The sequence below is a fragment of the Lepisma saccharinum genome, chromosome 24 (genome assembly GCF_977018435.1).
Source record: "Lepisma saccharinum chromosome 24, izLepSacc3.1, whole genome shotgun sequence".
Taxonomy (NCBI): domain Eukaryota; kingdom Metazoa; phylum Arthropoda; class Insecta; order Zygentoma; family Lepismatidae; genus Lepisma; species Lepisma saccharinum.
In genome coordinates this window covers 43152097-43280063 of record NC_139252.1, presented here as the reverse complement: position 1 = coordinate 43280063, position 127967 = coordinate 43152097, and the positions used below count along the sequence as shown (strand labels likewise).

The following is a 127967-nucleotide window of genomic DNA, read 5'->3' as shown; positions in this document are numbered from 1 at the left end:
GAGAGAAGAACATAGAGACAGAAAGACAAAAGAAACAAAAGTACAGAGGGCGAAATAAAGAAAGAAGAACATAGAGAGAGAGAATGAGAAAAAGAAACAAAAATACAGAGCGAGAAATAAAGAAAGAACGAGATAGAGACGGAAAGCGAAAATGAAACAAAAAGATAGAGGAAGAAATATTGAAAGAAGGAGATAGAGACAGAAACAGAAAACATACAAAAAGACAGAGGAAGAAATTAAGAAAAAAGGAGATAGAGACAGAGAGAGAAAGAAATAGATACAGAAGCAGAATGAAAGAGATGGAGGAAGGAAAAAGAGTGAAGCAGAAAGAGTTCATGTTCAGTACTATTTAATATTAAGAAATTAGTTCTGTCAAAATTGTTTTTACAGCTTTCTTTTCCCTATTCGATATTTGTGTCTCGCTCGTGCATAAAATGTTCATATACACAGTCTGTGCTACTAAATTAAAGGTGAAAGCATATTTTAAAGATTCTGTGCCTAAATTTCATTGAGACAAGACTACAAAAACTCAAAGTTAGTAGACTTCTAGTCAAGGTGTTTGAATTTGAAACATTAAAATACCATGTCTGAGCAGTGTTCTTACCTTTACATAAATATTTGGAAAGTTTAACAGTAATATCAAAAAGTGTGCTACCATGGGCGTCGCCAGAAATTTTTGTAGGGGCTCAGGCCATTGATAAAACCACAGACAAATGTGAAACTTCACTAGTAGATTGATTGATTGAATGAATTGCTTCATTTTACTTCGCATCTTGTGCCACTTTTGGCTAATTTGCGAAGATGAGGATGAGTGATGATATGATGAAATTGATGAATGGACACTCACCAACATCCATGCCCAGGCCAGGATTTGAACCGGGAACCCCTGGCGTCGTAGCGCTTCAGTAGTAGAAATAATCATAACAATAATATTTATTGTCACGGTTATCATTGTTATTATATAATAAACGCTATTATAAACTAATAAAATAATCCAATTTATTACAATTTATTATTATTATTATTATTATTATTATTATTATTATTATTATTATTATTATTATTACATAGAGGGACTTTTCTACTCGATCGATCAGATGAGTCTAGCACAACTGTTTTCCATTACTTTTTTTTACATTTCATACAGTTTGTGGAATGATATTCATATAGTTACTTTATTTTGTTATTAACTTTTACACGTTCGGGAAAGGGCTTTATAAGTTATGGAGAGATTTTACTCATGAAGTTTATGATGTGTGATCTCTCGGATAAAACTATAATATGTATTTTGAATTTTGGAAACGGGAAAACCATTGATTCTTTGGATTACATAATAGAATACGAAAATATAACCTGTTTACTCTATTTTACGATCTAATGCAGTTTTTTTATTATTCTGTTCAAATACTAACTAAATTAACCTTTTTTAACAATGAAATGAACGATGCCAATTACCAACGGGGTCGACGGACCCACTCGACCCCCCCCCCCCCACCCTCCCGCCGCCCAGGCACAGGCAAATGCTCTTCTGCAATCTAAACTTTGTGAATACACAAATCATACGGCACTGGATATCCAGTAGGAATGCCCTAGTTGGCACTGAACTGGCTACCTGATGGCTGCTATACTGGTTTTGACGACTAGACCATGTTCTAATTGCAACTGGCTTCTCTTCTGGATCCTGCGGTAACTGCCAATCAGAGAAAAAGTTTGGTCATGTAAAGATAATATGCGAGTTTGGCAAGGGAAAAGAGTTCTCTGTCTGTGGTTTCCGAACGTTGGTTGTTTTTCTTAGCTGCTCGATGAAAAGAAAAGGATGTGAAATTTGTGTTCATTAATATTTAGGAATTTATCTAAAGCGATGAGATTTATACGTGCCAGATGTGATTAGCCAATAATGAAAATCTTTATTATTACCAATGTATTAAATGTTTGACGTATTTAAATAAACAAAATATTTTTATGGATGAATTTCATGTTTCATACGCCATTTCATTAAAAAGCATGTTGAGCACACCACAGATACAATTACCTTTTGCTAGGGGTTTGCAGGAAAACTATGTTAACATGGAGTCATTTGAAGTGTGATGTGTTTAAAGTAGGTTTTTTTCTGTGTTTCAGGAATAAATTCCAAGATGGCGAATCTATTGTGTGACAGTGAGAGCAGAGTTGTTATCGGATAAGAGCCAAAGCGTTTCGAGAAGCAATGGAAGGTGGAGCAGCATTTATCAACCGCAAATGGGTCGAGAAGAAACTGCATCGAAGTGAACGTTGGGTAATTGACAATTAAAAAAAAGAGTACGATGATTGCTATTCCCGGACAACACTCCATGCACATCTGGAACAAGTCCTCCGTGACATGGAATGGAATTCGGACTTGTTTGCGAATCTTCTGAGCTCCTACCCTGATCGTATTCGTGCTGTGAGAGAAGCAAACGGCGTTATAGCCCTACTAACTTCAAATTTTGTTTTTGTAACCACAATTGTCGTAGTAAACATTTGGTATTGCCATAATTTCTTAATTGTTGTTACTTTTTCCTGTGGACCCCTAGCAAAAGGTTATTTCCCACCCTGTATATACCCTTATCTGTGAGCAAACCTTGATTACCATATCTTCTTTCGAGCCAATTTCTAGCCCAGGCTTTTCTTTTAGTTTTAATTAATAATAGCAATAGCTATTCTTCTACAACGTTCTTTCTCAAGTCGCTCGTCCATCTTGTCTGCTCTGCGCAATGCCTCGTGGGAACAAGAGATTGCCGGCAAGTACGGCAAAGAGTATCGTGTGAGGCAGTTGAGCAAGTACCACACAGCAGTCCAAGTCCAACTGGAAAATTCACCTGGAAATCTAGCCTCGCGTGATTCAGGCATTGCTTGAATACATGGTTGGCAAGGGTGCCCATCCCCCCCCCCCCAAACCAATGACGCATCCCTCCCAATCATGTCATGCGTCTCCCACCCCAATCATATCATTTGCGCCCTCAAACCATATCGTAATCCCCACAACGTATTTAATTACGACAGCGTGTCTACCGAAAGTAACTTTTTCTCAGCTTTACTGAACACTATACTTGATCTGCCCCTCCTTCCTAAACAGGGGTGCCCATCACTTAAGACCACCCCTAAAATCGTTCATCGTAAGCGAGAATTTCGCTTGTCTTGTAATGTAGCTATAGTATATAAATTTCACATTCACCTCATTAAAGCGCCAAACACACATCCTAGGAACACAATAATGCGAGCGAAGCGAGCAAGAAAATTTTTACATCCATTTCTTTGCAGGCTTTCAAGAATATTAATTTAATGGGATGTCAATACTTTCTTAAGATCCCGAGATATTTAGTCTTTTCCAGCTTCCCCTTTGGCACGTTCGGGGTCGAAAACATGTGGATATGATATCGCTAAATACAGTCTCCAAAATGTAATATTCAAACTCTCTCTCCATAACAGAAATCTCTTGACAATCTAAAATTTAACACTTTATCACGAGCTTCCTATCTCCCCCTTTAAATTTAATACTCAATACTACCACCAAAGTTTCCAGGCCAATTTTAGACTTAACTGTTGATATTGCCTCCTCCAAAAAAACAATTCTCAGTTTCCACACCAGAATTTCCGCAATAGTCTAAGACAATAGTAATACACAATAATTGGATACCCCCTCAATTTAAGGCTCAATCCCCCTCTAACTAAAATAACCGCGATAATCTAAGACTTGGATACTGTTCCCCCCAAAGTTTAATTCAGAATCCCCCCAGAACCCAGGTGTCAATTAAGGCCTAATATGTAAGAGTTGGATATTTCTCCCCCCTCCCCCTTCGATAATACCCTTAAACACTTTCTTTTCTTCATCTAATGGATTAAATATGGTGCATTTAAGGTGCAAATGTTTTGGAAAAAGATATAAGATGTTGAATTTTATACTATTTGAAGGTAAAAAATCCCCCCCCCAAAAATCTCGATGGCGCAGCCTGTGCCATAATCACCCCCTGTGGACACCCCTGATGGTTGGTAATACATAGAAGACAATACCACGATCGACATTAACCAAACAGAAACAAACACTAAAAAGTAATTAAAAAAAGGACAACGGATAAAGCTGGATTGCAATCAATGATTCAAATAAGCAGGCAACTCATTATGCCTTAGGAAAAGCTAGTGATTACTAGAGTGTGACACTTCCCCTTCCACCTCACATTTTTGTTTGTATATGTCACCACAGATAATGATATATGATGTCACCATGTTAAGTAAAAGGGCAGGGTCACTTTTTAAGCGCCTGAGATTTATGTAACACACAATACTCTAATACTGTGCTGGTTGTATAGTCCTCAGGCATGTAACTTGGGAGGCTTTGCAGCTTCTGCCATCTATACGCAGACCGAAGAATTACTTGTTTATGCCAAACTGAAGCGCTTGCCATCTACCGGACAATTTATGAATCACGTACACAATACGGTCCGTTAGCAAACGTAAAATTGTAAACAAACGATCCAAAATGTACGGATGGGCCAAAATAAACCAAACCCGACATGGGAGAAGATATTCGATGTAGCAACACGCAATAATAATAATATTTCCTCTTCAACGTAGGGTGCTGTGAACGACACACATTGACATTGACCTGACTTTGATCGTGAACGGACAGAGGGAAGGGCGCGGGGAGAGGTAAACCTACACGTGTGAAGGCAACAATCGAGGTAAATCTAATCACCAGTGTAGACACAAAAATGAAGCTGACGAAGGAGGCCAGGATATTCATCGTAAAGGAACATTATTCACTGGGCAGATCAGTGAAAGGAGTACAAGAAAAATTCCGTGCCGAATTCAACAGGACACCACCCGCCAAATCATCCATACACGAACTCATAAAGACGTTTGAGGCAACAGGATCCGTGGTTGATAAGAAGCATGAATATCCGCGTTTGAAAAGGACCGAGACAAAGAAGGAATATATTCGCCAGTGGATGTTGCAGAGCCCCACTAAGTCCACGAGGCGGCTGTCACAGCAGGCGGGAGTGTCGCGAACGACATGCCGGCGTATCCTGAAGGACCTTAAGCTGAAACCATACAAGATCATGTCTTTGCAACAGTTAAAGCCTGCAGACCATGCTAGACGTGTACAGTACTGCACATGGGCTACTGCAGGAAATCGAAAGTGGCTTTCTCGATCCAAACCTCTACTTCATGACGGACGAGGCATGGTTTCACCTCAGTGGCTACGTTAATTAGCAAAATACGCGGTATTGGTCTGTCGATAACCCACGACAAGTATTCGAGCTACCGCTGCATGATGCAAAGATTGGAGTGGGGTGCGCTGTGTCGGCAACGGGAATCATTGGACCAATTTTCTTCGAAGACACAGTGAACAGCGAATTACATTGCCGACATCTTCGAGCCCTTCGCACATCAATTGACGCCACACGAACGACGTTTCGCGTATTTCCAGCAAGATGGCGAAACAGCACACACAGCACACGCCTCCTTGGAAGCAGTGCATTCTGTTTTCACACCTGATAGAACAGTCTCAAAGGATCTATGGCCTCTACGCTCACCTGATCTATCCAGTTGTGATTTTTATTTGTGGGGCAACCTGAAGGGCAAGATGTACCACAAAAATCCACGAACTATTGACGCACTAAAAGAGAACATACGCAGCGCCATCGCCGACATTCAACGGAACGAGTTACAGCAAGTCGCACTGAACGTGCCGCAGGCTGAACCTCGGGCCACCCTATGCATGGACCATGGTGGTCAACATTTCAAGCAATATCTGTAGATACGGAGAAATGCATGTGAATAGACTTCTGTCTGTGATCTAATTGTATAAAAATATACAATAAAGTAGCCTTGCAGTTCATATGTTCATTACTTGGTTGGGTTCGGTTTATCTCGGCCCACCCCGTATAATACAACGAGAATTTTATGTTGAAATTACCAATATGAAATTATAATTAAGTAAAATAAAGAACACTCAGGTACGATATTATACTTGTCATTTAGTTAGGTTATGTTCTTTTTTCCATGAACGGAATGCGAAGATGAAAAAGTACAAAGTTTTAACATTGTAGTCTTGTAATGAAAGAGGTCCCGGGTTCGATTTATATTGATTACAAGGCGACGACGTTATCACTACGCCATCTGAAAGGTCCTGAAATCTTGGTGTCGCTTGTCGCTTTAGTGTGAAATATTCATTACGCCTTACACACTCTGCATGCCCATTCGGTTTTCTAGCGCAGTCACCGACTACGAATATTTGTAAATTTTTGGAACCTTTATTTATGCACCACATTGCACACACACACACAAGTAATTTTTGATGTCCCATTGAAACAAGAATGTGGACTCCTACACATCACGTACTCCCGATTAATAGCTTCATACACACAAACGCACAGCATATGAAATCACCAATTATTGTGAACAAAAACATTCAGTATGTAGCATAAACATCTCTTATAGTTGATAACGTTTGAATTGTTCTCTTCATTGTTGATAGGCTCGTTTGCATGTGAATTAATTTGCTTGTAGAATTGATGACAAGGTTCGTGTTGTGTTTGTGTGTGAGGGGGGGGTGTAAAAGTTCACGAGCAACCGTTCAAAAACACTGACATATGTTATCCAAGTTGGGTGGGCCGATAAGGCAATTTCTTTTATTGCTAGTTCGAATTAGGAAAGGAGGTAAGGTTGGAAATGTTCCTATATCAAGACTGCTTTCACTCATTCAGGCATTCCCGGGTTCGAATCCCGGTCGGGCTTGGTTGTTTGTGAATGTCCACTCATCAATTTTCATCATTTCATCACTCATCCCCATCTTCGCAAATTAGCCAAGAGGCACAAAACGCGAAGTAAAATAAACTAAATCAATCAACAAATCAATCAATCATTCAGGCATGTCACCGACCCTCGGGGCGGAGTGGTTAGCACATCGCGTTACGACATCAGGGGTCCTGGGTTCGAATCCCGTCCTGGGCATGGAAGTTTGTGAGTGCCTATCCATCACTTTCATCATATCATCATCATCACTCTTCCACATCTTCGCAAATTAGCCAAAAGTGGCACAAAAAGCGAAGTAAAGTAGAGCAAATCAATCAATTAATCATTCAGGTATGTCGAGAGTGTGACTGTCCGATTACGACTATATTGTTTAATATACACTAAATATGTTCTTAGCCTGTTTTAATAACTTGCGTTTTACATTACGGTGTGTATATAGAAACGTTTCTTAACCCGGTTGTGATCTCAGGGGAGGGGCAAGGAGGCAGTTACCACCTGATTTTCACTTAGAAACTTAGCGTAAAGTTATTCCGTTATTAAACAATATTATACACTTAAAAAAAAAAAAAAGATGAGGCAATTCCAAACTATGGACGTCCGCAGGATTTTTTCCAGGGAGGGTACTTTTTCGGGGGGAAGAATTAGGCATATTTCCCCCTATAATAGTGATGCCTCCTCAAATAAATACTGCTTCACTCGAAATTATCATATTCCTTGTAATGATTCACATAAATTACTTCGCCTTGTAATCAAGGGGTCCCTGGTTCGATACCCGGTGGAGGCACATGGCACAGTGGTTCGGATCCCACTTTAAACCGTAGGTCCAGTCCCGATTAGCCTTACTGTGCATAAAGTGGACTTAAAACACCAACATAAATTACTGTGACTAAAATTAATTATGTGTGAAATTACAATTATTAGGTGGACTTTCATTTTCCCGGCTGGGAGGCACGTGGCACCCCCTTGCTCCGCGTTCCGGACGTCCATGTTCATAACCAGAGGGTGGAATTGTTCAGGACAGAGGGGAAAATCCCGCATCCTCCCTTCAAATAGCACCCAACGCAGACTGCTTATTGAAGGACCCGATTTCCTCCCCTAGGGAGAAGTGGAAGACTCTCTTTGGATCTACAATCGAGACCAAGACGAGATGAGATTGAAGTGAAGATATCAAAACGAGAAAGAACAGGCATTTCGAGAGGAGATCGAGAACGAGAGATGCTTTCTCATTAGCATAGCTTCGTCCGAACCTAATCAGTGTCTTTGCTCTAACCTTCACAACCCCCGACCAGACACTGTACGTTTACGTCTACATGCGTTGTCTACACGTAGATTACATTGGGTATGGGTTGTAGTTTACATAGACTACGTAGTCAATCTAAAATACATTAAAATTAAGTTTCAAGGCTTTCATGAATGGAAAGTGACATTTTCAACTATATTAGTTCCTAACACACTGACAAGAATCCTATTTAATATACAATTTTTCTTCTCTTCGATCATCAACTATGAAAGAAGATAAATCGTATGCAAAAAAAAAAAAAATGGCAGTCGTGTAGCAAGAGTAGTCTTTCTCCCATTAAACAATAGAATATTTCCTATGCTAGGTTTTTTCCTAGGTGAGAAATTGTTCGAATTTGCAAGAAAGAGTATGAAAGGTACTTCTCACACACCAGTGACTGATACGTAGTATAATTTTGTTTTTCTTCCACAGCGACCTTTGCTAAGTTATCACCGTTCGCCATCTTGTTTACATAGATTATGTCATATACGTGTATAAAATAGTCTACGTGTAGAATGTAGACTATCGTTTACGCGTAGACACACATCAATGCCGCCGACCCTTTGCAACTTTTATTAGGTATAGCTATATATATTTATATAAATTCTTGCAGTGCTGAAATAAAGTATGTCCTTTAAAAACCAAATTTTTGAACTGGGCATAAATTGAAACCAAGTTGAACTGAAAAATTTGACAGGCAAATCGGAATCACATTCACAGAAGACTGTTCTACGCCACTGTTGGGGAAACCGACTATCCTCATAACTCCTTACGTAAAAAAAAACTTCGTAATTAATATAAAGCATATATGTAAACTTTTATCACAAAGGTATGCATTTTGCATTTGACATATACAGCCATAATGAATATTAATGCCTATAGGCGCACCGAAAGGGGGTTGTGGATGTCAGACCCTTTTCTCCCTGTGGATTTCATTTTTCTGCAATGTATAACTATTTTGAGCTTCTTTGTATTCATAATTGTATTCAAAATATTTTTTTTAATTACTTGGTATCAATCCTTTATTATTTTTAGAAGACTGCCGTTCCAAAATATCACTCTATAGAATAGTTATCTAATCCCTAAATGTAACTCCATTTTCAGCATAGCCAGCGAATTTTAATTTTCCAGCAAGACGCATGTATAGTTTTGGCTATATCGATTCGATATTTTATTCAGTTTCTTGAATGTCTAAATAAAAATAAGTTATGTACTTAGTTTTAATTACTATACTGGAGCAAATTTGTAATTACTACAATTAGCTTAATCTAAATTCGAAATGATACTATCGATCGAGCATGGTTTAATGGACACAGTTTAGTAGTAGTACATATTTTCGTAAATTGATCATTGCAAACATTTTTCACTATGAAATATTATTTTTTCCTATTTTGGACAAAACAAAATCGCCGCCCTTTAGTGGAAAATCTCCACACCATCGTACCGCGAATACTAATAAACTAAATATTTATAGTCTTCCAAGTAAGTAAATCAGACATATCAAATTTATGCAGATAATTGTGTTTCCTTTAATTAAACAATAGGCAATTTAGATATAACAGTTTCGTTGAATTTATAAAATAAGAGTGAAATGTTTACGTATATCTTCCTTTACTGCAGTAAAGCTCGTACGAGAACAGCGAATAGCAGGCAACAGTAGGTGGTTAAAATAGAGTACAAAGAATGGGAACTAGCTGTATATTTTATTTATGAAAACGTATGTGAAGGTAAGAGAAATATTACTAAAGCGTTATTTTTGCAATATGTACCACGAAAGTGGTTGAAAGTTACATACAAAACTGATTATGTCGACGGCTCATTTTGATGGCTTCGCTTCTATGGAAGGTTCCACTTTTGGGAGGGTAAGGACAACTTATTACTTTGCTATAAAATCGTTTGTTTATTTTACAACTATCTTTAGTTCTGATTTTTCATAGAAAGTTAGCATTATAGACATACCTTTTAATATGGGAAAAGGCTTATTTTTCAAAATTATCTTGTGAAACTTATTTTCTCGCAGAACCAGAACAGTTTCTTTTGTTCAACTAATGGCCTACTATTCGGAAAAGCAAATTAGCTCTTTTAGTATATTTTCCGGAAGTAATTATTTTTATAAAATTATAAACCCATTTGTACGATTGTGAGAGTACAGAATAATTTCTCAGTGCCTAAATTTGTCATGAAACAGTACTTAACGTAACTCCTGTTCCTTTTTTTTCTGCGTGTAAAGGTAAGTGAAAGGGACTAAGTAAGTACTTCTAATTCGGAAAGAATAAAAGACGTAAAAATATGTCGTGCCCAGCTTTTTTAAAGAAGGAAAGCACAAGTATACAGCTAGATAATTTTTAGAATAACATATTTGGACAGATTATAGTGGAGTCTTAATACTGTAGAATTTTTAAAAAAATAAGTTACCCACTACACTATGTATACGTACGTATATATTTTTGGGGCGCAACTATTGTCACCAGATGTTGAGACTTACTGATTGATCTATATTCACCAGAATTTACTCAAGTACTTATGCTATTATATTTCACATATTGTCAATGTTTTGCACATTAAATTACTCACTAACCATAAAGGATAACATGGAAAAATGAAGATTAGTATTATCATTATTATAATAGAGAACAGTTAACCTAACCACCTCACCTACACACTGGAAATTAGATACTTTGAACCAGACTGCCTAACCTAATAAGCAGCGCAAATAGATTGAAATATATTACAAGAGAATGTGTTATGTTTTACAAAAAATCCCCACATAATAGCAAATCATGAGATGTGGTGAAAATAGCACAAAAGCTAGGTTCACCACCTGGTGAAGGTATTACTCTGATATTTTTATAATTGTGTCAAATTTCAGTAAATTTCTCGTAAGGGACAGACAGCTGAAATTTGCTAGTTCATTTAATTTGAATATTCGTACGTACGTATTCTGCATTGAGAAACATTGCTGAAGGTGGCATTTCGCTTATTTCACGGAAATAAGCTCTATTTGCGACATATCGAGTAAGTTTTCTTAGTTTATTTTTGCCTTCGGTAACACACAAATTGGTGGTCACAGTTTCACTACCGTACTCTGCATGCAGTGTTTACACCCCACTGCACCCAAGAATACCTACATAGCCCCACAAACCATTAACTTCTTAGTTTAGTCAATTTTTGACATTTGTACTTACCTATCTGCTTCGAGGAACATTCTTTAACGTGTATTCACGTTTTTTTGATCAAAGTAATTGCAATTTTTTTTTTAAAAAAAGTGTTTTTTTAACTGAAGAACGTATGTTTCCGCAAATGGTTTGTGGGGCTATGTGTCAATGGTTTGTGGGACTATGTGTCAATGGTTCGTGGGGCTATGCGAGAATGGTGTGTGGGGCTATGCATATTTTTTTCGAAACCAATTTTTAACTATTGTAACCTATACGTGACCCTACCTAACCTTACTGGAAATGGTTCGTGGGGCTATGCATCAATGTTTGAATTTCCACTATGAAACATTGCCACATAACGCAAAACACCTTCCAGATGTTAGACAATGCTACAGGAACTTATTACCGTAAGTAGTTTCTTCTGTAAAAATGAAGAAATATGTCCGGGGAATATCAGATTAGTACCCAAATAACACATGTTTGGAAACACTGACCTGGATTACATCATCACACACAGACTACATACACGTGGAAGTAAATGGATGCAAGAGCTTCCATGCATCGGTCACACATTTATATCGAAAAATAGATGATTTACCGGCAAAATTCAATGAACGATGCGAGAAAACACTTCCCTGAACTTCCAGAAGTATACAGAAACTGCATTCGGTAAGTAATTTATCCTGTAAATTTGATGAAATCCGTCTGTCCCATTTGAGAAATTTACTGACCAGGGTTGACTACCAAAAATACATCCTGTTAACTTAGCCTGAAGCAGCCCAGCCTGAAGGCTTCACACAAGTGACTACCACATGGCATGACAATTCAAAACAATACCATACTGGGTGTTGTCTATAGCTTCATAAACACAAAAGTTAATAAATTTACAATAAATATTTTTTTATATTGTAATACAAAATAAAGTAAGTCAGACTTGAAAGACTGAAAAATTACGAAACCAAAAAGAAGTAAAGGTATCATTAGGAGTATCAGATTTGGTGTTAATAAATGTATGGTAAGATTAGTGTTAGGTTCAATGCTGATAGCAATTTTCAACATTTTTGTTAGGTTAGGAGTGCTAAGTTTTGTGGTGGTATCATTTGCATGTATTTTTTTCTATTGTGAGTGTGCATAAAACGAATAAAAAATTGTGGAAGTAGTCCCAGATAAGAGGCTTTTTTCCCTCATGCAGGCCATACTTTCGAATCAAATGACTTTGTTTTTTGCAGTTTCTGCACCCTGAAACACATTTTATATTCAATAAAACATCGCTATCTATCGATTAAAAGAATTGGATGAAATTCTCGAGGGTGTCAAGGGTCTCGATGAAGATAGCAGTGACTGCTTTTGGAAGAAATATGTTACTAATCATATAAATACTAATATTCAATCAGCAATATTAGTACTATGCAAATTAATAATATTTCACTCAATAAAAATTATTTTATTGGAGATCAAAAACATAATCCCTAGCAACAATGAAATTAATCTACTAGGTATCAATACTGCCGTACTTACATTTGTAATAGAAAACATAAAAATCATTGGCCTAAGGCAACTACAACTTAATATTCTGTTTAAACTACTTAAGCTACTTATTCTGCAAGCAACATTAAGGATACATTATTACATCTGTGTATTCTGAAAATACTAGAAAATGAGCAGGCACATTTTCATCTTGTCGTAATGACATGCGTTTCCATAGATTAAAAATCTTATGTATCTTAAGGACAACTTCTTTCCTCAACCATGAATAGTAATTAAGCAATGAGGTTGGTATCACTTGATATTAGTTTCAGTGCTCGCAGTTGTGGAAAGATCTCGAGGTAAAATGAGTGATGTTTCTCATTTGGGTTGTGACTTTACCAAAACGAGCATGCATAATTTTAGCCGTTAACAAGAAACTTTAAGTTATAGTGACCGCCTTCTTCAGGAATTTTTAATATCTCGATAACTTCATCAAGAATTTTGAAAGTTGAAATTTGCCCATTGGAGCAGGGTATGCCTTAGTTTTGTTTTTAATGTATAGTATTATGTTTTATCTTTTGATAAATGTGATGTTCTTTTTCACATTAGGAAAACTGATCCTATTGGGCAATATAAATTTTATTATGGAACTAAAAATGAACCCTCAAAAATGTACCATGATGACCTTCTCCTTAAAGAAAAACACATTAAATACTAAATATTTCATAAAAGATAATTGTGTTCAAAGAGTTGCCGCACAGAAGGAGCTGGGCGTTATATTTGACGAGAAACTCTCCTTTTCTGACCACATCTCTGCAATCACTAAGGGTTCCATGCGTATGCTGGGTCTACTCTATCGTTTCACCGAAATAAACAACCTGACTGCTCTCAGCACTTTTTACAAATGTTTTGTTTCACCAAATATTGAATACTGCTCTCCGATATGGTCTATGGCATGGCAAGATAGACTTAATTCCGTCCTAAATTTCTTCCTGACCATTGTTCGTCACCGAATTCCATCCACGAAACACTTGCAAAAGCCTGATCCTCTGAAGATGTTAAATATCCTAACTCCTCACAAGAGGCATAGACTGGCCGACCACATATTCCTGCATAAAATAGTGAATGGTAACATCAGAAGTGACCGCCTTCTTCAGGAATTCCCTTTCGAGTGCCACCCCACTCAGCAAGAAGCACTCAACTTTTCGCTTCTCAGAAGCCAAGATTGTGCCTCATCCATCATTCTCTGTTCCATAGACTGCCCAGCCAATATAATTATCTGACAAGCCAAATAGACATTTTGATACTCTGGCACATTTTAGAAGAGTGTTGACTAGAAGTATGCGAGTCGCTTAACCAAATGTAAGTTTAGTTCATGTTTTTCTTATTTTATACTATTATTTTTGTTGTTATTTTCTGTTAGTACGTTCCAATGTAAAATGGCTAATGCTGTATTTAGAATCTTGTATTAAATAAAATGAATAAATAAAAAATATATATCACCCTCTCCCCCCTCTAGATACCAGTGTAGTGTATTAAAACATTGCTTGCCTTCTACTTCATGCATTTATGTGTTTACTACTTGATGCACAAATATTAATCTGGACTGGGAATACAGTTATGTAAACCCTGAGATTTTGAAAAATCTTTTCCTGGAATTCATTATATCTGAGACAAATAAAGTTATTAATTATCAGTACAATATAAAAAGATTTTATAAAATACTTTAAAGTACTTACGTTGGTGAGTATGCGATTTACGTGAAACTAGTTTCAGGATATAACTAATCCCTTCATCAGGTAGACATACTATGCCAATTTAATTATGACTGGCTGCGTCAGACAAGGCGTGGATCAAGAGGTATGGTAAAAATAGGTAAAAAGGTTAAAAAAAAATGGCAAGACTGCTGAACGCGTAATAGTGCCTTATTCCTACCTTTTAATGTAATGGTACTGATAATTTATACTACGTGAGTAAGTTGCACCTGCATCAACATGAATAAAGTTAGTTTTTGCACTCTTGATACTAAAGCTGATGGCAAAGTGTTTGTTGTGGAGATCATGCACTGGAGAGGCACATGTTAGGTGCTGCAAGAGAGAACATAGCATATTATTCATTTGTCAAACATGCAGAGACAGATGAAAGCATTCATATTATAGTTTATATATGGTTTAGTGGTCAACCACAGTAAGTGGCTTTCAATCTTGCCACTGAAGTTCCCAGGTTTGATTGATTTGCTTTATTTTACTTTGCCTTTTGTGCCACTTTTGACTCATTTGCGAAGATGGGGATAAGTGATGATGTGCTGAAATTGATGAATTGGCACTCACAAACAGGCTGGGATTCGAACCCGGGACCCCTAGCAAAGTAGTGCGATGTGCTGACTACTGCCACAGGGGCCAGCTTCCCACGTTTGAGTCCCAACCTGGGCATGGGTGTTTTTTTTTGTGAGTGATATTTCTTCAATTTAATCAAATCATCGTCTGCATATCACCATGCAACGTCATTTTTTGTGCTCGCTGTATCAATGTCGATATATGTTTTAAGTTGTTGATTTCGATTTGTTTTTGTTTGTATGTAAGAGGCTTGATTTAAAAATGTCTTGTGTCAAAAGTTGCAAAGTTAGTTTGTATCGATTGATTTGAAGTGAAATAATATTTAGGAAGTTGAGTATTTGCAATTTTAATTTTAAAATTGTGTTTCCCGTACAATATATATTCAGTGTGAAGCATAGTTGCATACTTATCACTAGAGCCTGGATGTTAAGGCACTGAAAATTATTGAAAATGGCAGGCAAAAAGGCAGCGAAAAATTGAAAAAAAGTCAGTGAAAATTGAAGAGGAGGCATTAAAAATTGAAGAGAAGGACTTAAATTCTTCTTAAATCTTTAAAAATGTATTTACAAATTAACCTAAAATTAGTAAATATTATTGAGCTGTTGTTACGTAGGGTAAACAATTCGGATTTTACTTTCAATATTTATGATGCCCAGCAAAATGCCTCCTTTTTAAAATCTAATTTAGTTGCTTTTCATTCACATGTGATGGATGCCTACATCAATAAAACTTTGTTAGCTGTACAACAAAAACAAACACCACATACACTTAGTAGCATTTTAATCTTACCTGGGCCAAAACGAAACAAACAAATACAAAAACACAAAGTAAGAGTTTTATCATACCCATTGCCTTCAAACAGGACTATATGTAAAATATTAATGCTTCAATGAATGTTTTTTTTTTCTTCATTTGCAGATTTAGCAATGATAAACACAAACAAACACAGATCTCAAAGATATTACAACAATAAAATTTAAGAAAACTCATTTCGGCCACTTTAGTAATGCCAGCATACATTTTTACTTGTCGCACATAACAACTAGGTTTTTCTTCAAGTTGTTAGTTGTGAAACACTGTCTTTTGTCAGACAAAACATTCTTCATTGCCGAAAAGGACCTTTCCACATCAACGGATGTTACAGGGGACATATTTGAAGCATGCTGTCGCCAATGGATCAATTTCAACCGTGACAGTATTGTCGCCCGCTTTGCTTCAGCAAGGTAGTCAGTTGCGCTGTTGTTTCTGCGAAACCGATAATGAATGCAATGTTTCCAAACTGCCTGCTATTGAATTTAAAACTTGTGCATGAATTGTTGCTGTGTAAATTAAATACGTGGTGGCGTTTGAATAACAAGGGTTATTGAAAAATGAAATCAATTAGAAGAAGAGAGGTATGATTTTAAAAAAAAATGCCTTGTTGGAATGACAAGAGAGGCAAAAAAAAAAAGGCAACATAAAGTATTGTTCAGAACCTTCGGATCGGTGTACTTTTGTGTTCAATTTTTGTCTACCAGCGTGGGAAACTAATAGGCATTTTGCCTAAAATCCAGGTTATATTTATCACCCAGCAGTGTGTCTGGGTTGGAATCTGTTCAGAAACATTGGTAGTAAGCCCACTTTTTACACAGATAGGCTAATCAGGACTGGACCTACATTTTAAAGTGGGATCCAAAACACTATGCACCTTCACCGAGAATCAAACCTGGGACCCCTCGACTACAAGGCAACAACCTTATCACTATGTCATCTGGGGGAGTCCTTAATCATCATTGATCCTCATCAATGTGATTAACCTAATTGGGTAGAAAAAATGAAATTCAGCATGCTACAAACCTGTAGTATCTAGTGTAGAAGTCCAGGAAAGTCATAGATAAGACAGTGGCGTGCCCAGGATTTTCAAAAGGGAGGGGTTATCTATACTTTCTCTTGGTAGTCAGCCCTCATTTTGTCATATTTTCTTACCTTTTACGTTCTTTTTTCTAGGAATACTGGGCCAAAGGGGGTTATAACCCCCCCAACCCCCCCCTCTCCCTTGGGCATGCCACTAGGTCGAGAGTAGATACTGGGTGCATCATGTTAACAATATGCCATTGCACCACCCATTTTGAACAACATAATAAAATAATGATTATGCAAATTAAACAGTTATCATTTGGGCAAGGATTTTTATGGCTTAAAATTGCATTAACTGTGCTCTAACAAGAGCATCAACCTATAATTAATAGTGTTTTTCTCATATAGAACTTACTTCTTGAGGTGAACTGTTAGTGTAAAAATAAAAACAACAGGAGAGAGATGTGTAACAGATATGTAATATGAAGGTATATAGGGCATGCGTATTTCATTCCAAATATCAGTCCCACATGCTGGAATATTTTTAAAATTCTTGCTAGTTTGATTCATGAACCCTTAGCTGTAATGTACAGTGATTACTTTGCTCAAATTTGCAACCAACAAAGTTTTTCACCTAGAAAAGCTTCTTTGCACTTTGACACACAAGGGGAGCACATTTTTCTAACTTGGAAGATAGCAGAGTGTATGAAGGAAGTTCCTTATACCTTAAAGAAACAAAAATATGCTGAATACAATAAAATGTGGTTCAAATTTGCTTGCATATGCACTAACAAAGTGCCTATATACTTTTAAAAAAAAATAATGAAAATCTTTGCACTAGCTGTGGTGGCGGTAGGGCACCTGACTGCCATGTGGGAGACCAGTATTTGATTCCTGGGGTGGGTGATCTATGGTCGGAATTTTCCAGGCCTTCTCCCTGCATAAAAGCAGCTCACCCAGCCTTACCTGGGGGGGTAAAGGCATCTGGAGCATCATGCTGATCACATCACTTCCAAAATGGCCCAGATCAAGAATGTGTGAAACCCTTACTCCCATATCCCTCTACATGTGCCTTTGTGGCATGGTGCTATATGCATGGGGAACTTTATCTTACCTCAGGGGTATCCACCCCCCCCCCCCAAGCCGAAAGTTATAATAACTTCTTTGCAAAGTTGTTGCAACAAATTTGTTGATAATTTCCTCTTTTTGAACCACTTTTAAAACATCGGACTCACAGAATGGAATTAAGGTAGACATTAGCCAATCATCTGCCATACACGAATGTAGTCTGGTTTTAATGATTATTTTGACACTCCTTGTGCAGAGCAACTTGTCGCTGGTATGGAGATCAGAATTTTATAAAATACCTGCAAATTTGGAAGGTCGAAAACTGGATATTCTTGTTCTCTGTCAAATTGGAGATGATGCTATCAGCACCATGCTCCTTCTGCCTTTACCCTCCAGTGTTGCCCCCAGGTATCCATTTATTTGAGGCTGGGTGAGTCCCAGAGCCACTTAGCATGGACAAGAACACCCACCCTAAGAATCGAACGTGGATCTCCCGAATGGCAGTCGGACACACTACCGACTTAAGTCCATTCCGGGGGGGAAGGGGGGGTGAAATCAGCAACTGACAAAGAATCAACAATGGATTGTTTGATTGCCAAAAGCCCACATAGACTACTAAAAATAAAAAAAAAAATGTCTATGAAAAGGACTTGCTGCAATACAAGAATCGTTAATTTTGAATTACCATCTATATATAGACACACTGCAAAAAAGGCCCATTTTTAGAGATTTTATATATATATATATCGGGATCTGGATTAACGAGGTTTTACTATAGCTCTGCCGCAGTTAATGGGTTAAGAAAACAAATAATGTGTACCGAAATGTTTCTTTCTGCAGATTTTCTGAAGCACTGAGGCAACATCATCAAAATCATGGTGTCCACACGGCAGTCAAGTAGTGGAGTAGGGTCAGGGGAAGGCTCTTGTAGCGAGCCAGGTCCTTCAAGGTCACTCCGGAGCGGCCGAGAAGCCAGCCACGATGAGGAGGAAGTTGACCAGTCTATGCAGATTCACCTTCTGAACCTTCCACAGGAGATTCTGGAGAAGATCTTGAGTTACATGTCCTACAGGAATGTAGCCGATCTACGTCTTGTAAGTGCATCCCAGGGTGGATAAAAATCACGCTTTTTATTTTAAAAATAATTTTCATTGTTTTTTTTAATTGAAATTATTTTTTTATTTAAAAAAAACATGCTTAAAATTATTTGTATTGTTTTTGACACCATACATATAGATGATAGGTGGTCGCGGTGGCTCAGTCGGTAACGCGTCTGACTACCATGCTAAAGGTCCCGGGTTCGATCCCCGGCCGGTTCAAATCCGGGAACTTTTCTAACTGTGGAAGCGGCCCCGGCGCACACCCAGCGTCGAATAACATGGGTACCTGGGGGAAACCGGGGGGGGTAAAGTCGGTCAGGGGCGTGATGCTGATCACATCACCCCCACTCACGACCGGATCAAGAAAGTGTGGGGCGTTACCCCCACACCCCCTATACGCCTTCATGGCGTGGTTCTATGCACAGGGGAACACTTTACTTTTTTTTTACTTTACATATAGATGATACATGTGTTTTATAGAAAGGCTTTTTCTGGTAAACAGGCCCTATAAAATATTTGAATAGTTTGATTAAAGTCAATTAAAAATTATATGTGAATATATATATATATATATATATATATATATATATATATATATATATATTTCTATTTCTGATACTGTATATATGAACCTACTATGGAAATGTTTGTTGGGTGTGTGAATGAAACCATAATATTTTCAGTAACTTTCCTTCCAGTAAAAATTAAACATTCTGGATGTACTATACAGGATGTCTCATAAGTAATAGCGCAAACTGACACAGGTGAAAGTACACGATAATAGAAGCAAAAAAGTCTCAGTAAACATGGGTCTGCAAACTAGCAATTTTTTAGATATTCGCGAATGTGTGATTACAAGCCGCCACTGGCCTCCCCCATGGTGCAGTGGTAGCGTCGTTGCCTTGTAATCAAGGGGTCCCGGGTTCGATACCCGGTGGAGGCACAAGTGGTTCGGATCCCACTTTAAACTGTAGGTCCAGTCCCGATTAGCCATACTGTGCATAAAGTGGACTTAAAACACCAACTCAACAACAACAACAAGCCACCACTGACTTCATTGTTCGTAAACGTCGTCCTAGTTGGTAAAATGCTAATAACGTGTGCGAATGTGTGGTTACAAGCCGTCAATGGTTGCATTTTGTAAGCACAGAGTGCTTTTACTCCTTGCGTTATCAGTGGTTTGCTCTTTGTTTACAAAACAGAACATTTCCGAGAGGTGACGTTGTAATCAAACAGGATGGATACAATCAGTACACAGTCTAATTGTACCGTGAGAGTAACGTCAGTTGTGCTGTACTGCTTAGTGAAAATGGTACCTTACAGCAACGAAGAGTACATTTTACGAACTAGGATGACATTTACAAACATGTGAGTGGCACCTTGTAACCACACATTCGCAATTATCTCAAATGGCTCGTTTGCACACCCATGTTTACTGAGACTTTTTTTGCTTCTATTATTGTGTACTTTCACCTGTGTCCGTTTGCACTATTACTTTTGAGACACCCTGTATAATGAAAATATTTTTTTACATTTTTTGTAGCTGAATTTTGGTGATTGTTTTAATGATAGTTTTCAAAATATCAGCTGCCATGTTTGTTTATAGTTTAATGATAATGACACTATTTATGGTTTAACATGATTAATATTTTGTATATTATTCTACTCCAAATGTTTGTTATTTTTGCCTATAACAATTATTGAATTTTAAATTAAGAGAAATTTAAGTGTGCTTAAAGTAAGCATATAACATTTACTTTTGTTTGAGATTCACCCTGTCAGTACATATATTTTGTTTCCTTTCTTTACCTTCCTTAGAGCCTAATAAACACCTTGAAATGATTAAGAGATTAATGCACTCTGATATTTACAAAATCCTTATGCACATATCCTTATGCACATTATTCTATAAATTATTTCTTGAAAGCGATTTAAATCGGCCAGATTTAAATCAATCCACCTTGGTGTATTCTGTTTTTTTTCTACTACTACTGTTTCTCTTGTCCCATCCACTAACATATTCTTTCTTACCTCTCAATAGATTACATTGTTCCTTACTGATTTTGATTTTATCAGACCTCTTGACTAGTATTTTGCATTATAGATTTTTCCTTTCAATTTAGATATTTCATTTAAGTTTTTCTCATAAACATGGTTAAAATTAACTTACGTGTATTTTTTTTATTGCAACTATTCATCTACAAAAAAACTCATTATATTACACATGCAACTGTCAAACATTTATTTCTTGTACCAAGACTGGGCTGTGTGAACTGTAAACTGACCCACAGCTAGGATTGATTTGCTGATTAGTCGGAAGGGAAGCTTCTTTAGAAAAAAGTATGTTTCATTAAAATAAAGTTAATTTGTGTGTGTGTGTGTGTGTGTGTAGGCTATGCAAATGTACATATATAGTAGTAATATTTTTTCAAGTTTCCCACAGTGGTGGTGATTATGGGAGGCAAGGAGCAGTTGCTCCACACTATGGCCTATTAATGCTAAGCCTTGTATTGTCTATCAAGAGAAAGTAAACTTTTCTTGCACTCCCTTCCCCAGTTTTGGCATCCAATTGCCGCCACTGGTTTTCCATTTTATCAGAGTAATATCTTATTCAGTATGCCATTCTTCTTTAATTAGTAAAATTCAATGGTACTGTGAAAGATATTAATTTTAAATATTTTTAAAAAGAATGTCTAGAATGTCCATATTTCCCATGCTGGATGTACCACCGTCCAGTTTTCTGACAATATTACTATAATAGAAGTATGTATTTGTCATGCTTGGCATTCACACTTTATTATTATTATTATTATTGTTATTAATGCAGATATATATACCAGTGTGTGTATATATATATATATATATATATATATATATATATATATATATATATATATATATATATATATATTAGTGCTGAGTTGCGAAGGTATCGTTTCACATTTAGTCACTTGCACTGGCCAATGCTTTTCTGTATTCCAGGAATCTCACAGTTTAAATATCCTGAAAGCTGTGCAGAGTGCATAATTCTCTTTATTTTGGCAACAGCAAAGTGAGGGAAAATTGATTTTGCAATTAAATAATTATCTCATGTGATATAGCTCTGGTAGATTAATATGGTATAATCTGAATTTATAAAACTATATTTTAAATATTCTGAACAATTTTACTTAAATTGTTTCAGTAGCCAAGTACGGCATTTTTATCAGTGTAAGTTGGTAATATTGTCAGCATTGGTATTGGCATCAGGCAAAGTGGTATCAGATATGTATTTTCTATAAAAATGTTTATTTTATTTTTCATGATTTAATTTAAATAATGTTGAATGAACATGATTTGTTCGATTAACATGCAAAGTTGAAAATATGATACTTATGTTACGCTCATATAGAGTAGTGTGAAAAGTTGTTTAAATGTTGATAGAAAAGCATGGAAATAATTTTTGTGAGATGAGTGGAAATCCTTCAGACTTCATACATAAGCTGTGGACATTGTACCTCCTTTTGCAATGAGTGAATGTTTTATTTACATGTTTGTTGGATATGTTTCAGGTTTGTCGTCAGTTTGATCGAACATGCGGCACAATATTGAATTCGACCTTCCAGCGCTTACAGAACCAGATGCTGCAGCGTTTCCAAAGCATCAAGGCCAAGATGCCTCGGCGGGAGTCGGCCAGGCGGAACCACCCCCTCGCATGTGAATCTGACATTATAGAGACCCTTCACATGAGGCTTACTCTCCTGCAGATGACGTTTGGAAAGCACATCGAGAGAAAGCACTGCTGCTTTTTCGCAGGGGAGGTAGGAGAATGTTAACGTGCTACTTAATCAGTAGGATTGTACTGATGTGATATTACTAATTATGATATGAGTTAAGCTGTGCCTACACATACAAACAACACGTTGAATTCCACATTTAATTCATTAACTTCCGACAATTTCTGCTTACAAATGCGTCTAAATAATCAGGCTGTCAACTGAAATCCATTATTGAAGAAAGCATCGAGGTAAAGAATGCTATTTATTTCTATTGTGTGGTGAAGGGAAAGTTACTCAAAACACATGGTTGTGACTTGCGAGGTTTGGAACATTCTTGTCTGTATTTATTTAATTGCAGTTATTCAACAAAGGAAATTTATATTTCTACAGCAGTGATTGATGTGATAATAAATTATTTTCAGTTTTTTTGATGTACACATTCCTTTGGAAAAAAAAAATATATCATCATCTTTTCCGTGGCCAATCTATTTCTTTATTATTATTATTATTATTATCTTATTTTTAAAGATTTCCAATATGAACATTGTTCATTGGCATTCAATGGTGTGTCATGAATGCTCTGTTTTCAGTGAAAGTTGTAGGGATGGCTTTAATCTTAAATTAATCTTTGAAATTAATAGGATTTAACCACTCAAATTGTGCCACGTGGAAGTGCGAAATTTCTAAATTTCACGTAAGTAATTTTAAACCACGTTTACTGCATTTATCTTGAATAAGGGCTCATAGTTCTATGGCCTAAAAAACTGTTGCTAAAAATTATAAAGTCTTCCTTGTACTAAGCATTTTATAAAATTATTGTCTCTTGCAGAAGTGTGTCCTTTAATGCATATTGATGACTAGCATGTAGATTTACAACCACTAAAAACCTTTAAAATAGGCAGCAAAAATTATTAAAATAGGTGCTTATAAAGGCATTGTAAGATAATACAAGCCCCAAAATAGGCTGTGAACATAAACTTATTATTAATTTCCATAATCAAGTGCACACGTTTTGTATTCAGTGTAATTTTTCCTGTTTTTGTGTTCCTTTTCTGTTACTGTTGTCTAAATGTGACGATGAGAAACAAAATTCCTGTTCATTACTCCACAGATCCAATAAAATTTTACCGATGTCTTAAATATGAATAAAACTACTTACCATATTTTGGTAAAAAAAAATGATGACTTAAATCTTAAATGTGAAAATATGCTTCATATGACCAATAAAACTAGCACCATGTTCACAAAAACAAGAAAGGTGTTAAAAACAACTTCTGCATGTAAAAACATTCCACGTTAAAAATAAAGTCATCGTAGTCCAATCACTAATAATAAATCGTCTTTTTCAATTTGCACAATGTATTGTTAATTTAATGTGTCAATCTTCATGTGTGTGTGTGCAATGTTAATTCATTGTTTTACATTTTAATCTGAAACTGGTGTTAATAATGGCATGCAATGTCCAGGTGGTGTTAGATCTTTTGTAACGGATCTTTTAATCTTTTCCACCCCACAGATCTTGGATGAAGTGTACAGAATACTGCATCACATTAAAGTAACCGCCAAGCTTACCCGGCCATATAAAGTCACTGATGAGTTATTTGACCTTTCCACAATGGCTATGGAGTACTTCAAGGAGAAGATAGAACCCACGTTACCTGAGATTTCTTATTTTGGAACAGAGTTTTTGGATTTTACTACATTTGGGCGTAAGTATTTATCTCTAAAGTGAGGGTAATGCCATGCACAATGTTGATGGTTATTTTACACCATTACACATATTTATAGCTCTGACTTTGAAGCAGTGGCATTAGGTTGAATGCGTAACCCTTGCTGGTGAGGAAACAGGGGAATAGGGGGAAGGACTGCAGGAAAATGTATTTTTCCCCTTACTTTGCCAGACTTACTATCGGATTAAACATTATGGATACTCAAGTCTGAACTCCAATTAAAAAATATTCAGTAGACCTGTGTAAAAACAAATTACATCAAAATTTAGCTTATTCAATTCTACGTTAACCTTTACTGGCCCGATGATACCGGTATCATGGTGCTGATTGCGAAATGGATGTGCTTCATACTCTTATGTTTGGGTGGAAACTCTGACACAGGTCTGGAGCAAGCCTGGAAAATTCATATTGATTACCCCCTCCCCCCCTCTCCGCAACATATCCATGCCACATTTCCGAACAGAGTTTCACATTTTGGCTCATTATTCAACTTGTATGGCACCCAGGAACATGAAACATGTTTCATTCTGTTGAGAAACGTCCATTCTTTGAAAAGAATACTAAAGTTTGCACGTTCTCTCCAAAGTAGCAGGGGAAGAGGGAGCAAACTCCAGATTTTTATGGTTTTTTTCCATTGAAATTCGGGGGTTGTGCCCCCCAAACCCCCTTTCTCGGTCCGGCGTTCTGAATTGTACATGGTTGCATGCGCTGATGTTTTAGCTGAAAAACAAAAGTTATCCGAAGTAGATTGCACCAAGTGCCAGAGTTATAACAATTTTCCTCCTAAGAGTGTTCAAATTTAAAATTCCCGCCGAGAAGCACCTGGACCAGAATGGGGTTGCTTTTGTAAACCTGCTCGGCCGTCTAAAGGTTAAGCTATGGTATCAATTTTTTTTCCTAGTATGTCTTTCAATTTTATATCATCATGATAACAAAAAGTGCCAGTTTTTTGTTTTTACCAGATGACCGCTTACTTTTATCTGATCGTGATGAAATTTAAATGCTGTGCAGGTAGAAAGGTTTTAAATTAATTCTTAATTTTCAATTTTTTTTAAATTGGCCAAAAAGAGATTCTTAGGACTTTTGTGAAACTACTTTTTCTTATTATTGGATAGTCCTACAAATATATTCTTATTTTGAAGTGCCTTGCAGCTGTTTTTAAAACACTATATCATTGTCAATTTACATTGCAAAAACGACTTTATATAGGTTTTATTCAACGGAATAAAGATATGTATTGAATGTGGCAACACCATATATGCTATTGCTATAGCATTGTCTGTTAAACTGGAAACTGCAGGTTGTCACTGCAAATTGAAGCCATATTTAAAAAGAAAATCCTTACCAGAGATTAACACACAATTAAATAAGCTAAATTTTGATGTAATTTTTCATGAAGATCTGCTGGCTAACTTTTAATTGTAGCTCAAACCGTAGTATCCATAATTCTTAATCCGACAGTAGAAGTGGGCACGTGTGGTTCATGGTGTGGAAGAGTTATCACAAATATTCATTATTATAGAAGTAGGAATGTGATTTGTAAATTAAATTCTGATTTATTAGAAACTCTAGAACTGTTCTGGCATAGCATGAAAACAAAACAGTAAAATTGGCAAACAATATCAACAGTGAAGGGGCAAAGCCACTGTCCTAATTACACCATTGAAAGATAGGGGATGAGTGGTTCCTTTCATTTCCATGTTTTCCTACTACTACAGATGTCTTGGTGGTATAGAAGCTTTGTTGTACAGTGGAGCGAGGAATTCCTTGGGTGTACTGCATAGCATGGTGTGGGAGGTTAAAGGCATTTATGTGTAAGTTTAGATTTACAGTTATTTTTGTATATCGTCTGAAGTTTGTAACTACATTTATAAACAATTGAATGAATAATGCAATAACCATAATAATAATTGTTGACCTTGTAAATGCCCCTTACAGTAGTGACTTTTATTTTTTATCAAGATTGAGCAGCTCTGAATTTAATCCACCTAGGTATTTAAGAGTAGCAACTGGTTGTGACAGTGTGAGATGGAGAACCAGTACGAATAACTGATACTCTTCGGCTCTGATACAAAATTACAAATGCCCTGTGAACACACACAATATCCATTAATGTTCATTCATCCTGTTTATTAATGTGTATAACCCAGTGACTATAATAAGTTTCTCTTTGAAAAATAATGTCATTTCTACATTGATGTGCCTATATTGGCCGATACTGATATAGTATAATGTGTTGCATCCCTGTGTACATTGTTTAGTTTGTGGTGGTATTAGTAATCAACTTTTACCATAATTTACTTCCAGCATCATCAAACAAATCGTACTTGTGTCTTGATTCGCCCACTCACTCCAACTCAAAAGGAGATGAATCTCCAAGTGGTACCTCCCACGAGGTAGATGATCGAATTCCAGAACCACTCCCTCCGTCGAACATGGTGCTGAGGAAGCGCATCCGTCGCATACGGCAGGGAATGAAAAGGTTGGTCAGGTTGAAGGATGCATATCCCAAGGAATGCATGTCTTTTTGTAGTGGCAGTCGTGAATTAATCTTGAGTTTTCTCCACAGACATATCAAATTAATAACAACAAAAGTACCTATGTCCATGTGGTCCACAGGTGTGAAGAATGAGCTGGAGTTGAGTGCCATTATTCATTACTTAACAAATCCTGGGGTCCCGGGTTTGATGGTGTTGAAGGGCCTTTGTAGCAAGAACAGCATTCATGCTTATCTTTCACATAATTGTAATTTGTTACTCAACTAAGGGTTATGTGGTTGTAGTAATTCACTCTAATAAGTTCAAGTTTCATTATCTGCACAGTTTTTGTTTGTGATTGATTCCGCCACCTGTCTGGTGGCTTCATCAGGCTTCTTGCTGCAGGTGGCATGGTTCATTTTCCTCCCTCTCGCAGTTGTGGAGGCACTAGTAGATGTGAGCCTTTCACTTTCTGCTGCTTCTGCATGGTACTTCCTTCTTTTGCCAGTACATGCCTGATCAAGTCACCAGACAGTTTGTGAAATCGATCATGAATGAAAACGGCACGGGAAAAATTAAACGTGAACTTATTAAGAGTAAGTTACCTATCACCGCGTAACCGCAAAACAAATATCATTAGATTCAATGTGGTTTAAGTGTTTTAAATTTTTTTCTTGTTTGTTTTTGAGGTGTTTTTTTATCATAGTTTAGATTGTGTTTTTTCTTACCCATCTGTATGCCGAGTGCCACTTGCTTTGTGGCCAGCATGTTAAGTAGCTACTTAACTTTGTAACTTGCCACTGTAGTTTCTGAGTTTGAATCCCAACCTGTGTGAGTGTGCCTTCATCAATTTCATCTAACCATCACTCATCGTTATCATCATGATTACCTATATGTAGCAGAACATCACCGTAAAATAACAAAAATACAAAGTGTATGCAGACTTGCATTTCACTGCGTCAGCTTTGATAAATGTCATAGGGATCTTAGTACTAGAAGTGTTTAACGTAATAAGGATATAAGCTTTTATCTATAGCATAGTTATATTACTTCTTTGATGTGTTTGACCTTGTTCTTAAAAAATGTCAGTTTTTATCATTGTGTATTCACGTGTTTTTAAGGAACCGATTTCCATAATATTTGTTAATCCACCAACTTAAATTCTTTCTGTTTATGGTAAGAGTTTTTACCTTTATTAGAAGGGTGTAAGTAGTCTGTTCCAACACCGTTAAAATTCCGTAAGAAACATAAGTGGTTCATTAATGTCTATAATATATGTAACCAGTTTATGGCAGTGGGTTTTTCTTGGGGAGAGGAACTGTTTTGAAATTACAAAACCAGATTCTTCACAACAAAATCAAATATTGGATATGTAGAATTACACCATGTAACAAAAATTCCTGTTTCCGATGCAGTTTACTACAAAACACTAGAAAAACACAATTTTACATGTGGGAAATTGTTTTTAATGAAATGACAACGATTTTCTGATTTTTTAGTAAATGCATGTATTTGGGTCAATGAGAGCTGGTTTACATTGATAAACAAGTTTGAACACATGTCAAAATAGAGTGGAGAAATATAAAGAAAGGGCTACAGTACTTGAAGACCTGTACATTACATGTAAAGATAATAAGGTCTCTAAAAATGTGTTGTTTTTATACTTTTCCTATTGAGATGTCCATCAGCTTCTCTGATCAGTCCCCAGATGTAATCGCCTAGCATCCGCTCATTATACTGTCCCTGGTACCTTCTTTCAAACAATTGTAAGTCCTGATGAAACCTTTCGCCCTGTTCCTCTGAGTATGCACCCATATGGGATTTGAAGACATCTAGATGTGAGTGGAGTAAATGCACCTTTAGAGACATTCTGCATCCCATTGCTTTGTAGTTATTCAGAAGACCCTGTACGACATCTCTGTAATTTTCCACCCTGTGATTACCCAGGAAACTATTCACTATGTCCCTGAAGCTATTCCAGGCATTTCTTTCAACAAGTCGAAGCTTTCTGATGAAGTTGTCAGCGTTAAGAAGTTTCTTCACTTGAGGGCTCACAAAAATTCTACCCTTTATCTTAGCCTCGGATAGTTTGGGGAAAACAGTCTGGAGGTTCTTGAAAGCTTCCACATTTGTATGTAATAATCTTTTCACAAATTGCTTGATGAGACCAAGCTTAATATCCAGAGGAGGCATTAGGATCTTTTCCTGCTTGAGAAGGCATTCCCACTTCATGGTTTTCTGTCCAATCTCTAACTCCGTCCTTAATGGCCACTCAAGAGTCTCAAAATGTCTACCTGTATCCCTGCTATCCCAAAGGCAGAGAAAACAAGGGTACTTTGTGTTTACCCCCTTGTAAGCCCATCAAAAATGCAATCATTTTAAAGTCACCGATTACTTCATGGCGCTTCCTCTGGAGGGATATCTTGCAGGTTTTATCCAATAGGTTCCACTGCTTTAATCGCGATGTTAAAATTTCTGCACTGGATTTTGTTAGCCCTAGATCCCTGATTAAGTAATTTAACTCAGTTTGCGTGGGAAAGCGAGGTGTATCATTTGCATCCCCTGAGAGGCATTCTTCGTGGTAGATGTCGGTATCCGATTCAATACTGGTATCTACACGTTCATCCCATACTGGGGGACGAGGAGGAACAGGAAGCTCCTCACTGTGTGTAATGGGACGGAGAGATGATGGCAGGTTAGGATATTCAAAAACACAGGTTTCTTACCCTTGCGATGGAACAAGTCTACAACACAGAAATAGTAGTTGGATGTGCGATCTGTAGGTTCTCGAAAAATTCCAGGTACGACAAATTTCATTTTCCTGTTTTCTCCTCTATACCAGGCTTTGAGAGTGGATGTACAGCACCCGCACACAACTTGTGGTGCCCATTTTTTGTCTTGGTCTCCCACAGACATACCGAAATAAGATCTGAACGCTGAGCAGAAGTTGTTGCCCTCCTTTATCCTATGTTTTAGTGCCTTTGAACTAAGGAAGACGCCACACACATAGCAAAAACTGTCTGTATCATGCTTACAACGACGGGAAGATGCCATCCTTACATACTGCGACCCTCCAAAACAAAAACAAAACAGATTTTAGAATACTAGGTTGCACAGTTTTATCTTATCATGAATTTTCCTATGCTTAATTCATGTTAACCAATACATTTCATATAATTGACCACCATTACTATGACGCTCCAGGAGAACTGAGAACTCCAACCGGTATTATCCCTTACTTTGGAGGAAGCCCCCCCACAGGTCACTCTCGCAGCGCCTGAAAGCGCAGGTGGGAGGAAATTTGCCGGGGGAGATCAACTACCCCAAATAAAATATGACGTCAGAAACCCCATCTGAGTATAAGTAATTTTCGTATGACGCTCCAGGAGAACTGAGAACCCCAACCAGTATTTTTCCTTTGTTTTGGAGGAAGCCCCCCTACAGGTCACTCTGAATAAAATTTAAATTACCATAAATCCTTTACCACTTATGATATTTAATGTTGTCTCAATGAGTTACAAACACACTGTACATAGTTCAACTATTAATCATAGAAAAATACAAGATTCTTGTTTCTTTAACAAAGAATGCTCTAACCAGATAATGAAAACGTCGCCTGTCAGTTGATGTACATCATGACATTGCACACGATTTTTGTGTAATTTATCTTGCAACACACGCCTCACACGAATGCATGCATATTTGTACACTGTTAATTTTTTGTAGATCTGCCTAATTTGCGTCGACATGAGCTCATGCTAAAAGTTTGGAAAACAGCAGCTTACCTTCTGTAGCCGGGAAAAGACGCCATGCCGTTGTCCCTCTGCGGACTATTTGGGCACGATATTTTTAACATATCACTTACGCATCTTCCTTCTCCAAATCTTGAAGACGTTCCTCACCCATTACCGGTGTGGAAACAACACTCAGTCCTTGTCTCACAAATGTGTGATCACCAAAATTTTACGGGAAAAGATTATCCCTTCTCTTCACCAACAAGCTTCTTCCGCTCCATTTTTTCCAGAATCAACCGCTTTTTTTTTTTCCTCTTCTTCTAACCTGTACCACCGTCTTTTTTGTACAACAGATTTAACTCGGATAATTTGTTAGTTAAAATAGTTGTATATTATCACAATACTTGCAGATGCATATGTCCAAGATATTTTTGTAATAAACGTTTGAACAAACTGTCTATCTTTATTCATGCGATAGCATGGAGAATATTACGCTGTAAATTTTATAGGTTTTCGCCATCACTGCAAATTGTCCTTGCGTGCAGCCGCCGTCACATCAAAATGTCCTTGTGCATAGCGAAAGCAAACTGTTTTTGGCGGTAAATTTTACGACAATGAGATCTTCAACAACAAGAGATTAAAATTTGTTACAAAGGCACTTGCAAAAAGATGACTTTGAATTTAACTTCAAAATAACATTCACGTACAATGTGATTAAAGAATTTTACAATTTATAATGACTTACAAATGGTGCCATCTAGCGTTATTTTCTGAACTTCGTATTGTACCTGTTTACGGACGTAAGTAGATTATTTAAATGTTCTCAACATTCATTACATTCTTTTAATATTATGATGCCATATGACAATAACCGTCATATTTGGCGCCCAACAGGGGCTAACCCTTGCCACAGACCAGTAACATATTATCAATTATTAGGTTTGGTCAATACCATTTGACTAATCATAAATATATATACTTGTTCTTAAACAGTCACATAGTTACAGATTCATTACACTTATATACACTATATACAATTCTAATCATCACCTAGATGATTCTTTTATTCTACATGAAGAAGAAACACCGAGCCTTGCAACAGGTGCCTAGCATTCCAGTACAGGATCATTTTACGCTTCAGGCCCCCGCCACGCTATACCGAATTTTGTTCCTGAAAAGTCGCATTCCATTAGAGACTTATGAACGTTATACAGTGCAATTTGTTTTAGAAAGGAAGACTCCCTGGGGCGTATTCGGATTGTGAATATATTTCAACATATTTGAAAGAATGAAGGAAAATCTCAGGTTTTTGATCTCGTATGCTGGTTCGCCGCAGAATTACATCCACTTGACCTCCTGGCCCGCCGCAGACTAATTCACACTTAACCCACACGAGACTTTACAAAACCTTAATCCTCTCTTCCCACAACCTTACTTTGATTCCCCTTGCCGGAAGCTTCTTTCTCATCAGCAACCTCAAGTTGCTTCAGCCACTGCTCCACATTCTCTAAATTCAAACCCCTCAAGTTATTCTTCCAAACCACCAACTTGTCCTCTGAGCAACTCCACAATTTACAGTTCTGAATGGATTGGTCAACTATTTGTTCCCCTGTGACACAATCTATCAACGATAGCGTAGAATCTTTGTTGTTTTTTACACAAAGATATGGACCAAGAAAGAGTTCACAATATTTTTTAATCACTTTATCCCCCAAACCGCTCAACGTTTGATTTTTTACAAAGACCAAGGCGCCCTCTTTAATCACTGGTTTACCATTCTCCTTGGCATTAAACTTTATCAATTTACCCCGCCTTTTTTGGTGACTAGTCAGATTGGCCATTACCAATTTGTCATCCCATGTGACATTAGTATCCTGGGCAACTACAGACGACATGTCAACCAGACGCATAGGCATGTTTAGTCTTAACTCAGCCGGAGAATAACCTGTCTGTGACGAAACAGATCCATTCAACAATTTCAATGCTTCCGGCACCTTCTCTGGCCACTTGGTATGATTCGAAGAACAGAGCACCCTCATTAAACGATTTAATTCTGAATGGTAACGCTCAACTAAATTTGAGCTCGGGTGATATACGGGAGTGAAAGTTAGTTGTACCCCCCAAGATTTCATAGCATTCCTGAATATATTTGATTTGAACTGAGGTCCATTGTCTGAGACTATTCTTTTAGGAACTCCTAAGTGAACAAAGTAAATGTTTGATAATTTGTTCACGATCGTGTAGGCATTGCTGTTAACAACGGGATAAGCCACTAAATATCTCGTCGCTGCGTCTAACACAGTGAACAAAAACCTTTCTCGTTTTGGCCCCATTATAAACGGACCCTGTAAATCGATGAATAATAACTCTCCAGGCTTATCAGTAAAATGTGACCTGGCTACAAATTTTGACGGATGTTTGTTTGGCTTAGTTCGCTGACACAGATCACAATTTTTTATGTATGTTTTTATGTCAGTCTTCATTCCACTCCAATAGAACGTGCGATAAATTTGAGCTAAAGTTTTGGCCACCCCAAAGTGTCCTTTATCATCATGACAAGCTATTAAAATTTTACCGATTAATTTGACTGGGACGCAAATCCTCAAACGCGAGTTATCATGAAAGTCCTTGATATAGAGAACATCATTCCTCATACAGTACGTTTGACTCCATGATCTCGAACGAGGTTGGACTTTTTGTCCTGTTCCCATCAGGTTGTCAATGATTTCGGATAACTTGTCATCTTGACTTTGTAAACTTATCAACTCTTCTTTCGTGAACACTTCCTGATCTGTTTGTGCACAAGCAGATACATTTATCCTAAATTGTGAATCAGAAATGTCGGGAAAGCTCCTACTAAGAGTGTCTGCCAAAATATTGTCTGCGCCTTTACAATATTGAACAACGAAAGAATACTGTTGAATTTGGATAAACCACCTCGTCAGTCTGGCGTTCCAAGAATGTGCTGATTCTAACCAGGTGAGGGATTTATGATCGGAAACTACAACAAACTGTCTGCCTTTTAGGAAGGAGGAAAATTTATCAATCGTGTACAAAATAGCCAATACTTCTATTTCGGTGGAAGTGTACGATTTCTCATAGGACTTCAACAGTCGGCTGACAAAACCTAAGGGTTTGACGTTACCGTCAATAAGCTGATAACAGTAACCACCTACCCCAATTAGGGAAGCGTCTGTTTGAATGTAAAATGTTCTTTCAAAGTTGGGATAGCTCAGAGTGACCTCTTGGACGACCAAAGCCTTTAACATCTTGAGCGCTTTATCCGCTTCCATGGTCCAATGCCACTTGGTCTTTTGTTTCAACAACTCGTATAAAGGGTAAGCCACAAGTGCATAATTGGGTATATACTTAGATAACCAATTAAAACATCCCAACAATCGCTGAAGCTGTTTCAAGTTTTCAGGTTTGCGTAGCTGGACTATACTTTCCACGTACATAGGATCTTTTTTAAAGCCACAGGTAGTGACTATGTGTCCCAGAAATTTAAATTCCTGTACGGAAAACTTGCATTTCCCTAATTTCAAGGTAAATCCTGCCCGCTGCAACCTTTCCAGTACCAAACCTACATGCTTCATGTGCGATTCGAAGTCTTTTGATCGGATAATAATGTCATCAACGTACACTACTACAAAATCCATAAATGATCCAAGGACCCGATTCATGACATCAACAAATATGGCCGTGCCATTCACTGATCCAAAAACTACTCTCTTAAATTGGTACAAAATTCCTTCAAAGGCAAAGGCCGTATACTTACGACTACTTTCATGAAGAGGAACTTGCCAATACGCATTTCCCAAGTCAAGTGAGGTGAAGTACTTGCAGCCAATGAACGACGTCAACAAGTCATTAATTCTCATGGGAGCAAGTTGCATCGGTTTCACGTGGGAATTTACTTTCTTCAGATCGACACATAGACGAATATCCCCGTTGGGTTTTGGCACAACTAGCAGAGGCGAACGATGTTCTGAGACAGAAAGTTCAATTACCCCCCAAGCCAACATTACATTCAGTTGTTGCTTTACCTTATCCCTATAGGCATATGGGATAGGATAATTTCGCGCCACGATTGGTTCGTCTGTGTCTACCTCCATCCGATGCACGTATTCGGTACATAAACCCGGTTTATCAGTAAACATCAGCTGGGAGTCATAGAGTACATCGATCAAACGTGAATCTAATTTTCTACCTTCATCTAAAGAGGCGTTTATTTTATTTTCAAAGTTTGATCGCTCAAGTTTCGAAGTTTCTGCCACGAAGGACATGTTGGCAACTGACAAATCTTGCTCATTGGACATTATGTCAGCAAGTGGAGTGAACTTCAAAATTGTCCTGCCATTTGGAGTTTGGTAAAACAAAGCCTCAACATCGAAGTTCAATTCCCCATGTATACCGTATATAACATCTAATCCTAATATGATGGGTACATTTAGTTTTTTGACAACCACAAATTGCACATAAAATTCATAACTCCCTAAATTGACATTCAATCGCGTAATACCCTCTACCGATTTAGACTTCGTACCCGAATAATCAATTAACTTAATACTTGACGCCGACTCCAACCTAGGCCGCGAGACCGACGATGATATCAATTTCCAGGTGTCGTAAGCCAGGAGGCTCAGTTCCGCACCACTATCACAGAGGGCTACGAACGGTTCACCCATAATAGAAACATTGATCATTGCAGATCCACATCTTTGATTACTAGTATTAATTGGCGTTATAGAATTTATTGACTCCCCCAGATCAAACTCATCAATACCCTCCTCTATATTTACAAATAATATGGCAGATGACTTTAATTTGCCCTCACCCCCTGCCCGTTGGTAAGGGTCCTTTGTCGGTTTTCCGACCTCGACGTTTCCTTTCTATTTACTGGAAATTCTTCGATCGCATGGATCTCAGCTTCAACCACGAGTTGAGACGCTTGTTTGAAGTTAGTACGGCCCAAAACGTTAAATACACCCCTACTTCGAAGAAGGTCCACCACCCGGGCCATTCCTGCTCTGTTCCAGTGAATTTTATCGATCTTGCCTCGCGAGGGATTCCCTAAATATTCTTCATACAAATCACCCCGAATTTCATTTTGCTCTGTGAAGAACAAAGGCACAATGTCAACTACCCTAACATTTTTTCCATTATGGAACGACATGATAAGCTCATTGATGCTCTGCCACTTTCTCCACACACTGGTACCTTTGTCGCGCATAATCCGTGCCAGTGGAGGTATCGTTAGCCAATGTATTTCCTTTGTCCTTTTAGACAAAAGATCCAACGTCTGCAATAAACTTTGCTTAATAGCTTCTTCAGACCTAAACTTGAGAATATCATTTGTCCCAATTAATATAACTACCGAGTCAGACAGCTTTTGACAAGACCGAAGTCTTTCGTTTAACTGTTCAGCAGTTTGACCACTGATCGTTAATCCTACGCCGCGGTTGCCCCTCTGATCACATTCAATTCTACAACTTGTATGATTTTGAGCTAACCTTAGCAACATGCTGTCCCCTACTAGTTGTTTATTTTCCAACAATGGTGACAACGAGTAAGATTTAGATAATGCATCTGAACCTGCACTAGTAGACACCGAAGCACTTGTGCTCTTGGGAGGATCTATATTTACCGACCTCACATCACCTCCTACAACGTGAGGGGTAACTCGTTTCCCAACGACTTGTCATTTGATGTAGACACCTTGTTTAAATGGCGTGATTTGGACTTTGGACTTCTATACCACAGCCTTTCCCCATCTGAAGGAGGACTACTTGGCAATTGGTTATCCCCCAGGTTCTTTTCTTCAGAGCTAGGTGACCTTAACGCCACCATATTTACTCCGCCCCTTTGACCCTTTACCTTAGGAGAAGAAGGCCAATCCCTTTTTACTGATACATCCTTTAGCGACTCAAAGTTTTCAATTACATGAATTGCCTCCGAGAACGACGATATGTCCTGCATTACAAAGTGCTCTTTTAGTTTATAAGGTAAAAGAATGCCCATTTGCGCAATAATCTGCGACTCTTCGGCTTTAGGTTGGATCGTACGCAGGAGTTTAAAGTTTTTTGAGAAAAACTGTAAGACACTCTCCTCCGAGGTTTTGATATATGGCGCATTCAGAATTTTAGCCAAACATGAACTTTTCCACCTAGAACTCTCATAGTAGTTTATGAATTCTTTCTTGAAAAGATCATATGTTGTAACGCGATCCTTCCGTTCCGCAAACCAAAGCTTGGCGCTTTCTGTTAACAATTTTGGGACATACTTTATGTATTGCCCATCCTCTACCCCATAAAGCTCTAGCAGCTCCTCAACCTTCTCCAGGAATTCGGATGGAGTTACTGTAGTTATTAACCCACTGAATTTTGGAAATTTCATTAAGTCCTGAGGTTTTATACTAAAGACTTTCGCTTGAGTGTTTCTGTTATTATCGTTAGTGTTAGAGCTTACCAGATTATCCTTTATTACCTTTGTCCGAGGTTCTACTAATCCTTGCAACCCTTTCATTTTTGCCTTCCCATGCCTGGTCTTAATGTAACTCTTCTTCTTTGACGTCAGATAGCAATCACCCGATCTATCCGCCTCACTTAAGGAATCTACATTTTCAGGCTGAGTGGACCTGAAGTGGTTGAATTTTGAACATCGAAGTGCAGAATCTCCATCCGATTCTTCAGTAGAAGTGGCTTTGTCTACACCACGCTTCCTTAACGCCCCCGACTCAGAGTAATGATAACCAACCCGCCTTACTTCGATCCCATCAGCATTTGGCTTTACGAGATCCTGATCAGAGCCCCTAGACTCCCACCTAGCCAAGACCCCATTAAACCTTGCCAAAGAACTTTCCATCGATCTTAATGTTAACATAACATCAGCCGGTAAACTATTCATCCCTGCAGCACTATCCTCAACCCTGTACAACGAACCCCTCGGAGTTCCCTGAACCGATGAAAAAACTTCCTTCTTCACTACGGTTAAGTCACTATCACTGACAGCCTTTACTACCTTCTTTCCTTCAACAATCCGAACCGACGGAGTCTTCCTTACTACTACTCTATCCATCACTTTCTCCACAACCTGTTCCTCCAACAATTTAAAACTATTTTCATTATCCAATTTTAACTGTTGTATTGCCTGCTGCACACCCTGTACTTCCGAGTCTAGTCTTTTAGCCAACCCCTCATGCTTCTTTTCTAATCTTTCGGCTCTACTCATGCATTCAATCCTGTACTGGGATACTGACAATGCAAGCTCTTGAAGACCTTCACTTGTCTTCGTAGTGTCCTGTTTTAACTCCAACATGGATTTATTGGTTAGAGATAAATCCATTTGAAGCTTACCAACCAAGTCACTGGTATGAGACAACAACTCAGATTTCATTAGCTCTGTGTTTTCTCTGGATGCCTGACTACTTTCTTTAATAAAAGAAAGCAAGGTGTCCAGAGTCACAGGTTCCTGTTCTGTTCCCATATTTGTTTCCTATACTTAATCTTTACTAATTTGAATTACCCCTTCCAAACTATCTTAATAAGACAAGTTTAAACAAACAACAAAAGGAACTTAATTCCAACTTATTTATTTTAACTTTTTTTTATACTAATTTATTTGACCTTTTATTTAAACTTATTTATTTGACTATTTATTTAAACTTATTTGTTTTAATCTTACCCCAGCATCAAACGCTCCACCCTGAGTCTCATGGATCTTATTTATGACGCTCCAGGAGAACTGAGAACTCCAACCGGTATTATCCCTTACTTTGGAGGAAGCCCCCCCCACAGGTCACTCTCGCAGCGCCTGAAAGCGCAGGTGGGAGGAAATTTGCCGGGGGAGATCAACTACCCCAAATAAAATATGACGTCAGAAACCCCATCTGAGTATAAGTAATTTTCGTATGACGCTCCAGGAGAACTGAGAACCCCAACCAGTATTTTTCCTTTGTTTTGGAGGAAGCCCCCCTACAGGTCACTCTGAATAAAATTTAAATTACCATAAATCCTTTACCACTTATGATATTTAATGTTGTCTCAATGAGTTACAAACACACTGTACATAGTTCAACTATTAATCATAGAAAAATACAAGATTCTTGATTCTTTAACAAAGAATGCTCTAACCAGATAATGAAAACGTCGCCTGTCAGTTGATGTACATCATGACATTGCACACGATTTTTGTGTAATTTATCTTGCAACACACGCCTCACACGAATGCATGCATATTTGTACACTGTTAATTTTTTGTAGATCTACCTAATTTGCGTCGACATGAGCTCATGCTAAAAGTTTGGAAAACAGCAGCTTACCTTCTGTAGCCGGGAAAAGACGCCATGCCGTTGTCCCTCTGCGGATATTTGGGCACGATATTTTTAACATATCACTTACGCATCTTCCTTCTCCAAATCTTGAAGACGTTCCTCACCCATTACCGGTGTGGAAACAACACTCAGTCCTTGTCTCACAAATGTGTGATCACCAAAATTTTACGGGAAAAGATTATCCCTTCTCTTCACCAACAAGCTTCTTCCGCTCCATTTTTTTCCAGAATCAACCGCTTTTTTTTTTCCTCTTCTTCTAACCTGTACCACCGTCTTTTTTGTACAACAGATTTAACTCGGATAATTTGTTAGTTAAAATAGTTGTATATTATCACAATACTTGCAGATGCATATGTCCAAGATATTTTTGTAATAAACGTTTGAACAAACTGTCTATCTTTATTCATGCGATAGCATGGAGAATATTACGCTGTAAATTTTATAGGTTTTCGCCATCACTGCAAATTGTCCTTGCGTGCAGCCGCCGTCACATCAAAATGTCCTTGTGCATAGCGAAAGCAAACTGTTTTTGGCGGTAAATTTTACGACAATGAGATCTTCAACAACAAGAGATTAAAATTTGTTACAAAGGCACTTGCAAAAAGATGACTTTGAATTTAACTTCAAAATAACATTCACGTACAATGTGATTAAAGAATTTTACAATTTATAATGACTTACAAATGGTGCCATCTAGCGTTATTTTCTGAACTTCGTATTGTACCTGTTTACGGACGTAAGTAGATTATTTAAATGTTCTCAACATTCATTACATTCTTTTAATATTATGATGCCATATGACAATAACCGTCATATTACCAGAAAAACAATTACATGAAGGTAGCAATACCACATACATATTAGTTTTGACCTAATTTATCAAACAAAACAAAAATTCACTAAAACAAAATAACAACTTTTTTTTGTTACATGGTGTTATCGACAACTGATATGCCTGTATCAACCATTACTGGAGTGCTGATAAATCTACCTAATCCGTTATGTATAGTATCCTTGTGCTCACCTGGTGAAGCCTGTTGGGATGAAATATTGTACGAAAGCATACCTTATGTAACAGAAACGCCATGAGGAGGAAAGTGTATTTTACTAATGTAAGTCGTTCATGTTCCAGGTACAATAGCCAGTTGGTAGCCCTGCGGAGAGATCTGAAAAGCTGTAAGGGGAAGGTAGCCGAGCAACACAAACAAATCTTGGAGTACTCTAGCAGGCTGGATGATTACGACAAGAAATTCGAGGAGAACTCTAGAAAGTTTAGCACTTTGCTTCAGGTGAGAGGGAACTGCAGTGTTCAACTTAGGTTTTGTAAAAAATCTGGGGGATAATCTTGTAGTAAGTATGAACACATCTTTTATCTGGTTGTCTGGACTACAGGCTGCCGTTTCTTCACATATCAATTAACGATATGAAGTTGTCAATATGATGATCATCTACGGTTTCCATGCTGTGGACATGTTGGAATCTAGGTCAGTCCCGTGTATTTCTTCCTGTCTCTCTACAGCTTTTAGTTTCCTTAACGATTTTCCACCGATACCAATGCTTGAAAATAGTAATCATTAAAAGTTGTTCAAAATATTTATTAATATTACTCTATAAATATTTCACTTCAATTGTATGCATCAATTTTCCAAGAGTGTTCTGTTCAAATTTCAACAATTACATCAGAATATTAAAATACAGGTTTTGTAATCACAAAATCAAGTTTTTCACACCAAACTGGTGCAAGATGAAAATAAAATTCGATATTTGCATAATTTTTAGTATAATTAGACCCTCTGAAAGTGAAAGTGCAAACTATGTGGAAGAACAAAATGCTGGAAAATTATCAGCAGGTATCGGTACATAAATTTCAACCAATACTTTCAAACGTCAGTACTACTGACTCAGCCTTATTTCCATTTTCTATTGTTGGTACAATAAGTTGAAATATTATATTATAATGCAACAAAATCAATATGAAAGAAGAAACAATGAGAGAAAAAAAGGAACTAATAAAAGAAGGCTGAGCTGATACTGTTGTATTGGTTAAAAATTTTTTACCAATACCATCCGATACTTTTGTTTTTGAGTGGGTAGAAACATGACCAAGAGCATCATTTGTCCTTTTCAAAGGTTTGTTCATCCTTCCTTGTGACAGGTTGGAAGGCCAGCACAAGAAGCAGCCCCCTCAGCAGGATCCCTTGCAAACAATAATAAAACCTTCAATATTTTAGGAACAACTAAAGTTAGAAATATGTAACTTGAAAGACTTAAGACCTATAAAGTACCAATTTCATATTTATCATGAAATATTTACCTGCTATAAACAATTGAACAAATCAACATACAGTATATTGCTTAGTCACAAAGTACAACAGATACAAAGATACAGTTTTGTAGAATAGTAGACCACCTTTCGTCCTTCAACCCCTGAATTTTACAACCCTTCTAAAAACTTCTTAACCTTTGAATACTTACCATGTACCTAGTCATGTAAATCATAGATAACATTTTAACATTCTTCACAAAGAACATTGCAATAAGCAACTGTAAGTTGTAAATGTATTTTATTACAAATTTAAGAATTTTTAGTTTCATATTCTGACTGATGGTTCCTTCAAGCATCTGTAAACAATAACCTCAATTTTCCTGTTCTTGATTAGTATCTGGGGTGCATATTCTGTGTCCCCACTGATCTGGAAAACTAGGGAATCAGGAAAATCAAACTTAGGAATGAAATGGCCATGGAAAAGTTAGGAAAGTTTTACTTGTCTGTATTAGAAACTGAAAACACAATTTTATATTTTCTTCCCAACATTTTTCATGATTTATTTTCAACTTATTCTTTTGAAGAAAATGCAGAGTTGAAGAGTCAGCATTAACTTGTAGGGATATGAAATTTTGTCTGATACCAATAAAGAACCGATATAAAATTTATTGATACTGATAATATCCAATATAAAATTCCAAATGGCCCTTAAAGATCTTGGGTATGGAGATTAGCCATTATAATTATAACAAAATGGCAGAATTTTGCACTAAATAATATGATATTTATACATATATCGGATCGGTAATTTTACCGATATGTCTATATCGGCCGATACCAAGAGTACCGATTAATCTGTCCCATCCCTACCTATTAGAATGTAAAATCGTTACAGAGTGGGGTGAAAGGTTTCATAAAAGTATCTGTAAAGTTTGACTAATTGAGTGGGGACCCTCACTTTGCAGGAATGCAGTGAACACAGCTCCAACTTGTCTGCTTGTCGTTTCAGGAGCTGAACAAATGCAAAACGGAATTGCAGTACTGGCGCTCCAAGTCGCCAGCAATCCCCCTCTGCTGCAGCTGCGGCAAGTCCCTGCCTCCGAACGAGGATCCTCTACGAGATGCAGATGTCCAGGCCCTCATCAACCAGGGAGTTCTGCTTGGAGAGCCGGGAGAAGGCGAGCCAGAGGATCTGGCACCACCAAAGTTAGATTTCGTGCCTATCGCCAGCACCAGCAATGAGGATTGGGAAGTGTCAAAAACAATCGATTTAGTTGAGTGGTGTTCTGGGCCGAGCTCGGAGAAAGAAGATGAGGAAGTTTCTAAATCCGGCATGAAACGGAAGATGGATGACGGGAACAAAGAAGTGTCGGATGTTAAGAAGCCAAGAAGAATAAAAGGTCGCAAACGGTCCAAGGTTTAGATTATTATTTGGTGCACAATTTTTAATTTTTTTGGTCAGTTCGTAAAATATCTCCTGGCACCACTTTCCTGAGAAATTTTGTAAAAAAAAAAAATGAGGATTTTTTTCTGATATATTTTATATTATCTATTTGGATTATAACATTCACTGATATATGAAATGTTTTATTTGTGTATTACCTCAAGAGTTTCATTGTAGTTCCCAGGTATGTAGGAGGAAGAACTGCTGTAGATGACTAGTCAGATGTTTTCAAAAGTTTGAACGTACTTTTCTGTTTTTTAAGACAAAGTTTTGCTGGGAGGCATGTCAAAACAGATCACACAACAAAAGAAAATAATTCATACACATAACATGGTCAGTTCTCGAAAGATTAGTTGCAAATACTTGGTACCTCTGTAATTATTGCGTAGTAGCATTTTTTTTAAGAATGTGCAATGTGTAATATAAAAGTAAAAACAGCTATGCTGTTTGATGTACTGCCCCCCTCCTCTACCCCAAGGAAAAGTAGCATCCCGAGGATCAAATGAGGCTTAGCCAACAAATGAGCTGAAGATGTGAATCACAAGTTTTCTAAACATGTTTTTAACCATGCCTGCTTTCCCCCCATACCCACAGCTATGATGTGGTTAGACTATGTGGCAAATGGCCCATTGTTCAAGTGTTGGGAAATAACAGAATTTGCGAACAGAATTTTTCTTTTTCGAGTGAATTACGTGGGATTTTTAAGTTGAAAATAAAGTATTTTTTTAGAAAATTATACCTAACTTGGTTTCCAAAATAATACAATTTATCTTGTGAAAATGGCAGATAAGCATAGTCATCATGTCAATATAGTTTAGTTTTTGACTGCATCTAATGCATTAGTGTCTTGTAAATTATGAATGCCTTAACTGTATGTGGATAAAAAATTTTGTCGTATATAAAGAAAGTGAATATAGTAAATTATATATATATATGTATGTATGTATATGTCTATAGGATAGTATTTAAAACCTGTTTGAAATTTATTCTTTTACATAATTACAACCACCTGAAAGTTGAGCAGAAATTTGCTTTGATGTGTATGTTGGACATTTTCCAAAATAGTGTTGTTTTTTTTGTTTTTTTTTTCAAAAGTGGGATTTTTATTTTGGCAACACTCTCTCTTGCGTTATGTGCACTCTGGAACCAAAAGTAATATTTAAAAGAAGAAATTGTTTTCCTTATGCGTGTGCACAAAATACCGTGTATAGTACTAATTATTTTGAACTGTTAGACAGTATTAGCTGCAATTGTAAATTTTATCGTTGGATTGTGAAAGAAATAACTTTTTTTTAAGAATAACCTGACATGGTAGCAGAACAGCCTTATATATCCATTAGTAAATACTGTGATATTTTTCATAGAACATGCGAGATTGATAGGTGAAACAATCAGGTGGTGATCGGAGATATGAAATCTACATACAAGCAGAAGAACTTGGGATGAAGAATGAAGATTGTGGATAGTGAACTCTGTAAAGCGTGTATCTGCACGGAGGTGTTTCCTACTTTAATATTGTTACGACATTTAACAATGAACTACGGGCAGTTGCATTCTGGAAGTAGCTGTAACGACCCAGTTGTGTGTTGTGGTAGGCTTAATAATGTAGGGGAATAAAGACTTGAAAAGCACAGCATGACAGCCCTACAAGATATAATTTAATGCATTTTATTGTTACTTATCTTTTTTTTTAATAAAAACAAAGTGGGACATTATCATTATGGAAAAAAAATGTTCTTAATAATCCATGTGAATAGTATTGGAACCAGTGTTTACGATTATTAGTTATAAGTCATAAAAGAAAGCCATATTAGATGATTTTATTAATATTTTCACATAAGAAAAATGTATTGATGTTAAGTGTACCTCGTGTCTGTTTCTAATATGTGGATACTGTTAATAGTGACTCTTTGATGAATCCTATTTTTAACACAAATCCTCACCAAAAATAAACATGATACAGTTAATTGTGCAGGTAGCATATAAGATGTGTAATGTTTGACTGTGTGTGTGTGAATGTGTATATGCATGTGTGTGTGCGTGTCTTTAATAAAATATAGATATGATATATATATTTTTCCAGTTGTTTTATTTGTAGAAGAATCTATTTTAATGTATTAAGAGATGTAATGGAGCAAGTATATGATGTACAAATATGGGCAAAAATAGGTAAAGTGCAATAGATAAAAACCAAATACATAAACTGATTCCAATATTCTATTTCTTGTCTTTGAAAGTTAATAACCGAAGGTATTTCATTCATATTTAGTACAGTATAGGGAGACACAGGCATAATTTTTAGGGAGCAAGGGATGCACTTTCCCTCCCCTCGCAACGTTTATGATTATTCAAACTTAACAGGAGTATTATTGTGAAGCTCCTGGAAGCAGAAGAGCAAATGGAGCAATTCTTATGACTTTGAAATGTAACAGTTATCCTCACCACCAAAGTTATCCCATAGAGGGTTGAGTGGTTTATATGCACGATTCTTGGAAAAGTCTTGGAAATCTAGCTAAGAAGTCATGGAATTTTGAACGCATCCAAAAAAAACTGTCATGGAAAAGCAACCATATTTCTTTTTACTTGCCAAGGTTTGGGAATGAAAATAAAATTCAATTTTTCTTAAGTGAACTTAGACATGCAATGGTGTAGCATGCTGCAAAGAAAGCACTCCTAAGGTTCGAATCCTGGTTAAAACTTTCATATCTAATTTCGTCATATCACCATTGGTCACAAAATCATGATTAACACAGAGAAGTCAAAATGTTTTCCATTTATGCTCAGATACGCTAATCACAACAATATGCTAAGTGGACTTCCACTGGCGACAGAACCCAGAACTTCTAAACTACCATGACTGTAAATCTAACTCTGGCCACAATATTTAGCGAGATCTCACACTCATGTCACTCGAAAATTGAATCTTCAGAAATAAACTTACACTAGATTGGCAAGACTTGCTGCACATGTCAATTTCACCAGGTCATTTTTTTATTCTATACTCTTTGTAGATTGAAGGGGAAAGAAGCTATTCATGTGTACAGTTTGTGGTGAAATACCACATCACTTTAGTATGAAATCTCCCTGAAGTAACATGACTATGAATTGATTGGAATGGAAGCTATACTCACTGAAAATTTATATATATATATGTGGATAAAAGCAAGGAGGACTAAATAAAAATCAAAGAAGGAGAAAGGAAACCCTCAGCGGACAGTGGAAAAATTCAGAATTTTCGCTAACATCGTAACATCTTTGGTGTGATATATGGTAATGGTGCGATCTCGCACAAACAAATTTCTTCGTGTTTACAGGAGAAAGTACTTACGGAATTGAGTTTCTATAGATTGTTGAAAGGCCGTGGATGTATTTTTTTCCATCGTCCATTTGACCGCAAATTCATGTATATTTCAAGAAAAGTATCTTTCCGACGGTCTACGGTAACCAGATGTCGCGTACGTTTCATCACGTAACCCACATGAAGTGTTTCCAACCAAGTGGTTGTTTTGCAAAAATTTTTTGATTTTTTTAAAGTTACGAACAAAATATTAACTATGCCTGCCTAACCTAACCTTGCCGGAAATGGTTTGTGGGCAGGTGCGCCGACTTGTCAAAATTATTGGGGGGCTCTGATCACTGAAATAAATGAATGAATGACTCACTCCCTCCCTTTTTTATAAAATAAAAATTACTTCTTCGTATAGCAGTTTTTAAGCAGCTATTATATTCCTCATGCAAATGAAATGTAACATGAAAAACGTTTAGAAAATGTTTCTAAGTCTCTTTTTGTCTTTTGTGTCTGTTCATTTGTTTTTTAGATAACAATTAACATTTTTATTGGGAAGTATGTATTTACATTAAGAGACCAACCTAACAGTTTTATGCCGGCCTCGGTAGCCGATCGTGTTGGGTGGTCGACTCAACTCGCTTTGATCCAGAAGTCTCGGGTTCGAGTCCCGGCGAGGGCATGGGTGTGTTTTAATGTCCTCAACAGACATGTGATGGGTTGCAAATAACCTTAGTGTTGAGGTACCCATAAAATAACGAATATTTTCAATATTTAACAGTTTTATTTAATTATTTACATAAATGTTAACACAAATCGCAGGAAAATAGTTTTACTCTTTTGTTCTTGCTACAATATTTTACTTTTTAAATATAATTTTGCAATAATAAAAAATAATAGCATGTACACTAAGATATAAAGTGACATACACAACAAAAACATATGAACATGATTTAAAAATAAAGCAAGAGTTGCTCTACGCAGTGGGTTATTTTTTTATGAACTCATTAACAAATGGTCTTAGGTCCAAATTTTCAAGCACAGTTTGATGTATGTGGAGTACCGCTAAGCTGCTTAGTCTCATCTGCGTCATTGTAGATCTTAAATATGTCTTTAGTCGGTGAATAGCACTGAATGACCTTTCGGCTGTAGCTGTCATCATTGGCATAGTGCGGAGGACCATTGTGAATTTGGCAACTTCAGGCAGAAGCTCCTGGAGGGTGCTGTCTTCCAAAAGAATCTTCCTGATGTCACGCATGGCAGTTAGAAGCACTTTCTTCTGTTTGGCGATATCACCAAGCATGGACATGTGTAAGGAGAGTCAATCGACATCCAAATCTTGGCGAAAGAATTCTCGCGTTTGCTGAAAGTTTGTTGTGCAACTGTACACAGTTGAGATGCATTCTTTCTCTACGGCTGCTATTTTTTTGTAGTCCTGTAGATTCATGTCCTTGTTTAACACATGATTTTGCTGTGTCACACACGTCAGTGTATATTGATTTATAATACTATTTTGGAGTGTAGAACTTGTGATGTTTGGCAGCATCAGGATTTTCAAGTCTCTTAGGGACGTAACGTTGCCGGGGCAATTCTGGCTCATCAACGAGGCTCGGTTTGCCCTCTGTGCATTTCAGCCAGAACTGCTCAAAACCCATTCGCTTTTCTTGAAAGATGTCAGTCAAGTATTTTAGTTTTGATTCCACTTCTGTAGCACCAATGCGTGGAGACTGAACATTACAGTTTCCCTTCTATTGGACCTATCACATGGCAGTAGAGGGAGAGAAAGAAAAATGTTTTGAAGTTGATTGATTGATTGATTTAGTTTATTTTACTTCGCGTTTTGTGCCTCTTGGCTAATTTGCGAACTTGGGGATGAGTGATGAAATGATGAAATTGATGAATGGACATTCACAAACAACCAAACCCGACCGGGATTCGAATCCGGGACCCTTGGCGTCGCAGCGCGATGTGCTAACCACTCGGCCACAGGGTCGGGCAAATGTTTTGAAGTGAAGGAAGCATTGTCTCCAGGTATCCAACACATTTTGATGCTGTGTCAGTAGAATCTTCTTCAGAAAATTTCTCAAGAAAATTTAGGTTTTCATAGTTCTTTAAGATCTGTTGCACACTGGAGGCTCTCAACGTCCACCGACGAGGGCAAAGTGGTCGCAGTCCAGTATGGCCAGCCTTCTCATTCACATCAATAATATTCCTAAATATTTGCATTCTTTTAGGGGATTCCCAAACAGTCTTTAACAAGTCGTTGGCTAAATTCATTATATGTCTGATTAATATATGTATAATAGTAAATCATAATTATATACTTAGTATATAGTAATAAGTCATGTGTTTTGCTGTATCCGGTCATAGCCCCCTCAAAGTTGATGGTTTAGCGGTCTCAGATAATCTGTGATTCCTCTCCTTCTCCGTAACTATTGGACTTAATCTGTGGTCTCAGCCCCCCAAAGTTGATGGTCTAGAACATTTCTAATGTGTGTTTAAAGTTAAGTTCATGTGGCACAATTCAGAGTAAACTTTACAAGAAAAAAAATTTAATACATTAGATCCTCTTAAGCAAAATTATTCGGGGGGATCTGCCCCCACATCATTAACATTGGGGGGGCTCGAGCCCCCCTAAGCCCCATGGAGTCGGCGCCTATGTTTGTGGGGCTATCCATCAATGGTTTTTGCAAAATATCACCTTCAACTACCTTTCGCAATTCATAATCGGTAAGTACGAATGTAAAAAAACGAAAGAAACGAGTGAAAAGTGTTTTCGCGATATTGCACCAGTACCTGATATACAGGGTGACTGGTAATTAGATGTATTCCCTGAAAGGGGTTAAAGTAAAGACAATTTGCAATAAATTTGACCATATGATACCCCGTCCGAAAATTAGTAGTTTTCGAGATAATCGAATTTCAATTGTTTTTGAAAAAAATGTCAATTTTCCACATAAAAAGATGAATTGAGAAAAAACTGCTCATTGTATGGAACTTATTTCAGCATTTTCTGATAGCTAATAAATAAGTGGTTCATTTAAAAAAAAAGTTTTTCCCAAATAACAATCACATGTAAGTAACGGGTGGGTCTAAACTTACAAGTGGTGATAAAAAAATGCACTCTTCGTTTACTTGGCAACGTATTAATAACAAAAATGATATGACATGAAGCGTACAAATTACTTAAATTACTTCCTTGTGACATCTTCTATCCAACAAGGTACAAATGTTGCTAACATTTACATTTGTGTACAAGAAATAATACTTCGTTCATCTTCATGTGAATGGAATCAATGAACAATACAATTAAAGAACATTACACGTCTTGCTCAAAGTGGGCACCTCCATTACGAATGCAGGCACGCAGGTTTTTACGGGTCATTTGGTCTCTTAACTCGTGATGTGATGGTGGCCTTGACGTGTTGACCAGCTGTTAAGATCCTCTCCCTGAGCTCATTTTTTTCAAAAACAATTGAAATTCGATTATCTCGAAAACTACTAATTTTCGGACAGGGTTTCATATGGTCAAATTTATTGCAAATTGTCTCTACTTTAACCCCTTTCAGGGAATACATCTAATTACCAGTCACCCTGTATATATACACAGGGTGTCATTTTAATGGCACCCACGGACTACGATAACGTATAGAGGACATCAAAACAAACAACTTTTTTCCGTAACATTTTTCTCGTTGGAGCGTCGTTTCGGCGCTACAGTCGTTCAAAAAAGCCCGTTTTGCCGCCTGAATGCTGGCAACCACACACAACATTTGATTGCATTTGTAACGTCATATCCCGTCGTGAAGCGATGCGTTACAGGGTTGCCAGGAACACACATATTCTGTGAAAAATGACATAGCTACAATCAGCCACATTATGTACCGTAAAACAAAACGAGAAAACACGTTCTGTAACCTAACGGGAAGTAAACAAACGATACGAAAAATGGTAGAAAGAAAATAGAATTCAAGTGGAAGTGGTCATATCGAATTTTGTATCAGCTTGCATGTCAAATATTTGCAAATCTAGTTACCAAGTTGGCATCTACAATTAAAGCCCCTATCACACGGAACTGGATTTCTAGTTAGAATGCCCTAGTTGGCGATGAACTGACTTTCTGGGTAGTAATCATGGCCGCCTGGCTGACTGCTTGACTGGTTTTGAGGAATAGGACATGTTCTAATTGCTACTAACTTTTCGACTAGATTCTGTGGAACAGCCAATCAGAGCAAAGTTTGGCCATGTGAAGATATTCTGTGAGTTTGTAAAGTACCCTTTTTTTGTCTGTGGCTTCCGAGTGCATACAACACGAAAGGCATATTTACAATTGAAAAAGCTAAAATATTCTTCCATACGTGTATAGTAAACGTTGTAAAGTATGTATTTTATCAGCGCCGTTCTTCTCTACCTAAAACCATTTAATGCGATGCGATATTCGTCTCGGTTGGATAGTTATTTACATCTCGCGCGGCCGTCATTATGGGAACGAAAGACTATCGACAAGTACGGTATAACAAGTACCGTGTGAGGCGAAAACTAGCAAATGGGTAGCCAGTCCAGCGTCAACTAGAGCATTCCAAATAGAAATCCAGTTCCGTGTGATAGGGGCTTTAGTCTATCCACTTCGTCCTTCTGATGCTAATTGTCTGTGACACACTGAACAGATGACAAAATAGAAATGAAAGAACTCAAAATTCCAAAGGTAAGCAACACATAATATAATGTATATTCAGGGCATTATGAGGCAAGTGACAAAAATGGTTGAAAATACAGGGATATAAATAGTAGTAAAACAAACTCTCCGACGACTGTGTTTATCTACGAACCAGATACACATGTAATAGTTTGCAACTCTGAACAGGGCAGTATAGTCGCTATTGATTAATCATTAGATTGTTACTGTGGTTGTACGTGTTTTAGCCGTAATGTAACAACGTGAACCTCAGATACTTCCGTTATCAGCACAAAGTACCACGAGGCATCTGGACACAAACCTATAGATATCAACCTTGCAACGAGATTTGCAAATATAATTGACATGTAGCTGGGCGTAAACAGCCACATGTAAGTTGTAAGTACAATAAAAGTTATTGTTGTTGATATTTGACATGTAGGCTGAGACAAAATCCGATATTGACTCTTCATTTTGAACTTTTTTCCATTTCTCATATCGTAGGTTCACTTCCCCCTTACCCTGAGATGACTGCTGATCTTCTGGCTGGTAGGTTATGATGTTCGGTCTTCTGGACGCGTTTCTCGCTTCGTTTTACAGCTAATAATGTGGTTGGTAGTTTGTCATTTTTCACAAAATTTGTGTGTTCCTTGCAACCCTACCGTGCGCTGTTTCGCCGCAGGAAATGATGTCACAGATACGATCAAATGTTGGGTTGGGTTGCCAGCATCCAGGCGGCAAAACGGTCTTTTTTGAACGGCTGTAGCGTCGAATCGACGCACCAACGTGAAAAATGTTACTGAGAAAAGTTGTTTGTTTTGATGTCCTCTACACAAATCTGTGGTCCGTGGGCGCCATTAAAATGACACCATGTGTATATATATATAAATTTGTTTAGATTTCCTGTTAACTATGTAAGGATGTCGAATAGATCCTTTCTAATAGAAATATGCATATCATGTTGGAAAGTGGTCCAGACATGCAGGATTTAGAGTGAGGAGACAATTGGAAGTTAAAAAAATAATCTTAGTCCAGTGGAGGCACATAGTGGTTCGGATCCCACTTTAAACTGCAGGTCTAGTCCCGATTAGCCACACTGTGCATAAAGTGGACTTAAAACACCAAATCTACCAACCAACTTCCCAGTATCGCAATAATTAATTAATATAAAAGTAAAGAAAGTGTAAGGTAACCTAACCTAATGAAACACTCAAATTCAAGAAAAATAACTTCAATTAATGAAAATAATTCGTAGTTGATAAAAATAGAAACTTTAACATCCAAGAAGTACTATTAGTGAAGATATATTATTTAAACATTGAAACGGAAAGAACAAGGATCACTTATACAGTTGAGCTGTTAACTCATTCATGTAGCTGCATTCACTGTTAAGATATTTTTCAATAGGTATGCGATCTTTAAGATCCTTTGTACCCTGTGTACAGAATAAGTCTAAGTAATAAGTAATGCATGCTAGTCTAGGGCAGACGGGTAATGTGTACTACCATTAGAAGAACCAAGTGATAATCAGGATTTAAGTTGAGGATATTAAAGGTAAAAAAAAGTGCTCCCCTGTATAGGGGGTGTGGTTGATTGATTGATTTGTGTTTTAAGTCCTCTTTATGCACAGTAAGGCTAATCGGGACTGGACCTACAGTTTAAAGTGGGATCCGAACCACTTGTGCCTCCACTGGGTATCGAACCCGGGACCCCTTGATTACAAGGCGACGACGCTACCACTGCGCCATCAGGGAGTGAATATAGGGGGTGTGGGGGTGATGTGATCAGCATGACGACCCTGACCGCCTTTACCCCGCAGGGTTTCCCCCAGGTTCCTATGTTATTCGACGCTGGGTGGGCGCCGGGGCCGCTTCCATCGTTAGAAAAGTTCCCGGATTTGAATCGGCCGGGGATCGAACCCGGGACCTTTATCATGGTAGTCAGACACGTTACCGACTGAGCCACCGCGGCCATTATTATTTTTTATTTAAAATTCAATATTTATTAATTTGAAATTAATTGTTTAAAAATTACCTTGACCTTGATGCAGGCGCGGTTGGCCTTATAGCGCACAGGATCAGTCAACCCCCAGTAACAGTGGCGTACGCAAGGCGGATGTTACGGGGTTTAAACCCTTGAGCTTGTGGAAAAAAATTAAATGGGCAATTTTTCACAGTCAAACATCTGGGACAATAGTATTACTATTACTATTTCTACTACTACTAATACTACAACAACTACTACTACTACTTCTACTACTACTACTAATAATAATAATAATAAAATTTGAATTATTATTTCCATGCAGCATGGAGAAAAGCAGAGCATTCCAAACACATGCGTCTTTCAGAGTGATACCTTGAAAATAAACACGAGTTTATGAGGTTAGGTTAGGGTAACTATGATTTAAAAGAGAAAAGAGTTGTTTTTTTATCTCAGTTGTAACAATGTTCAACACACTGGCGTACGCAGGATGTGAATTATCGGGGACATTTATGCGGGAAAAAGCCGGGAAAATTTCACCAATTTCGGGAATCGAATCCGGATCTCCCGCGTGATTGTCACTTATCAGACGCTCTACCGACCAGATCACCGCAGCTCCTTGGATGAGTTCCATACTTTGATTATTTCAACTTATTTTAATATATTTTCTTGTATTTATGGATCTTCTTCACCCTTGAAATGTCTCACCTCGTTGACCAGACAATTATTTCGTAACAAAGAAACAAGAAAAATGCTCCCAGGATTTGATAAAAATCGAATGACTAGAAAGTAATTTCGTTCTATTGTTTTCATAAATACTATATTTATGTAGATCTCTACTACTTAATAGTAGTAGTAGTGGTATTGGTAATATTATTAGTATTAATTCAGCTAATTAATTAATTATAAGTATTATTAATTAATTGTGATTATTATTATTATTTAATTAAAGTATAATAAAACAATGGTATGTGAATTTGGAAAAAAGTTTTAGAAATAACACCCCCCTTGATGAAATCCTGCGTACGCTACTGCCCAGTAATATACGGAATTTACCTCGAGAATGGACAATAAGCAATGTCTTTACCTTTTGACAATTTTTCGCTAAAATTTCTACACAAGAAGTCATGTATTTGTGTCCGTAACACGGCAAATTCTTTTGCTGAGAAAGAGAAACCGCGAATCGGCCACCCTCGTGCAGACCCTCAGCTGAATCCCCACAGGAGAGCTCCTGCCATAGTGAATGTTTGGGCGGCAGTCAGAAGCTTGGGGTAGCTATATGGGCAAAATATATGGCAAAGGATACTGAGGAACCTCGATCTCCAACCAACGGTCATGCGCAGTTCGTGCTCTCTCAGAAGCAGGTTTCACCCCCGTGAGCATAAGCCAGAAGGCACCGTCCTCGCTGCGAGTGAGATCCAGCTGGTTCCCAAGACTATTAGTAGTCTTGGCTGGTTCCTCCTTCCAGTGTTGCCCTGCGAGGTTCAAGTTTGAAGCGCATTCGTTACATATTCTATCTTCTCTGTTGAATAATTTTTGTGCCGAACTTCTTGGTATAAATGCAAAATTGTGGCAGAGAAGGATGAGTAGAAATGAATGAAAGCTGGAATTAGACACGATGAATTAAAATAACAGAAATACATTACTAAAATAACTCGTGCATGCATTTAGACTTTTTCCTTAAAGATGGAAACACTTCGGATCTGTGAAAGTAAAAGAATGGCGCGATCTTAGACAAGAAAGGAAGACGTGACAAACCATGTCGGTGTCAATGTTTCAAGGTTGTAAGTTTTCGAAGTGCTTGAATAGTTGTTGCAAAGTATTGATGCTCCAAAGGATGGACTATGTTACGTCATTTGATGCAGTGTAGGTGTTGCTGTCTGCGCAGGTGTGAAATGACAGCTAAAATGCACACAATTAACGGAAACATACCTTCTCGTCTGTTGAAAGAAAATTAGAGATAAAGCGTGTACTGGTCGACCAACTCCAAATTTGAACTCAACTCAACAAAGATTTATTGGACTTGCAGCTTTACAGATGGCTGTTTATGCCCAGCATACATTATAAGTACATAATAAACATTTTTAATATAAATTTTACACACAAAGTTCATAAACGCTCTTAAATACAATTTTATGTAACTACATTAAGTCAGTCAGTAACAGAAGTATATTATAATTTTATATCAGCTTTTCTCAAAAAAGCAAGTATAACATATCCAATTCTAATATCTGGAGCATACAACATTGAAGTCATATTAATAGGGAAAGGAACATTAATTTTTGACAATGTTTTGTATAAAGTCTTTCTTCTCTCTGAGTGAATTGGACATTCCAAAATAATATGATGAGCATCACCCCTTAAATCACCACAATCACAATTCGGAGATTTTAAAATGTGTATTTTAAATAAATGATGATATGTTCTCGCGTGACCACTTCTTAGTCTATTTATTAAAACAATTGCATTTCTTGATCCTTTACAATTATAAAACCAAGGTTTTTTTCTATTGTAATCAACATAAGGACGATAACTTTCACCAACGCTTTCTAATGCATTATTACACCATAAGTTCCATTCTTCAAAAATTTTCTTCTTAACCCTCGGAAGAAGATCTGTATAATGCAATGGTAACTGGATTGTTTCATTCATTTGTGCAGCTTCTTTTGCATATCTGTCTGCTTGTTCATTTCCGTAAATATTAATGTGTGGGTAAACTACCTTTCCATTGCTAATTAAGTTATTAGTTGCACGAATACAATTGATGACATATGGTGATATTTTAAATAATTTTTTATAATTAGATTGTATTGCTTGTAAAACACTTCGCGAATCAACCAGTATTAGAAATTTCTGTTCAGGAACTGTACCAATATAAATCAAAGCTTGATATACCGCATATATTTCTGCTGTAAATATGGATGCCTCCACTGGTAACCTAAACATTTTTGATATATTTCTTTCAGTATCATAAAGAGCTGCTCCTACTCCACTTTCAGTTTTAGACCCATCTGTATATATATGATAAAAGTCTTCCCAAGATTCTCTAAACTCAGCTGAATGATTATATTTCGGGATATATATATTTTGAATTGGTTGTGTGGGAAATTCTAACGAGTATACTGGCAATGTTCTTGCTATGAGTACTTGACTACATTCATGGTGATATTTACTAAATAGTTGTACCCAAAGGGTAGCTGATTTATCATTGGTTATTCCTGAATCATGCAGCTCTAAAAGATTTAATAAAACATCATTGAATGGATGCCATGGTGAATGTTGTATTTTAAATAACATTTTTATTGCAATTAACTTTATCCTCACAGAAACCGAACATTCTACTGACTCCATATATACCACTACATTAGGAGTACTGTTCATTAATCCCAAACATCTTTTTAGAATTTTTCGTTGCTGGACTTCTAGTGGAGAAAGTTTTGTTACTGGAAGATTACACAAGACATTAATCCATAATGTAATACTGCTCGATAATAATTCTTATAAAACATAAGCATGCTGGTAGGATGTGCTCCCCATTTGGTATTCGCCATAGCTTTAAATAAATGAAATATTTTATCGGATCTATTTTTCATCATACTTATTTGATACTGCCATGATAATGATGCATCAAAGTATACACCTAGATATTTTACTTGTGAAACAATTGGAATTTGTAATCTCCTATGATTAATGTTGAAAATATTTTGAAGACCCTTATGTTTAAATACTACTATTTTGGACTTTTCTAAAGATATTGATAATTTCTTCTGCTTTAACCATTGGTTAAATTCTATTAATTTATCTTCAAACATTGAAAAATCTTTCAAGTGATTGTTTGAGTCTAAATATATACATACATCATCAGCATATTGTAGAAACTGAAATGGGGAATCTATTATTGTTTTAATATCTGATAAATAAACATTAAATAATAATGGGCTAAGAGGACTTCCCTGTGGTAGTCCTTGTCCAATATATATTGGACCTACCATTTCTGAACCAAAATGAAAATAAAGTTGTCTTTTAGATAACAATTTCCATGTCAATATGAGTATACAATGAGGCACTTTTAGTAATTGTAGTTGTCTCAATAGAACAGTAATATATACGTTGTCATATGCACTTTGAATATCAATAAAGGCTGAAAGTACTGATTGTTTTTTGTTAATAACGCTATAAATATGAGAAGATAATGTTACTAATGCATCCTGGGTTCCATAACCTTTACGAAATCCCATTTGTCTGGGAGAAAATACCTTTTGACCTTCCATAAACCACTCTAATCTCTTTAATAAAAGCTTCTCAAAAATTTTTGCCAATACGGAACTAAGAGCTATTGGGCGATATGACTGACCCAACGAAGGGTTTTTTCCTGGTTTTAGAATTGGCATAATAATTTGAGAGGTCCATGCAACAGGAATTTTACCCGATAGGAATATTTGATTGTAAATTTTACATAAAATGCTTAGTGCATTCTGTGGAAGATTTCGTACCATAGAATACGTAATTCCATCAATGCCAGGAGCAGAATCTTTAGACCCTTGAAGAATTTCATGAATTTCATTTACAGTGATAGAGGATGTGAACCCCTTTGAGTATTTTGATGTAGATGAGAACGTGTAGAATATATTAGGAGGTTCGCAGGCTGATGTAAAGGGTGTAGGAATTACTTTATTAATAAAATCAGTTTTCCATTCAGTGGACAAAGGTAAAGTCCGACTTACATGTGCTTTTCTAAGTGATCTGAACTTGCGCCATATAACGTCTAATTTTGTTTTAGGGTTTATTTCTTCGCAATATTTTTGCCATGAAAATCTCTTAGCCTTTATATATACTTTTCTAGATTTTGCAGTAGCTCGTTTTAAATTTATCAAAGTTGCAGGTGAAGGAGCACTTACAAATTGTTTCAATGCTTGTATTCGCTTCCTTTTTGCTTGAAAACATTCTTCATTCCACCAATCTATTTTAGGAAAATTTCGATCATATTGCGGTTTCAGTCGCGGACAGGCATAATCCATAACTTTAGTTATTATATCCACAAATTTTTCATATTGTACAGTATATTGGTTTTGATATTCTTTAGCTGAAAATTTTAAGTCTAAAACTGAATTATATTTCATCCAATCTGCCCTCTTTACGCTCCACTTACGAATTGTTTTTTTGTTTTATTAATTTTGGAAATTTTTGAGATGATGTTAGCGTGATGAAACATGGAAAATGATCACTAGTTCGTAAATAAAAGTCTATTTCCCATACAAATTCAAAACACTGATTATCAGATATTAAAGTTAGATCAATTGAGGACATATTGTTTCCATTTGGTGGTACATGTGTTGGAGATCCATCATTTATAACTGTCAAGTTATGATAATCCATCCAATCTTCAACTGTCTTTCCCAAAGTATCAATTCTATGATCACCCCACAATGTATTATGACAATTAAAATCTCCTGTTATGATAAAGGGATGTTGAAAGCCAGACAAACGAGAATTTAGATGAGAGCTCTGTATTTGTTGAGAAGTATAATGAGATGGAATATACAAACTAATAATATTATAAAGTAAGTTGTTTAACTGCATTTTTATACCGACCACTTCTACATTATATTTGGAAAATAAATCATGTGTTGAATTAAACTGAATTTGTTGAAATGGTACACTTTCATGAACAAAAATTCCCACACCCTTATTTCCCACATTATAATCATTTAATATAGTATGATAGTGAGCAATATGAATATTTTCTGATTTTAAACCCCATACCTCACTAACACAAATAATTAACGGGTGACACTCATCTATTAATTTAATTAATTGAAGTTTCCTCGCAGAAAAGGATCTAAAATTCCATTGTATTATTAATGGCAAGATTTTTCTTTGCTGGCAACACATTGTTGTTTTAAATTAGGGGGTGTCCCCGAAATCTTGTAAGTCTTGAATTAGTTTTAAAATTTGTACAGAAATTTCGTTACATTTTAATATTATTTTCCTAATATATAATAAATCATCACTCACTGAAATTGTTGTGGTTAGTTCTGCTATTAGATGTAGCAGATTTACTAGCGATTCTTTCTGAGAAGGACTCTCTGCTGTTGTCCTGCGTCCAATCGAATCTGATTTTCTCTCCTGTTCCTTAGAGGAACACGTCGTGCTCACAGGTTCACTTGAATTACCCACTGCTGATGATGTTGACGCAATTCGTGGATCCTTGTGTTTATTTTTGTCCTTTATCAAAACAGGTTTAATTGTTTTCCTCAATTGTGAAGCAGAATGCAGTCTAAAATTTTCCCCGTGTTGTTTTTTAAAACTTTCATAAGACCGGTCAGATTCTGGTGGCACTTTCTTCCAACAGAGGTTACTTAGATATGTGTCATTTCTTCTATTTTCCCAATCTGTAACAGAATTAAATCTGTTTGTAGTATAATTTTCTGATGTGCAAGGGCTTTCCTTGTTAATTGATTCCTTTCTTATCTCCAGCAATTTAGGAAAGTCTTTAGCAGAGGTCGCATATGTTCGCCGTTCATTTCGTGGATCAATTCAAAAAAGTACTTGTTTCTTTGCATCTTGATAGGAGATGTTGTTATAAGCAATCAGCCTTTGTATTTCTCTCTCTTGCTCCCATCTTACACAAGACTTATCGGTAGATAAGTGGTTTCCCTTGCAATTAATACATTTAGGACTGGCATTGCAGATTCCATGTTCCGCTTGACCGCATCTATAACACACGGGAGAGGATTTACACTGTGTTTGTGAGTGTGAGAAACGGAAACATTTCTTGCATAAAATCACAGATCTTACTTTTGGCTTCACTTCAAATATTTGTCTCCACAACTTCACTTCTTTTGGTAACTGTTGAGATTGGAATGTTACACTAATGAGTTTAGTAGGTTCTTGTCTTACTTCCCCATCCTCATTGAAAAAAGTTTTCTTCATCCTTATTACATCTATTATTGGAACTTCAGCTCTAATGTCTTCGATTATCTCGTCTACTGGGATGTCGGTAGGTACACCATATATTAATCCTTCTCTCACTAATAGACCTTTAGGAATTCTGGCTTCTAAATGGTATTTTTCCTTGATGAATTCATTTTTAGCAAATTTATTTGCATCATATGCTGTGCGAAATGACAATTTTGCCTGCTTCAAACCACTTTGTTTAACGAATTCAACATCAACCTTCTCCTTACACAAATTATAACCTAATTTTACCGTATTCAGGCTCTGTGATCCAGGTAATGTACTGTCCACCAACACGATATATGGGCCTTGATGTCCCTCATAATATAAAGACATATCATATGCCTCATTTTTATATTTAGCAACACCAACCTTTGTACTTGCACTTACTTTCGGATTTTTGGGGTTTTTCTCCACTTCAGGTTCCGTGCATTCTTCATTAGATCGACCTCTTTTGAAAGAAGTCTTATCACTAACTTCCATTTCCGCTAACTGTTCAGGTACAATCACATTCATATCACTCTGGATTGCTTGCATTAAATTTTCTTCATTAATCTTCACATCCTGAGCCATCTTGGGAAATCACAAGCGTTTTTATTTCGCTTTTCTCGTTCACATATCAAATGTAAAATGTATAGAGAGATTTAATCTTGTAACTCTAGAACTATTGTTCTCAAATCAAACTTCAATTAATTAGATCTCAAACTAGAAAAACAAACAATTCAACACGCTATTCACACAGAATCCAAACGATACCACCATGAAAACTCCTTAGTCCGATTGTGTCTCCAAATTTGAAGAAAGAAAAGAAAGCTGTAGCGTTCCAATGAAAGGGTCTCAGGTTTCTAGTACGTACATGCCATTGGTTGCCATTTCCCTTTAATAATTGTAGGACCATTGTGATTAGTCGTTTTACAATTGCAGGCATGGGCGTCCGGAAGGGAAAAAGGCGCCACACTCGCCTGAAAAATTCATGTAAACCTAAAACTATTTATTACACACATATAATTTCATTTCAGTCACAGTAATTTATGATGATTATTATAAAGACGCTGCAGGGACTGAAGGAGTGTTTTTTGAGAGAACAGCACTATTACAAGGAAAAATGTGCCTAGTTTGTCCCCCCTGGAAAAAATGATCTTGCTTCCCATCCCTGGAACAAATCCTGAGCACGTCCATGACGAACGTCCATAAAACCCAAAATTTCTTTCATAGATGCACAATTTATTGTACTTAGTTTTAGCCCTAAATTTATACGCACACCTCTACTATGAAACCTCATTCTATGAGAAAAATATGTACCAATCTTTTAAGCCCCCCCCCCCACATCCCTTTGTTTCTCGAAGAAAGTATATTTGCGGAAAATGAATATGTGTCATATGACTTCGGTGAACCCCCAGGAAAATAATGCACTAGCCGCGCCTGCCTTGATGGTATACATACATTTTTGACATCAAAGCTTGGAGACTTTTTTTAGAAGTTAAAGAATTCACAAATTATGATTACACCTCTGATGTTAGAATTCAACAATGAAATAAATTTGCACATGCAGTCAGCAGGCCTCTATATATTCTATCATATAATTCATGATGGAGAAGGCAGTGATGCAGGTGGTTAAAATTTGGTGCACAAAATCAGCATGGCAGGGGCAAGATAACTGAATTGCAATAAATGGGAAAGCAGTCACATTTTGCATTACTCAAAACACTATATAAAAAGTGTATTTTGAATAAAGAATATCCCTTTATCTAATTTTATGTTGGAGGAATTAGCAGCAAAGGAGGCGCATTTGATCGATTTGACAACACCTAGAAGTGAAGGTATTATATTATTTAAAATTTGAAATTGTATCTTGTGTATACAATTGAGAAATGTAATTAGTGCAGAGCTCAATGACTAAAATTACACATTTTGTAAAAAAATATATTTCTAGATTCCACCAACCCCTCTCCCGGTACGCCACTGAAAGTGAAAACCAGAAAATTTGCGTCAGCATGCCACAGTTGTACTTGTAAAGCCCACTTATGTCGAAGATAACTCTTTGAGATTTCCGGAAAGAAAAATGTTCGAAAATATATATCAGTAGCACTGATGTTCAGGATGGATAAGACATTTTTGCTTTCACCACTATCACTATCATTGCCTAAAAGTGTTATGATTTCTGCACCTATTGAAAGTTTTTATCATTCTTTAAAGGAATTAATTGATTTGTTAAAACTCAGAAATAGTACTTAGCTTGTTAATCACTGTATGCTGTTCATGGGAAGTCATAAATCATTTAATCAGGTTCGTAATGTAAAAGAAGTATATTTATGACCACCTAACTTTCAAGATTACTGAATTGTGGTATATCACGATAGATAAGTTAATTTTCTTTGGTACCGTACATGTAATGATAACAAAATAAGTGTTTTTATATTTCATTGGCTTGCGCTTATTGTAAATATTAACTGGCTTATTGACGTGATGGTTATACAATTGATCAGTAGTGAAGCATAGTTTTTTCTGATCCACCAATAGTAAATTATTCAGGGCCCTGAGTGAAAAAGAACATCGAGAATATTATATTCTGTATACCATTGTTGATGCCAGAGGGGGGAACGGACGTACAATAGTCAGCTGGTTTCCCCCACCACCACAACGGACAAGTAATTAAGTTTTACCCCAAATACTCTGCTTCACATCGACGGAAGTATCTTCTAATTAGCAGTTTATGGTTGTTTCAGACACACAGTTCTGGCATATTTTCTTGCTAGGCTTGAAAAGTGGTGGGTAAATATGCGATATCGCCCGAACGGATTTCTTCAAATTTACAGGAGAAACTACTTACTGAAATCATTAAAATTTCGGTAACCACCAAACGTCTCTAATTCCCTTATTTTCGTATTTTTCACATTGATACTTACATATTCTGCATTCGTAAGGATTCTTCTATTTCGCGTTTCGTTTTTTGCAGGCAAATAATCTCAATTTTCGAAATATGGAGTATTTTTATTTTCTTCGCTTTTGCTTGCGTTACACGCGATATGGCGGAGAAATCTTGACTAGCGTAGTCCATGATCAGTGGTTATGCAGTGTTGCGACCTTCTTCATAGCAAAATATCTAGGTACTAGTATGGAGAATACGTAAGTATGAATGTGGAAAATACGAAAATAAGGGAATTAGAGACGTTTGGTGGTTACTGAAATTTTAATGATATGGATAACAACATAGGCCTTTAGCCTAAAAATAAACTTCAGTCTGCTGACGTCAGAACGCAAGGTAGCAAGAGTGTTGTGCGATAAGTGATTGAAATAAAACAAAGCAACTGATTGTGAAACAGGTACACGTCTCATACTCTCACTTAATGGCGCGTGGATAGGTTAGTAGGGCCACGCAAAGGTTTCAATAGTGAAAAAGATAGCCCCACGAACCATTGGCGCTAGCCCCACGAACCATTGGCGCGTGGATAGGTTAGTAGGGCCACGCAAAGGTTTCAATAGTGAAAAAGATAGCCCCACGAACCATTGGCGCGTGGATAGGTTAGTAGGGCCACGCAAAGGTTTCAATAGTGAAAAAGATAGCCCCACGAACCATTGGCGCGAGGATAGGTTAGTAGGGCCACGCAAAGGTTTCAATAGTTAAAAATATAGCCCCACGAACCATTGGCGCTAGCCCCACAAGCCATTGGCGCTAGCCCCACGAACCATTGGCGCGTGGATAGGTTAGTAGGGCCACGCAAAGGTTTCAATAGTTAAAAATTGGTTTCGAAAAAAATATTCGTAGCCCCACACACCATTCTCGGATAGCCCCACGAACCATTGGCGCTAGCCCCACGAACCATTCACGGATAGCCCCACGAACCATTCACGGATAGCCCCATGAACCATTCACAGATAGCCCCACGCACCATTCACGGATAGCCCCACGAACCATACATAAATAGCCCACGAACCATTCATAAATAGCCTTAGAGATACTGGGCGAAAGGGGGGGTTATAGCCCCCATCAACCTCACATTGAGCACGCCACTGATCCTGTGCACGTCATGTTGTCGCAAGTTCGTAATCAGAAATGATGAACAGTAACTCACGTTTATTTACGTTCTAGAACTGTTACACAGTTACAAAACCGCATATTTGGAAACACTGACCGGTTATTACGTCATGAAACGCTCGCAAATATTTGGTTCACGTAGTAGACGGACATCAAGGGAACAGCTTTCGTGCATTGGAGTGGCATTAATGTCGAAAATTACATGATTTACCGGCAAAAAAATTTCAACGAGGTGAAAACAAACTTCCAAGACCTTCCTAAAGTATAAATAAACCCATTTCGGTAAGTACTTTCTCTTGTAAAATTAAAGAAATACGTTTTGGGGATACGAAAATTTTACCTAAAGTGCTGCAGAACAAGATATTATCACTTTTTATGTAAGGAACTTGCATTTTCTGTAAAGCGACAACATTATGCCGTTGTTTCCATTATGTACCTGCAGATGGCGCGAGCGTCGAAAGTCACGCGGTCTCGCCAGTGTTTCCAAATGTGCCTTTTTTTACGAGAATTTTTTGTAACTAACCTAACCTTGCTGGAAATGGACCGTGGAACTATCGTTAATGGTCCGTGGGGCTATCGTGAATGGTCCGTGGGGCTATCGTGAATGGTTTTGGGGGCTATCGTGAATGGTTTTTGGGGTTATCTGTCAATGGTTCGTGGGGCTATCCGTCAATGGTTCGTGGGGCTATCGTGAATAATTTTTGGCGGTATCCGTCAATGGTTTGTGATGACATAATGAACACGAAAGTAGGTATTTTACGGTGAAGTAAGATTGAAACACTGCATACCCACTCCACATCGACAAAACACAAGTAGGATGCTCGATGATCCAAGACGAGTGCACGCCATATTGTCTGTTACTCAAGCGGAACAAGGAAGACAAATAATGACTCGTAATATGAAAAGTTGACACTATTTTATGGAAAAAGACATAACTTCACCTTAAAGAATCTTCCGCAATGCAGAACAGGTAAATATCAATGCTAAAATTAATGAAATAAACGAGTGAGAGGTGTTCGGGCGATATCGCAAAATTACCAGGGGGTTTCATGCTTGGGACCAGATATTAAGTGATCAGGTGTTAGAACCCTCTATGGACATTATCTTAATGCTAAGAGTCCTAAATCTTACCTACCTGACCTAACAACGAAAGTGTTTAGGGATGTTTTATTAATTCTAAGAGCTTTAAACCCACTGTGCGAATTGAGCTTTTGGTGTAATTACAGAATACTGGGAGTATCTCAGATTGCTTTCAGATTTGGTATACTCGCTAATTTTGACCTCAAAATCACGAATCTGCAGTTAAAAATTGGTGGTCACGTCTAGAAAATGTGAAATACCGTGCATACATTACCGCTATGATTGTCAATACTAATGGTCGCCATGTTTGATGTGAACAAGTGAAGTTTGCTATCTGTTCCATGTAGTGTTGCTTTACATGTGACAATATGGCATCTTCAGTAAATGTGAAAACACTTGCCGCACGAACCATTCACGTAGCCCCACAAACCATTCATGTATGGTTAGGTTAGGTTAGGCAAGCATAGTTAAAATTCAAGGTATTTATAAACATAGTTTTTGAATGCTAATCATTGCAAAAAATTGATAGTTTTTGAACGCTAATCATTGCCAAAAATTGTTGTTTCCTTCTTAAATCACCGGTGTTTACTTCGTTCACAGACCCCCTTATTTCTACTTATTTCACATTTTCTAGACATGACTGCCAATTTTTAACTGCAGATTCGTGATTAGGATGTCAAAATCAGTGAGTATGCCGAATATGAAAGCAATTGCAGATACTCCCGGTATTCTGTAATTGCTCCGAGCTTTTTTCTTTGGGGGATGCTCAGTGGCGTATTTGTGATTTCATTTTGGGAAGTAGTTTTTTTTTTTTTTGTGTATGCAAATTTGTAAACATGTTACCAGTCAGTAAACTAGACTATTGCCTTGTGGTTCTAAGTACCCGAGTACATTGGTGCTAACCTAGTGAAATGCGAATGTCCTACTCATACTAAACTGTAAAAGTTTACAATGCTTGACTCAATATTGTCACTAATAAACTGTTTGCAGTGTTAAATTAGTTCAGTTTTATCATTTGGACATTGATCATCATCTGAGCCTCTATTTGAGGCAGCAACATAAAACTAACAGACAAGAAATAAAGGAGCAAAATTATAATGCCGCAAGTATCTTCAATTGCTTTCAAATTCAGCATGCTCACTAATTTTGGCCTCATAATCACGAATCTGCAGTTAAAATTTGGCGATCACGTCTAGAAATTGCAAAATAAATCGAAAAAAGTGGGTCCGTGAACGGTGTAAACACCCTTGATTTATGAAGAAAACAACTATTTTTTGCAATGATTAGCGTTTCAAAACTATGTTTATGATGACCCTAAATTTTAACTATGCTTGCCTAACCTAACGTAACTTAACCTTACTGTGAATGGTTCGTGGGGCAAACATGTTTTCCACCTTTACGCAAGATGCCATTTTCTCACATGCAAATCAACACTCCATGCAACGGGTCTCACTTGTGTGGATAGGAAGATGTCTTCATGGTTTCCATGTTAGTGTATGGAGAATCATAGCGGTAATTGACAAGGTTATTTTGCAATTTCTAGACGTGACCGCAAATTTTTAACTGCAGATTCGTGATTACGAGGCCAAAATTAGTAAGTATGCTGAATTTGAAACCAATTGGAGATACTTCCGGTATTTTAAATTCATACCGAAATAAATATCGTAGGTAGTATACTTTCGCAACATAGACAGTTAATCAATTGGCATACACTAATCTTAACTCTCAGTGTTGGATTTTTTTAGGAAACGAATATCCTGAGAATTGATTGTGAAAGACTGTAAAATTTATATTTGAATTTTAAAACTCTTTGCTCTCTTATTACAGTGTGTGATACCCAATGGACACACAATTTATATGATAGTGTTTATTACAAATGACACTTACGTAATGTAAAGAGGGTCCTCAAAACCAAATCATTCGTAGCAGTACTGCTATAAAACTACAGGACTTCCCCATTACAGGCATCGACGTAATTTCAACTTGCAAAGATCAAGGAGGATTTAGTTTTGGATTCAGTACTACGAATTGAACTTTAAAAAGTCTTGAGTACTCGTAATAGGTAGTGAAATAAGCTTCCAGTTGATCCCCTTGATGTGACAACATGCAGTACATGTACCCTCAAGAAAGTGTTAACGCATCTACCGATGCTAGCTAAGGAACCTATGCATCCGTTCCTCCAATAGAGATGAGCATGAATTTTCAATGAGGGGACGAAAGTAAAGATGGAGTCGTTATCTTGGTGATGGTGGAGTTTTACAACCGCAACAAAGGCATTCTACATTTACGATTGGACACCAACTGTCTGAAATCACTCGTTGATCTCATCATCTGTGTGTACTCCTACTTTCCCTTTCTGCCACTGAGCATAGACACAAAGATACAGGCTCACTTCTTCAAGGAGACTCGTATTAACTTAACACCATGTCAAATGAGGTAATCCCTGTTGACCAACACGCAAGACGAGTCGCAAAATCACAATATCTCTTGTATGGACTAATGCAGTAAGCTTCATAAACACTGCTCCCATGCACAGAAGTCACACACTATTGTGCTCTGTGTTTTCTCAATAAGCAATAAATAAATAAATTTTTAAAAAATATTAAAAAATAATAATATTCACCACAACAAACAGCAGTGAAGAACAATCGAATGAGAACAATTGCTTTGCTGTTAGTGTTCAGGCTCAAATGGAGGATGAGTAAAATCGAAATTTCAGTGACAAAATCACTTAATGCACTCAGCCACCAAGCTTGCTAAAGATGTGGGCCAAAATAAGAAATAAATAAATCAATCTGGGAATTATGATTGTTTTTAATTGCATTAAGGTTTCAGTGTTTGTGAATGCATATAATGTGCATATTTCACCAACAAAAGTTATTAGCATCTGTAGCCTATATGGTCCACAAACAAATAAAGTCGAACTTTGCTACAGTTTTAAAGTGTCGCACACTTTTTTTATTTTTGATAATACTTTTCATGCATTCAGGCTATGTCAAATTCTCAAGTTTTTCATTGGTTAGCAGACACCACAAAGTACTTCATAATTCTATGAAATCAGTTCATTAATCCAATCACATGTCTGTCTACTTTTATGTGTGAATGAGAATGTCACACATGTAGAAATGGAATGCATCATTATCATTTTAACTATGTTGAATATCGACAGTACTGAACTACGGAAACCTCTAAAAACTATGTATGTATATTTGCATTTCATTAACGTAAAATTAACATTTTTACAAACATTTCTAAATAGCAGATATATTGACTTGCCTTGTAGTTCCTAGTCCAGTTTTTGCTGGTAAATAATTATAAATCGTGATGTTTCTATTTACCTTTTATATTACGTGTGATGCAGGAAGGAGGTCAACATTTATGTTTCCTTAAGCTCCACGTTGTATGTCAGAGAAATCAATGTGGCATCGTAACCTGGTGTATTATTATGTTAGTTACACGTCAGTGAAAAACACTGAAACAATTTTTCAAGGTCTTCGTGGCCTTGAGGAAATTGCAAAATGGATAAAATTGCAATCAGATTTCAAAATTCTAGTCAAAAGGAGTAATTGTTACAACTACATTAAAAACTGTGTTGCAAATCATGACCTGTGCAAAATCTACACCCTTATGAGATAAGCAACTTTGTTTTGTCATGAAGATATTCAATATATGTTTCAATTATGCTTCTTTTCCGTGTATGTGGGACTTAATGCTCTCAGGATGTTATCAGGGGCCAATGTCACACGTGTTGATATTGCAGATAAGATAAAATGTGGCAGATGGAGAAATTGTTTGTGCAATGGAACCTCTCTACAATCAACATCCATGTTTTTCAACTGAATCAGATCCTAGTTATGGAAATATGAATTCTATAAAATATTCATCTTCTCCTTCAAGGTTTGTGCAGATTTATGTCGCTCCTTTTAAAGCATCATCTTGACCTTGAACGAATAAGAGCATCATTTTGACTAAGAAAGCTTTTTGTGCTGTCTCATGTTGACAGGGTTATTTATATATCTACTTTGTGTAAATTTTGCTATTTTTCTTATGTTTTATTGATAATAAGCTAGAGTTTAGTTTTGCCATATATTGTTGTCTAATATTGCACTTTATGCCTTACTGTGCATAAAGTGGACATAAAACCAACTCAATCATCAATCAAAGTAGATTAACACATTTCTTAGTGTTACATTTCGGAAGCAAAGATGCCTCACTCATCAGACACTTATTTTCTTATTTTCCATTTATTGTGTTCCTATTATATTACTATCTTCAGGTGAACAAATTTCAGTTTACCAATGAGTGGGGATCGAAGCTAGGATGTTTGGCCCAGTATTCTTTAAAAAAGGAACGTGAAAGGTAGGATAATATGGCAAAATGAAGGCTGACTACCAAGAGAAAGTATATGTAACCCCTCCCTTTCGCAAATCCTGGACACACCGCTGTAGTGCTGGGATACACCTATACTATATGTAGTGTCAAGAAAAAGAGCAGCAAAGTAAATGAGACCATGGGCAGGACACAATACAATCTCCACAGGGAATTAGATTGGCTGTGAATCTGGCTGCAAGAGCCTCGTTAGTCTGCAATAATTCATAGTCGGGTCGTCGACAATGTTAAAAATTGTTACACCATCAAGTAGAGTATAACGGTTTTTTATTGCAAATTTTGATTAACTACAATGTACTGAATTGGCTATGATGTCATCAATGTGCCATTTTGTCTAACTACTTTACGTTAGGTGTGATTAATCATTAATATCTCGGGAACTAATGTCCCGAATTTAGTCATTAAGACACTGTTGGAAACCTTATAAAAATTAATAAATAATAATAATTTTTCATAAAATTTTGAGAATGTAAGAGAAATTTATTTTTGCAGTTTCCTTAATTAACATCCGATTTTATTATAATCAAAAGCAGAGGAGAACATTGTAAGATAGTTAATAAAAAAGAAAAAGTACAAATTTGAACTTAATTCATTTCATTTTGCATAATACAGGGTGTCCGAAAGATATTGTACCTATTTCTTCTCTCGTTCTTCGTGACCGGTGTGCGGAGAGATCTGTAACAAGCACTGATTGCAACTAGACTTCATAAGTTTCACTTTAAATACTCACCGTGCATAAATGAATTGTTTGTACAAAATGGTGGCGAGTAAAAAGAACAAAACATTTCATGTTCCTACGAATAAAGATTTCTCTGTCATATCAAGTATTTTTTTGTCCACCACCTGTATGTCGAGCATAATTGCAGTGAGCAGCTACTAATTTCTAATAGCAATTACCTTCTCTACATGATCAAATGAATAAGGAAAACAGATATAATTAAAACAGCAGCAGACCGTGGCCTTCAGTCTGAAGACCCTCAACGGTAGTACTCTGCCCTAATAATATGTATCTTCAAGCAATCCTTAGACCCCTGAGTTCTTTACATCATGCTTTCCTACAAGGATTATTTGTAAGCACTAAATGTTGACTTCAAAACCACTTCCTTGCATTAAACAGCTGATGCTACCTACAAAGGACATGAATATGTGTATCATTTTTTGTCTATGTTGTTCCACCGTTGAGTATTTAACCATTTACTTTTAATTGTAATTTTATTCAGCTGCATATTAGGAGAGAACTGAAAAGTTTCATACCATGTTTTTTTTAATAAACAGGTGGTTATAAAAAACTATGTCTGTGTTTGAGGGAGATGCATCTATGAGTGTACCAAACATAGGGGCCTCCCCGATGGGCTAGTGGTAATGTCGTCGCCTTGTAATCAAGGGCTCTAGGGTCCGATACCCGGTGGAGGCACATGGTGGTTTAATCCCATTTTAAATCTTAGGTCCCGTCCCGATTAGCCTTTCTGTGCATAAAAGTGAACTTATGTTGCGTTGAATGACTACTACAAACATTACCTTCTTGTACTGCCAATCTACTCGCATAACTGGACTAAATATCATTTACTGGTATTTCTTTCCAGGATTTAACCACATCATGTGTTTTTAAACACCACTTATGAAACTTTCAGCTGCATTTCCCCCAATAAGACAGATGGATGACTGTATTGTCAGTGTTCTTGCCGTCGAAGGTGGTTGGATTGTGGTGCATTTCCGATTACTACTTTCAGTTCTGCGATATATAATGCATGGAGCCGTACCTTCGGCCATGCTTTTTTTGTGTCTGTGTAACACTATGTTACCATGGCACATAAATATGTTAACTTTATTGAACATTTTGTGAAACATTTATGATTTTTCCTGGCCTTCTGAGGTTATCTTGTAATTTTTATGATGGTATTTTAATGACGTCATAACAGAAAATGCTCAAAGGTGCCAGGGTGGCATCATTCGGTTTCTGAGTCAGTAAATAATGTTTATAAAATAAAAGCAATAAAATAAGCTTTATACCCTACTTGACGGTTAAGTGAAATTCTGCCCAAAGAGAGCTGACAGCGAGTCTTGACAGTTCACCCCTTACACCTCAAACCAAGAATGGACCAGTGACTTTATTACAAATCCAGTGTGCTGGCTGACTACTGTGTCCCATATTTTACTGCAAATCCATGCTTAGAGTATTAAAGAAGAATAGCATGGTGTGCGAAACATGATTGAAACAGTCCAGAGCAGTAGTGACAACTGAGTGTGTTAGAAGTGAGAACACGTCCTTTCTCCATAAATTCAGGATATTCGTGAAATATATTTATTCTTTTTTTTTTAGGTTCATAGTTTATCAAATTACGGTTATATGATTAGTGCCAAATTGGTATCTAATAGTTTTTCTTGTATGTACGCATTGCTTGCATTGTAGAATTATTTTCCTGTAGTTTACGGTTATTACAACCATAAGAGAACAGTTTTCGTTGTGACGTTTCATGAAAATGAAAATGAAGATAAATGTCTGATGAAGGGAAACGTCACAACGAAAACTGTTTTCTTATGCTTGTAATAACCGTAAACTAAAGGAAAATAATTGGTATCTAGTTGTCATCTGGTGCAATTTGCAATACTGATTTACAGTTTGTATATATTGAATTAATTTTTAAGATAAAAAGGGCTTTGGGAATCTCACTTGCACTTGTGGAAGTCAAAGAGCACTCTGTGAGGAACAAGCTTTCTCATGGTGATGGAATCACTTGCATTCAGAGGTAAAACAAGCTGTGGGAAAAGCATCCTTCTTTTCACGGAAGCATCTCCTGGTTCTTCTGCCATAATAAGCCGACCTCTGTGGTGGAGTGATTTGCACAGCATGTTACACAACCATTGGGTCTGGGTTGGAATCCCAGCCTGGGCTCGAGTGTTCTTTGCGAGTGCTCCCTCTCATCAATTTCATTATGTTATCACTGCCTAATTTTACCTTTAGCACATAAAAACACATTTCTAGGGAAAGAACATAAAACGTACATAGTTTAACATAAAACGTACATAGTTTAGACATTCCAGACAAACAAAATAATGTTTCCAAATTCTTTGTGTAAATACATACTATTTTGGAGTTAATGCATGAAATATACAAAATATGCGCTGAATTAGTAAATTACTATCTTATTTGTGACGCCACAACACTGGCAAGTCATGCAGAACAGCATTCTCTAGTCACCAGCACGTGTCAGGAAACAGACATTGCAGTTTTACATGTGTGTTCACAAGTGCTAATAGGAGCCTCAATATGTTCAAATGAAAATGATGTAATTGCTCACTATATTTTTTTAGATTTAAGTAGAATATTCGTTGCAGTGGACATCCCACTGAAGAAAATAAACAATCTGGTTTGAAAAACTTCCCATCACAATACATATAATTTGCACCACCCAATGAATCCATGTTACGCAAACACTACCTTCGACAGTGTTATGAAGAAACTGTGCAAAAAAATTATATCTGTGTAAAAAGTGTGGGTCAGTCAAGTCATTTGAATGAAAATATTTTTGACTTTGAGCCACATATTTGGAATTTTTTTTAAAATCTAATACGTGAATATATTTAAGTTTGTAGCACCTAAAAATCCACTCGCTATTCATCACTCATTTTCACTATCGCAATCACCCAAAAGTGGCAGAAAAGTGTTATTTAACAACAAAATTCAAATGTAATTCTGCCATGTTTACAATACCACACTGCATGAACGTGATCAGTTAAACCACATGTGTACCTCATTCTTCCTAACTCTCGTCAACCTCCATGACAGAGTTAGCACAGCACATATGACACCAGGTGTCCCAAGTTTGAATCCCAGCCTGGGCATGGGTGTTCTTTACGGGTGACCCTTCATCATATCATCACTCAACCTAATAAACAAACTTTCGATCTCTCCCACAATCCTACATTACCCCTGCTCGCTGTAGTCCACATGTTTATACAACAGTACTTTTCCAGAAATATGACAGATTCACTTAAAATGTACCTTATTGGAATATTGAAAATAATATTTTTATCTTTTCAGCATCCCTTATTCAGCATCCTACTTCGTAGGATATGGGAAGATGGCAGGCTCTCCGTATGGTGATAGTGGGTATGAAGCAGGTGAGATTGTTATGTGGTACACATGTTATGTGAGTATGAGTAAAAATGATCTGCTACTCATAAACTGGTACTACAACAGTAGCAGAGAAGTTCAAAATGTGGGTATATACTCAATTTTCTTATGAGGAGAATTTGACATACATATCTATCTTATATCATACTTATTTTTGTCACTTAATGCACAAATCTAATACACACTTTGTGTATTTCTCTTCTCATACCACAAGTTTCTTGCTAATTTTACAAGGGTCGTTCAAGGTAGACCGGGATTTTCGTACGTAAAAAATCGATGAATAGCCGGACCATGATGAAACGTGCAGGTGACGTAATATATTCCTTCGCGAGTAACTAGCGCCCGACATGACGTATTTCGCGCATGCGCAGCAGTTGCAGCGAACATGGCGGCAAGCAGTGTGTCTGTGGCTGTGGAGCAGCGGTGTGTAATCAAATTTCTCGTGAAGGAGAAAGTGAAACCAGCTGAGATTTTCAGACGATTGCAAGCACAGTATGGTGAACAAACGATGTCGCTGACAAGAGTATACGAATGGTGTGAGCAGTTTCGCGAAGGACGGGAGCTGGTGACAAATGAAGCGCATGGACACATTCGCCCGACTGCAGTCACACCAGTGAATATCGCACGTGTTGAGCAAATGATTCTTGAGAACATTGCGGGATATTGCTGCCGAGGTGAATATATCAGTGTCGGGAGTGTTGAGACAATCATTCACGACCACTTACGCTTCCGCAAAATCTGTGCAAGGTGGGTTCCCCGCCAGCTGACATTCGATCAGAAGTGGACACGCAGGACGGTCTGTGAACAGCTTCTGAATCGGTTTCGAGCAGAAGGTGATGAATTGTTGCAATCCATCATCACGTGTGATGAAACATGGTTGCACAATTCAACCCCAGAGACCAAAAGACCCAGTATGGAGTGGCGGCATAAAGGTTCCCCGCCCCCCAAGAAAAGCAAAATGCAGCCGTCCGCTGGAAAGATCATGGCAAGTGTCTTCTGGGACATGAAGGGCATTATCCATGTGGATTTTCTGGACAAAGGGAGCACGATTAATGTCCAGTATTACTCCACATTGTTGAGTGGTGCTGTCCGAAAGTCCATTCGCAAGAAAATACCTGGGATGTTTTCTGGAAATGTCATTCTTCTCCATGACAATGCCCACCCTCACACGGCCAATGTGACAACAACAACTACTCTGGCCGACATGCGCTGGGAAGTTCTGCCCCATCCCCCCTCCAGTCCGGATTTAGCCCCCAGTGATTATCATTTGTTTGCACCCCTTAAAGACCATCTGGGAGGGAAGAAATTCACGACAGACGAAGCACTGTGGAGCGATGTCCTCCAGTGGCTACGACAACAACCAAGTTCTTTCTACGCCAAAGGAATTCGGGAGCTGCCAGAACGGTGGCAACGGTGCCTCGGCGCGCACGGAGAATACTTTGAAAAACTGACATAGTTTGGTGTTTCTTCTACTACCTATTTCCTCTGCATAAATAAGAGTCCCGGTCAACCTTGAACGACCCTTGTAGTTTGGAATGTATCAGTCTTCCACTTTATATTTTTAATATTTATTGTTTCTAGCATTTGAAGGGGTTTCCCTGATGGTGCAGTGGTAGCGTCGCCGCCTTGTAATCAAGGGGTCCCGGGTTCAATATTGGTGGAGGCACATAGTGGTTCAGAACTCACTCTAAACTGTAGATCCACTCCCAATTAGCCTTACTGTGTATAAAGTGGACTTAAAACACTAACTCAATCAATCAAATCCAGTATTTAAAGCTATTGTTTATTATTTGTTCTGACTAAACCGTGTTAAAAATTATTAACGTATCTCATTGTAAGTAAATAATAAGCTTTTAATAGCTTGTTCTTTAAGGCTAATGATCCATTTTGCAAGTGTTTTTATGGTGTGTCTTGCATTGTTAAAATTAACCGTTTAGTAGAAAAGGTTTCAACACATTTTCATAGGGTTGCTACGAGGAATTTTGTGCATCACATAATTTGCTTTTATGAAAATATGACTTTCAGTTGGAGAAACTGGGAAAATGATTTATCTCCTGAGGGAAATTTATTTATTTCTGCTTTAGATTTAACAGAGTATCTGGAAATATTTTTTAAAAAACACAAAGTATTGTTATTCATTATAACTGGGAATTTTTAACTGGAGAATTCATTTAAAAACTCATTATTTGTGAACTGAAAATGTTTGTTTCACATCACTGAATTTGCTAGTTTTATAGTGATTTATATATAATTTATTGTGAATGTGTTTGTGCTCTATATTTTGGACAATGTTTCCTTCTTTTAAATTTTCCTTTAAATCTACATTGGAATCTTCACTTAAAACTTGTTTGTTCCAGCATCCAGTTTAGGAGAGGGAGATTTGAAGCTGGAGCCATCGAGCCCCACCGAGAGAGATCGCTTCTCATACTCCCGCTGCAGCAGTACCGGCTCCATTCACACTCTCTCCTCGTCGGCTCACAACACAGGTGAGGCCAACATGAGTAGCAGCAGCGGACACGGTAATCACTTCCAACTTTCAGCCTGTGTCTGTTTGTGTCCTTGAAGCACTAGCATGCCTTGTGCGCACAGCTTTTGTGTATGTTATTGGTCAGTGTTGTCAGAGTCTTAGAGATAACGAGGTTCGCACCGACATTGAAATTGTGGGGAGTATTGTTGTCCTAATTAAACTCGTCATTTATATTTTCTTACTTTATGTGACTTCTGTCTCAGAGCTAATTAGAGCTAATTGTGAAGATAAGCATGACTGGTAATTAGATGAAAGTGATCGATAGGATGCTTAAAAACAATCGTGCCCAGGCCAGGACTGAACTTCTTTATTTGTTCCAAAACTAATGTTTTTATACTTGTTCATTTCCATTTTCTTTTTCGCTGACTTGGTGACTGAGTACATTAACTGGCCAACTGTAAGTCTTGCCACCAAAATTCCTGGGTTCAAAAACCAGCCTGGGAATGGCTGTTCTTTGTCAGTGCCCTTTTGTAAATTTCATCGGTCATTTTCATCATTGAAATTAGCGAAATGTGGCAGAAATGCTACCTAAATAGACAAAAATACAAAGTACTAATTTTCATCATCCCATTTTAAGTTTGCCCCCTCACTAGTGTAACTGATAACATTATTATTGTGTGTCTAATGTCACAGTATGTTGTTAATATTAGTAAGTGTATTTGTCAAGAGACATGTCCAGAATTTCAGCTGACCATGATGCAGTTAGGTAAGAGGTAAAGTTCCCCATGGACATAGCACCGTGCCATGAAGACACATTTAGGGGATGTGGGGGTACAGCCCCACACATTCTCGATCTCGGCCATTTTGGAGGTGTTGTTATCAGCACCATGGCTGGCTGCATTTATCCCTCAGGGTTGCCCCCAGATACTCATTGATTTGAGGCTGGGTGAGCCCCAGCGCCACTTTAGCAGGGACAAGGCAGGAAAAAATCCAACCTTAGATCACCCACCTCAGGAATCGAACCCAGGTCTCCTGCATGCAAGTTTGCAAACTTCAATATTAGTGCCTTTTGTAATTCGGCACACATCAAGCCGATAGTCAAATTCTTGCCACACACTTCCCAACATCTCAGAGTCAATGGACGCAACTGCTTCTTAGATGCGTACTCGAAGTTCAGGTAAGTTGTTAGGTAGGGGTGGCTCATACACTTGGTTTTTAACATAACCCCACAAAAAAGAAAGTCACACGGAGTGATATCTGGCGAACGGGGGGGCCAAGGATGCAGAACCTGATCCTCACGACTAGCTCGTCCTATCCATTGATTTGGTAACCTTCTGTTGAGTTCCCTCCTGACATCCTGGTGCCAATGTGGGGGCAATGTTCAATTCTCTGCTTGCACGAACCGTTTATTTTTTGGGGCTTCTGACGAAAGTCGCACACACCCGATCAACTGTTTCATCACTAACTCCTGGCCGGCCTGTTGATTTCCTCTTGCAGATACATCCACTTTCTTTAAATTGTCTATACCACTTCCGAATTGAGTGACCTCTTGGTGGATCTAACCCGAACTTCGTCCTAAAACTTCGTTGGACACAAATAACTGACTGTTATACATGAAATTCCAGGACACAAAATGCTCTCCTGTCTTTGTTTACAGCCATTTTGATTTACTGTCGCCCTAGCGGCAAAATGCGTAACAAAACATCAGCTTTGCCAGACACTAAAACTTTTTGAGTTTTTCTTTAATTTCAAATAATTTGCATGTCATTGTGACTAAATAAACGTGAGATATTAAACTTTGAAATCGGGAAGATCATTTAGAATAGCCCTGTATATACATTTGGGATGATACAGATTATTCAGTGCTCTATTGGCTCTAGTGGCCACGGTGGCTCAGTCGGTAACGCATCTAACTACCATGCTAAAGGTCCCGGGTTCGATCCCCGGCCGGGTCAAATCCGGGAACTTTTCTAATGGAAGCGGCCCCAACGCCCACCCAGCGTCGAATGACATGGGTACCTGGGCGAAACCCTGGGGGTTAAAGCGGTCAGGGGCATGATGCTGATCACATCACCCCCACTCACGACCGGATCAAGAAAGTGTGGAGCGTTACCCCCACAACCCCTATACGCCTTCATGGTGTGGTGCTAAGCACAGGGGAGCACTTCACCTTTTTTTTTTCCTATTGGCATAGAGGATTATTAATAAAATTACCAATAATTTTCCTTGTATCTATGCATTGCTTGCATTGTATATATACACTCCTCACAAAAAGTTTGGAATATTGTTATATTAGGCACAAAATGTTTGGAATGTTGTTTACGGGTGATAGGCACTGTTGCATATGTCAGCAAAGACACGAGAATGTCAAGCAGACAGATGCCATGTGTTGTTGCATTCTAAGGCAGTGCCTATCACCTATTGCTTAATAAAACAATATTCCAAACTTTTTTGAGGAGTCTATTTTTAAATTTACAATTTACAAGCAAGGAAACACATTTTTTAATGTAATTTGAGTCTGGAAAGATTCACGGTTGAAAAGTTTGTACTCTTATGGGAGATAAAAGTGATTCCATATTTCACTGTTAATGCTGCTGTTATTGTCCTAACAATGTAAGGGCAGCTTACAAATGTAGAACATATTGACAAGATTTGTTTTTATAACTGTTTCTTTTTTGTTAAATTTATTCTATTGTTATAACTGTAACATTTGATGAAACTACTGATAAAGGAAGCATATATTCGCCTGAAACTTTACATCAAAAAATGTGTTTACTTGCTTGTGATTGTAAAAATACACCATGATGCAACAGCCCTTGCCGAGGTGGGGGATCATCAAACCAGTTACTGTGTGACATGTGGTCAGCATGACAAACCCCCAGTCGTTGTAGATTCCTGTGACCAGGTTACGCTACTCATTCATAGCTCCCCAATTTCCTGACGATGGTGGGTGGCCACTGGTTCCATACACAGGAGAAAAGTTGTTATGGGTTCCCCAGGAGACTCAAACCTGTGTGCATCCCATAGTCTGAGCACAAAGCATTCACCTTAGACCTCACGGCCAGAGTGCAGGATGTTTACTTTCTTGTAACAGCTGGAAATTAGAAGAAAGGTTACTAACAATTTTACAAAAATGCTGTAATATTGTTATTTTCACGAATCTATTGTTGTGTTGTGAAGGAAATGTCAAAATGTGTAGTTCATTTTTAATAATTCTCTGAATGTTCGTGACAATGATATTAGCATGCATTAGCATTAGACACTGCCATTGTCTCAAGGTTTCACCTGAGGATAAGGTCTTTTAGTATTAGAATAAATTTGGTTTATACCATTAGACAATGAATAATGTCCAGTTAACATTACATGCCAGCTTATTTTTCTGAGCAAAATCTGTCGAAGCCAGCTGGTTACACATATTAATTAAGATGAACCATTTTTCTTCCAAAAACATTCGAAGTTTTAAATTGAATTTGTGGAATATTGGTTTTCAGTTATTTTTACATTTGCACCTTATTAGAAAAAAAATGTCATATCAGTCCAGGGGGAAGTAGGAAATGTTCAGACACTGCATTCCAGACGCAAGCACCCTTTGTGCAAATCTTGCCCTATCTTATTCATTTATCCCACCTTCTCACTGTCACGAGTAACTTCACCCTTCATCATTGATGAACCTGCCACAGATCCAGTTTTATCTACATTTTTACATGCAACTTCTGTGGTGGGGTTTACAGGAGGGGGCGGGGGGGGACATCCATCACCCTCAACCTCAGGATCAACAGCCACTGCTCTTCCACCCAAAATCTCGATTTCTGACATCCATGATACCACCTTCAATGACTGCTTCTGGGTAGTAGTCATCCAGCTTCTACCTCATTCCTTATGTCTCCTCGATGGCGTAGAGGTAATGTTGTCACCTTTTGTTCAAGGAGTCCCAGGTTTGATACCCAGTGCAAGCACATAGTGGTTCGGATCCTATTTTAAACTGTAGGTTCAGTCGCAATTAGCCTTTATGTGCATAAAGTGGACTTAAAACACACACACACACACACACACACACAGAGAACCCTCTGTACAATTCTGGGTAAGAGTGTAAATATTAGCCATGAGGGCAATCACATCATTCAATCCCAAATCTAACCTGTACTGCTCACATCCCAGGGGTAGAATATTTTTACCTGGCGCTAGAATTTTCAAATTCAGTGCCAAAAAATATATTTCTTCTTTTTAATATATGAAGTTTTCTTATGGAAACTTACATTTTTACTGCTGACGTAGCAACCCTGCAGGTCTAACATCACGTCTGTGTACATCAGCTTTCTTACACAACTGGCGATGTGGGAAATGTGGGAAATTTTCAGTGTTGTAAACGTTTCTTACTTCTTCCTTGCCATTATGCAACCCCATCTGGTCCCTATTCTGTTTGTTCTCACTGTTTGCATGTGTACGTTTTGTTTTCTGCGGTGTAAAATGTCTTGAGTATCAGCACGATATTGATTTTGCAGATGATGAGGACAGTGATCATAAAGGGTCAGCAATAAGTTACAAAGAACGCCGTAGAGAGGCACATACACAAGCAGAGCAAAAGCGACGGGATGCAATAAAAAAGGGATATGATGCTCTTCAGGACTTGGTTCCGACCTGTCAGCAACAGGACAGCTCAGGGTATAAGCTAAGCAAGGCGACTGTGCTGCAGAAGTCAATAGATTACATTCAGGTATGCAGTTTTGCCATGCAACTTGTTTATCATATTCCTATCTTTGAAGAAAAGATGATATTTCACACTACATCTCATCATCCTGATAAAATTAATGGAGACGAGTCATTGTTTTCATATATTGTACATTGATCTTGATAAGGATGTAGTCTCCGTAATACTGATCAAATTTCAGACTATTTTTTAAATTTCTTCCTTTGGCCTTTTTTTAAATTGTTAAATTTATTTACTGGAATTTGTATTCTTTGTAATAACTCTTTCCAGATGGGACTTAGAAGATAGTTTTCCCCAGGAGACTTTTTTTTGCTGTTTTTTTAAAAAAAATCTGAAAATATGTTGTTAACTGTGTTGTTATTTAACATTTTTTTTCTAAAATCTACAACACTTCCTCTTTCCAGAGAATATAATACATTACATTTTATATACATTTTCCCACATTTATGAGTTTTTCTGTAGCTATTTATTTAAAATAAAAAATTATAACATTGTATGCTAGTTACTGAAAACATATTTTGGATAGGTAAAATCAATACGTGAGAATAACATAAAACTTTCTATTAGGATCGAAATCACCAACTGCAAAATCCAAAGTGGAATCATCATCAAGAAATTTCCACAATGTGGATATAAATTATTAAGTGCTATTCTCAAGAGTATATAAAAAAGCACCACCTAATTCGACATGAGTACAAGTAAAATTCAGCAACGAAGAAAACATGACATGTAGCAGTTGAAATTGTAAAGTGGTGGTTACAGCACACGCGTCCAAGAGACGCTGTGTGATTATAGACCATTCTTAGTTCACAATGACGATGCCTGTTGCTCTTATTTGGACAGTGATTGTACGATGGGCTATGCCCGTCAGTCATTCTGAAAGGGTTAATTGTAGGGTCAAATAGGCTCAGCGTCGATGTCCCTGTGTTAAATTTCATTTGGAAACCGGTATCATAAAGTATCAGTTTGAATTCAGTCACCAATACCACTCGATACTTTTCTGAAATCTAGATAACTCATAGAGGCTGCCAAATGCCAGATGAATAATGACTTGTTTGTCCTTTCAGTTCTTGCTGCAGCAGAAGAAGAAGCAGGAAGATGAGAGGAACGCCCTGCGGAAGGAAGTTGTGGCTTTGAGAATAATGCAGGCCAACTACGAGCAGATAGTGAAGGCCCACCAGAATCAGCCAGGACAGGCCGAAATGAGGGTGTCTGATGAAGTGAAGTTTGAAGTGGTTAGTTATGATCTTTTTTTATTTTACTTTCATAAAAGTAGGCAGTATGCTGGTAACAATTTCTGGGTTGCCCCTGACCTGGAAGTTGTGGAAAAGTCCAGGAAATATAAGTACTTTTTTTGTACTTTCCAGGATTTGGGTATTAAAATAAATTTAATATTTTTCCTTGACTCAGCTGTTTGTTTCAGTTTCGTTAATTTTGCTTTTCAAGTAATCGCTTTTTTTTACTTCTAAACGTCCGGTTAACTTCTCGCTTTATTCTATTATAATTGCTTAGATTTGTATCATCAGAGTTATTTAACCACCTAAGTCTAGCCTGATTTCTTATTTCTATTAGATTATGACATTCATTATCAAACCATGGCTTACCTTTTCTTGGTTTATGGTATCCTATACTTTCTTTAGCTGCTGATTCTATTGCATTATGTATGTGCTCCCAATTCTTATTTACGTCTGTTTCATTTATATTTTCATCATCATTTAAATCCTGCAAAACATGAAATCTATTTGACAGGTTAATTTGGTAATCTTTCTTAATTCTTTCATCAGCAAACTTTCCTGTATCAAATTTTATAACTTTTAGATTTTGTTGCTTATGATTTATCACTGAGAGTCTTTCTCTTAATTTAGCAGTTACTAAATAATGGTCACTGGCACAGTCAGCACCTCTATGTGTACGAACGTCAATTATACTAGTATGCCTTCTCTTATCAATGAGAATATGATCTATCTGATTATGAGTTTTACCATCTGGAGAAGACCAGGTATATTTATGGATATCTTTATGTTTAAAAGTGGTACTTTTCACAATTAAATTCTTTGAGGTTGCAAAAGTAATCAATCTTATACCATTATCATTACTTAATTCATGAAGACTTTCTTTACCAATCGTGGGTTTAAATGTCTCTTCTTTGCCAATCTGTGCATTACAGTCACCTAACAGAATTTTCATATCATACTGAAAAAATTTGTCAAAGATCTGTTCCAACTCTGCATAAAAATCATCTTTAGTATTATCATCTTTATCTTCCGTTGGTGCATGTATGTTTATTAAAATAATTTTACACCACCTACCCTGTAAAACTGCATATGATATCCTATCACTAATAAATTCTACTGTTTTAAGAGCCGAGATAATTCTATTATTTATGAAAAAGCCTGTTCCAAAATTATGATTTTCAGTACCACCATAGAAAAAAGTATAATTTTTAGTTTTACAATTCCCTTCTCCTGGCCACCTAACTTCCTGGACAGCTACTACATCTAATTTATACTTAACTATCTCATTAACTGTACACTGAAATGCCCCAGGCCTGTAAAGGCTCAGAACATTCCAGGTGCCTAATTTAATATCCTTATTCCTGACGTAGATCTTATCCTTAGTCCAGGGACCTCCCAAAGTAGTCCCCACCCGGAGATCCGAATGGGGGACTATTTTACCTCCGGAATATTTTACCTTGGGAACATCCATGGCCATATATTTCTGTTTCTTGACATGTCTTTTTACAGTGCCGAGTTGTCACCTCTACGCCTAACCCCCAATATGAATGGGGGAACTACTACACAAGACAAACATAAACATATTAGACAGCACAATTACTACACAAGATGAACACAAACACATTAGACAGCATAACTACTACACAAGACACACACAAACACATCACAACTATAACATAATATAAACACAAACACACCACAACTACTACACAATATAAACACCACACACATACACACACACACACACACATAAATCATTATTAACACAAAACATAATGAACACAAAAGAAAACCAAATTTGTAGTGCTGTCTTTCGTTAATTTATTTCGTAAGCATACAAAATGGATGCGCAGCCATTGTTCCTATCGTTTCACAATGCAATAACGTACTTTCGAGCACGGCGTGCTTGTAGTTCTATATTTGAACTCCAGGCTGTGTGCCAGTCGACGCGGTTTGAAACTATACTAACAGATGGCACGCAAATCGATTTCCTGTAATTTCCGTGCTTCAGAATTGCCAACACACTGTTTAGGAGAACGAACCATGGTTTAGTTAACTGGCAGTTACTTTCACATTGAAAAACACGGTGCTGGTTAAGACATCAATGAATGCGAAATAATTCTTCACACACAGCGTATTAAATTTTCTGAAACAGTAAAAAACCTAGGACTGATCATGAACCAGCGGCTCAATCGGTCTGAGCACGTGATACAACAATGTGGCAAGGCGTATTCGATATTAAAAAGCCTCTATCTTCTGGTAGACTTCCTCTCTCCTAAGATAAAATTAAACCTAGCGCAGTCTCTTATCTTCCCCCTGTTTGACTATTGTGATGTCATTTACGGGCTAAGAATAACAAAAAAGCTTGCAATAAAAATACAGAAAGTTCAAAACACATGCATTAGATATGTATATAGAACAAAAAAGTGTGAACATATTCTCCCTGTGCTTAATGAGCACGGAATCCTTTCCATGGCACGACGGAGAAAACTACACTTGTTTTGTACACTGCACAACATAATTAATAGCAAGAGCCCAAACTACCTCTTTTCGAAATTAAACTTCAGAAGCAAAATTCATTCGCATTCAACCAGAAACGCTACCAATTTCAGCTTACCTCGTTGCAGAACTTCAGCCTATCAGGTCTCTTTCAGTTACGCAGCACCCAAAGCCTGGAATGCACTACCAAATCTAACCAATCTACTGTTCTTATCGCATAACAAAACCCACTAACCTTGTTTGCTGTAGCTTCAATATGTAGATCCCAATTTTCAGATAGTTGTACGCCAAGAAATTTTATGTTAGATACATATTCTATGCCCTGATCTTGAAAATTAATTTCTGGAGTTTCACTGCTACAGCTGTTGATTTGAAATCTAATTGCATTGTTTTTTTAGTGTTTACCACAAGACCATGAAACTTATGTACATTGTGTCAAAGAAAATAAACTTTTGTCTTCTCGTTTAATATCTAAGAAACTAAAAGTTAAAATATACAAAACAGTAATTTTGCCTGTAGTATTATATGGGTGTGAAACTTGGTCCCTTACATTGAAAGAGGAACATAAATTGAGAGTATTTGAAAATAAGATCCTTAGGAAAATATTTGGACCTAAAAGGGATGAGGAAACAGGTGAGTGGAGAAGGTTACATAATTTAGAACTACATAATTTGTATTCATGTCCAGATATTATTAGAATAATTACAGGTAAATCAAGAAGACTTAGGTGGGCAGGCCATGTGGCACGAATGGGAGAGGAAAGAGGAGTTTACAGGATTCTTGTTGGGAAACCAGATGGTAAGAGATCTGTAGGAAGGCCAAGACGAAGATGGAGGGACAACGTTGAGATGGACCTAAAGGAAATCGGTAGGGATGGGAAAGAGTATATAGATCTTGCTCAGGATAGGGACAGATGGAAGGCCTGTGTTGCTGCAGCCATGAACATTCGGGTTTAAGAAGGCTAGAGAGTTAGTTAGTTAGTTAGTTTTCCTTGACTCAGCTTCTTGGTTAGAAATAGTATAAAAAGGTCTTTATTTTTGTTCATTATTTTGAATAATGTTGAATTAATTTATTTTCTTGAATAGCAAACCCAGTTCAACACTTACAATGTGCTTATTAGCATGCTAAAAAAACATAGATTGGTCTGGAAATTTAATGTGAAATTGCATGGAAAACCTGGAAGAGTCAGGGAATTTGCTCTTACAAAAGGAGCTTGTTCCCTGAATTTATATACCAATATTTACAATGCAGGAAAATGTAAAATCGAGGAAAATTTTATTACATTTTGCTCCATTGAGACCATCAAAATTGCATGTATAATGCGGGAAATGTAAAGTCTGGAAATGTAAAATCGAGGTTTCACTCTACTCGAATAAGTTCATAAATGTGCTATTAGAAAGGCAAGGTACCTGTTTGATCTCTGGAGAACACCCCTCACTCGTTTATTTCGTCATTTTTAACATTTGTTCTTACCTATTGTCCATTGCAAAACATTGTTTAAGGTAGGATTTTGCTTTTCTCGCAGAAATAATTTCAATTTTTCACATTATGAGTATTTATTGTTCTTCCTTTCGCTTCCGTAAGACACAATATGGCAGGCACAGCTTGACACGTCGTGGATCGTCATTGGGTATACAGTGTTTCCAACCTTCTTAACTGAAAAATGTCCCACAAACGATTCATGGATAGCCCCAAAAAATCCACCCACGATAGCCCCAGAAACCATTCATGGTAAGGTTAGGTTAGGGAAACAGTTAAAATTTGGGGTCCTAACCGAAAAATGCCCCAAAAACCATTCACGCATAGCCCCAAAAACCATTCATGTTAAGGTTAGGTTAGGCAAACAGTTAAAATTTGGGGTCGTATTTAGTTTTTTTTATTTGTTTGGAAAGGAAGGCATGGTTGGAAACACTGACAGCAGGTTACGTCATCAAACATACACAACATCCAGCGTAGAGGAAGCAAGTAATGGCAATTGTGCGTCGGAGATATATTTCTCTTCAAATAAATGAATTCCCGGTCCAATAGATTCAACGATGAAAGAAAATACCTCCATGACCTTTCAAAATACTACAGAAACTCATTTCCGTAAGTAGTTTCTTGTGTAAAATTGAAGAAATGCGTTCTCCCGAGATCAAACAGTTACCGAAAGGCAATGCTATTTTGTGTGAGACATGAAGTTTTTAAATCAAATTTAGAATTATATCAACCATTTTAACATCAAAATGCCATTTGATGCACTACTGTTGATACCAAAATCTGCTGAGTTTTTGTACCGTAATCTTGATAGTTTATTCACCATAATGTGGTCCTAGCAATCGATGGTTTGGTGATCCATGGTCAATTCTAATATCCAAATGATTGAATAAGAAATACTGTCCCATCTGTAGTTTATAATGTAACTAATATATCAATTTATTTCAGATCCTTTGAGAACAAGACTGAATTTTTGCTTTTTGGATTAGTTTCAGGCCATAATGGATTCCTTGTTCCAGTCCTTCAATACCTCGATCTCAGTGGCCAACTTTGCTGAACTCTCTGGTTGTGTGTTCAGCTGGCTGGAGGAGCATTGTAAACCGCAGGTATGCTGGTGGTGTTTAATACTGTTACTAAACAGTATATACTACAAATATAAAGCATGTATTATTATTTTGAGCATAGTTAAAAATTGTTGTGGTGAGTGTCTCAATTTTAACAATCATATTTCCCCATACCATCCTTTAATTTCCACTCTACTTTCACTGTCTTTGTGTGTCTCGCCTACAGCACTAGAAGCAGGATTGATGGCCCACTGGTGTGATAACTGAAATAAAATCCTTACTTTCAAGTTCTATAAAAACACCACCCAAAGGTAAGATTACAACTGAAGTATTGTGTTGTTGACGTTCCCTTACTTTTCGACAAACTCTTGTGTACGTCTTGACATTTCCCCAATTTATTCACCATGATTTATGTTAATTAACTCGATACTAGCAACCAATCGTTAAGGTATGAATCAAATTCCAATATCTAACGATGATCAATAATTTGACTTTCAATTGACTATTCACTTAATGAACCCTCCCCAACGCTGAACAGCTGACCAATGTATGATGCACTGAATGTCAAGATAAATACTGGTTGATGTCAATTCAAACGAACAAGTACAAATAGACTATTTGGTTAATTACACACCCACTTGGATACTTATCGACAGGACATCACCACATAAGATCAATTCTCTTTGCATATCCTTTCATCCTGCAAGAAGTTTATACAGGACGAAGTGCGAATATTTGGAGGGCATTTGAAAACCACTCTGAACTTGTCTGGGAAGATATTTCTGGTGTCAGGATCACTGTGCATGATGGGAAGGAGGGAATGTAGGGTGTGTCTGATTTTGTTAGGTGGGGTTGATATTGGGTGACAAGTGCAGGGGGATTGGTGACAGGTTTCTTGGTGGGAGTGTATGAAGCAGCTCCGATAACATTTCAAGAAGTGCAAAGCACCATCTCGGAAGGTAATCCTGTTAGACAGAACCTGCAACTCTTACATGAAAGACCCTTGCCCAGTGCCAAAGTCTCAGTGTAGTGTGCAATGACCCATGCTTGTGTGATTGGTCCTTACTTTCTTTAGGACGAAGATGGTTCAACCATAACAGTTGTGACGTTCCTTTCTGGTGTTCACCAATTGATCACGGATCACTACGTCACGGTAACTACCCAATCTCCTTGTGCGGCGGAGTTATGAGACTCTCCTTAATGTTATGCTACAGTGAGCATTCTCAGGATGAAACAATCTGAACAAAAAAATAGCTTCTTGCTATTTTACAAATTTAATAACACATTTTACCTTTAAACAATCACTGCAAAATAACAATAATATTCACAAACGCAATCACATTTGAATTAAGTTGCGGCTTTTCCTTTAAAACAGTGTTTTTCACAAAATAAACATCATCTCACGCAACTCAACTTACTGTTTCCTTTTCACGCACTGTTGTCCCGGCAACGGAATCAATAAAAGATTGGACAGTTCTACAAATGTTTATAAACCGGAAATGACTTCAGCTTCCGATATTGCTTGTAACAAATATACAGCAAAAACTACAAATTTAAATCAACACAAACAACAGTATAGAAACTAACAAATAAATCAAACAGATTTCTGTGAAATTAACAGAAAACAAATAACATATTACATATCACCAAAATAGACAAGGCGTATCAAGTTCTCCTCCCATACAAACAAAGAAAATTAACGCAATGTACATGAAGGAAATTTTCTTTATAGAATAAACTACTTCGAGCTTACTTCAGAACTCTTCACTCTTCATGCAAACTCGCTCTAAGAAAATTCATATGATCCTACATTTTTTAATCATAAAAACAAATCTTCAAACTATCTGTTCTCTTGCTTTGTGTAGAACTTCTTTTCTTTCTTTCACCATCCTTTTCACATCTTCTAAGAGCTTCTTAACATTAACAGCTTGTTCTTCATCCAACTATACATTTCCTAAACATTTGTACCATATTTACGCGTGTATAATGCGCGTGCGTGTATAATACGCACCCTCGTTTTTGATGGGGAAAAGCAACAAAAAAATATATATCGTATATAATGCGCAGTACAATTCAGGTTCCAGAAATGGCTTTCTTAGCGTCGGACTAACATTTACGTATTTCATTTAAAATTAATCAGTAGATCATAAAAACGATCTTTTCCTTGCTTTCGTAGCTGATGCATTCACCACGCGACCTTGAACTTCCAGATGTTTGGCTTTTCATAGGAGAGGAGGGAGCAAAGTTATCAACCACCCGTTCAAGGTCGCAGTGCGTGATGCTTACAATAGATGGATGACATCAAGGCAGCATGAACTCTCACCAAGCGGGAGGGTGAAACGTGTGTCACTGCCGATTGTTTGTGAATGGGTTCGTGAGGCATGGAACTCCATCTCCCTTGAAATGATGATCAAAAGTTTTAAGTTAACGGGAATATCGAACAAGATGGATGGAAGTGAGGACATTTCAGACTGCTTGTATCAGTAACTGGGAGTGAATGACGAAATTAAGTGTAAACTATATTCATTTATTTACGTGAGTCAAGCCGCAATAGCGCAGTAAATATACAGTAATTATTTCTATTTGGTAAGTGTTGACGTAATTATTTTACCTTCATATTTGTTACAGTCAACTCTCGATACAACGAACTTTCATAGTTCCCAGGAAAAAGGTAGTTATTTCGAAGGGGTTGTTATTGGAATTTGCACCAAAAACGATTATTAGGAGATAATCGGGCAGAATGAATGTTGGATTTAATACGGGTCTACTAGAGCATTGTCTGTTACAAGATGAACTGGTAAGATACGATCTCTCGGAAGATCTCACCTTTCTAGGCACAAAAAAAAAGGGGCTGTAAATTTAGTTTTGGTTCGGCTGTGTAAAATACGTCGTAAAAATGTCACGTTTTCCTTCCTTCGACCAACTTCTAATTCACCCCCTCCCCCATTCCAGGGAGCAGTCCTTCCTCTTCCTCGACTTGCATTGTAAGCCAGGCTGAAAAAGGAAACGGGCAACTTGCGATCTATTTGCACCCAATGCGTATTCTAAGACACATTGAACAGTGTCGCACTCGATAATCATTTTGGTTTAGAATTAGATTTCACTAAAGTGAAACTGTATATTTAGTCCCGATTAGCCCAAAAGCATAAAATGAACCCAAAACAAGCTTTATGAAACCTGCGCATTTTCAGATATCAAAACGGGAGATCTTTATTTACTCTCACGTTAATCGACGATAATAGGTGTCAGCTTATACATTGAGCATTTTTTTAAAAATCGTTCGCAGCTTACACATTGAGGTTCTGAAGATAAAGGTGCAGAACGAAGTTGTTTTAACTCTTCTTTTTCTTTCTGAAGATCGAATTTCGTTATCGTCAAATCAAAACAGCTTTGCGAGATACAAAACAATGACTTGCCTTCGCGCTGGATGAGTCATTGCTGTTATCCACAAGCGACAACTTTGCAGACGCTAGACAAAACACTGGCGCCAGTTGCAGCGTAAAAACAAGGTGACCGGCTGGAAGTTCGAGCAACAGGTGGTCAGGGAAAATCCTCCGTATTTCAAAGATAACGCAACTGTCGAAGGCTGAACTTTTATCAGCTGTGTGAAGAAGAAAGAATAAACCCTTTCTTTACGTTTTACCTTGCAACAGACAATAATATGGGCAATATTTCAATATAATAGCATTAAAAAAAGAAAAAAATAGGACCTGAATTCTGCAATTATTACATTGCCGTGCAGACCAGTGGCGGAGAAAGCTGGGTAGGGGGGCATTTTTTTTATACTTGTCCTATGGTTTTTGTTCGTTTTCAAGAATGCATCCAGAACTGGTTGACCATTTTAGAAGTCAAAGGAAAGAAAGAGCGGTCCACTTCCACCCTTGCCTGTAATCAGCCTGTGTGCACACACGATCAAGAATGCAATCGGCATTGCCCCCCCCCCCCCCTTAAACGTTTGCTGAGAAGAAAAGAGGGAGAAGTCACTCTGCCAACGGAACACTTTTGGCAAATATTAGGACATCGGCACAGTCATGAAAATGTAGAAAGTGGTAAACGGGAGTTATGATGCAAGTAAGATCGAAGTGAACTTTTGCGGAAACCTTAATGAAAATGCATTAAGAGTGTTGACGATCTTTAGGTGGCCTATGTGGCTTTGATTATCTATAACAGTTTCACTTCTTTATGAAGTGTTACAGGGAACAAAGAATACGTTTTGAATGAAAGCGATTACCGGAAGTTGTACGCTACAAAGTCGATTTAAAATAACATCCAAGCATATTCGATCTCTTCTCGTGTATCCAAGAGCAAACGAAATCACAATGGCAAAACAAGCCTGGCATGTTGGGTAGCAGCCGTCGGCTGCGGGTAACATTGGTACGCTTGGGGGAGGGGAGGGCAGAGGTCAAGTGCTATTGGATATAACTGAAGCGTGGTCTGGTGTTTATTTTTAGATCAGACCCACTTGCGAGCGGTAGAGTGCTACTGAAGGGAATGAGTGCAAAAAACGTATTTTTCGCCCGATCTCTGTTCATGACCATGTCTAAGGCGAAAACAATTTTTGTGGAAGTTATTTCTCCCGCGAAAAATACCGCTTGATACGTCTACCGTGTGACGGGAGGCGCGTGCTTGAATGCCGCCAGAACGGGTGCTGCTTTTCTCGATGTCGCAAAACTTTCCATTACTAAGTGACAACTCATGGAAAACGGCCATTTCGCATTTTTTAAAAATTATTATTGCTAAAGAAAGGCAATCTGTAGATATATACATGTTATACGCAGTGACATAGTGAAAAAAAATGCGTGATTTCATTTTAGTTGTCCGAATTATTCCGTGCATAATACGCACCACAGTTTTGAAGGGCAAAAATTTTGGAAAAAAGTGCGCATTATACACGCGTAAATACGGTATTTCCAAACGTTTAACTTCTGAAATTTTTCTGGGCTTAAACTTAATTATTGACATTGACATAAAATTATACATGTGTTCCCTATTGGACCTTTATCATTTTCAACTATGGCTGTCCTTTCCCTTCGACTTCGCCATTTATTCTCAGATTGGTCTCCTGGAACTAAATTATCAACATTGTGAATTTCTAATTCTTCTGGGAATTATACCTAACGTCAGCCCTCTTTCGGTTTAATAATAATCATTACAGGAAATGAAATTCAAGTTGTATCCAAATCATGTACACAAGCCAAGCATTATCTGAATAATTATATGGCTTTGTAAACTCTTCTTTATCCATTTTCTTCAAAGAATGTGCAGGACTCTCAACGATTACTTTCTATGATGGAATATATTTTTCAACCTTCAGATGGCAAACAAAAGATAGATTTTCATATAAATTTGATAACACTTACTTCACATCTTCACGTGCAAGCTTATTTGATAGAGTGTTTTACAAGCGGTTTCTTTTTGTTTTCTGAACTGTTTTCTTCTTCCTTCTTTTTCTCCATAGATCAAACATTTCTTTCTTCTCTTGCCACTTCAATAATTCTCCTTCCAACTTTTTCCTCTTGGACAACGGAACAGGATAAGGATTGGAGAAAACAGGTTCTTCACTGGTCAGATTTATTTCGCAGATAGAATTCCTAGATAATCCTGGCTTGTCGGCGAATATTCTTCTATATTTCAACAATAAATTAAATAGCTGCTCCTTTTCCTCAACTCTCAAAACATCTGAAGCAAAGGCTTTATCTCTTATGTCTGATTCTGTTGCAGTCCACTCATCAGCGTAAGCTTCTTCCTCCGCTTTCGTCAACTGTATTAAGGCTGTCTTCTCCCGCGACTCGCCCTTCTCTGAATCTCCAGCGTTAGGAAGTAAATATTGCTCTACTGTGTGTCCGCCATTGATCAGATACAATTTTTCTGCACCTGCATCCAGAGTGGCTTTGTATCTTCTAAGGAAAGGATAACCAAATAATAAATCAGCTTCTAAACACTTGACCACATATACCAAGTCTTCAAGTATAAAACCTCCAATTTCAAAATTTATTCGCCTACAACCAACTATCCGCGATCTTTCTTTTCCAGCAAAATCCTTTAATATTACACTTGAACACTTCTGCAATTTAAGACCAGGTAATCTCTCTCGTACTTGAAGCCAAATATTATAATTCATAAGGGTGCATTCGCTACCCGTGTCCAGAGTGCACTTTATCTGGAATCCTAATACCTCAACTAATATTTCAGGTTTCTTTACATTATCCCTATCTTCTTCCATTATCGTCTTTCTAATTTTTAAATAATTTAGAGGAGTGGCTTCGATATTCAAGTACAATAATTCTAACGGATCTTCTGTAAGGAATGGGTCTTCACTCTCGTCGCTTTCTTGTTCTTGTATGACCTTCATTGCAAGCGTAAGAGTACCGCTTACAACGGGCACTGGTCTAAACCCAGAACATCATTGCAGTTAATTTCCCATGGCGACGCTGTAGCTCTAAGATTACTGGAAGGTAGCTCTTCCGTCTGTATTGCACACTCTTTTCGTTCTGGAGCTCTTTGATCCCTTCTGTTTGGTCCACATGTTCGACCAAGTTACAGTATGACCCGTAGATGTCCCAACAATAATCCTCCATAGAAAGACCTGAGGATTTGCAATATCTTCTGTTTCTTAAAATCTGGATCTCTCTCTGCTTCGCTTCTGCAGAGGCATACTGTTTTTTAAACGCGGCACAAAACTGTTCAAAAGACTTCCACCTTCTCTCGTTGGCAATAAACCAGGCTTTAGCTTTCCTTTTCATTACAGAAGGAAGCACCTTTAATCTGTAATGCATAGGCATTCTCATTATGTCCATGGACGTTTTCAGTTCTTCCAAATATCATTCCGCTGATATGGAATTTATTTCTCCGGTAAATTTGCTCAGAGTTAATATCCGACATTCTAAAGAAATGTCCAGTGTGAGATGGACTGTGAGAAACATCAGGAGATTTATCAATATCTTCTCTGGATATCCCTTTTGTACTTTGGATACGTCTCCTCCTCTTACGGTTCCTTTTAGTCAACAATTCAGCAGAAGATACAGATTCTGTTGAGGATATACCGGAAAACAAAGGGCCATTATCACCTCTCACCCATCGAATATTTTCCACAGATCTGTCGGTATTTCTAGCAGTCATTCCTGGATTTCTTTGCACAGATTCTAAATGTAATCTCTCCAACTTCCCTAAAAGGAATTCCTCCATAAAATAGAACTTCTGGTTAATTTCTTTATTCATCTTCTCACTGTCCTGCATACACAAATTCCTTGAAGTACTTTGCTGATCCCTGACGGATTCTATCCTTGCCTTCATGGTGTCCAATTCATTCATTACTTTTTGTCTGTCTACTTCCCTGACTACTTCTATCTTATTTAGTGCCTCTCTCCCTTCATCAATTTGTTTTAACAAATCACATCGCACAACTTGCAATTCTTCTTTGTTTTCTTGTAGTCTGTCTTCTATTAAAGGTAAAGTGTTCCCCTGTGCATAGCACCACGCCATGAAGGCGTATAGGGGGTGTGGGGGTAACGCCCCACACTTTCTTGATCCGGTCGTGACTGGGGGTGATGTGATCAGCATCACGCCCCTAACCGCCTTTACCCCCCAGGGTTTCCCCCAGGTACCCATGTTATTCGACGCTGGGTAGGCGCCGGGGCCGCTTCCACCATTAGAAAAGTTCCCGGATTTGAACCGGCCGGGGATCGAACCCGGGACCTTGAGCATGGTAGTCAGACGCGTTACCGACTGAGCCACCGTGGCCAGATAGTCTGTCTTCTATTACTTTCATCATTTCATTTTTACCATATTTCCGCTCATCCTCAATCTTCTTCATCAATTCTTCTCGGTCTGCTTTCATTCTCGTCATCATTTCCTCCTTATCATTCCTAAATACCTCCTCTAAGTTTCTGAAAGCTACTTTACTTTCGTTTCTTCCGTCTTCAATAATCTTCATCAATTCATTCTTATCCTCTTTCCATCCTTCTTCAATCATCTTCCTCAATTCATTCTTATCTTCTAGCCTTCCTTCTTCCATTTTCTCAAACCTCTTTATCATTTCATTCTGATCTTCTTTCCTTCCTTCTTCAATGATCTTCCTTAATTCATTCTTATCTTCTAGCCTTCCTTCTTCCATTTTCTCAAACCTCTTTATCATTTCATTCTGATCTTCTTTCCTTCCTTCTTCAATGATCTTCCTTAATTCATTCTTATCGTTTAGCCTTCCTTCTTCCATTTTCTCAAACCTCTTTATCATTTCATTCTGATCTTCTTTCCTTCCTTCTTCAATGATCTTCCTTAATTCATTACAAAGTACCTCCATATTTAATGTAGCACTATCCGATTTGCAATTTTTACAAACTAAGTCACCATCAGGAAGAAATTCTCTGGATATTGGCAAATTTGCACACCCTAAATGGAAATACGCCTCGCATTTCCTGCACTGAAATATTTCGTCCACGGGTTTACCTTTATCATCACAACAACTCAATTTATCCATTTTCTTCTTGCTCTGGCTTCTCAAATTTCTCCTACTCATACCTTGATATCTCTGCAAAATCAATCACATGACTTACATCTATGTGTTATCAGACTTTGTAATGCTCGACAATTTCCTCATGACTTCACACTGCACAAAACACACGTTTTTCACACGATATTACAGTTACATTTATCCTTTTACATCATCGGTGCCTTCACGTTGGTCGCCAAATTTACCTGTGACGTTCCTTTCTGGTGTTCACCAATGGATCACGGATCACTACGTCACGATAACTACCCAATCTCCTTGTGCGGCGGAGTTATGAGACTCTACTTAATGTTATGCTACAATGAGCATTCTCAGGACGAAACGATTTGAACAAAAAAAATAGCTTCTTGCTATTTTACAAATTTAATAACACTTGGAGGAGGTGGCCATCTGCAGGACATCCTATTCAAACACTGAACAGTACTCCTGTGTCTTGGTTGAGTATTACACATAGTGCTTAATAAATGTGCTGGTTTCATTCCTAGAAATGTGAATTTGAAATGTGTCCCATCAATATGGTTAACCCTGTATTATACAGGCTATGACCAAAGAGAGAAAGAGAGAGAGAGAGAGCATGCATGTGTGTGTATGCGTGCACATGCTCAAATGTGCACCCACAAGTCTAGTATCCTTTTCTCCAATGTGGACACTGAGATATTCGTAAAATCACCCTCAACCTCACTGGACCCGATACTGGCTAACAAGCTCATCAGTGCCTCTATCCCAATCCCCCTCCAGTTCTCCCTTTTCTCCTATCTCTCTCTTCCCACATCAGAGAACACACTATTCTACCTACAGAGTCGCATGTTTGCAAACTTTCTGATACTTATGATAGTCTGTAATGTTGAAATTAAATACATCTTATGTGTTTCTACAGAACACACTATTCTAGATTTCTTACCTTTTTACAAAGTTTAGTTTTCTATTTCTCCAAAGTGGAAACTGAGATATACATAAGTTCACCTCAACCTGAATAGACCCTTTACTGGCACACATGCCCGCCAGCACCTCTATCCCAATCCCCCTCCAGTTCTCCCTTCATTCTAAAATGTATATCTTTTTCTATATGAGAGAACTCTACCTACAGAGTCACATATTTTCAAACTTTCTGATACTAATCCTTGTATGGGCTGTTGAAATTAAATAGAGACATATCTTGTGTTTCCATACTATTCTAGATTTCCTATCTATTTTTACAAAGCTTAGTTTCCTATTCTACAATGTGGAAACCGAGATTTTCCTAATGTGTCTCATGAATTAATATCACATTTTATTTCCACATCAGTAAACACTAGGAATTTGATTTCATATTACTTTATTTTTTTAGTTTTAAAATACCCTTTTAGGTTCCAAACTCTTGAATGTTGTAAATTACATCCCTTCTTATCTCCTAAATGTAAGTTGCACAAGGAATGTCAGTTGCATCTCCTCTGCCTCCTCATTAATTTTTCTGGAATATTGACTGCCAGGAGCTTATTCTTACTTGAAACCAGTGGCGGTGATTGGCTTCCAAAACCGGGGGGTAAAGTGCAAAACTGGGGGGGGGGGGGCAACAACAGTATATTTCCCTTTGTAGATAAGGTTTAGCATAGTGCAGGGGCAAAAGTGGCAAAAATTTGGCCTCTCGCCCTCCCTAATCGTCGCCACTACTTGAAACTGTAAAGCTTCATGTAAGGTTGTTCCGGTTGCATTGACATTTATTTTCTGTATGTAAAGGGTCAAACTTTTCTCCACAAATTATTTCAAAGTTACACAGATTTTCGTACACCTTTATGCTTTAAAATGCCTTGTAATGTAATTTGACCAGTCTTATGTCCTTAGTTGATTCTGTTCTATATAAATAAAAATATTGTTTCTCAGCAATGGAATAATTGAAATAATCCAACAGTGATGGCTTTCTGTCTTTGTTGGTTTCCTAACATTACTGAAATAATTTGTGTGTTTTAATAAGGAAAGAATGTGCTCGTGTATGTAAGGAAAATGACTTTATGATTATCATCATGCCATACCTACTGTCGGATTAAAAATTATAGATAATCGAGTTTGGACTCCAATTAAAAATTAACCAGTAGATCTACATAAAAACGAGTTCCATCAAAATTTAGCTTATTCAATTCTCTGTTATTCTATGCTAACCATTTTTTTTGACTATGCCTTATACTTCTTATCGCTGCAAAAACAAAGAAAGGGCCATTTTTGGGGGGTTTGCAAGCGATTGCGCTCTTTGAAATTCTGTAACTCAAAAAACAGGTTGTCCGATCATTATGAAATTTTTAGTAGGGTGCAGGAAGAAAGGTTTTAAACAAAATTATTAATTTTCAGATTTTGAAAATTTGTCAAAAAAAAACACATTATTTTCAATTTTGTGAAACAAATTTTTCTTAGTATTGGGTAGTGCTACATATATAATATTGATCTTGTTTTGAAGTTCTTTGCATCTGTTTTTAAAATTTATTATCATTGTCAATTCAAATTTCGATACCGATTTTATACAGATTTTTATTCAGCGTAATAATGCTGTATGCAGAATGTGGCAACACTGCTCGGTTTCGCAATGTGAATTCACAGTGATAATGCATTTTAAAAACAGATGCAAAGAGCTTCAAAACAAGACCAATATTGTGTTTGTAACACTACCCAATACTAAGTAAAAGTTGTTTCACAAAATTGAAAGAAACGTTTTTTTGAAAAATTTTGAAAACCTGAAAATGAATAATTGTGTTTCAAACCCTTCTGCTTACAGCCTACTAAAATTTCATAATGATCGGACAACCCATTTTTTATTTACAGAATTTGAAAAAGAACGATCGTTTGCAAAACTCAAAAAAAAAACAGCCCTTTTTTGTTCTCACGGCAGTAAAAATATAAGGCATATTCGAAAAAAATTTGGTTAGCATAGGTTAATGGAGAATTTAATAAACTAAATTTTGATGTAATTCATTTTCATTTAGGTCTACTGTTTAATTTTTAATTGGAGTCCAAACTCTAGTATTTATAACTTTTAATCCAGCAGTAGATACACATATGTAACATTATTTTATAAAGAATAGAATTTTAAGTAAACACAGTAAACTAATATAGGTATATTGATACAAATTCAAATATGTAAAATATTAATGCATGGTAGGACCACACACAAACTGCACACACATGCATACATACAAGCGTGCATGCACACACACACACACACATCCATGCAGTATATTTAAAATTTGAATTGTACATTTATGAATTATACAATTACATGAAACAGGACCTGCAATGTGCAATTGATAAAGCCAGTGGTCTTGCAATTTTCCATTCCTTTATATCTTGAAATTGTACATACATATAAAAGATATTACTTGAATAAAAGCAAAGAAAAATTGTCAAAATTGAAACATCTCTTGTGTGAATAATCTTTATTTTCAAAGATCATCAATCTCATATTTATATGTGTAACGACCGCATGTTAGGCAGATTTCAGTTGTATATTGGCATTTATTTTATTTATTTATACTTAATTGTTTTTCGTATCCAAAATGGCTAGGATTATTTCTACCTTTCACGCAAATTTTGTTGTTTAAACACAAGTTAAGTACATTGCTTTTAATATCGAGTTTTGTTCAACAATGTACAAGATTGAAGTATTTTGTCTTCGTTATAAACTAAATCTTTATTTAATCATTTTTATGTGCAAGGGCAAATATGATTTATTTGATAAAATCAGTTTAGTTATTTCTATATAGTTTAATATTGTAATGTTATAGCAAAGTATTTCTGCCTCGTTTTCAATAAAATATCGTTTTCCTATTGGCTGTTTATGTTAGAAGTGGGGGAACCACGCTTCGTGTTCTTGGCGATGTAAAAACTTCCACGTTGGCATTTTTAATTGTTGCCAACCTGAACTTTAGCTTACTATCGCTAATTAACATTGAAGTGTCATATAAATTATCAGTTTTTCTTGTGCTATTTTATGTTATGAGTTTGTATTGTAAGTTAGAACAATCTGTTATGCTGCGCCTCGTGCTTGAGGTTGCAGTTGAGGTCTTGCTATTAACGGTGAAGGCGGTGCGCGGATTCTGTCGTGATAAATAAGTTACTCATCACTGCCTACAAGCGAGCAGGACCCAACACATTATATTTTTGGCTTGTGCGAATCAGTATGTACGCGCGCGATACGTGATTAAAGATTTTGGATATTTTTAATATAAAGTATTTGGAATTTTATTTACTGTCACGAGTCGCAATTCGGTGGTTACCTTCCTGGAGGAAGGGCGGATCGTCTTAATCCCGATCCCTGGGTGAGAACTGGTGCTCCCAACTGACCAGCCGGAGCAAGGAGTGGTGGCACGTTGCATTATTTTTGGCGCCGCAACTAAGGGGCTCGAAGAAAGAAGACTTCCCCCTTCCCAGTGAAGTGTTGCCCAGTGCTCCCTTAGTGTTTTGTCCACCCAATCCATTACCATTTCCAGAAGATGGATCGTGGTGATCGTCGGTTAGTTAGAAGCAAAGTTCGCACCGAACTCTCCGAGACATCGGCAGCATGCTGCAGCCAGCCGTGGAGCGACGCTTCAGGTTACCAATGTTTGGAGTGTCGGCTTCTTTATCACCCGGAGTGCTGTCCAATGACAGAGACTGTTGTGGATGGAGGTGATAAGGAGTTTCGATGCCAGAAATGCCTCGAAGTACGACTTCAGCCAACTCCGACGGCTACTGTTTCGTCTCCAGCAACAGTGATGATGCCTGAGTGGGTCAATGTTTTGGTGGCCTCCCTAGCGGAAAAGGAGCGTGAGCGACATGAACAGCTGATCGCAGCGTTCACAGAAAAAGACCGAGAGCGCAAGGAGAGATTGAAGACCGAAAAGGAGGAGGAGAAGAGACGCCATGAACAGCTTACGGACCAGTTATCCGAAGTGGTGCAGCAACTTAGTTCCATTCCTGCACGGATTCAGTTAACTGAAGAAAGGATAACTCAGGTGGAGTCGGCAAAACAAGAACTCGTTTGTAAACAGACTGTTTTAGAGACTGAAGTTGTTGCTGTAGAGGAAGAAGTGACGGGACTCAGTGGTCGACTGTCAAGTGAAATTTCGGGACTTCGAACACATGTGCAGAGTACGGTCAACGAAACACGCTCGACCTTAATGGACACAATAAAAGATCTTGGTGAACGAGTGACCAACTTATCGCTACGTGCAGACAAGGCGTTCCATGAAGGTACAGGTTTAGTTTCACCAGAACTTCCACCTCCAGTGACAAACGATCTTGAATTAAACCGTAAGTCAGTTTCTGGTCCCCGAACAGCTGATGGACTTCACAATATAGGTAATGATAGACAACTATCTTCTCATGTTCAGGTACCCATTTCTCATCCAAACAAACAAGCAAGAAACGATCAGCGGCGTGGACTGAGATACGAAGATCCTTCCGACAAAGACAGTGTCCTGTGCCAAGATCGTGTGTTTCGAGTTCCCCGTATGACAGACATCAACCAGCTGCCGAAGTTTGATGGAAACATCGAAGCCCATTCTGCCGAGAAATACCTCCGCGAGTTGAACCTAAGTTTCGATCTAATACAAGTGCCAGATGAGTGTCGATTGGACTTGTTGTCGAGAATTTTTTTGGCACTGCAGAGCACTGGCTCTCGGCTAATTGTGACCAGTTTCTTGACTATGAGGATTTTTGTGACCAGTTTAAGGCACAGTTTGCTTCTATTGAGGCAGCCTTGCGAAGACGGCGGTACTCACGGCAGACCAATGCGAGCATGGAAAGTTATGCCTGGAGCATATACGCGGGATTTAAAAATCTATCGGACACACTGCGAGAACCGGAAGTTGTTACGCTAATTATCGAACAATTGCCCTTCCGTGTACGTCATCTGTGCCTTGCGAATGCACCCAGAAACATTCGTGATCTCACTGCTTTCCTGAAAAGCTACGAGTCGTGTGAAGAACCCATTGGCTTCAGACAGTATGAAAATGCAGGTGGTGAGCGACGACGTGATGAAGATGCTAATTCTCGTCGTCCGCAGAATACCAGGTCGCCGCAGGTGCGCACGATTAGGCAGAACGCGTGGCCTAATCGACAGGTTCAGAGAGAATATCGTCCTTATCCGGAACCTCGTCGCCTAGATCAGCAAAACCGCCCGGTGCAAACAGATGAGCGCTCAGACAGGACCAGACGCTGGACTTCGCCGGAACTATGGAAACCGGTGAAGATCTGATTCACCGCAGCGCAGACCACTGGTTAACGCAGAGACCAATACTGAAGACCTGCAATTAACACCTGAGCAGCAAGAGGCCATAAATGATACAAGGCGCTACTATTGGAGTCTGGATGGTCATAGTGGCCAGAGAAACGCTTCTCTTGCCTAATTAATTCGTTCCGAGTTGGGCAAGGATTGTGCAAGGAGCGAGACGCCTCAGTAAAACCACCTGATGTTAGCACTGCAATAGACCTGTCAAATAGTGAAGAAACTGACATAAAAGAGCTATATCTATAGACTGTAATACACCAAAAGTAACACCACTTTAGCTGGACTGTTTGTTTATTCATAGTGGACACAGGAAATTTTGATGGACATAAAGTCAACGTCTATGTTGTGAGAATCTCCCCGCTGACATGTTTTTGGAGTTTCCGTTCGATGTGATTACTAGAGGAAAAGTAGACTTTCAAGTAAATAAGTTGACACTTCAACTATGTGATGCATCCTCCGTCACCGCAAATATTATATGTGATACGAGTGCCAAAGGATAGTATATATGTGAGCATCGTATCTGTGAAGATAAGTAGACGGCAAATGCACAAAACCTGAAGTGTAAATTATATGAGAGTCCAAATGTATTTTAATTACTATTGGCTTATGAAGTCGAATTTCCCGAAAGGTGAGAAAGATTTAGCGGAGTGGAGACTGAAGTAAATTTAATAAAACAGGTGCCTGTGTTTCAAAACCTTTTATCGATGCTAATCACCACACGCAACGCGCATGAGAAAGTTTTTGCTAAGTGGGAAAACAGCTGTTTTATAAATCGAACTGAATGTCATGGTACATGTTTTTTCTAATTCCATATTTTCAAGATCTGCTGTGGCTCGCTTTATACAATAAACATATGGTTAATGAACAATTATATTTATGCAAACATCGGTGTTGCTCCTTCGGAACTTTTTATTCTATCCTCCTTGTCCAACAACCTCAAGAAACCTCGGAATACTAGTGAATTTTATTCAACAAACATTCTCTCCATGTTCAACAATGATGAACAATCTAGTTCATTGTGTTCTTTAATGTACTACGATAAAAACGAAGCAAAGAAAAAAAATGCTCTTTTGGACGCGAAACTATAAGGCTTTTTCTTGTAAGAGAAACATTGTTGATGTATAGAGTTTCAGCATTGTAACAATCAGTTCTTTTATTTTGTGTCTTGTTTATTTTTCTCTGACCGAAGCAAATTAAAGAGTTATGTAACAACAATGCTTGTAACATGATAAAAGTGCCATTGTTGACGAAACAATAAACACTGATTATTGATAAGCTCAAAGAAGCAAAGTTATAAGTAGGTCAATAGAAGATTGTGCTCTTTATAAAATTAGGTCAAATAACAATGACCAAAAAGGAACAAAAATTTTGATGAAAGAATTGTCAGACCTGTAAAATGTTTTGTTACAGCAAGCTTATATTTACGAAGGTATATCTTATATTATCCAAGTTGATTGTTTATGTATGTGCATATTAATTTACATTTATTCAAAGTTTCGACGTTAACATGTAACCTATAAATTACATATGCCAAATATTGTTTTTGAAAGAAAACTTGGATCAGTCAAGTACTAATGTCCTCAGTGTAATGTGAGTGTATAATTTTATAATTGTTTCAATCGAATATTATTTGTGTTATGCGATAGTAAGCATCTATTTAAAAAAAAATACTTCGATATACTCAGGCATTTTTTTTTATGCCGACAAGGGGGGAAATTGTAACGACCGCCACGTTAGGCAGATTTCAGTTGTATATTGGCATTTACTTTATTTATTTATACTTAATTGTTTTTCGTATCCAAAATGGCTAGGATTATTTCTACCTTTCACGCAAATTTTGTTGTTTATACACAAGTTAAGTACATTGCTTTTAATATCGAGTTTTGTTCAACAATGTACAAGATTGAAGTATTTTGTCTTCGTTATAAACTAAATCTTTATTTAATCATTTTTATGTGCAAGGGCAAATATGATTTATTTGATAAAATCAGTTTAGTTATTTCTATATAGTTTAATATTGTAATGTTATAGCAAAGTATTTCTGCCTCGTTTTCAATAAAATATCGTTTTCCTATTGGCTGTTTATGTTAGGAGTGGGGGAACCACGCTTCGTGTTCTTGGCGATGTAAAAACTTCCACGTTGGCATTTTTAATTGTTGCCAACCTGAACTTTAGCTTACTATCGCTAATTAACATTGAAGTGTCATATAAATTATCAGTTTTTCTTGTGCTATTTTATGTTACGAGTTTGTATTGTAAGTTAGAACAATCTGTTATGCTGCGCCTCGCGCTTGAGGTTGCAGTTGAGGTCTTGCTATTAACGGTGAAGGCGGTGCGCGGATTCTGTCGTGATAAATAAGTTACTCATCACTGCCTACAAGCGAGCAGGACCCAACACATTATATTTTTGGCTTGTGCGAATCAGTATGTACGCGCGCGATTCGTGATTAAAGATTTTGGATATTTTTAATATAAAGTATTTGGAATTTTATTTACTGTCACGAGTCGCAATTCGGTGGTTACCTTCCTGGAGGAAGGGCGGATCGTCTTAATCCCGATCCCTGGGTGAGAACTGGTGCTCCCAACTGACCAGCCGGAGCAAGGAGTGGTGGCACGTTGCATATGGAATACGTTTTTGGAGCATTGAAAATGAAAAGTTCATCAATTTTTGCAGATCACTCAAATGCCGTTTCACAATTTCTCTACTCTCCGTGTAATTACTTCAAATTTCCAAGACACAATCAATGATGATTTTCGCCTTCGTTGACTGGTTCTTCTTGAAGGAATTGAATCACACCACACACCTCATAACTGGTGGGAGCAGTAATACGAGCGTTTATGTTTGTTAGTTCCTTCTCACGCACTGTTGAAGCAAATGGACTGTGGTTGTGTGTGGAGTATGATTACATATTACTGCTGGCTACTGTGCATGCGCCATGTCGCTGCAGTTATGTATTGCTTTTTACGAGCCAATTCGAAAGTTGATTTCTGAATAGTCCTCTAGTTGGGAGTTTCGGCCTTATTTCCATGTCAGGGGTTGCATTTCTTGTTATTGTCTTGGAACTTACGCTGTTGTTGTGGTACTTGGGAATGTGAATCCAGATTCGAAAGACAGGGGGTACTTTTATAAGTCATGTGCCATTGTTTAATCACTGTTGTACGTAAACTATAATATTGTTTCCCAGCAATGAAACTATGGAAATAATTCAACAATGCTGATTTTCTATTGTTGATTTCTACCTTTACTGAAATAATTCATTTGTTACAATAAGGATTAAAAATTAGTTTTATTACTTCTCAATCAATGTAATGGAAATTGTGACTAATGTATTGTTATGATCATTGCCAAATCTATATCTTAACATATGTAACATTCTTTCAGAAAAATTAAAACTAAATAAATACAAAGGAAAAAATATAGGTACCTTGAGGTTAATACATAAAGTACTTGGGGCGTTCAAAAATGATTGGCACTACAATTTTTTTGTGTTCACAGGTACCATTTATTGAACAATCGAATACAGATTATATTAAAGGTATTCCCCGCCAATGTCTATGCACTGTTGCCATCGTTCTGGCAGCTTCCGTATTTGTGTAGCAAACCATTCTGGGGGGTATGGCGGCGCCACTGGCTGACAACTGCTTTGTGGTGAACTTCTTACCCCGCATGACCTCTTTCATTGCGTCGAATAGGGCATAGTCGCTAGGAGCAAGATCCGGTGAATATGGAGGATGTGGCAGCACAGTAAACCCTAGTTCACGCACGGTGGCCATGGTCTGGCGACTGGCATGTGGGCCCGCATTGTCTTGTTGGAGAAGAACGCCACATCCCCATTTTCTGTGGTGGCGTTGTTGAACTGCATCGGCGGAGTTGGAGCAGTGAACTGCAGTACCGATCACTGTTCATGGTCGTTTTGGAAGGAGCCAGTCCACCAGAAGTATCCCTTCCTGATCCCAGAACACAATCGCCATTTGTTTGTGCACGAATAGTCCCGGCCGTGACTTCTTGGGATGAGGGCTCCCAGTATGCTTCCATAGACTGGCATTTTTTTCTGGAGTTTCGTGGGAGAACCATGACTCGTTGACGGTGACCAGACGCTCAAAGAACTTCGCTGGATCTGCACTGTACTGTTGCACCAACTGTTTGCATATCCGCACACACTGCTGTTTCTGCTATGGTGAGGGAATGGGGCACCCATTGGGCACACACCTTCTTCATCTTCAAATCCTCATAGATGATGGTGTGGAGGGTTCCCTGCAGGGTTGTTACACGACTGGAAAACCAGGAAAAGTCAGGGAATTTGGTTGGTCAGGGAATAGTCAGGGAATTTTGCATATTTTCTGGAATTTACGCACATTTTGGAGTTGCAGGAGAACCAGTTACAAAATGAACGAACGGTTCATTTCCACTTCCAAATTCGGTTCTTGTGATTCCAGTTCCCCCAAAAGATTCAGTTCAGTAACTTGTTCTTCTCGTCATTATGACTTCTAGTCTGTCACGTACAAAATTATGGTTCCTTCGCATTTCGATACGTACAAAATTATGGTTCCTTCGCATTTCGATACGTACAAAATTATGGTTCCTTCGCATTTTGATTCTATATTTATTCACGCTGGGATGTAGGTTTTTGGAGCCGTTCATTTTGCGACTCGTTCTTGTGAACCTGTTCAAGACCGGAATTTGGAGAGGTGTGAGATTTTTCCTTAGAGAACAAGTTACTCAAGATGAAATCTACGTACAAGCCATCCTCAGAATTTCTTACAGATAAAATGTTGCTTTAGCTTTGTGTGTGGTGAGGAAATTTCCTTTCTTCAAGAACACACCCGTTCTCTTTTGATACGTGAAGCGAAGCAGGTTGGTGTTCGGACAGTTCATTGGTTTTGGATCTGCAATAAAGCTTGAGAGCAGAATTTCACGTAACTGGCTGTGGTTGTCGTCAGACTGGACGGGTGCGAATGCCGAGTAAAAACAAAGGGACTCACTACTTCGTTCCCCCCGTGAACCCGTTCTGTGAATTTGAATCCTTCGTGTGCAACCCGTTCAGAAGCAACCTCATCAACTAGTTCATTTGCTCGTTGTCGTAGTTTTTACATTGCAGGGATTAGTGATGGGTCATTGCAGTTCCTTTTCGGGAGGCAGTTCACCGGAGCTCGCTCACCGAAAGGAGTCGTTCACCAGGAGTCGTTCAAAGGAACGACGAGGCCACGGAGCATGCTCTCGGACGAGGCAGTTCCTTTTAGAAAGGCAGTTCATTGGAGCTTGCTCATTGAAAGAGTCGTTCACAGGAGCTACCATACCAACACAGCTCCAAGTTGATTTCGTTGGGCGGGGGAGGGAATGGAAAGAATTAGAGGGGAGGAATCCGCCTTCGCGCAAGAATGGAAGAAAACATAAACAGCTAGAGTTTGGACTTGAGGAACCCAGACTTTTCGTCTCCACTTGTGCTAGTGTGAAGGGGGGGGGGGGCGAAAGCGGTGTTGCCAAACGTCTGAGAGTCTGATTTTTTTTTTGTCCAGTCGTACAGGACATCTTTTCCTGTCAACATGCACCCTTCGCTCGCTCGCATTTCAGGCAGAGGCAGGGAGGCGGAGACCCACTCTTTCGCTTGCTACCCTAGGCAACAGGCTTCGCCGTGCTTGGCCTTTTTGGGAGTGGATTCTCTCGAGAGTGGGGGGGGGGGGGGGACGATGAGCTGAAAACTCGGAATTATTGCGGAGGGTTAGAATTCTTTCTAGGGGTATTGTAGACTGTTCGTATGAACATCTGCACTGCAATCAAGGTTTAGGGTCCAGTTACTTGTGGCATATTTCGTTTTGCTCGCCAGTTAAAATTGCACGTCGAGTTCCGATTACTCAATATTATCCATCCTTTATAGTTTATATTAATTTCATTGTTGTCTACACAGCGATATCAAATAGTGAATTACATATTGATTGGAAGTGAACGAACATTGTGTGTTTTACTGATATCCTCACAAGAGTATCTACAGAATGTTTAGTAAGATCCCGAAATTTAGGTTGAATTCAGAATTTATGTAATATTGAATGGGTGATTGGGTCCAGGGGGACTCATGGGGCTGCAGTTCCCTCCCGAAATTTTGAGAAATTCAAAAGTTTCAACTAAAAGTATTTTTTAAAAAAATCAGGAAAACCAAATTGGTAACTGAAGAACCTCTTAAATCAACCTCTCAAATACAATTTTTGTCATTAAACCACTTTTACCCGTGGTATCAGTATCGGAAGATATCGGTTGGATTATATTTACCGACACCGGCCGATACTTTTCCAATATTTTGATCTTTCGCGAGGCTTGCAAATATGCAGCAAGCACTTTCAGGGTGTCCTTGAATTTATGCATAATTCCAAGTTTCCGTTGTTTTGAACCAATGTTGTATGGAAAAATGTATTTTGTGACTACGTAATAGTATTTTCAGATTTTGATGCAATTCTTACGTTTAAAGCATAACCCTAATAAATTGATACACACAATTGGAAGTATTTACTTACACTAATATTAGTCAATATTTTAAACAGCTTTTAATTAATACGCGTCATTTTCAAACAAGGGTATCGGTGAGATAGGTAAGAGAATCAGCATGGGTGTGGATATCCGTTCAACTCTAATAATTATGAAATGTTTTATTACTTATTCCGCCCCACGGGAAAAAATGCAGCTTTCTAAGATCCACATTTACAAATCCAACCCTCCGAAATAAAATCCTGCTTACTCCAGTGGTACTATAGCATGTTATGATGCGTCTGTCTCCATTAAGCGGGACTTTTCCTTCCAGATGGACATCACGGACGTTCTGATAATTCCCAGAGCAGCTGCTGTTCTCCCAATCACTTTTTTTAAACTGAATCAAAGGGCCATTATTATCTCTTTCATTTTCAAAATAATCTCGCACTGCACGAGTCTGGCCACGCATAGGAATACCACGCCCGACAACTTTTTTTTTTCTTTCGATTTCGCCGGTGTATTCGCGTTATGCTCATCATCTTTCAGTATAAAAATCACAGATACGAAAAAAAAAAGCACAAACAAACCACACAATAACGCCGAACTTTTGCTGTCAGGCATACACTTGGCAACGCAGAATACCACGAGAATTCCCCCTCGACACGGCAACTGGTCAAAGCCGATTGGTTCAGTGATTCACGTGACCCTCCCTAACTTTCGACAGAAAAGACAAAAATAGAATTTCCAAGTCCATTCTTTCGCTCGCTCTCGCGCTCTCTCTTTCTCTCCCCCTCTCTCGCGCAGGTTCGTAGGAGCGAGTCATCAACTGGGAGCGTTGCAGCATACAAGCAAAGCTCACGACTCCTGAGGAACTACCACTTGTCATGGCAGTTCCTTTTCGGGAGGCAGTTCACCGGAGCTCGCTCACTCAAGCAGCCATTCAAAGGAACGATCAACTCCTCTCGATGTTGGTTTCGTGCAGCTGAAGTGAGGGGGGGTGGGGGAGGACTTGCTGGAGTTAGCTTGAGTGAAAAGAATTAGGAGAGAGGGAACTCCGTCTACTACTCCACCTACCACAAGAAAACCAGAGCACGTACACAGCAGAAACAAAACAAAACACGGTCGCTCGCTCTCTCGCAGTCATGAGTCATCGACGGAGCTGGAACTGCAGGAGCGGTTGACAACGTACATTCAAAGCTCACGACTCCGAGGAACTACCATAGAGGAACTGCTCGTTCACTCCGAAGGAGCGAGCAGTTCACAGTTCCCAAGAGGGAGTCGTTCAAAAGGAACGACTCGTTCACGAACGACCCATCACTAGCAGGGATGTGTTGCACCCGAGAAATTAGTGATTTTATGCAGTATCATTGACGTCATTATTTGAATATGCACGTATTTTGTGCATGTAGAACGAATTTATTTTTTATAAACTGGTGCAAAATAGAGGAATTAAACGTACGCTGGTCACACATCGTTGTTAGGTTAGGAATGATGGTTTGATACGGATAGTAATTTTACGTATGTTTTGCGTGTAGAATGAAATTATACTGAAAAGTGGTGAAAATGGGCCCAAGTTCCTTTTGTTTTATTATGATTTCATCATGCTACAAATGCAACTTTTACGTGGTTCGATTTCGATTTATGTCTGTTAACACATACTGCAGAGTTTTAGCGATTACTTAAGATTTTGTCAATATATGCCTTTGTGGTTAGGTTAGGAAGGTCAGGTTTGGTTGTCTTAGAATTAAAATAAATGCCCTAAATGCACTCTACTAAGGTTCCGATTTATTTCTACATTCATTCCCACTAGTTTACGATACTTACTGTCGCTTGTCAACCGGAGAATACCTTGTCCGTGGGAACCGTGTATGATTGCGTAAGGTCATTTTGAAGTTTTTTTCAACATAAATAACTTTTTTCGAATACAAATAGTGCTCATTAGGTTCAAATTTCATGTCACAATGATTGCCAAAATTCTATGATAATTAGTCTTCCTGCTAGGAAAATTTGAAAAAAAAAAAAACATAAAACATTCGGAATTGTTTCCTTTTAATAGACAGATTTCGATGTTTTCCGTAATATAAAATTGGTTCCAGCATGTGGAAAATGCAAATAATGGAGATATTTGATTCCAAAGTATGGCCTGCGTATATATATTTTTTTTAGGTGTATTGTTGGTCACCGGCCCCATTCACGTTCTGAATTTCCTAAATATGTACTATTTTCAATAAATTAAAAAATATAATCATTAAACTTATTGCATATTTTCTAAAGGTACATGACCTAATTTTCTGTTGTTTCTCATTTGTATTGATATAATTGAGGTTGTATACAGGTTACATTGTAAAGCTTTGATATATGCCACATTTTTTTTATTGATTTTTTTTACACCACCTTAATTGCAATGAATTAGTTAAAATGGGGAAGTACAATAGTTATTTATTTTTTCATTGAATAGCATTATATTAATCACTTGGTAAATTTTCAGCTAATATCTGTGTATATTCATATTCATAATAATTAACGTGCCTGCATATTTAATTGAAAAAGATGAGGTTCAAAAGCAAAAATCATGACGACAATCATGTCTGGAAAAATTTCATTTCTGGTCTGGAAAACCTGGAAAAGTCAGGGAATTTCATAATCAAAAAATCGTAGCTACCCTGCCCCGTGATAAACCTTTTGCCGTCTGTAGTACATCAAACGTCATGCGTCTGTTCGTCATTATCAAGTCATTGACATGCTGGGCATTGTTTGCTTTGCGTGCAGTTGCTGGACGCCCAGTGCTTTTGCGTTTTTTCGCACAGTCCCTGCCGTCTTTGAACTCTGCTACCCACCGAAACGTGGAGCTGTCTCCCCACATATGGCTACTAACCTCTTGTGGATGTCTGAAGCAGTCACTCCTTCCCTCCAGAGAAACCACACTGTCCACCGTTGCCCATGCGTGTCTGCTTCCATGTTGTCGGATCGCTGTTCATCAGCGTACTGGCATGCTGGAACAAATGCTGCTGCTATGCGCTACCTATGGGAAGCAGAAACACCATCTGGTGGCGGTAGACAGTACTATCGTCTATCTTCACGCAGACATCAACACACATTTCACACTGCTACTTTGCAGGAGTTATAGGGGGAGTGGCAATCAATATTGAACGAACTAAATATTAATACATGATAGGACTACGGGCTCCGGTACCCCTTTCTACACCCTCGATTTCAGGCGCATTTCAAAGATTTTCGTGATAATATTTAGTTCCTCATAACAAACAATGTTTGCAAATAGCACGGAAGTTAATTTTTTAGATCTACGTGCTACGAAACTTACATTTTTTATAAAATTAAAATTTCTTGCGTAACGTCCAAAAAGGTTTTTCAGAACTTCTATGATGGCGGATGATGGATTCATGTCACAGGCGCAAGTCTGAAGATTTTGGATCATGGATTCATGTCACAGGCGCACATCTGTTTTTTTTCTTTTTCTTCTTATGATTGACTTGTGCAATGGGAACATTTGTGATTGCGTAATATTATTTGTGCGATATATTGGCGGATTGGACATTTCAGACATTGGATTTCATTTATGCGACTTCAGAAATTGGAATTAATTATTTCTTTTTGGCAACTGCAGGCCATAAAGGGTAGGGTTGTTTTTTCTAAATGACTTGTGGGATGGGATAATTTGCGAGTTCTTATTTTTATGATGGGAAGGGAGTGGAGGGTGTTATTCTGTGGAAAAGGACAACAAGGACTTTCAACGTAGGAGTTACTTCATTTTTGGACTTACAAATTTAACTTCGACCCACAATTCAGTGCCTGGCCTTGGTAAAAAGAGGTAAGTTACCTTCTTAGGTTTAATTTTAGCCTTCATTTTTTGTATCTTCATGTGTCAGTGCGGAAAACAATGAGAAATAGTGTTGGGGGCTGGTGACGCTGGCCAATTTCTAACATGCCTTTAAAAGGGACTAGATAAAGGCGGGGCCGCGGTAGCGGTAAGTCAATTACCCCAGGGGCAGAGCCCGGAATCGGTGGGAAATTTTGACTCAACAATTTCAAACGACAAAATCTCAACTTTAAACGGCTGTACAGTCGTAAATACTTCTTTCCGCGCTCCAATTTTTTTTATTCACAATTAGGATAACATAATATTCATAATGAAAAAAAATATTTGAAAATTCGAGGGTGTAGAATAGGGCACCTGACCCGGACTACGCACCTGTACTCACGCACACACATACACAGAGAGAGATTGGGGAGATTAATTGATTTGATTATTTTACTTCGCGTTTCTGCCACTTTTGGCTAATTGGGAAGATTAATATGAATGGTGATAAGAAGAAATAGATGAACGAACAATCACACACATAAATGTACAGCACACAACACAAATCCCATAGAAGATTATACTAGCCATGGGTCCAGACTCCAGAGCCTTGTTAGTGTACAAAATGCAGTCCAGGGTGTACTACATTCACATTTGTGTGTCTTCAGAAAGAGCCTCCGATTACACCTCAGGGAGAGGAAAATTGATTATCTTTCATGTAACACCAACAAACTTTTACAGCATGAAGCAAATACGAAGGAGGACAAATTTTCTGGCAACGTTTTGCCCACCCACCCGGCCCTATTCTATATTTACTATTTATTACAAAGTATAGTATCCTATTCTCAAATGTTTGCAAACTTCCTATGATACTTATCCTAGTTGTTCATGCTAAAATTAAATAAACACATCTCTTGTGTTTCCACTGAACAGAACACCCTATTCTGGATTTACTCTGAATTTTTACAAAGTTTAGTTTTCTGTTCTCCAATGTGGAAACAGAGATATACATAAATTAACCCTAAACCCGACTAGACCCGTTACTGGCAAACATGCTGCCAGCGCCTCGACACCACACCCTCTCTAGTTCGCTCTTCCCTATGAAATGTATATCTGTTTCCGCATCAGAGAACACATTATTCTACCTACACACAGTTGCATGTTTGCAAACTTTCTACTTAATCCTAGTCAGTGATCAGAATGCTACATTTTAAAAGTAGCTTCGCTACAGCTACAGCTACTCTTCCAAAATGTAGCTTCGCTACAGCTACAGCTACTCTTCCAAAATGTAGCTTCGCTACAGCTACAGCTACTCTTCCAAAATGTAGCTTCGCTACAGCTACAGCTACATTTACCAAAAAGTAGCTCGCTACGCTACCCCTGTTCGCTACTTGCTACTTCGCTACTTTTTGCGCTACTTCTGCATAAAAAAAAATAAAAACAACCATATGGGTATTAAACAAATCCCCTACTACTGGTAAATAGATTCTGTTATTTATTATCATGATTCCAGTCATTCAATAATTTTGATAGCAGTGTTACTTCAGTTACTTTTCTTTTACTATAGTTTTGAGAATACCATACCTATGCAAGTGGCATATCAATTCAAATTTGATAAATGAATATTGCAATTAGAGTGTTACCCAAATTAATGATTACAACTATACACAAATCAAATTTGGTAGGATTACGTATTTACGTATGTTCACATCAACATATTTTTCTTGAGAATAAATATTTCATTTTTTATAGACTGATATGAATACAGAATTTTGAATGAAAAGTACCTGAAGTCCTTTGACTACAAAAGGGCCTCAGGTTCGATTCCCAGCGGAGGCTCATAGTGGTTCGGATCCAGTCTCGATCAGCTTATCTATGCATAAAATGGACTCAAAAGAAAAACTAGGAAAGAAGCCAAGTTGGGAGGATGGGATCCTCCTGCTCCTCCATTCCCCGCACTGCTCATCATCCATCATTGTTCCTCGTTCTCACAATTAGCCGAAAGTGACAGAAAGCGACTATGGATAAGAGAATAATTAAAGAAACCATTCATCCTCATTGTCATGATTGAGAGAAGTGGAAGAATAGATGAGGAGGTAAACAGAAGAGGACAAATGGGTGGTGGACTATATCAAAGTGTTTGAAGATTAATATGGAACAGGGATGTACCTATGAAATGCAAGAAGGTAATATATAACACATACCATGTGCCAATAATTGCGTATGGAGCAGAGACTTGGACAATGACAGAGTGACAGAGAGAGACAAAAAAAAAGATGCAAGCAGTGGAGACTAAATTTTTGAGGAGTCATTTGAAGAAGACTAGAAGGGATAGAATAAGGAATGAGGAGATCCGACAGACAGTGGGTGGTAGTGAAGCTTCAGGACAGAATAGATAAGGCACAGATGAGATAGTTCAGACACATGAAGAGGATGGATGCAGAAAGACTACCAGTAAGAGCTTACAATGCACGAGGAGTAGGAATAAGGCCAAGGGGGAGACCAAGATGTTGGTGGAAAGAGCATATAGCGGAGAGTGTTAGGAGAAGAGGACAAGATTGGAACACCTTGGAAAGAGAGGGGGGTGGAAGACCAGGAAAAAATGGAGAGGCTTCACTTGTATGCTGACCCAGCCAGAGGCAGGAAACGGCAAGGGATGATGATGATGATGTCATGATTAGCAAAAGTTACAGAAAAGTTACGCAAAAGTAGGAGAAATACATAAAATCAAAAACTATGTATACGTATTAACTAAAGAAAATTGTTGTTTCTGTAGGAAAGTCAATAACTCGTACATATTTTTTGCAATATGATAAAATTATTGAAGAAACTGTCGTGTAAACCTGACTGTTCTAAACGAATTGTAATTTTAAAATTTGTGAATAAATACTATCGCGAAAATAATTGTAATTCCAGAAACTCTATCATTCGCGTAACACTAATTTCCTGCTGGTGAGATCCTATATACTGACGATGATCAATGCTGTTACCGTACTGAGCCATTTATTGCTGGCACTAATCCATCACTCGTTTTTGCACTGCAAGTTGTGTCTTACACAGCAATTAATGACATTTTGGTGTCTCTTACACCATGAATATCCACAGGATTGGTTCCGGGTGTGACACAAACGAGGCACTTTTTTCCAGTGGTGCAGCAAACGAGGCATGTTTCTCTCCAAAATAGCGATGCAGCTAAAAAAACGTAGCTGTTAGCAGGAATATATTCATATATGTCAGTTAGTTATCTGGATATCTGAATTATTCAGCTACTAATTAAATAAATTATGCAGATATCTATAATCTACAATCTAGATAATCTGTACCTCCAGACTGTCTTTTTGAACCTCCTGCAAAATTAAGGGTTATTGTCGATTTTTCTGACGCTGTTGCCACATTCAAAATTCATCTCCAAATGCTGAGAAAAAGTGTAGCTGTAGCGAAATTTTCGCTACAACTACAGGAATTTTGTAGCTTCGCTACCACTACAACTACAATTTTCAAAATGTAGCGTCGCTACAGCTACCGCTACAAATTTTGTAGCGACGCTACAAGTAGCTCGCTACTTCTGACCACTGATCCTAGTCTATAAAATTGGAATTAAATGAACACATCTCTTTTGTTTCCAGAGAAGGGAACACCCTATTCAAGATTTACTAGTTATTTTAACAACGTGTAATATCTTATTCTCTAATGTTGAAATTGAGATATACGTAAATTTACCCTCAACCTGACTAGACCCTCTACTGGCGAACATGCTCGTCAGCGCCGCTAACCCGAATCCCCTTCATAGTTCTCCCTTCCCTCTACAACGTATATCTCTTTCCACATCAGAGAACACACTATTTTACCTACACAGTCACATGTGTACTTATCCTGGTCTTTACTTACAAAATTATAAAAATACATCCCTTATTTTTCGAGAGAACTGATCACTATTCTAGATTATTATCTCTTTATGCAAAGTTTAGTATCCTGTTCCACAATGTGGAAGCTGAGATGTACTTACCACTAGTTTTAGCATACCTTAGATCCAAAGTTTTGAATGCAGTAAATTACAACCCTCCTCCCCTCACATACCTTGCTGGATCCTACATTTAAAGGAATTTATTTACATCCCTCCATCCCTCCCAATATTGTGAAAGGGATGGTTGTTGCATCCCCCTCTACCTTTTCATTAATTTTTCTGTCATTTTCTCTGTATGGAGGTTTTACTTGACACTCCAATCTTCCAAACTCTACCTTTATGTAAAGCAGTTACATTGCCATTTATTTTCTGTACATAAGCGGTCAAATGTTTCTCCACAAACGTATTTCAAGATTACACAGATTTTTCTACACCTTTATACTTTGAAATCCTTGATAATGTCATTTTACCGTTTTATACCCTTAGTGGATACTGTTCTATGTACTAGGTCGTTCAAGTCAATCGGGGACTTTTTTTTTTAAAAAAAATAGAAGAACAAATTTCAAAGTGTGGTAACTGGATTTATTTTTCCACATAACCTCCTGCTACAGTTATACACTTATCCCAGCGTTTAACTAACGCCTGGAATGCTTCCGCATAGAAGGATTTATCATTACGGCGGAACCATTGTAGAACAGCATTTTTCACTTCATCATCAGTGTTGAAATGTTTTCCTCCAAGGAATTCCTTCAGGGGTCCAAACAGGTAAAAATCACTTGGCACTAAGTCAGGACTATAGGGGTAGGTGTGGTAATATCTCCCAGCCGATTTCCTGGAATGTTTGGAATGTGTGTTGAGCGGTATGCGGTCGTGCATTGTCTTGCAAAAAGAGAACACCCTTTGTGATGAAACCCGGACGTTTCTTCCGTAAACTCTTATGCACATCACGCAGAACACGGCAGTAATACTCACTGTTGATAGTGACACCATGGGGTAAAAAATCAACGTGAATAATCCCCTGTTTATCCCAAAAGACACTTGCCATCACTTTACCAGCAGACGCAACTGTTCGAAATTTCTTGGGAGGTGGTGATTCCGTATGCTTCCACTGCATCGATGCTCTTTTGGATTCTGGAGTGAAATGGTGAACCCATGTTTCATCACATGTCATGATGCGATTCAGAAAATCCTGGCCTTCCATGTCATAGCGGTCCTTGAGTTCTCTGCAGACTTCAACTCTTCTGTGTCGGTCAAAAGTGGACAGCTGCTTTGGGACCCACCGTGCACTCACTTTTCGGAACAACAAATGATCATGAATTATTGTGTTCACTGTTCCTAACGACAGATTTCACACCCTTGCAATTTCACGACAGGTTATGCGACGATTGTCCAGGATCAGCTGCTCCACGTGCTGAATGTTTCCAGGAATGATTGCCGTGGGCTGTGATCCACCACGACCGGGATCGTCAGTAATACAGATACGGCCATCTTTGAAGCGCTTACACCATTCAAATGTCTTACTGCGACAGAGTGTCTCATCACCGTACTGAGCCTGAAGTCTTCTGTAAATTTCTGCAGGTTTTCTGTCCTCGTTCACTAAAAACTTCATCACAACACGCTGTTCCATGTAGACATTCACACTGTTGTCCGCCATCTTGAATAACGATCTATGCAGAAACGCGGGAAATGAGCGCCGCCTACCAGTAACAGCACACAGTTGCCAGTTCCTACTGCATACAAAACCTCCAGCCTAGGCGTCTATTTAAACCTGGAAAAAAAGAAGTCCCCGATTGACTTGAACGGCCCACGTAAAGAAGAACAAGAACATGTTTCTCAGCAATGAATAATGGGAATAATCCAACACTGCCAGCTTTCGTTTTTGTTTATTTCTTCCGTTACTAATACAATGCATGTGTTGTAATAAGAAATGTTCTTTTTCTTACGTACCATTTTCGCCAAGCTCCATAGTGGAGTGGTAAGCACAGCATGTTGTGATGCTAGTGGTCGCAGGTTCATATTCTAGCCTGGGCATGGGTGTTCTTTGTAAGTATCCCTTCATCACTCATCCTCATCTTTGCAATTAGCCAAAAGTGGCAGAAAAGTGAAGGAAAGTAAACCAAATGAATCAAACCACTTACTTATAACTTCATGTAATGGAATTTACTCTGGATAATTTATAATTATGATCATGCCATGCATGCACGCTCCCTCCCTTATTGTGGCAGTTTAATTTGGATTGAAGTTTCAGCATCTTTGATGCTCTAACTTTGAGTTATGAATTTTGGCATTTTTCCTTATGCTTGCTGCGTATGCTGGATCCTTTCACACAACTGTCATGTTACTAGGGCATGTTTTCCTATCTTACATGACCGTACATACCCAGGTTATTAAACAACACGTATACAAGTGAATCTAATATACAAATTGCATGACAGAATCAGATATACACAGATATAGACCCAATCTACATATTCTACATTTAGAAGGATATACTTAATTAACTTATAGTATGTAGTATGTTTAACATGATAAGACCAGTTACCCATCGATACATTGACTGAAGGAGATGCTGTGTCACATATGTGATGTTACGTTTAGTTGCATATTCTCATTGATTAAGATGCGACATTTTGTGGATATGTCTTATTGGCTAACTTTAACCTATATTGTGGATTGTAGGATTTGGATGGTGAGGTTGCTTCGTCCAAAATTATTTCACTTGCATGAAGTCATAGTTTCGATCATTTCTCGTATCATATTGGAAACATATGTATGTGCGCCTGTTATTATTCGCAGTGTTTTGTTTTGTACACATTGGAGCTGGTACTTTTAAGTCTAATGCCATTGTTTTAATCACTGTTGTATGTAAACAATAATATTGTTTCCTAGCAATGGAATAATGTAAACAGACCAACAATGCACATTTCCTGTTATTGTTGACTTCTACCTTTACTGAAATAATTAATAGGGATTATAAATTAGTTTTATTTCTTCTCAATCAATGTAATGGAAATTGAGAATAATTTATTGTTATGATCATTGCCAAATCTACATCTTGCATGTGTAACAGTCTAGAAACAACAGAACTCTAAATAAATACAAAGAGTGTAGGTACCTTGAAGCTAGTACAGAAAGTATTAATACATGATAGGACCATGACTGCATACGGGTGTAAGAGAGGAAGTTCAGCATTTTTTCCAATGTACATCATATCATTTCAGTGCATATTATACTCTGAAATAAAAATTGCTAGTTTTCAATTAAAGTAGACTTTGATGATTTTCCTTCAAATGTGATGGCGCAAATAATATTTTAATAAGTTTTTTTCCTTTTCAGGCTAAAATTCTTTAATTTGCTCAACATCTCGATGTACTACACATACGTACATCTCAAGAATCAAGATTAATTCATTGATTTTACTTGCGTTTTTGCCACTTTTGGCTAATTGCGAAAGTGAGAATGAGTGATGGTATGGTGAAATTGAACATCCATCCCCATGTTAGGATTCATAGGAAGCTATGTTAACCACTCCAACAGATTGAGCAAACTAAAGAAAAGGTTCTGACTGTGACTACATAGCTGTCCCTTGCATACTGTACTTGTTATGTATTAGAACATTCATCTATGTTATTACTCTAAAGTGATTACAGTAAAAATGCAATAAAAATGTATTATGTTTCTTGCAGACTCTGCGAGAACTGGTCATGCTCGTTCTTCAGCAGCTGAACACACAGGTAGCGCAAGGGAATAGCCAAGGATGAACAATATGTTTAGCAGGGAGCAAGACAAGTGGTTTCAGTTGTGTGTGTGTGTATGTGAGTGAGTGGGTGTGTGTGTGCGTGCGCATGCTTGCAGGATTAAGTGTACAAATAATTCAGTGAGTACCTTTATTTTTTAATCCTAGGTGTCTTGTGTAGTGACTGTTGCACTTTGATTTTATCAGTCGTTCACCTTACTTGTGCTTTTAAATTTTTTTTTTATTTCATGTCTGTTGGACAGGTTTATCAAAGTATAGATGTGTTAAGGCTACGTGGACAACAGAAAATGTGTGGTTATTGTGAAAAATTATTACTAATATTGGTGGCATGTGTTAAAATTATAAGCCATCACAACTTAGTCATATTTTTAAGAGAAATTTATTGATCAAGTTATGTACATAATAAGGTATGCATTAAATCTGCACTATATGATTGTTTTTCAATTATCGACCTGCAGAGCAATGAAGATTGGATGTCAGTTCCCATTGAAAATTCTTCTCTTGAACTTACTCTACCTGTTTCTTAACTTTGATTTTAAAATAAATTAACTTGTATACAGTAGAATCCTAATTTTATGTTCATGGAGTTTACATTTTTCTGCATTATACATTCCATGTTGATGGTCCCAACACAGCAACATGCGATAAAAATTTTCTCGATTTTACATTTTCCTGCATTTTAAGTTGTTTCAGGTTAGTCCTGCAAAAATCGTAAAATCGAAGTTCCGCTGTAATATAGTATCATCTACAGTAAGAAAAGACATTCAAGTATTTTTAGAAATCCCAAAAACAATCATGCCTTTTAGACAAATTTTAAAATGCAGAAATAAAAATACAAATGGTAGTTTAACGTAATATTATTTTATTATAGACTTGAAATTCCTTCTTAGAGTTATGCTTCTAACCAAGGAAAGGAATGCTGTAAGGAAAATAGACGACATTACGAGAAGAGTTCACACAAATAGAAAGATTCATAAGTGTAGTATAGCATGTGCATGCTACATTTTGGCTGTTTACTTATAGAAGACTGCAAAACAAATCTCTAAAATTCACTTTGTTTTTCATAGTTAAATCCATATAAATGTAACAAATGTAAATAAATACAGTACTGTTAATATTGCTAGGGGTGAGACAACTTATATTGGTTTATAATTAAATTTACCAATAATTTTATTGATCAGACATTTCTACATATAACTTCTAACTAAGTGCACAATTCTGCCATTTTGTTATTGCTTTTATTTACATAAAGGCAGTGGTCAGAAGTAGCGAGCTACTTGTAGCGTCGCTACTGTAGCTAGCTACAAAATTTGTAGCGGTAGCTGTAGCGATGCTACATTTTGAAAATTGTAGTTGTAGCGGTAGCGAAGCTACAAAATTCCTGTAGTTGTAGCGAAAATTTCGCTACAGCTACATTTTTTCTCAGCATTTGGAGATGAATTTTGAATGTGGCAACAGCGTCAGAAAAATCGACAATAACCCTTAATTTTGCAGGAGGTTCAAAAAGACAGTCTGGAGGTACAGATTATCTAGATTGTAGATATACATATCTGCATAATTTATTTAATTAGTAGCTGAATAATTCAGATATCCAGATAACTAACTGACATATATGAATATATTCCTGCTAACAGCTACGTTTTTTTAGCTGCATCGCTATTTTGGAGAGAAACATGCCTCGTTTGCTGCACCACTGGAAAAAAGTGCCTCGTTTGTGTCACACCCGGAACCAATCCTGTGGATATTCATGGTGTAAGAGACACCAAAATGTCATTAATTGCTGTGTAAGACACAACTTGCAGTGCAAAAACGAGTGATGGATTAGTGCCAGCAATAAATGGCTCAGTACGGTAACAGCATTGATCATCGTCAGTATATAGGATCTCACCAGCAGGAAATTAGTGTTACGCGAATGATAGAGTTTCTGGAATTACAATTATTTTCGCGATAGTATTTGTTCACAAATTTTAAAATTACAATACGTTTAGAACAGTCAAGTTTACACGACAGTTTCTTCAATAATTTTATCATATTGCAAAAAATATGTACGAGTTATTGACTTTCCTACAGAAACGACAATTTTCTTTAGTTAATACGTATACATAGTTTTTGATTTTATGTATTTCTCCTACTTTTGCGTAACTTTTCTGTAACTTTTGCTAATCATGACATCATCATCATCATCCCTTGCCGTTTCCTGCCTCTGGCTGGGTCAGCATACAAGTGAAGCCTCTCCATTTTTTCCTGGTCTTCCACCCCCCTCTCTTTCCAAGGTGTTCCAATCTTGTCCTCTTCTCCTAACACTCTCCGCTATATGCTCTTTCCACCAACATCTTGGTCTCCCCCTTGGCCTTATTCCTACTCCTCGTGCATTGTAAGCTCTTACTGGTAGACTTTCTCTATCCATCGTCTTCATGTGTCTGAACTATCTCATCTGTGCCTTATCTATTCTGTCCTGAAGCTTCACTACCACCCACTGTCTGTCGGATCTCCTCATTCCTTATTCTATCCCTTCTAGTCTTCTTCAAATGACTCCTCAAAAATTTAGTCTCCACTGCTTGCATCTTTTTTTTTGTCTCTCTCTGTCACTCTGTCATTGTCCAAGTCTCTGCTCCATACGCAATTATTGGCACATGGTATGTGTTATATATTACCTTCTTGCATTTCATAGGTACATCCCTGTTCCATATTAATCTTCAAACACTTTGATATAGTCCACCACCCATTTGTCCTCTTCTGTTTACCTCCTCATCTATTCTTCCACTTCTCTCAATCATGACAATGGGATGAATGGTTTCTTTAATTATTCTCTTATCTATAGTCGCTTTCTGTCACTTTCGGCTAATTGTGAGAACGAGGAACAATGATGGATGATGAGCAGTGCGGGGAATGGAGGAGCAGGAGGATCCCATCCTCCCAACTTGGCTTCTTTCCTAGTTTTTCTTTTGAGTCCATTTTATGCATAGATAAGCTGATCGAGACTGGATCCGAACCACTATGAGCCTCCGCTGGGAATCGAACCTGAGGCCCTTTTGTAGTCAAAGGACTTCAGGTACTTTTCATTCAAAATTCTGTATTCATATCAGTCTATAAAAAATGAAATATTTATTCTCAAGAAAAATATGTTGATGTGAACATACGTAAATACGTAATCCTACCAAATTTGATTTGTGTATAGTTGTAATCATTAATTTGGGTAACACTCTAATTGCAATATTCATTTATCAAATTTGAATTGATATGCCACTTGCATAGGTATGGTATTCTCAAAACTATAGTAAAAAAAAAGTAACTGAAGTAACACTGCTATCAAAATTATTGAATGACTGGAATCATGATAATAAATAACAGAATCTATTTACCAGTAGTAGGGGATTTGTTTAATACCCATATGGTTGTTTTTATTTTTTTTTATGCAGAAGTAGCGCAAAAAGTAGCGAAGTAGCGAGTAGCGAACAGGGGTAGCGTAGCGAGCTACTTTTTGGTAAATGTAGCTGTAGCTGTAGCGAAGCTACATTTTGGAAGAGTAGCTGTAGCTGTAGCGAAGCTACTTTTAAAATGTAGCGTTCTGATCACTGCATAAAGGTATAAAAAGTAAATGCCTATATGCATGGTTCCTTTTTGTAAGGTAAAATAATTTTAGTCAGTTTATTACATATGTTAATTGGGGTCATTTCAACTCTTCGTGAACTCTATTGTCATTTTGTACCGTATTGGCCAAGATTTCATATTAGTTGCATTTTTTTTTTAGTATTGATAAATTAATGTATCTCATGTTTGCATGCTGATCCATAACATTGACGATAATACAGTAGTAAGCAAATTATCCATCGCCACATTAATTCATTTTGTTTTTCCCAATGCAAGCTTCAATATTGAAAACAAGAATGCTAACAGAGCCTCAGCACAAGGTAGACAGGAAGTCCATATACCCTATGTGGAGTAAATTATGTGACAACTTGTATGGATCCAAAACATTCAGGTTCCAGTTGCTCATTTTCTGCAGCATCTTTCAATGCATTCTTTTAAGTACTATAAAAGCATGTTACTGTAATTGGACGACCCAGATGAATAAAGAGAAAAAAGGTTGAGGAAGAAATGGGTGTTAAAAAAAATGCCAATGAATTGCTCGCAGGACTCCCACTGGCCTGGATTTCCACAAGTCACGGATTTTTGAAAACTTCCAAAAAGTAAGAAAAGTCTTGGAAAATCAAAAGGCCTCTCCAGTGGCATAGTAGTAACGTCACCGCCTTGACTTTAAACTCTAGGGCCAAGTCCAGTTAACGTATCTGTGCATGAAACTGAAACAAGTAAATGGTTCTCTTATTTTTCTGTACTTGCGACAGGGTGGCTACCCACTGGGAATTCGGGGAATTCTGCATGAATTATTGGCTCCGGGAAATATGTGTGAATTCTGCTTGAATATTTCTCCGTAGACGTGAAAAATTGCAACTTTTATTAATACAAATCCAATTGAGTTTATACATAGCATATTTATAAATGCCCTGAGGCAAGTATTTAAAAATTTAGCTTCTATTTTTATGAAGGAGGAAAAGACAGCTGCGTGGAAAATAAAACTGAATTTTCTCAATCTGTTTATTTTGTTAGTGCCCTTTGCAAAACAATCTATCTGACAGACTGAAGTTTATTGAGATATCTTGAATTTTTATTAGGAAAATTTGAGTTTGAAATTCTTGTATAACTTGTATAACAGTTGTTGCATTTTTTAATGAAACGCTGACATAAAATATTATTTCTATCATACCTGTAAAGGAAGAAAAATAGGTTAAAAACCTAAAATACAAGGTCTAATAATTACACACGAAGTGTCTGAATGTAAAGGAAAAGTAACAAAAAGAGCAATGGATAATTTGCAGACTACCTTAGAACAAAATGAGAATTGTAAGTCAGCAAGTAATTAATAACGCTTGGGGAGGGGAGGAGTAGATCTTGATAGCTCCACCTTTTAACTCTTTCGCTGCGCTCGTCGCATTTATGCACAGCACGCCAGGTGCCTTGCTCCGCAGATGTCACATTATTGCGAGTTCATACTTCCACTCGCTGCGGGTGTCGCATTTCTGCAGTACGTCGCTTTTAGTAGCCTTCAGACATCTGTTGATACTATTTGGAACTATTTGAACTTGTAGTTTTGTTTATATCCGTATGATGTCGCTAATTACGCCTCCGTTTAGAATACGAGCGTTGAGTGCTCTGACATGTCAGTTTCAAATGCATGTTCGAATGTAAACAACATGGCTTCGTCAAGTCGTCAACACTTGTCTGATAATGATGTTACTCAACTGTTGAATCAGATGGTGAATTAAGTTGTGACGATAATAGCGACAGTTTTTATGAGACTTCAAGTGGTGACAGTGATTATGTAGTGTCTGATGAAGAATTTGTACCTCCGTCCGTAACATCATGGAGCAGAGTGCAAAGCAGCATTGATCTAGGTGCGGGAAGTTCGACACAGGCAAGTGCTAAGTTACTTGGTGACAGTACAGTATTTAGCACACCATTTTCTTGTTTTATCAAATATTTCCCCCACTCAGTATTTGAACACACAGCAGAACAAACTGAAGTTTTCGCCACCCAGTATGTTGATACTACTTACGAATTTCCACGCTGCTCCACCACTCTGCGTCATCCCGTGTTTTGAGAAATACCATACCATCAAGGACTACAGAATGGTTTGCCAGTGCAAGGAATGACTTTTGTAATTTATCTATAACATATTTTGCAATGTAATTTTTTAAAATTATTCTTTCTAAAATATTTTTTTTCTTCAAAATATCAAATTTTTTTAAAATATCATACCACCAACGACTACAGAATGGTTTTCCAGTGCAAGGAATGAATTTTGTAAGTTCTCTCTCATATATAACGCAATGTAATTGTGAAAATTATTTGTTTATAAAAAAAAATATTTTTTCAAATTAAATTACGCAGCCAAGGGATATTGTGTGCCAGAGAATTCCGCAGCGAAAGAGTTAAATATGCCATGGCAGAATGTGGTTATTATTTCAGCACTTGTGGAACATATTTTACTGTGTTGTTTACAAAATTGCAAACCTAAAATATTAACATTTTAATATCTTATACAATATGATCAAAACTAAATCTTCCTTAACAATTGCAGGGTTGTATTTTTTTACTATTTGTATTTTGAAAACAACTTCGTTCAAATCACATCAGTGATAAACCATATGGTCAATGAATGCTGAAGAATGGAGTTTTATATATGTCAACACTGGAGTAATTTGAATTATGTTCACATAAGCTATAGGTTGTGTATTATGATACCTCTTCTCTTGTAATTTCCCCCCTAAATTCACAACAGTGTTGTTATTCAAAGAGCAAGAATAATTTGCTACTTCCTGTGAACCTGGTGTAGAAAATATGAAATTGTTACAATTCCTTGGCTTAAAGTGAGTTGTAATATTGAGAATTGTTATTTCATTAATCTACTAACAGACATTTTTCATTCTGTATTCTTTAATATTTCTAGCTGAACGAGCAATGCAAATGATTATGGTAGTTTTTGAATGCAATATGTATTTTAGACCGGGACTGTCTGTGTAAAAAATGTTCATCCAAGGGCACAGGAACTGTGATGTTCCATTGCACTAAATATCCGAGTGAGATTGTAGATTTTGACAGATCTGATGAAAGGGAATGTAATAATCAACATTTTTGTTACTTTTGTAGGGTGCGTGGAAATTTCAGTGAGTCCATGCCCTTGGCTTCGGTGTTTTTTCTGACTTTTGCACATTTGTATTCTATCTTGTAAATAAGAGTTTTAAAAAAAATGTATATTGTAAAGGCATAAAAGGGAGAAAAGTTTTTGAAGTGTTAAATTTGTGCGATGTACCTGATACATTTAATCTTTGAAAATAAAATGAGAAGGCTCATTCATGACTTGTAACATACTTGCTTTTTTTATTTGTGTTCCATTTCTTGTAGGAAAGTGTGGGGCCACCTTTTCTAGAGATACCTCTCTTCCACGTAGTACACCATGGACTGCATTTTGCAAACTAATGAGGTTGTGGGTTGAGTTTTTGTTTTAAGTCCACTTTATGCACAGATAGGCTAATCAGGATGACCTACAGTTTAAAGTGGGATCCGAACCACTGTATGCCTCCACTTTGTAACAAACCAGGACCCAGAGCTGATCCAAGGCAACGACATTGCCACTACATCATGGAGGCTAATGAGTAGGGAGCGGAAGTTGATGACCTAAAAAATATAGGTATATGACCTATAGAATGTCCTAAAAAATGGGAAAAAATTACGTAAAAAATGCAAAAAATGACCATTACATTTGTTAGTTTCGGGTTAAAAATTTAAATGAAAAGTAAATTGAACAAAATACAATCTCCTTATCTGATCTTAAATTTGAGTTTGCCCCAGATGAACACCTGGTGGTTTCACCCGACACTGTCATCAGTTCAGCATTTCTTTTGCACGTAAATTGTAATTGTGCAAGATATATATTTCACGTTGGTGAATAGACTCAAGAATATTACCAAATTGAAAGAAGTGACAAAATATGACAAAACGATACACCAAATATTGCGAAAAATTCCGAAAATCAGGGAAAATGACCTAAAACCTAAAAATTGGCAAAAAATGCAAAAAAAATGCACTTTAAAATTACCTTTGTTGGGTTCTAGACTAAGTGTAATATTGTGTATATTTAATGGACATTGTGTCCGAGATGTCAGAAAAAAGATGACATTTCATCAACTTCCGCTCCCTACTAATGAGGTATAGATATATTTTGTGTGGGATGATACGGAGATCAGATTTTATCATAAACAGACATGTTTGTATGACAACCATGGTCGTCTCGTAGCCTGTCTCTGACTTGAGCCATTTTGTAAGGTGAATAAAACAATTGCAGAAGGCAATTCAGAGGCTGTTGCCGTGAGTTGCGGGCATCTGGCTCCTGCTGCGTGACAATGATGGGCCACACCCTGCCATTGAAATGGGACAATTGTTCGCTAAGTACCAAATAACCCATATCCAGTATACTCATTTGAACTCGTGTGGTGATTTCTATTTGGTTCCCTGGCTGTAGAAAAAACTGAAAGGAAGGCAACACACTGACATTTAATCCAAACGAGAGAGACAAATGTGTTCATCATACTGAAAGAAACTTTCTCTACTACTTCCAAACCCTCCAGAGATGATGACAGCGGAAGTGACTTCCTTGAAAGTGAATCTCGTTTAGAACAACCACCTTGATGTCATAAGATCTGATATATACCAGGTCGGCTGAAAAGTTCGTAGGCTGACTCATAGATGGCGTTACTAGAATTAAATCCATGTGATTTTTACTTAGTACTAACCTTCAAAAGATACGTGTATAAATTTCATAGCTGCCGGATAATTAGTTCGTGAGATATAGCATTGTGAGTGAAGCAGCTTTTGTTATTGTGAAAAAATGGATAAAAAAGAATTTTGTGTGTTAATAAAGCATTGCTTTTTGGCAAAAAAAAAATACTGTTAAAGCCAAAGCTTGGCTTGATAAACATTATTC

The 127967-nt window shown here is 37.6% G+C and overlaps 2 protein-coding genes across 7 annotated transcripts; both read left to right on the top strand.

The window, feature by feature from the left end:
* Nucleotides 1–6603: 6603 nt before the first annotated feature.
* On the top strand, nt 6604–44834 carry LOC145978451 (uncharacterized). Of its 3 annotated transcripts, none has more exons than XM_083111098.1 (7): nt 6604–6678; nt 18756–19009; nt 22567–22815; nt 24290–24482; nt 26811–26985; nt 40179–40335; nt 42322–44834. In XM_083111098.1, exons 2-7 carry the CDS (start codon nt 18791–18793, stop codon nt 42733–42735), a joined length of 1407 nt encoding a protein of 468 aa, XP_082967224.1. In that variant the 5' UTR covers nt 6604–6678; nt 18756–18790; the 3' UTR covers nt 42736–44834. The 3 variants fall into 3 exon arrangements, with proteins under 3 accessions (XP_082967224.1, XP_082967225.1, XP_082967223.1); XM_083111099.1 differs by lacking the exon at nt 6604–6678 and adding an exon at nt 9513–9535; XM_083111097.1 differs by lacking the exon at nt 6604–6678 and adding an exon at nt 9677–9780.
* Nucleotides 44835–61765: 16931 nt separating this feature from the next.
* On the top strand, nt 61766–126340 carry bigmax (helix-loop-helix-leucine zipper transcription factor bigmax). Of its 4 annotated transcripts, XR_014440667.1 has the most exons (9): nt 61766–61943; nt 68534–68670; nt 73205–73284; nt 75655–75816; nt 80267–80478; nt 81540–81707; nt 86672–86788; nt 119355–120677; nt 123011–126340. XR_014440667.1 is itself a non-coding variant. In XM_083110780.1 (8 exons), the coding sequence occupies exons 2-8, from the start codon at nt 68573–68575 to the stop codon at nt 119427–119429; spliced, it is 879 nt and encodes a 292-aa protein (XP_082966906.1). In that variant the 5' UTR covers nt 61766–61943; nt 68534–68572; the 3' UTR covers nt 119430–126340. The 4 variants fall into 4 exon arrangements, 3 of the variants coding, with proteins under 3 accessions (XP_082966906.1, XP_082966905.1, XP_082966907.1); XM_083110780.1 differs by having other exon boundaries at nt 75655–75783; nt 119355–126340; XM_083110779.1 differs by having other exon boundaries at nt 119355–126340.
* The last annotated feature ends 1627 nt before the right edge of the window (nt 126341–127967 follow it).

What these genes read in the sequence shown, in the direction of transcription:
- LOC145978451 (XM_083111098.1), top strand. Translation starts at nt 18,791, where the DNA reads ATGGTGTCCACACGGCAGTCAAGTAGTGGAGTAGGGTCAGGGGAAGGC. An exon ending in ATGTAGCCGATCTACGTCTT is followed by an intron (nt 19,010 to 22,566) that starts GTAAGTGCATCC and finishes GATATGTTTCAG; the next exon opens with GTTTGTCGTCAGTTTGATCG. An exon ending in GGATTTTACTACATTTGGGC is followed by an intron (nt 24,483 to 26,810) that starts GTAAGTATTTAT and finishes ATTTACTTCCAG; the next exon opens with CATCATCAAACAAATCGTAC.
- bigmax (XM_083110779.1), top strand. Translation starts at nt 68,573, where the DNA reads ATGGAACCTCTCTACAATCAACATCCATGTTTTTCAACTGAATCAGAT. An exon ending in TGATAGTGGGTATGAAGCAG is followed by an intron (nt 73,285 to 75,654) that starts GTGAGATTGTTA and finishes TGTTTGTTCCAG; the next exon opens with CATCCAGTTTAGGAGAGGGA. An exon ending in GAGTAGCAGCAGCGGACACG is followed by an intron (nt 75,817 to 80,266) that starts GTAATCACTTCC and finishes TTGATTTTGCAG; the next exon opens with ATGATGAGGACAGTGATCAT.